Below are 144,179 nucleotides of genomic sequence, written 5' to 3'. Positions count from 1 at the left end.
TTTAATATTCACAATTCACTACACATTGTTTTGGAATTTTCTACTAATGATGTTATATTCTTTGTTTCTGTTACCCTAAAATGGGTATGGAGTATGTAATAATAATTCTCAAACTTAACTTTAGGTGGAGGAAGTTAGAATTTCTCCAGATAAAGGATTTTTGCTTATTTTTTTTCCTCTTGTCCATAATCACTGCATGTTGGGTGGAGAGTGGCTATTTTTCTTGCTGCAGTAATTCACATGTTTCAGAGTGTTGTTCTGACTACATACACTTCCCAACAGAACGGAAGTACCTTTTGAATAAGGACTATTCAGGACTAGTAGAGGATTTCCTCTTGTTGTTGATAGCTTCCTTTAAAACGATGATGCAATAAGGCCTAAATAAAATTCAAAGGGAGAATCTACAGACAGCAAGGCATCAATATGATGCAAGGGACATTGTTTAACTGCTGTTTTCCTTGCAAAGTCATACAGGGAACAACTATTTTTAAACTGTTTAAAGAATGCTTGGTACATTTGCAATTTCCCTCAGCCTTGTTGTATATGTCCTATGTCCATGAACTAATGCACCACAGATGTAGCGCCTCTGAATGTGATGGTAAACATATATTTGCATTTAATGTGCAGGGCTTTTAAAATGCAAATTGCATCAGTGGGATGTACATGAGATAATTCATTGAAATAGAGCAAATGTGGAGGAGGAATGTCACCCTTTTCTTCCACAGCAGTATTTGCAGTAGGAAGAAGCTTCACTTTCCACACAGATCTTGTTCAGTCGTGGCTCCCTTAGGAAGCAGGGCCTTTTCAGAAACAGCCCCTTTCCCTCTGTCGTAGAATGATTTCTTGAAGGAGATTCATCAGACTCAAGTATGATGTGAAAACCTGACTACTTCAGAAGTATTTTTAGCTTATTGTTATCACTACTAAAGTAAACAAAGTCTTTTTATTTATTGCTGATATGTTTTCTATGATTTTCATGCTTTGAGTTCATCTGTGGAAAAGGCAGATAATATTTTTAAAAAACTAAAGAACAGCAAACAGAATATTATTGTTAGTGCCAAGTTTGCCAGAAACAACATAAAAAGGCTAACGGAATACACAGCTTTCTGGCACAAAGTACATATTCCCACCTGTTATTTATCATGTTATTTTCAGAGGTGAATTTCTTAATTCTTTAACTATCAGGAATGTGAATAATCTTGCAGACTAGTAGTGTGACTTTTTCACAAAATAAACTCTTACAAGTGGTCCTCTTTTAGCAACCACAATTGGGACTGGCAACTCAGATGTTAAGTGAAGCAGTTGCTAAGTGAAACCACAACTGTGTTTATCATCTTATTTCAGCTTTCCTTTGCTTTACAGACCTATGAAGGTTGTAAATGCAAGGATTGGTTGCAAAGTTACTTTTTCATCACCATTGTAACTGCAAATGAGGCAGTCGCTAAACGAGGACTACCTGTACTGTATATTGCCTTTCACATGCCATCTTCCATAAGCATAATTTTACCCTAATGGCTTAGAGACTTAAGTTAGTCAGACAGCAGTTAAATTACTCACAAATTAGTCTCACTGATTTCAACCAACTTCCTTTAAGACTGGATTTAAATATCATTCTTAGTCATTGTTTAACAATGGTTTATTGAGTAAACCACAGTTGGTTTCACACAATGTCTAAGACAAAACCAAGCAAACCACACTATAACTTAGTGTGATGCATGGATCCAGATTAAGTAGGTTTAAAGCTAGATCCAGCTGAAACCATTCCTCTTCCCAGTATATGTATGTATGTGTGTATGAGACAGAGAGACATACTCATACATGCATATACATTTTTGTAAATATACCTGTGAGGAAGTTATGTTTCTGAAAAGGGCAGGGTCTGGACCAAAAAAAGAAAGTATCTGTATTGGGTTCATTTTCCTAAACAATGACTGATCTTCATTAACACCCATGCTTCACAGCTCTGTCTTCAATCACTTGCAATTTCTGCCCATTCATTTATCCTAAGCAGCATCTTTCATTTTTATCAGAAATGTTGAAAGCACAATTGTTGGGGAGGGACGGTGTCTTAATTTATATCTTATGTAACACAAATAATGTTAGTATCTTGCCCCAATGTTGTTGTTGTTGTTAAGTCATTAAGTCATGTCCGACTCTTCGTGACCCCATGAACCATATCGCTCCAGGCCTTCCTGTCCTTCACTGTCTCCCTGAGTTTGCTCAGTTTCATGCTCATTGCTTCAGTGATGCTATCTAACCATCTCATCCTCTGCTGTCCCCGTCTCCTTTTGCCTTCAATCTTTCCCAGCATCGGGGTCTTTTCCAAAGAGCTCTTCCAAAAAGAGCCCTCTCTTTGCATTAGGTGGCCAAAGTATCTGAGCTCAAGCTTCATTATCAATCCTTCCAATGAACAGTCAGGGTTGATTTCCTTTAAGATTGACTGGTTTGACCTCCTAGCAGTCCAGGGGACTCTTAAGAGTCTTCTCCAGCACCACAATTCAAAGGCATCAATTCTTCGGTGCTCAGCCTTCCTTATGGTCCAGCTCTCACAGCCATACATTACTACTGGAAAAATCATAGCTTTGATTATGCGGATCTTTGTCGGCAAGGTGATGTCTCTGCTTTTTAATATGCTGTCTAGGTTGGACATAGCTTTCCTCCCAAGGAGCAAGCATCTTTTAATTTCACGGCTACAGTCTCTGTCTGCAGTGATCTTGGTGCCCAAATAAATGAAGTCTATTACTGCTTCCATTTCTACCCTTTTTATTTGCCAGGAATTAATGGGTCCAGATGCCATGACCTTAGTTTGTTTAATGTTGAGTTTCAAGCCAGCTTTTGCACTCTTCTCTTTCACCCTCATCAAGAAGCTTTTTAGTTCTTCTTCACTTTCTGCCATTAGGGTGGTATCGTCTGCGTATCTGAGGTTGTTGATGTTTCTCCCTGCAAACTTAATTCCAGCTTGTGATTCTTCCAGCCTGGCATCTCTCATGATGTGCTCTGCATATAGGTTAAATAAGCAGGGTGACAGTATACAGCCTTGTCGTACTCCTTTCCCTATTTTAAACCAATCGATTGTTCCATAACCGGTTCTAATTGTTGCTTCTTGGCCCACATACAGATTTCTCAGGAGACAGGTAAGGTGGTCTGGTACCCCCATCTCTTTAAGAATTTGCCACAGTTTGTTGTGATCCACACAATCAAAGGCTTTTGCATAGTCAATGAAGCAGAAGTAGATTTTTTCTGGAACTCTTGTGCTTTCTCCATGATCCAGCGAATGCTGGCAATTTGATCTCTAGTTCCTCTGCCTCTTCAAAACCCAGCTTGTACATCCGGTAGTTCTTGGTTCATGTACTGCTGAAGCCTAGCTTGTAGGATTTTGAGCATAACCTTGCTAGCATGTGAAATGAGTGCAATTGTACGATAATTTGAGCATTCTTTGGCATTGCCCTTCTTTGGAACTGGAACGTAAACTGACCTTTTCCAATCCCGTGGCCACTGTTGCATTTTCCAAACTTGCTGGCATATTGAGTGCATCACTTTAACAGCATCTTCTTTTAGTATTTTAAATAACTCAGCTGGAATACTGTCATTTCTGCTAGCTTTGTTAGTAATGCTTCCTAAGGCCCACTTGACTTTGCTCTCTAGGATGTCCAGCTCAAGGTCAGTGATCACAGACATCAGAGACATTAAGATCTTTCTTGTATAGTTCTGCTGTGTATTCTTGCCACCTCTTCTTAATCTCTTCTGCTTCTGTTAGGTCCCTGGCTTTTTTGTCCTTTATCATGCCCAACTTTGCACTAAACGTTCCTTTGATATCTCCAATTTTCTTGAAGAGATGTCTAGTCTTCCCCATTCTATTGCTTTCCTCAATTTCTTTGCATTGTTCATTTAAAAGGCCTTCTTATCTCTCCTTGCTATTCTCTGGAAATCTGCATTCAGTTGGTTATATCTTTCCCTTTCACCTTTGCTTTTTGCATTCCTTCTTTCCACAGCTATTTGTAAAGCCTCATCAGACAGCCATTTTGCTTTCTTGCATTTCTTTTTCTTTGGGATCATTTTAGTTGCTGCCTTCTGTACAATGTTATGGACCTCTGTCCATAGTTCTTCAGGCACTCTGTCTACCAAATTTAATCCTCTAAATCTATTCATCACCTTCACTGTGTACTCACAAGGAATATGATCTAAATCATACCTGAGTGGTCTAGTGGTTTTCCCTACATTCTTCAACTTAAGCCTAACTTTTGCAGTAAGAAGCTCATGATCTGAGCCACAGTCAGCTCCTGGTCTTGTTTTTGCTGTCTGTATAGAGCTTTTCCATCTTTGGCTGCAAAGTTGATAATCAATCTGGTTTCAGTACTGACCATCTGGTGATGTCCATGTGTAGAGTCGTCTCTTGTGTTGCTGGAAAAGAGTGTTTGCTATGACCAGCTTGTTCTAGCTACCTATTTATTAAAGCTGTAAATGGACACATCATTTTATTAACTATATCCTATTGTCAGTATTATGAACCACTTACCTCTACAGAATTCAGTAGCAGCTTTTTTCTTTTAAAACAAGGATGGGAACCCCCCCCCCCCAAATTTTTAGATGTTCCACCTCTACAGAAAGCAATATTCTTCCAGAGTTTCTTTAATAAGGTTTACTGTTATAGGATACAAAAGTTTACTGAAATCTTAGCAAATGGATTGTTTTTCATTTAGAACCCAATTTGTCCAGCAAGGTCCTAAGGTTAATGTTTTCTCAGTCTCTTAATTCACCCTGTGTGAATTGGTGAGGAAGCTATTCTCTTAATAGATAAAGAAAGAATAGCCAGATGTTTAGGATGTGAATCTTTCTCAAGTTCAGAATGTGCCATTATATCAACAGCATTTTTGCAGAGGAAGGGCCATAAGAATAGGTTAATTGATGAGAAGTAGTGGGAGGCTGATTCAACAGGTGAACAGGGCTGGGTTCTTTTGAGGGGAGGTTGGGAGGTTAGAACTTTTATTTCCTTTAAAAGCTATTTTAAAGCCTACATCGTATCTTTCATGTGTTCCCTGCTTCAAAATGGTGGGACACCTGTGCTACTAGTTTTCAGAAAATACAGCCTTCTCTCACAGGGTTGTTGCTGTGGCAGTAGTACACTACCTTTAGTTCCTATACAAAAAATAGAATATAAATTTGACAAATATAAAATATAATGGCTTAGAAGCTGCAGATAATCTTGGAGACATAATACTGGTACCATGAGTTGTCTCAGGAAATCTTTTTTCTTACACCAGTGATTGCAGCAGCAAGATAGATCGATGGATGATTAGATGGATGGATGGATAGATAAGATAGATGATAGATGATAGATAGACAGACAACAGTTTCAATAAAAGATTATCCAATTTCATTGTAATTGTCCATACATAATCTATGTCTGTTGCTGTTTTGCTCTTTTTCTTTTTGTTTTAATTACAGGTAGACCTTGCTTACCGACTGCCTCATGCAGTAACCAGATTGTGCTGAAAAAATAACTTTGCGACCAAGGCACACATTTATGACCTTCAGTGTCTCTCTCTCAGTCACATGTTCAGCATTACAGTTGTTAGTATGCGTTGTCCTGTGCCTGACTCTATTTTTCCCCACTCGCAGAGCAGAGAGATTGCTTAAACAAGAGATCCCTTTAGGCCAGGGTTCCTGAGCCTTGGCGACTTGAAGATGGGTGGACTTTTGAATTCTGGGAGTTGAAGTCCACACATCTTCAAGTCGTCAAGGTTGAGGAACCTTGCTTTAGGCACTCTCTCCTATGCCTAGCCCATTTCCACCCCCACCCCCCACCCCCGCAGAGCAGAGAGATTGGAGAAGGAATTACAAGAGAGTAACCAGGTGCACACAATGGGCAATACAGATGGAAAGGAATGCGCTAACACCAGCTATTTGTCTAGTGCATTCGTGGTTCCTAGAACCAAGCATGCTAGGCAAACAGCTGGCACTATCACATTCCTTTCCATGTGTATTCCCCATTGTGTGCCTGCTTACTCTCTTGTAATCCCTTCCTCTCCAATGAATGTAAATACAAACATTAATTCCCTTCTTGCTAATTATCCCAGCACCAGGACAAGCATTCCAAAGGGTGGGGGAGTGGGAAAAAAGGAAAGCTGAAGTAAAATCATAAGCACAGTTGCAGTCACATGATTTTCCACTTAGTGACCACATCACTTAGTGACCAAGTTGCCAGTCCCAATTGTGGGCAGTAAACAAGTACTACCTGTAAAGGCAAACATACTTTTAAAAATGACTTCAGACACACTGCTGCAGTGGGATTTTCATTTTACCGTGCTTCAGTTTTTAATTATTGTAGCAGATTGGGATTCTTTCACAATTATGTAAAAGCATTTTCAACCAGTTTACACGACAGATCAGCAAAGATAAGTTGCAGTGCTGGTTACAACTCAATATAGTATTCTTGGTTTCTTCATCCAGTTGTGCTATTCTTAAAGCAAGGAGAGGCAAAGTGTGGCTTGAGGGGTGTGCCCTGCTCCTCAGAACCCCCTTTGTACTGAAATTTGGCAACAAAATCGCAAAATTTCAGTTACGTGATTTTTTGCCCATTTTTCTAGTTTGGGAAATTTTCAGGTGAAAAGGAAGTGGTTTCCTTCTTGGAAGTCTCCCACTAACATCTCCATCTTTAAAAAAGATGGGCAAAAAAAAGAGGGGCATAGATTGCTCCTTCTGGTGACATCACAGCATCATCAGATGACCGCCTTCAACCCTTCAGAAGTTTGGAAAATTAGTTGTAGCCTCCATCCCCTGAAATATTTCCCACCCAGTCTTTAAAATAATAGAATTTCATTTGAATTAAATACTAGCAACCTTGGCAGTGCCTGGGCCCAGAAACTCATTTTTAGTAATGTATTGTAGATATAGTAGGCCAATATTTATTAAACAATTTTTAAAAATCCTTAGAAGTCCTGCTGAATTAAGATAATCAGTTCATTCTCTAAAAGTCCAGGTATTGCCATGACTTATTACACTCAAAGAAAAAGTCAATATGTAGCTCATTTCAGAGTTGAATTATACACTATACTTGTTCAATTCTTTCAGGCAACTTGTAAAGGGAACAAAAGACATTATTTTAAAAAGGAGTTTGTAATTCTTGCCTAACAATGATTGGCATAATTTCTAATCTACCATGGACTCACTAATACTGAACATTGTCAAATGCTTCTGTGTGTGTGTATGCGCTCCTTCGAGTCATTGTAGACTCCTGGTGACTGTCTGGACAAGTCCCTGCAGTTTTCTTGGCAAGATTTTGGAAGTGGTTTGCCATTGCCTCCTTCCTAGGACTGAAAGGGAGTGACTGGGCCAAGGTCACCCAGATGGCTTCATGCCTAGAGCAGACTAGAACTCATAGTCACCCGGTTTCTACCCCAAACTGGCTCCAAATGCTTCTAGGAGTCAAATAATTTCATCTACAATTTCTTTTCATACATTCATTAAAGTTATAGAAGTAAAATTCATTAAAGTTATAGTAAAATAGTAATATATAGCAAAATAATTAAAGTTAATTAAAGTTATAGAAGTAAAATCACATCTTTCTTCCCCACTCATGATTTCTGTGCCTACTCCTTTGCCAATACTGTACAAGTTTAAGTAAACAAGTCCTTGCATTACACAAATAGCAGAAGCAACTCAGAACACCCACCCACACTTTTTACACACTGAGTCCTCTTTAACCATAACAGCTGAAAATTTTGCATTATTGCCTTGCCTACTGCAATAGTCCTCACACACAAACACTTTATTTAACTACAGTCCCCACTACTAAAAAGCTGAACTCATTTGATATAGAGTTTACACTATTTAATGTGCAGTCTGTAAAAAAGAAATTGTTATTGTAGGGAACTCACATTAAATACATGCCTTAACCAAACACATTAAAAGCACCATCTAGTACAGTGTTTCTCAACCTTGGCAATTTTAAGATATGTGCATGGCTGGCTGGGGAATTCTGGGAGTTGAAGTCCTCACATCTTAAAGTTGCCAAGGTTGAGAAACACTGATTTAGTGCATAAACGATCAAATGTCTTGAAAAATAGTTCATGATGCATACTTTCTTTGGAAGGTCTGGAAAAATCAGTGCACAGAATGCAATAGAAAATAATGCACTACAATGAACTAAACATTTAAGGTAACCTCAAACAAATTACAGTTATGGTGTAACTGGTTGAAAAAAAAAATTCTTGTCTAATTAGACAAACCTCCCATTCAACTTGATTGTTCTTATTCTTTTATTTAGGCACAACACAGATACAAAAGTATTCAAGTCCAATTTGGTGGAACTGTTGAGTGTCTTTAAGGAACACAATAGATTATAAAACCAGCCCAAAATATATACAAGAGTCCTTTCCAAACTGAGGGAATCCTTTTATAAGATCCTCAGTTTTATTTTGTTTATCTCCTTTCTCCAAGTTTAGTGAATACATTTCATACAGAAAAAAGTATCTGCAGTATAGTAACCATTTTTGTTGAAGTTGTTAATCAATGTTCATCCACTTTGTGGATCCCACAGTAAAATTCTCAAATTCTATGATGCAAAAGCTTCAGTTATGTGAAAAGGATAAATTATACAGCTTTAAACAAATAATAATACTTTTAAATTATTCACAGTATTCAGCTTGCTTGTACTTTTAAATGCAGAAATGTCATATTTCCTCTATAGTTTTGTCATGGACTGAAAGGAAATTTTGAAACTCAAGATAACGTTTTGGAACACTAAATGTATAAATTAAGAACCATGAACTCTAAACATGGGAAGTCCTAAAACACTACTGAATAAAGCTTCAGTTCTGAACCACCGAGATATTAAGGAAAGCCTTTAACTTTTTGAACATTTGCTAGTAATGTCTTATACCTTTCCCTATTTTTTTCAGGAATGATTACATTTACAACTGGTAGTATCCAACTTTCTCTGATCACCAGTAGGACCAAAACTGCCAGTGGAACCCCCTATTTCTTCTTGTATCTCTTCCAAGGTGAGATCAGTTTGCCTATTGAAGAGAACCCAACACCATAGTATCCTTGCATGGTTTCCATGGTTACATCTGAGAGTGTATATGACATACTGTAATACAGAGTTTGTGTTTTTTTACACTAGTGAAGCAGGAGACAAAGTAGCTGTGAGTTCTCCCCTGTTCATCAAACCATCTTGTTTTGGGGAGTCATAAGTAGGATTCCATTTCCAAGTTTAGTGAAAGAAATGAGACAGGCAAAAGGAATTTGGGAAGAACAGGAAAAAGCTACTGGAATGACCTCATGTCCTGCTTTATCAGCACGTTAAAAATAAACATATGGAGTGAGATGCTATCTAAATTATTCACACTTAACTGATGAAGTAGATACCAATCTCAACTAACCATTAGATCACTGGATTGAAATCTAGCAATCCTAGCTGGAGCATCTGATTAAGATATTTTCATAAGTAAATGGGAAATAGGACATTCGTAATGCAGCACCAGCAGGTCTCTTTCTCAAAAACCCAGCTTGAAGAAACTTTAATGTTAAAGACTCTGTCTTTAAAAACTAGGAAGGCAACTGAAATGGATTCAGATTAAATTAGAGATCTTAATTCCAACTGAGATCATTGAATAAATGGCACACTAAATCCAATGGGAAATAAATTATTTGAACTTAGGCAGCAACTCTGACTGCATTTAATGGCCTTAATTGCAGAAGCAGAAAATGGGCAGAGAGTTAAAACTTCAGTCTATAAACTTTTTATGACTCTTGCAGAATTTTGTTCCCATGAAAAGTGATATAATTTAGCACAAAAAAACTCAAAGTAAGGGTTGTACTGGGAACTAGAAGAAACCAACAATTCACTTATTTTGAAACAGTGACTTCATCTGATTTGTCAATGGTTTTGTTCAGAGATATAGAAGTCAGAACATAGCTAACAAAATATTTTCCATTTTAAAAACATCTCAGAAATACAGTAAAACTCAGAGCAACATGTGTGTTAAAGTCCTGTCACTGAAAAAAAATAAAACATAGACAGAAATTCTAGGGTTTTTTTAATCCAGTGTTCTCAGACAAATGGGATCACTTGAAAATATGACTAACATAATAAAGTAGTCAGCATAATTCATTAAAATTAATATCTATTATGATTTAAAGATTTGGATAAACCTCTGCATTCAGTCTGCTAGAATAAATGATGAGGAAGAGAAGAAGAGAAACACTTTTTTTGTACAAATTCTGTTAAAACTGAAACTGTACCTTTTACATCAAAGTGTTAAAAGTGTTCAAACTGAAGTTGGAAGCTCCAGAGTTCAGATGGACATTTACAGTCTCATACACACACACACACAACTCTAGTTCTCAAAAGGCTCCAATCTCAGTCCCCCACGGTCTGTAGGGTTTGCCCAGGCTGGCTGGCTGTGCTGATGCAGGTGGGCTGAGAGCATTAGGAGACAATAGGTGGAACGAACCAAAAGAAAAGGGGAATGCGGATAAGGAGGCCATGGAAGAAAGCAAGGGAGGGGAGAGTTTAGAAGCAGAAGTGACCACAGGGAGCACTGGTCCAATGGTGCCATTAGGGGGCACTCTCAGTGAAGATGACTCAGCATGGGGAGGCACGTTTCGGCTCTGGTGATGGCCTTCCGAAGAAGCTGCTGTGCCATTTGAAGCGGTACGCCCATTCTGAGGCAGCAGTAAAGGATGGGAGATGTGAGGGTGATGTCCAAAGGCACTGCCCCAAGGAATCTGTCCAAGCCCACTGTGTGAGCTACTTGCCACTTCCCGTTGAGAGGCGTAATTATTCAGGTGAGATACAAGGCGGACACGGAGGGGATCAGAGCTGTCCAGCCCCTCTATAATGCTAAGGTAGCGGGCTACTTCAGCCAAACACTCACGAAAACCTAGGCTCCGGTAGTCCATCGCGAGAGCATGAGCGTCAAAATAGCCTAGAAGAAAGGATTAAAGAAGGAGGTCTTTAGAATGGGTCCCCATCCATTGGCTGGGTTCATATGTAACACTAGTCTGTGGCTTTGTTTTAACTACAGTTTGATTAATAAGCCAGAATAGCTGGCTTCCCATATTGCATTATGCCCAAACCTTAACACATCGTATTCAGCTTAGAACAATGTATGCACAGGATCATTTGTCTCTTGGCCATTTACTTCAGTCAAGTAGCAATCGCTTCCCCTAAATAAAATACCATTAAAAATCAGAACAAAATTGCAGGAACTACTGTCCACTGAAACAAACGAGTCCCGAGACTGCATCCAGATGTGCTGCGTCATGTCTTGTAGAGGCCTTTTACCCACAACCAATAGAAGTGTCAATCAGACTGTCATGGAGGTCAAGTAATAATACATTTTAACAATTATGTTGTAATTGTGCCTAGAATATGAAACTATAGACAGCAAAGAAAAACACACCCCACTTGGAACTATGGAATGTGTGTGTTAATGTATGGCTGCCTTGTGCTAAATCAGAACACTTGTTCGCAAACAACGTTATATTATTGGACATACTAAGAAATTAACTTGGGCCCTATTATGGGCTAAGCACTTAGTTTGTTCCTGAACTATGAAACTCATCTGCCTCTTCTCTGTTTCTCTTATTTTCAACCCTGAATCCAACTTAAATCTCCACAGACATAAAACTCATTAGCAGAATAGATATCCACCTATAGAGGTGGCTGGAAGATAATAACATTGCTTTATAGGAACATTGTGAATATTACTGTGATTTAAAAATGGCACATGACCTTCTTTCATTTTTTAAAATTATCCTGCAACTTAGTGCGTTTTTAGTAAGCCACAAATCAAAGCTAAGGAACAGAAGCAGTCAGGGCCTAAAAGTTTCTAATTAAGTGATGATGGAACTCAAGATTGGGACTTAATCTGTATCTTAATGCAGTCCCAAACATATCTGCTCAGAAGAAAGTACCATTGATCTCAATGAATCTTTCTTCCAAGTAAGTGAACTTTGAATAGCATGCATTTTTATCACCCATGTTTACTCAGAAATGAGTAAGCCCAACATGAGTTCACCCAGCACACTAATAGTTTAGTTAATCATGGTTTACTGAATTATCCCTATCCCTTGGGCTCACACAACCCACCGGACCGTAATCTAGGAAATCACACTTTAACTTAATGTGTAGTCCAATCCCAGCCTCACTCTACTAAATGGGCCTCAAGTAACTCTGCATAAGATTGCATCTGCAATCTTATCTTCAGAAAACCACAATAAACTGGTTATTCTCACAATATCATTAACAAACATTTGGAATACGGTCAACAAAAAATGCAATCACTGCTTATAATCCACAATCTAGACCCTCAAATAAGTTGGGTTACAATTCCCATATTCTAACCAGTATGGAAATTTTATTCCCACATTTCTGGAAGTTGCCAAATGAGGGAAGCTGATCTGAACACTCTGGAACAACAACTCTGATTTTTAATAAGAGTACTCTCCATGCAGCCTATAAATTGCACTGTTGTACACCAGCTTATTACAAGGATGCATCAGTAAAGAGGACATTATTGTTAAGAAATTACACCACTTTCTTGTATCCATACTCTTCCATGATATGCAACTGCAAATCTATTATATCTGTATCCTGTTTTCTGGGCCCATTAGGAAACTCACAGGATAAAACCGTAGCAGTTATCAGCCCAGAAGTAACTTAAAATTGTTGTTGTTCAGTCGTTAAGTCGTGTCCAACTCTTCATGACCCCATGAACCATATTGCGCCAGGCCTTCCTGTCCTTCACTGCCTCCCTGAGTTTGCTCAGTTTCATGCTCATTGCTTCAGTGATGCTATCTAACCATCTCATCCTCTGCCGTCCTCTTCTCCTTTTGCCTTCAACCTTTCCCGGCATCAGGGTCCTTTCCAAAGAGTCCTCTCTTCGTATTAGGTGACCAAAGTATCTGAGCTTGAGCTTCATTATCAAAACTTAAAATACAGGCATCTAATTCAAACTACAATGACACAAAAATGACAAAATGCGTGTTAAGACATCACATTGCAAATCCCACTCTTGCATCCGAACAGTAGATCCAAGTGTGTAAGTCATGGGACTTGCATCATTACATCATAACACTTGTTTTGTCACTTGCCCCTACCTAAAACATAACCAAGAAAGATACAGAAACCATACAATTTACCTAAAGTGCCTTTGGTCCTAATAAGTCGTTAGATATTGCAGGACAGGAGAAACAATACACATATGCATATTAAATTGAAATCGCTCAATGGGACTTACAGCCACTGAACAGTGTAAATATGCAGAATATTTCACTTGTTAAGTGAAAAACATTGCATATGTTTCAGTTGAGACTCTCATCATCTTATGTTGAAGTAGCCCTATTGTACTACATAATATAGTACTAAATAACCACACTATAAAATGCTGCCATGTGGCTTTTCCTTTTCAAGGCTCCAGTTGCTAGTGGTCTTTTCAAGAAGATACCATTCCATTTTCAATTTCCACTAGTGAGTTTTGCATTCTCTCCCCCCTCCTAGCCCCCAAGTCAGCACTCTGTCCACCGAGCATGCTCTATTCTCACCAGCCTTTTGGAGTTCTCCCATCAACCCCTTTCCAAACAAAAGGTATTGTTGTACTTCTGCAAATCTCTGAGCTCCCACAAACACAATAGTGTTGCTTAGACAATATAAGGATTTCCACTTGGGAAAACACAGCTACCCTTCTCAGTCTCAGCTTCCAGCTGATACGGTTGGTCTTCAGTTCTTATAAGCAACTGCCAACACAGTCCTTCTACACAACTGCTACCTATGAGATCTTACCTTTCCCTCCTGCTGTGTGCAACATTTTCAGATGATCTACTGTCATCTGCAAGATTTCAGCTTTCTCCAATTTGGCAGAGCCCTAAGAAAGTCAAGAACAATGTCAGTGCAAGCCAGTTGGGCTCCAGCCAAGCACAAAGAAAGACAGAGAATAAGACAGCAAGTCTAAATTGCAGCATTGAACTCCCTCAAAATTACCTGCTTTTCAAAAGCGCTAGGCACAAGCCTCCTCAGCTCAGATAGGCTATTGTTGATCCGATCACGGCGACGCTTCTCAATAATCTGAAAGGAAAGGATGAATTTTTTTCCTAGAGGCAATGCTGAGCCGGGGCGGGGCGGGGGGAGGGAGGGGGGTAATTTTTGACATATCAGAGCAGTTCAGGGGGGAAAGAACTTACGCCTCTGCGTCTCTTCCTAGCCAAGATCTGGGAAGTGGTGTTTGGAGACATTGAACCTGGAGCAGAGCTCAAGTTTCTATAAACAGCAAGAGAAGGAAGAAGTCAGTACAGATCCAAAACAGAAAAGGGGCTGATGGGACACAATTCCCACCCCCAGGAATGACTAGGGGCACATGCAGGGGTGCAACTGGGTGCAGAATGGAGGCTAATGTTATTTCCAGGTAACTGTGGTGCCCAACAAAACACCAGCGGCAAGTTTGGTTTCCACCCAAACCGTCCACTTCTTCCTGCTTTGGGTGCCAAGATTTGCTAGAGCCAGTCCTGTGCCAACAAGTATGTATAGGACGGCAGTCAAAGTCTTTGGAAAAGTGTTAAGACCGGGAGAGATTGCCTCAAGCACGTGCAGAGTGCTCCTCCTCGGCCATCCCTTCCAAGTGAACCTGGGCGCACAGGCAGCTCTGACTGCCCCTTCCCTGTTTCTCGCTTCAGAGATTAAGTTCATTCAGAAATAAATCCTACTCAATCCAGTGCAAGCTTTCTAGTGAGTAGCGGTGCCCGATTCGAAACCGGCTTATTCGTAAGTAAGTTTCTCTGGGTTCGGCGGGATTTAGGCAAGTGGGCATAAGATCGAAACTTTCGCTTTATGATCAGAGCGGGGGAGGCGTCTTCCGCATGCCTACAGCGGGTATTTGGCGTCGCCTTCCCGGAGCCGAGATGTCACAGCAGCCTCCACGCCACAGGCAACCCTGAAGCCAATGCGCCGCCGCCGCAGCTCGAAGGGCCGGGGAGCGAGCCTGCCTGCCTGCCTGCCTGCCTGCCTGCCTACCGCACGCGACCCGTTTTTCCCGATCTCCCGGCGCCCTCACCCGTTCTCGTCCGCGCTCTCCTTCTCCACTTCGATGGGTTCGTCCAGCTCACTGTCGGAGGAGCTGTAGTCCGGGTGCGCCCGCTTCATGCCGGATCCTCCAGATGCCAGCCCAAACAGAAAGATGGGGGAGAATTCCGCTTCCCGCCCGTGTGAATGAGCGAGTGGGTGGCGATTCCCTGGTGCCAGCTCAACGCGCTCGTTGCAGCCGCCGCCGCGCTCCCTCTGGCTCCGTCTCCCCCATCCCGTTCCCACGCTTCGCCTCTTACCCGAGGGAGGGGCGGGCAGTCAGAGAGGCGCGCCAGGCGCTCCCGGCCGCATACGACTTCTGTGTAGCCATTCGCTCTCCCGCCTCCTCTGATTGGCTGAACCTTGCCGGCGCTGGCCAATCCCCGCTGACCCGAAAGTCACTCAGTGACACGCCCGCTCCTGCTGCTGATTCCGATTGGCTGACAGGGTTCGGATTGGCTACACGGCCGGGCTCGGAGCCGCTGTCCTCCCCCTCGTTTCTGCAATTGGCTGGGCAGGAGGCCAGTTGGGCGCTCGCAGAGCCACACGCGTGGCTGGGCGGCCGTGGGAAAGTTGCTCTGTACCCGGCTGGCGGCCAAGCGGGGCTGGCGGCGGCGACGGCGCTGAGCGGGGCGTGCATGAGCGGCGGCTGCCGCGTGTGAACCTCCCCTGGGCGCGGGGTGGAGCGGCGATGGCACTCGGGCCGCCGGCTGTGGCTGCCCTGCGCAATACCGCCGGGTTCACAAAGCGCCGCGGCTCTGCGCCGAACCGGGGGCGGGCCGAGCCAGCGTTTGGCAACTCCGAATCCTCTCGCCTCCGGGCCTGCCGTTTGCGAGGGGTAATTTCTGACGAGTTCCTTGCAGGTTCAGCAGCATTTGCGAAATTCAGGCTGTAGCCCTAGCTAGCTCGCGTTGCCTGAGGCGCCGTTAATAGATGCGCGTCCGTCGTTTTGTGGCGGTAACGTCAGGCAGTGCTCTTCGTTGGAGTCCGTTCGCCCATACAAATGCCACTCGCCAAATGTGTAATAAATGTGGCTGAACGTGCAATATTACAAATTATATTACATTATTTTATATATATTATACAATATATATATTATAATATATATAATATTCTGTATTAAAATATTATAAAATGTGCAATCAATGTAGCTGAAACAGTCCTTTCATAATGCAGACCATCTACTTCTTCTCTATTTGTAAATTATGAGGGGTGTGGATATAGGCTGAGAGGGGAGTAGAATCGGCTACACTGAGTGAACTAATTGTAATCTGAGCTGGCCCCAAATCATCAGAAGTGCATCATAATCCTCACAGATCTGAATAATGATCTAAGAACACCTAATATAGATCAGCTTCTAAAGATGAGCTATTGATCATGAGCAGCAAATTGGAAATCCAGCACTTGCTGCTTTTCTTGTGGAGAAAGTGAAAATTAAGATTGACCCACCTATACAGCCACACAGTTAAAGATCTGTGTCATGTAATGTCCATCTTCTGCTACCAGTGGCTGTATGTTAGCACCCAAAAGCTGACAAAGTAGAAATCCATATGTACATATGCTCATAAAAATATGTGTTAAATGGAAATTACATAGAATGATTTTACCAAGAACACATCTGCTTTCTATGCTTTGTGCTCTGATTGACCTAAAAGACCTATGAGATTCTTTTAGGCTTCTTGTAGGAACTTCAGAAGGAATTTATGGAGACAATATCTAGGCATGTTGGTATAAGTACTTGCAACTGAATTAGCTATGGTGCTGAAGGGAATTGTTCCCTGGAACCTACAGGCCATTTTGCTAGATCTTAGTCTGATGCCTACTTTTGCCTACTGTAATTGTGTTCTATACCATGATAGACAGAAATGAAAATATCTGCAAAATAGCCTGATAAACCATATTTTCTCTCATTCCCAGTCTTTATGACTGACCAATGGCCATGCTAACAGAGAGGGGGGAGCTATAGCCCAACATATCCAAGGAGATGCAAGTTGGGAATGGCTGCTATAGTGTTTAAAAGTCCTTTAAACTTGTCCTTCTGATCTTGAGTTTTGGGCCTAAGCAAGATCAGATGTTCAGGCCTGACAGATTTCTTTCCCATATGGTGCTCATATCCCCAAAGAGTAGTTTCAGAAGCTAAAAACTGTCTGAATGCAGCAGATTTGAGGGATTGGCCCATTTCCCACCCCCCTGTTGTTCCAGTTCTCCTTACGCTCCTTAGATATAGAAACTGCTACCTAAACCTTCAGGGGAAGCTCAATTGTTTGGGGTTCACAGCTAATAAGGCTGCTGAACTGTTTTCCGGGAAGCGCAGGGTCAGCCCTGAAAGTGTCATTTACTTAGCCAACATTGGAGGTCAATGTTTATTTTTGGATGCATTTCCTGTCCTTTTCTATTTCCTCCTCCAGGAGGCTGTTTTATGACTCAGTCAAAATAACACTGAAAAGAGAGGGGGATGTTTTAAGGCATCCTGGAAAGGAAGCCCACCACTGTTGACCTTTGCTGTTGCAAGTATGCAAAATTAACTTTGAAAACGTATTTCTCTTGCAAACATTTTTCTCCTCAGCAGAAGAGCACTGAAGATCTTCTGTTAACCTGTTGTTCTCCCTTGGGCTGCTGATGTTCCCCACATCACTGACTGGTACCCACATTTCTGCTGCAGACAATAGGAGGTAGGCAACTCTTCATTGCCTAGGTGAAGCTAGAAACAACATGTAAAAAACCAGAAATATCTTTTTCAAAAAAAAAACCAGAGAAAAATATTACAGCTTGTAATAAACCAAAATAAAGCAGGGCCATGCAGGGAAAAAAAATCTCCATCTTTTTCTATAAGTTTTGTTCAATATGAATTTGCTTTCAAAATTTCTGTTAAGAGGAGAATTTTGGTGAAGTTGTGAGTAGAGGAATGTTCTTGCATTTACTTAATTACAAGTGGCCCTTGTGTACCATTGTTCTCCCTGGTCAATAGCAGACTCGCTGCACTTCGGATTAATGCAGTTTCTGAGTGGTCTTCAAAGGCATCACCATATAAAATGCAGTGCGGTAACCTAGACACACAGTGGGGAAGGCATAAGTCACCATTGGCAGGGCCTTTCATTCCAAGTCACCTTCCAACTAGTGCACCAGCTGAAGCTAGGCAATGCCTTACCTGGCCATGACCTCCACCTGCCCATCTAGCAGTAGCTGAGTCCAGGAGGACCCTCCAAAGTCAAGGACCTGCTCCTTCAGGGGTACAGCTACCCCACCCAGAGTTAAAAATAGAGATGACAGACCCATTACTGGACAAAGAGCAACTCCACTTTGCCTTACTGACTCTGTTGTATAAGGCAGTAAGGCTGGAGCAACAATCCAATCAAAGCTTGCAATATTATTCCCAAATTATTGACTTGCAGGTTATAGCCTATTGTTGGATTTATTTATTTATTTTAGGAGTGGTGTAATTGTTGTTCATGCTGTGTTCCCACGCTACCATTGTTTGGGCTTTTGTTTCCTATTCCCATCACGTGTGCTAATTAGCTGGAGCCACTGCCTTTCTGGGGAGATGTGTGGATACAGCAACAGCTGAGAGATCACTTCCTAGAGGACTGTAAAAAAGCTGATCCAACCCCTAGTTTCCCTTCCCTGCTCCACGGAGAGAAAAAAGCATGTTTCCCCAGCACAGGCAAGCAAAGACTGAGGTCCAGAAGAGAAAAATAGTCTTTGTTGTTAACATGATTAAAGGTGCAGACAAATTTTCAGACTTCCTTGTGCTAGAATGCTTAGGAAAAAGTTTCATATTCTGACTTTTTTAAAAATAAAAGAACTGGGTGTCCTGCTGAAGCTAAAACTAGTGCTGACCACAGGAAGAAAGGCAAAAGAGACATTAGCAAGTCTGGAATGTTCTTGCTAGATAGAATACGAGTTTTGGATATGCAGGGACTATGATATGTACATACTCATAGGGGAATATTCACTTATGTGACCTATAATTAATGCTATGTATGTTGGGGGTCTCCAAACTTTTGGGATGGGGTTGCTCATTTGGAGTTTTGAAAGTATATCATGGGCACTTTTGCAAAATGGCTGCCATGGGGAAGGGAATTGGCTGTTTATAAAATGGCTGGTATGTCAGGTGTGACCAATCACAAAATGCTCATTTATCAGAAAGCAGACTAGTAACCCAGCTTCTTGCTGTTCCCTTTACCACCTCCATGCTTCCTATGGAACTATAGGTAGTCTTCACTTAGCAACCACAATTGTGATCAGCAATTCAGTTGCTAAGTGAGACATGACTGCAACTTATGATTTTACTTTCGCCTTCTCTATTAACTCTGCTTGTGGCAAGCTGGTTGCAAAGCACGCAAATGGCAGTCTCGTGACTGCGGGATGCGATGGTGGTAAATGCGAGGATTGGTCACAAAGTAATTTATTTAGCATTGTTATAACTTTGAACGGTCACTGCATGAGGCAGTTGGTAAGCGAGGACTACCTGTACTGTATTTGGGCTGCAAAACTCCAGCTGATCACTAGGTGGTAACAAAGAGATGCAGAGCTCATTTCTTGTTAATTACCACCTAATAATGCCTGGAGGTTCACAACCTTGCTGGGGTAGCCCTAGCTTCTGTTCTCTGGTTTGATTTTATCTTGTGGGGAGGGCAGAATGGCACAATATTTATGCATGCCACCGCCTTCACTTGCCATTTTGATTTTCTAGGAGACCCACAGGATCCATGTGAGACTAAAGGACAATCTTGGAAATAAAAATCATGCTAAGACTGGGACTTTCTTTGCAGTATGAGATTCCTGTTTAATATGTTTTTTAAAGGGAAAAGAAAAACAGTAAGGTATATGGTGGGAACCCAGAGTGGCATCTTCTTCATCTTCACAGGGAGAACTCCCAGCACGTTAGCTTTTCTGTCTGTGTGGCTCAGCTTTCCCCAATTCATTGTCTTCCAGAAGTGCTGGGATCACAATTTCTAGAATTCCCAGTCATGCTGACTAACAGTACAGCAAACCTACAGGAGGATACCAATCTGGAAAAATCAAGTTCAGATTTATCAGACCAATGAATCATACCAATTATCCTTCCAATTCTACTCTATATTCAGTTCAGCAGACATTTTTTCAAGTCTTATTACCTCAAATCTTTATACAGATCTGGGAAAACATGAGCATCCAGATGATGTTGGATTTCCAACTCTTACCAATCCCAGACAGCATGACCAATGTTCAAGAATTATGAGAATTATAATCCAACATTGGAAGGGCCACAAATTGCCCACCCCTAAGTGATGTCAGCCAGTTGTTGTCCGCAAATTGGGAATACATGATACAGGTAGTCCTCGTTTAGCAGCTGCCTCGGATAAAGACCATTCGCAACTACAATGGTAATAAATGGTAATAAAAAAATTCATTTTCCAACCAATGCACACATTTACAAGAAAAGCTTTCCATGTGAAACTGATTAAGGTCTGGTCAGTTTCAGGCAGCAGCTGTAGCCCACTGGAGAATTCTAATCAACTAATTAAGGTCATAGAGCTGAGATTAACTTGGGGTTAGCACTTTTTAGGACTGGTTGCACTGCTGAGAAAAGCAGCTCAGGAAGAGATAGCTTGTTTAAGCAATCTCTGCCCTTCAAGGAGGCAAAAAAAGGGAACAGAACAAAACAGGACAGGCACAGGACACTGTATGAGATAACTTTATCTGAATGAGACGGCAGCAACCAGTGATCTTCGCAGTGTGGTTCTCTCTCACACACAGTCGTGAGGTTCGCTTAGCAGCCATCTCACTTAGTGACCATTTCGCTAGAACCAATTGCAGTCACTAAAAAAGGACTATCTGTATTCTCTAAGTACAATCCTTCCTTTACTTCTTGGTGGGACATTGTCAATATCCAGTGAGCTTAAATATTCAGGTTTTGCTTTAGCAAATTGTACAAACCCAGCTATTATGAAAGAGCAAACAGATTTATAGCTTAATGTCTTCTGTGAAGCTAGCCAATTAAGGTTTATTCAATTAACCATTTAAAAATAAAGCATGGCTTAGCACAATCTGTAAACTGTACTTTTCATTGCATTCCTTTGCATGTGTATTGGAGAACTGTTTAATAAAACTTATTTCCTACTGTGTTCAATAGAATTTACTCCCTTGTAATTGTGCTTATTTGCCTGGGAGACAGCTTTGCCATGAAATGTAATTTTTATTGCTGTTTGCATGCAGAAAATATATGAAATGTATTGATGAAAGTATTTTCAGTGTATCATTTTTTACCCCTTTCATTGTTTGATCTTCTCTTCATGTGTCTTATCATCCTGAATTTTTTGGCTTCAGACAAGCTAAAAAGGGCTTCTAGGTCTAAAAAAGCAAGTATATCCAAAAGTGGAAGGGAAAAACTTTAAAAAGAAATGTTGGTCCTTTATTGCTAAACAGGTAGGCATATCCTAAAGCAGACTAAAACATTTTTAAAAGATTAAAATCTGATAGTGAACGAGGTGGAATGCAAGCCAGAATGATAGCTACGGTAAAGTTTGTCCAACTGTCCATGGCTATTAGGGCATCTACAATCAAGATAACATCTGTGGCTGCATGATGTCCCCTTTGTAGGTGTGTCACACACACAACACACATAAAAAAGAGACAAGGTTTCACAGCTGCCATACTGACTATTGGGAGCCCCCCCCCCAATGAAAGTCCTTGATGGCTATAGTTATTGGCATTTTTCAGAGGAACTTATTTTTGTACTTAAAAAGAAAAGTAGAATTTGATTCATAAGCAGAGGCAGAATTTAGTTTCTCAACCTTGGCAACTTGAAGCTATGTGGACTTTGACTCCCAGAATTCTGGCTGGGGCATTCTGGAAGTTGAAGTCCACGTGTCTTGAAGTTGCTAAAGTTGAGAAACACTGGTATAGACTGTAAGAGCAAATACGCAAGGCTAGGGTGGAAATCACACGTCAAACAAATTATGGTAAAGGTACCTCTATAACAAAAATAGGATTTAAGCTGACATGACGTTATACTGATTCCTGAATGTAAACCTTATATCCTGTTAATTCAAAGGAATGGAGCCAAGTCAGGGCATGCATGTTAAAACTAGATCACCTACCGTATCTTGAAAACCAAAGGAATCTTTGATACTGGAAATCTAACAGTTTTTAAACCACAAATGAGAAAATGGAAGAATAGCTCTTCTTGATTCTGATCTATTTCCTTTTCTAAAAATCTCTCTCTGTTATACTATTATCAAGCTTTTTATATATTTGAAATGTTTATTTGGCTGTTTCAGAAGTAATTACAAATGTTAATGGCCTAATACACATATATGCATTGATCTGCTAGGAACTGAACAGGCTAAAACTAGTAGCAACTTGTTTAATTGCTTCTATGTCATCAGCAGAAACTACTCTTGCCCTACAAGCTAATGTGAATCTGACACAGTTGTATTTATGAATATATTTTTAATTTCAGGTAAGTGAGATCATCTGTAACACAAAATTATTTAGCTGTGAAACCCAGTTGGCAATTTTAAATATGATTATAGCAATGCAGGTTTTCTGGCTTCTTATTTTGAAAACATTTGTCACTGTGCTGTTTGGTTGAGGGTTTTTTGTTTGTTTTGTGTTTTTTGGGCTTACAGCAAGGCTACCTGGAGGATTTGGGGGGGGGGGTCCAGAGCAGGTGTGTCATTGTGCGGTGCCACACCCCTCTGCAAACGGTGATGCTTGTATGGACACCAGTGAGCAACATGGTAGGGCCAGAGTCACATCCTTGCTTCAGTGGAGCACAGAGCAAATTCCCCCAGTTGCTCCCCACAGATTATATATTTGTGATACCCATGTCTACAACAAATGTACAATTCCATATTCGTAGTTGTAAAACTCTGAAAGGAAGAGCCAAGGTTTATGTCAGAGCCAAGAATGCATTATTTATTAAATATTTTTGTGGTCTCCCAACTTGAATCGCTTACAAATTCATCAAGGATATTTGCAGGGTGGAGGTCAAAAGAGTTACAGTAGCAGCAGCAGCAGCAACCATGTGATCAAAACCCCGCTGGCGCATAAAAAAGGTGTAGAGCAGTGTTTCTCAACCTTGGCCACTTGAAGAGGGGTGGAGGTCCACCCCTCTTCAAGTGGGCAAGGTTGAGAAACACTGGTGTAGAGCATCAATCACACTGTTGTGGCTGCCATGCTGACTTTTTGACTACCCTTTCTGTGAATGCCCCTGGAATTCATGTAGCCCCTTTAAGATTAAAAAAAGGTTAGCAAGAATCCCTTATATAGGGGAAGCATCTACATTAATCAGGTAAGTTCCATACTCTACCTCAGGAGTAAATAACCTACCAGTATCCAGGGACCATGCTTATTGTTTATTTCTGCATAACAGGGTGGGATTACATTGTGCACATGAGTGAACTGAGATATCCTTTTTTTCCGAGTATGGTAGCAAGAGTTCTTTAAAAAAAAAAAAAAGATTAATTGTGTTTTAGGCTTACCCAACCATTTGTGTAGAGTAAATCTAAAATGGTAGGAAACTGAAATCTTAGCAAAAATTTCCTACAGTACTCTTGCTCTGCTTAGCAGCCTGACTGCATCACTGGTGATAGCCTTCTTAAGAAAAAAAGGCATTTTTTTTAAAAAAGGGTGGGGGGAACCAGGTATTTCCTGTATTCACAAGGGAAAGTGTTCTCTGCTGTAGTCCTAGGGGATTTCCTCATGCATTGGTTTCTGCCCTTTTGTAATCCAAGGATTTGCTTTGTTTTTGGTTTTGTCTGCTCCTATCCTGTGTAGTTTTAGAAAGAAAAGCTTAAGGTTTATTTGTAATGGCCAGTGCAGTGAATTCTTTCTTTCAACAGCTATCTCTGTTGATCCCTTTTTGGGAAATGCAACACATTATTACTGGCAACAGACTGGGATTAGTGCAAGTATTGCATATTTTATAATTGATCAATCAATCCATACCATAAGCCAGCAGCAATTAAGTGTACTGATTTCCATTATTTTCACTAAGTGTGAAACCAGTCCAGATCAAGTCAGCCGTTTGTCATTCTTGGTCATTTAAAGCTTGCTATAAACGTTAATGCATAATTAGGCTGGAATATCTGTTAACTACTAAATAAACACAGCCTCATTCCTCTATTTGCCCCTTTCTTGTTGGGCTGATAAGCAGTAGCCCAGCATTTTATTAGGCTGAAAAAAACAAGTTACACTTCTTATGCAACTTGACTCCCTGTACTGTATTTCATTAGGTCAAATTAAAATGGCCCATTTTTAACGCTGCTCTGCCTTGAACAGCTGCCTGGCAAGCCAAAACAGAACAGACAAAGCTTTTTTCAGCATGCAGGTGTCTCAGGAGAAAAATTCCCAGTTTGTCAGACAAGAATTCAAGGTAGAAGAATCTGCTCTGGGTGAGCAGAGGAGGAAGGAAGAAAAACAGGATAGTATCCTTCGATCAAACACGTAAGGATGAAGAGTTCTTAGTCTCCTAGCTGCCTGTATCTGCCACAAAAGGAGAGTACAATAAGTTGCCATGCTACCCTGCATGTAATAAAAATAATTTATGGTGCACCTTTGACTGCCTCACCTCCCCACATTTTGCTAATCTGCCCCAGCTGGGTCAGCTTTTAGCATTCCAAACTTTTGAATATCTTCTTGCAGCTGTCACTGCTTGTTCTTTAGCAACCTGCTAGAGCAAGATGATTAATTCATTGCTCTGCTGAAAAGTCCTTCCTTCCCTTCCCCACTGCAATCATATCGCTTTGAAAATTAGTTCCAGTAAAATGTGCATACAGCACGAACAGGGCCTTTCTTTAAAAGTGGGGAGGGGATAATAGGGCAATTGCCCCAGGCTTCACCCACAGAGGTGGTCATGTCTAAAGTGTAGTTCAGTATTTAAAATGATCAGATAAATAAGTACTGTCCAGTCAAGGAAGGATTAAAAAAATAAATAAATAAAAGCTACATTGACATAGAATCCGGTGAGAAGAATAGATGTGTGATGGGCTCAGATCTTTTCTGGTGCTGTATGGGCACAAAGCCTCTTCCTTCTGCCTGGTTGTCAGCCAGTGCTTGGGTTTCAGCCATCGATTCTATGAATTGCTTTTACACCATAACATCTTGACCAGTAACACTCCAGTTGAGCCTGAGATACAACTTGCACAACATCTACTACTTCAATAAAACATTTTTATATATGAAAAGAATCATTGTCAGCTATGTGATCAATGCTATATAAAGTGATGCTGTTCTTACAACCAGTTATAGTCGGATTAAATATTAGTTTGAAGTGCACAGTCTACCAGGGATTGCCTAACCGATTATGCTTACTGAGGCAAAGTAACAAGATGATGATGATGGATGGACTCCAATTTTACATACAAAAGCCATACTAGCAGTTCTATCTTAAATTTACTCTGTCTCATGATGCTACCTTTGCAATCCATATCTCTTCCATTAAAAGTATGATTTGGCTTTTTGTCTAGGAAACTAAAAATTTCCCCTAGAAAGGGGGAAATTGCATTGCTGCGCAGAAGGTACCTGTGAGGATTTTGGAGGTACCCCTTTGGTATTTCCAGCTATGCAAGACCAGCCATAACCAAATGAAATTATCTTCAACTTCATTTTGTGTCTTTTACAGATGGAGCCGTTCCTAAGGTCTTTCTGACAGTAATGTCTTTTGTGAGTACGATGGTATTGATAGGATGACAAAGTTATATTACTCCTGCATAAAGCAAAAGCTGTTCATTCTCCAGGGTTTGTCAATGCACGCCAAGGTAAATTTATGTATAATGCAAAACTGATAGTTTCTCGTGGCAAACAAGTCAGGTAGCATCAAGAAGAAACTTCAGCAACACAGCAATTATGTGACTCAGTCCATAAAAGAACACAAAATGTATGTACATAAGAGATTTGGGTTGTGATGTTAAGCACCCTTAAGTTAGCCCTAATCACCACAGCAAAATTTAACTTCTGAGTAAACATGCATAGACTTTCATAGCACATCTGGTTCAATAAACATTCACTTTTCTCCATGAAACTTGCAAAGAAGACCACAGATCCTTAATACAGTTGCCAAACCACATTACACAGCATTTAAATGAGAATAAATATTTCAGAGAAATATGGTATACTTGCAAGCTTTCAGGTCATTCCCTTCCCTTCCCTTCCTAACTCATAAGATTATATGAAATTCCATTGCACAACCAATGGAAAAATGATTGGAGCAGGCAGAATGGATAAAACTTTCCCCAAATCCTAGCTCTATTGGTAAAGCAGACCCATTTTTTCCATCCTAACATACACCCACATAACGCTTGCTTTCTTTACTTCCTCTAGTTCTTCAGAAGAAGGTTATTCCAGGGGGTTGCTAAAGAAATGCTTTCCATCTCCCTCCTTTTGACACCCGGTCTGGGTTCTCTACAGAAGATTCATGATCTGAAGCCAGCCAAGCAGCTGAAGGACACTCATGATTTCCCAGTGTCATAAGCCTGCCAGCTTTGATGGACAAGTGCACAAAAACTCCAGTGGGTTACTGACTAAGGGCAAAACATGCCTCTCCATTTCAGGACTATCTTTTTCTGCCACTGAGGAAACAAGTGACTGACTTTGCAACATTATAATATGGAGAAGTTAATCTCTCTCTCACACATGCTGATTTCAAGCTCTTCAGTTGTTGCTTACATCAAAGACTTGAATACCATACTTGATTTACACATTGCTCTGCTCTAAATCAGTTGAGCTCTGGGCCACCTATCCCTCTGACCCACAAGTTCTATATAGATTAAAGTGTCCTCCCACTTAAATCAATGTGGGAATAACATTAGTCATACATTTCTCCAAAGTCAATTCTGTTCCATTGGGCCGCAAAAGATACCTTTGAAAGATTGTAGTGGGAGTTCAGGTGAACACTTATCTGTGAAAAGAGTTATTTGTTTTATTCACATCCCATTTTTCTCTTGGAACTCAAAATATATACACAGTACTCCAATTCTTTCCATTTTTTTATGTCTCACAACAGTCCCATAAAGGTACAGAGCAATTTAACTGAGCAGGATTTGAACCTGGGTTTCCAATAATCTGATCAAAAACTTTAACCACAACACTACATTTGTCGTCATTACCCTTCAAGTAAAAAAAAAAAAAAAATTTCACGATGGAAGAGTAAATCTATCTATACAACAAAAAAGTGATATAGCTCAGTGGTAGAACATAAGCTTGTTAATCTAAACCTTTAAGTTTGATTATTAGCATCGATGACCATAGGCATTCATAGGGGTCCAAGTGATGAAAATTGCATTGTGACGTCAAAACGTAAATCCTATGACTTACATACTTGCATCCAAATCAGTTGGTGATACTGTAGATACTGATATGTATGCGTACAGAATTGTTGCTAGCAGGTCTATAGCAATTTTTCCCAACCTGGGCCTCTCCTAATGGTTTAGATACCATCCCTATCTCTCCCAATGTCCTAAATGAAAAATCTGGGCTCCTCCAGCTGGACAAATCCATTCTACAGCTTCCGCCAATCTGGGGAATACAGGCTAGGTGATCTGGTTCCATAAAGGCAGCCTCAAGAATTTCTTTCTCAAATGAAAGGCAAAGGAAAATAGATGGCACAAGAATAACTTTTGTGTTGGTTCAGAGAGGAACAGTTAATGTAAGGAGAAAAAATGTTATAATTTACATACAAGAATAAATAAATCTCCTGCCTTCAGCAGCAGCTAGCCAGTTGTCTCCCATATTTTTTCTTAAAATTGAAGATAAACAGTTCCAAACCATTATTTGTATTAAAAACCAACAAACAGCCCGTTTTTATCATGGTAGGCTACCTGAAAAATGAAACAGATGCAATTTAAAACAAATTGATCAATTCCAAAATGTTTATCTAAAATTCATCTATGAATCTTACATCTTAAACATATACAATTACTATCCTGGTTATATTTCATTGATCAAGTTCTTTTTTCAAACTCTAAATCTATTCAAGTTACTAGTTTAAATCTTATACCTAGCTAATTGTCAGCCTTGCAAGGTAGACCAGACAAGAAACATGGCCAGATGAACTAATTCTACTTTATTGTAAGGTTACATTAACAGAATCTTGCAAGTCTGAAAGTATATTTCTCTCCCCCTGCCCCCAACGTCCCCTTTTCAGCCCATGAAACTAGGGAGAATCTCTTCTGAGCCTCTTGCCCCATCCACATTCCTGCTGCAGGCTAAGCTGCCTTTCATCTGACTGTTCCCTTGGCTCCATCTCTTTGCCCTGTCTCCCAAGGTCACTCCCACATACCATTACATCTATGAGTGGTTATCACTGAAATGTGTTGGCGGAATTTACTACTGAAGTTAGCAGCAACCCTACAAGGTCCTGGGACTATGCCAGAGCCGTAGGGGAGATGATACCATGCAACCTGCAGGTAACCTATTGCCACCCCAGGTTGAACTCTATCAGATATTTCTTTTGCTGGCTCCCATTCTTCACAGAAAAAGCAGAAATGGCTGCCATTGCAATCTATAGTTAACACTTCTCAAACTACATTTGGTGAATGTGACAGAGCGAAACTACAGAAATCTGCTGTGAATCATCCTGGTAATATTTGTAATTTGGGACAATTTGAGCCAGAACGTTCCAGGACCAACTGAATCCAAGAACAACCTTGGGAAATGTAAAGGAATAAAGACAACAGTGTGAATGTGTAAATGTGGAGTTTCTTTCACCATGGAGCAACCACCATTATTCATCAAGAGTGAAAGCATCCCCATAAAAAAGGGGGAGAGCCACATAAAGCTTGGTCCTGTTTCTGATTGTTCTGAGCTCAAAACTTGAGCAATGTTTAAATTTCTTAAAATGGCGCAGCTGACTTTAACTCAAGATCACATTCGATAGCAGTGGCTTATTTTTAAACAGAGGGGGAAAAGGTGGGGTGGGGAAAAGAGAGAGAGAGGTTTGCCAAGCCAAGGCAATTGGAAGTCAAATAAAGAAGGATTGTCCTGAAAGTGGGTTGCATAATAAAAACAAACCCAATATTCTATTAACAAGGGTTTAGAGGTCAGGTTCTCATCCCTGCCCACAAAGACATGTGCAAACCCAGGAGATTAAGAGGACGGGAAAATGAACAGGAGGGAGACTGTTTCCTCCCCACCCCCCTGCCAAGCTCTTGCAGAATGACGCTAGAAGAGAAAGGGATCGTTTTTTAAGGCGCCTGAGGTGCGATTGCACTAGAGAATGCCATGCATTTTATACTTCATCCTAAGCCAGCGTTTCTGTGCCAGACAAGGAAACAAATGCTGTCCTGCTGTCTCCTGGAAGTCCCGCTCTCATCCCTGCTGGGTGAACTCATTTCAGCGCCAAGTGACTTTTTGCCCTCCCCTAATCGAGCTTAAAAAGTTCCAGCTTTCTTCTGTCCTCTCCTCCGGCCTCCCCCTCACGTCTTTCTGCACGCTGTGATCCCCGCCCTGAGATGCTGTGCATTGGCCCAGTTTGCAGTGTGTCATCACAGAACATGGAGGCCAAAAGAGAGAAAAGGGGGATGGATCCAGTCAGGCGAGGAGGGGAGCTGTGTGGGCATGAAGGTTTTTTCTGCAGAAATCTGAGCAAGGCCCTCTAAAATATCTGATCTTCAAAGGTAGCAGTAGCCACGAAATCCCCTTTGGAGTCTGACCTTTACAGCTGCATGGCTGAAAAGCCTGAGCAGATCTTTTCCATGCTGTTCCTAATGATGTTTTCACTCCTGCTAAGACACACTCTCTCTCCCTCTCACCTCTCCCTCTGCCTGAAAACAAAGGTTTTGTATGAAGTGTGCCCTGCCCTGTCTTCAGCCTGCCACCACAGAGCCTTTCAGTTGCAGAGAGCAAAATCTCCAAAGACAGGCAAGTATGATGCAACAAGGTCTGCAGTAATTAAGTTAGCTCCTGGCTTCTGCGAGTTGCTCTCAGTCCTTCACCCCAGCTGCCCGCCTCTGTCTCCCCCTCCTCCCTCCCTCCCTCCCTCCCTCCCCGGAGACTGTGTGTGTTTAGGAGGTGATGTTTCCCACAGCTCTGATCTAATTCAACTGTAATTCAATCTCCGTGTGACCAACACTCAGCCAGCGTTCTCCCACCCGTCGGCAGACTCCTCTCTCACAGGCTGTGTGTATTAGACATTTGCACTGTCAATCTGACAGACTCCCCTCAAACAATCTCTCTCTATAGATTTACATCATCAATCAGGCAAGGTAGGGTCTGTCTGTAGCAATAACTTTTCAAAGGAGCATCCTTCTTCCCCAAAGCCTGTGCTAGTCACCTCTGACAATATCACAGACTTCTCCAATCTGATCCGTTCCAGATATGTCTACCTTCAACTCCCAGAATCCCCAGACAGTATATTGAAGGATTCTGGGTGTTGAAGGCCAACATGTCTTTTCAGGTTCATCTTTGTTTTTCTGTAGTGCTCCCATAGGATGAGATCTCAGTCTTGCAGCATCAGCTTTGGGTTTAAGCAGAACACCTTTCAGGTGTTTCCAGGTTGCCCCGGAGCCAAATCTACAATGGTGGGTCAGGAGACAGAACCACTTACCTGCTGAATTTCACCAGTAATGGGATAACCTGCATGCATAAATATGCAAAACAGAGCAGTTTATCCTGGAATATTCTTTCTTCCCCTAGAATGGGCTGGCCCGAGCATTCTGAATGTAATTCATCAGCTTTTACTGGAAATTTGACTTCCAGTTAAGATGGCAATGAGAGAAGCGAAGCCTCCCAATAGCTTCTTTGAAAAATACTCTCTTCTATATTTCTGGCTAATTCTATGTCAGAAGAGTGTGATTAAAGGCTATTTTAGTAAGAAGAAAGCCAAGGTCATTCTAACCCCAACCTTAGAAGATAATGTCGCTACTGCAACAAATATTAAGGAACTATCAAAAACACTGATTAAAGCCTACAAAGCCTCTGGGAACTAATAATGGTTGCTTTGCATGTATATGCTACAACAAACAGAGATAGAGTTATAATTTACTACCTATAATGGTTCTCATTCATAGAGACTATGTACAACTTGGTTTGCAACCTCTAACACAGGAAGTTGAGTTAAGTAACTCACAGCCGAGACAATTAAAAATTACTGATTATTTTATTTCTCAAGAGACTGCAAATAGTCAAAGTTTGACCAAGGATAAGGAGGTCATAGTAACATTGCATGACTGATCCTTAGGTCCTTGTCCCTTACATCAGCAAAAAATCAATGAAACTGGTATGAATCTTGCTGAAGAGCTTGCAGTTGCTGACAATCAAGACCGTGGACCTCAGCTATAGATTCACCCCAAGAAATGGTAACATCTACAGTTTGGACAAATTTAGAATGATGGCTTCACAGCAGACAACCTCCTACCCATTGTTGGATAGTTTGGAGCAATTGCATGAATCAGTTGATAAATTAAATATGAAATGGGATGTGGGATTTTCTTTAATTATTTTTTTTGTAAGGACTTTTTTTTTTACTCTCACTAAATTGGCTCAACAAATGGTGAAAGTGAAGACATGTGATACAACTAAAGAGTAGAGCAAAGAAATAACCTTTTACAATGCCCAAAGTTAACAAGTAAACCATTGAGTTCTAGGAAAGAAAATTCAAACCCAAATGACTTTGACACAAAGAAATTATTTAAAAAGTTTAAATTGAGACAAGGCAGCTGAAGAAAAAAAAGTAAAAATGTAAAGAACTATAAATATACTGGAAACTTATGAAATATCCTCAAAGCCTTGGAATAATCCATTCCAGGAAAAAAATAGAACATCCGAAGAATGAACTGCTCCAATTTGCACTTGCCCAGAGAAATATAAATCAACTACTTGATTACTATAGAAAATCTAGCAATATAGATCCAAACACTGAGCACTTCCACATGGTGCCATTTTCCTTTCCCATTTCCTTCCCCACCCCAAACTGTTAGAAGCAAGCTCTATGATTGTTCCCACCCCTGATAACGTCTCAACACTAAAAGAGCCTTGAAAGAATTGGTCTTCCTGCAGATGACCAATAGGGACAAGGGCAGAATATGGTTAAAAAAAGTCAAGATGGCAGCCACAATGGTGTGATTGAAGCTTTGTCTTTTTTATGTGTATCACAGGTGGAGCTTCTATTGCGCCTTTGTATCACCATCTTGACCTTTTTTTACCATACCCTGAGGGCATCCCTGGCTTGGGTGCTTCTCTCCAATGCCCCTAACATTGGATGCTGGAGGCTGCAGAAGAGAAGAAGTCAAGAAAAATATATATTTGAAAGAACAGGAAGCTGAGTCTCTGGGCGTGGGGTGAGGAAAGAATTAAAGCTCACTCAGGCTCAAAAACTGGAAGGCAGGGCAAAGCAAGGAGCTCCTGCCAATAAGAATACAAGTTGCCAACAAATGCCATTCAGCCACAGCATTTCAGAAAAAACTAGCTTCACTCCAGTTTCAAATAAACCAGTGCACAGTATGGAACAAGTCAATTCAGATCTTCAAATGAGCCACCATCATGCGATCAAGCAGCTCCAGAGTTGGTTTGAAACAGGTTCAAAGTTATTATGGGAAAGTGTCCATCAATATTTCCAATTAACAAGGAGTTGGAGACATTTGTGGATTAACATATTTCACCCAAGGATCTATCAGTTGATCCTGATTGACCTTTTGCCCCCCAGTATAGGTACCCAATATTTGGCATTCAACAACTTGCAAAATAAGCTTATTTAATGGATTCTGTGCTCAGTCACAAAGGCTAAAGGCAGCTGAACTAGACAACTCTTAGCACCTGAAACAGATATAAAGGAGTTCAGATCCAGTTTGCCCATGAAACCTCTTATACAAATGTACCATTCAATTTAATCCTTGTCTGTAACCATTTGGGGAGATGGATTCAGTTTGGTCACATCCACATAACAGATTAAGGAATGAATCTTCCTCAACCAGTTGCCTTCTAGATCTCTTGGACTTATAACCTAGCACATTTGAAAGGGCCAGACTGGGGGAAACTGAACTGTTGAATTCTTATCACTCAGGAGCTTAAAGCTAAATATGCTATTATTTATTTACATTACCTTCTTCTACTTTTATACTGAGTGTTCCAAAATATTTCAGAACTGCTGGTCAATCTCTGGTCTTTTACTAGTCTAAATATGACTGAATATCACCTGAACCTACATGATCAAAGCAGCTTTACAATTGCAGAAGAACACTTGTTTTCAATAATCATTTTTAATGCAAGTGTCTTTTTAGTCAACAAACTGTTAATGGAACAGTTCTGGAAGAAGTTTTAGCAATGTCAAGGATTATCTTGCCAAAAAAAAAAGAAATGGACATTTTATCTTCATACTACAACTAACCTTCCTTAACCAAACTTTTTGTTTTGGTTTGTTTACATTTGGACTATGTCTCCACTTACGCTAACCATGGCACAGACATGCCTGGGCCACATACTTTTCTTTGCCATCATCTGGTCCCCAGTCTGTGAGAGAGGTAGGTTCCAGCTGTCCTTAGCTATCAGTGTTTGAGTAGTATTTCTCCCTCCTATTATTCTGATGTCTTCCAAGGGCAGCTTCAAAGTGTATAAAGTCTGACAGGCTTTATTACTCATTGCTTCAGAGAGAAATTAAGTGACTGGCAGTGATTGGGAACTGAGGCAATAAAGAAGCATAGGAACAGCAATGGAGAAAAGACATATAATGCCAATAGAGTTTTCTGCCGATTCAAGGTCGGACAAAGAGTGTTATACCTCAACAGTGGGGAAAGGTCCAGAAGTAATATTGGTGCCCAAAAGCAAATATCAGATAGATATTTGGTAAGAATCAGCAGAGGTCCTGATCTAGATCAGATTCTAGATCAGGTCCCTATGGCCATCTCATCTCCTGCAAAAGTTGTCCTTTTAAGCAAGTGCTAAAAGTTGTTAAAATGTAGCATGCAGCACAGGGCTTGCATAAGAGTAAGATCATCAATAGTAATTTTGAAAATTAATAAATACAATTTTAAAAATCTAACAGGAAAAATAAGGTTCATTTCTGGCACTAAAGCAATGTAGACATTATATAATCCCCTTCAAGGAGAATATTTCACAGAGAGAAGTCGCTCTCTCAGTCTGCCTTTATTTATTATTTACATTTATACTCCGCTGCAATCTCACAGGTCTCTTGACAATTTTACAGGAATATATAAGCTACTAAAATACCCACCTTCTGTTTAAAACAATACAATCCTAAAAAATATTCAAAAACCAAAGACAAAACAACAAAAAATCAGCCATCAAAGTTGCAAACACCCTCTGCAAGAACTCCTTCACAGAAGGAAAGCTAAGGTCAAGGCTAACCTACATTCCAAAGAGAGGCCATTCCAGACGGTCAGTGCTGCTACAGAGAAGCAGTATCCCTGAGCCTTTCCCCCCCGTACACATACCTCCCAACACTGGGGAGCCACCAACTGCTTTTCCCAGCAAGATTAAGTAGGTTGGTTGATTCTAGTAGGCAAATATGGTCCTGAAGGTAACTCAGTGCCAAGCAATAAAGAGCTTTATAGGTTAACAGCAGCACTTTAAATTGTACTCTGAAATCTATAAGAAGCCAGTGCAGGACCCACCGCATTGGTGTAATGTGCTCTCGCCATCAAGTTCTGACTAATACATGGGCCACTGCATTTTGGACCAACTGAAGCTTTAAAGGCAGAATGTAGAATGCTTTGCAGTAATCTAAACAAGTGGTGACAAGGTCATGAATCACTGCTACATGGTCCTTTCATTGGCCATGGATTCCACCTGCTGTTCAAGCAGGACCTGTAAGTCCAGGAGGACCCCCAAATCACAGCCTGCTCCTTCAGGGGTACTAGAGCACCACTGGAGCAACACAAGAACCTCAATGGATAAACAATAACTTTTTCTTGCTTGATTCAGTCTTAGACTGTTCTATCCTATCCAGACATTCACAGCCTCCAGACAACAGAATAAAATCTCACCTGCTTCAATACCATGGATGGGGATAGAGATGTAAAGCTGAGTATCATCATTGCTGAACCCCAAACTGTTGTACTTCTCCCAGTTGATTTATATAGATATTAAACAGTAGAGGGGGAAGGAGCAACCCTTGGGGCACCCCACAAGGCAGAAGCTACTGGCCCAACTTCTCTCCTAGCATCACTGTCTAGAACCATCCACTGAACAGGAACAGAGCCACTGCAAAACAGTAGCATCAATCCCCAACCCTTGAGCTTGGTTTAACAGGATATCATGATTGATAGTACTGAAGGTTGCTGAGAGATTGAAAAGGATCAGGACAGGTGCAGTATCCCATTCAGATCCCCACAAAGGTGCAACCAAACCCACTAGTGCAACCAAAGTTGTCTCCATTCCATGCCCAGCCCTGAAACTTGACTGGCATGGGTCCAGATAATCTGCTTCATCTAGGGGAATCTGTACTTGGTCCTTCACCACTATTTCAACTATCTTCATTAGAAAAGGAAAGTTGGAAACCTGGCTATAATCTAACACCTCTGAATCCAGGGAAGGCCTCTTAACAAGGGTACATACCACAGCCTCCTTTAAGGCTGCTGGCAGTATCCCCTCCTACAAGGAGGCATTAACCGTCTCCCAGATCCAGGGAACTACCCTCCAACTGCTTGAAGGAACCAGGAGACACTAGGGTTTAGGCCGCAGGTGACAGAAGTCATCCTAGAGATCATCCCCTCCACTTTCTTGGAGGTCACAGGCCAAAAAGAATCTCAGATAATTTGGCAAAACATTGCCCCGATCACCACTCTACACCCTGCCAACATGGTATGAGTGAACTTGAGTGACTTTATTGGCAAAATGGTGTGCTAACTGCTTACAGCAACTAGGGGAACCTCTTGCAATTGGCTCGTTTTCAGAAGGAAATTAGTCAACCTATATAAGGTCACTGATCGATAGTTTACCAATGCAATAAAAGAAAAGTAAAAGTGTTTCACCTTTCTTATTTTATCATGGAGTAGACCCAAACATGGGCACGTACATATGCTTGGTCAGATTTATTGTTTGTCTGCTTCCATCTATGCTCTTAGGCCTCCTTGCTCTGTTGCTTCATCTCTCAGAGGCCCCCCAAAAAGCAAGGGACCATCTAGGATTGGTCAACAGAGGGAGACTACTCAGGATCAATTTCACCATGGGCCTAGATGCCTCATGTTGCTAGGGGTGAATCAGGTTCACCCTTCAGATTCACCCAACAAATTCACCCAACAGATTGTTGGGAAAATCTCCAAATGCCCATCGGAAGCTATCCAAATCCAGGAGGCCCCTGGGATGGACCATCCAAATGGGTCTGGCCCTGGGGAGGTGCTGGGCAGCCAACAACTGCAGCTAGACTAGTAAATGATCTATGACAAATATTTCTCATGTTTTTATTGGTGCTAAAATACTTGGACAGATTTAATGACAGCAATCAGTATTATCATCATCATGGTAGAGGAAAATGTCTTTTTGTGTGCGTTTTTGATTATTTGCATCATCATTGAGCGCTTATATAATAATAAATTCAAGTCTTGCACATTAACACTTCTGTCTACAAGCTAGAAATTGAATGCCAGGCCTTTTTATTTTCAACTCTCAGTGAAAGATTATATCTCCACTGGAACCATCATTTTTCAAAAGATGCCATGCTCATTAAGCTCTATTATTCAGCATGGAAAATTTGCCCTTTTGCTCCAAAACCTGGGAAGGGTAGCACAAACCACTTGATGAAATGCCTCTGAACCCTCCATTGCTGTTTAAGAAATCTTAGTCTTTGAAGGGTCATAGAGGAATGAAGTTGCTTGGGGATTATGTGAATAGCTTTTATTTCCGTCCATAATGGCCAAGGAAATGCAACAGATGCCTCTGGGCTGATCAAATGATCCACAAAATGCTGCTCAAGTGCCTTTGCTTAAGCTAGAGGATCAGCAGAACAGGAGGAAAAATGCATCCCTCCCCTTTTTATTTGGTCATAAGCAATAATGGTTTAAAGATTAAACAATGAGAATGTCAAGGGTTGCGCTGCAATGAAAGACGCTGCAGACTTTACACATGCATCTCCTTTGAAGTGATTTCAAAGTGTCTCCTTCTTAACAGAACTTGAAGAATCAGGGTTGTATTTAGCTAAGGGGAATCTGGATACAAAGCTAAAAGTAATTTTTAGATGGTTTTGTTGTTACTACTACTAACATTCTGAATTTGAGTCATAATGTTAAAAGATAGGTCTCAACTGTCTTTTTAGCACGAGAAGAGAGACTGAGAAGATTACCATGAAAGGAAGATTATATTTCTTTATATAGTCTGTGTTAGTAAGAATGTTTTTAATGTATTTTCTTGTACTGTAAATGAGAAAATCCAACCTAATTTATGTTAAACCTGTATATCAGAAGTTGTGTTTTAGTATCTCAGCATTAACCAATAACGTCCTGCCCATAAACAGGACAGTTAAGTTCTGGAATTAGCTGCTAGAATAGACAGATTTCAGGGAATTTAGACAAATTCACAGATTACACATTTCTCCAAGAGATACTAATCATAATGCCCACTTAGACTAACAACTGTCCTGCAATCTGTCCTATTTCACAAAACTTTCTCCCAGAATAAGAAGTATCTAGCTCATCCTTAGAGTGATTTTGAAGTTCTTTAGAGCTGAAGATTGGGGAAAAAACAGAAGCTTTTAGCATATCACCAAATAGAATTTCCAGGTTCACAAGCAATATGACCGCAAGTACTGTCCAGCAATTAGGTTTCTGTGAAGAAAAATACAAAATGGCTAAGTTAATTTTCACATAACAGTCACTAGGATGAAACAAATATGGTCCAATTCTGCCCTTATGTGTGGTCTTCCTGGAGGCATCTAACTGGACGTAGGTTGCTGAATTAGACAGACAAGTGATCTGAATCAGCAGAACTTTTCTTATGTTAAGTTATGCTAATTATCTTTTTTTTTTTCTGAAACAGCACAATGAGTGTACTTATACAGTTTTATGGGTTAAAGCCTGCCCTAATCTTTAATAGCTCCTCTTGGTTTATGAACTATGGGAGAGTCCTGAATTCCAAATAATTCTTATTTCTGGTCTTCAGTACTCAAGCTGAAACGTGTGAGAGTACTGGAACAGGAGCTTTCCGAATGATTCCCCTCTTCCAGCAAGACTGAATATAATAAGTGTGAGACAACACAATTATTAATAACACAATACCTAGTGGCTTAATTACAGAATCCAGTTTTGAACTTATTCTGTATAGCACAGAATGAAAAACATATAGTGACCATGAACGATAGATAGATAGATAGATAGATAGATAGATAGATAGATAGATAGATAGATAGATATAATTTTTATTAAAGATTTTTAAAAAGAATGTAAAAACTAACATAACCTAATACAAAGTGAGAAAAAGAAAAGAAAGAAAAAGAGATCAAAGAGAAGTACAAGAAAAAAGGGGAAAAAATAGAAAAAAAAGAAAAGATGTAGCTTCTGATATTCTTCACAGCAGTTATGAGTACATTATATTTTAACCTCTCTCTCTAATTACAACATAACTCTCTTCTTTCTATAATCTTACACAAAAGGTCCATAAGGGGTTTCCAGTCACCAATAAATGTACATATAGTAATCTCACCACAGCAATCATATATTGAAATAATCTTTCATGACTCTTTTCTAACTGCTTATCCATCAATCCTAAAAGGAGAAGTTCTGGCTTCCAACTGAATATTAATCTTTAAAATCCTCTGAATCAATGTATGTAATTGAATCCAACATTTTTCAGCTTTTTTACATGTTCACCAAGCACGATAAAATGTCCCTTCATGTTTACCCGATTTGAAATTGTATTTTGCAACTTGTTGTCTGGTCTGGATCAAAGAATGGATGTTGCTGAGAAAGAAGAGATTTTTAGAGTTAGAAGATCATGACCTGAGGTTTGGATGGCACGGTTACTTATGGTACAACAAAGTTAAAATTAATGTGGATTTTAAAAATCATTTTATTAGATGTGCCATATTGAGAATATGGAATAGATATGGATATCTTTGTGGATCTCAGCACAAGAAGCATTCCATACAAGACAAACAGCAGCAAAGACAAATTGTTCATGCACCAGGAATTACTGGGAAACCATCAAGGGGAATATGAGATTAAATCAAGAGAGCAACTAATAGCAGAAGGATATAGTTGTCAATGGTTTTCCCATTTCCAGTTATCAGAAAGATTCAGAATGGATAAAAATACTTATGGTATGGAGCAAAGTAAAACAGAATTTGAAGTACGTACAATTGTGTAAACTTGTGTTGAAATTTGCTAAAATGTATAAACTTTTGTTGAAATTTGAAACAGAGGAAGAACAGGTTAAAGAATGTATGATAAAGTGGGCTAAGAATTTTGGTTATAATATATTGATGGATCAATGGAAAAACATGTGGTTAAAAGGGTCGAAATTTACATTATGTTACAATCTTAAAGAGAATTTTTATAAAATGATGTATCATTGGTGAGAATGAGATATGACATGACGCCAGAGAAATTATCTGGAATGTATAAAAGCGTTGCAAATGTATATTGGAAAGGTGAACAACATGATCATAAGCCTTCCATGAGATGACTTCTATTAAGTATTGCATTGCATGCGGATAGCAGCTGATCTGAGACTGCTCGTCTCTCATAGGGACAGATGGACAAAGCCCTGGCTTTAGCACCTTTGAATGCACACAGCTAAGATAGTAAATTAAGAAAAATGTCAAGTTTTAGGGCAGCTTTCTCCAGCCTGGTGCCCTCCTGCATATGTTGCGTTTCATTCCCCACACAACAACCCCATGCTAGATCTGGACTGTGGGAATTGAAACCCAAAACATCTGAAAGCTTCAGACTGAGGAAACCCACTCACTAGACAGCATCCTTTCTCACTCATCTCCCATTTAACTTTGTTGTTCCTGCTATTTTTTTTTTCAAAACCAAAGATACAAGAAGCTGTTCTGCTCAAGCTCCATTTAAATACAGTGGAACCTCGGTTTACGAACTTAATTCGTTCCGTGACTCTGGCCGCAACCTGAATTGGTCGCAACCTGAAGCAAATTTCCCCATAAGGTTCAATGTAATTACCATTAATCCGTTCTGGCGTGGAGGACAGGGACGCGGCTATTGCTTGGAGGGAGAGTCCCCCTCCCTACGACCACATGTCAGGGCCAGAAAATGGCCATGGACCACGTGTCAGGGGCAGAAAATGGCCGCGGACCACGTGTCAGGGGCGGGAAAATGGCCGCGGACCACGTGTCAGGGGCGGAAAAATGGCCACGGACCATGTGTCAGGGGCGGAAAAATGGCCGCGGAGCGTGTCACGGGAAGGAAAATGGCCGCGGACCACGTGTCAGGGGTGGAAAAATGGCCATGGACCATGTGTCAGGGGCGGAAAATGGCCGCGGACCACGTGTCAGGGGCAGAAAATGGCCGCGGATCACGTGTCAGGGGCGGAAAAATGGCCGCGGACCACGTGTCAGGGGCGGAAAAATGGCTGCGGACCACGTGTCAGGGGCAGAAAATGGCCACGGACCACGTGTCAGGGGCGGAAAAATGGCCGCGGACCGTGTCACGGGAGGGAAAATGGCCGCGTATCCTGTTCGTACCCTGAGGCGGAGTTCGCAAACCGAAGCAAAATTTTGCGGCCGGAGCTGGTCGTAACCCGAAAAGTTTGTGAACAGAGGCGTACGTAACCCGAGGTTCCACTGTATATAGGACAGGTCTGCTGCTTCATGGTAACACTTTGTTTCTAGGGCAATATACTGTACCTTCTTCCAAAAATGTATCCAGAAATCCTAGGACAGGAAAATGTTCATCTCTAAGTCTCTCTTCTCTACTTCCCATACAGATCACCTCATTTTTATCTCCCACCCTTTGTCCCATAAAAAAAAGTAATTGTTTCTATTGATATATGTGGGGGAAATTCCTAGGACCACAACTAGGAAGATTGTATAGAGACAATACCCATCTCTCTTCCCTAATTCTTAAGTCACTTTACAATGCCTTCATTTTTATAATGTCTCATTTTCTTCTGAAGCTGTTAACATGAGCTATGAACACTTAAGAGACAAGGAGGTATAAAAACAGATGCTGGCTAGTGTTTGAGAAAATCACTAACTCCTGAAGTCCCCAAACAGCAGAATTACCCTCTGATAGCAAGTAAATGCTATCGATTATAAAGGCTGAAAGATTAGTTCACCAAGATGTTTCCCCAATATAAATAAAAAAGGGATCCACAAATAAACAGGGAAACTAAGAATAAAAACTGATGCTGCAGAAACAAATATTAAGTATGTGACTATGTAAATAAATATTTAGTATGCAAACGTCTTCTTCAACTACACAAAACTTCTAAGAGGGGGTTGCCCAGCCTTCTCAGGTTAAGGACCACACTTGGACTTTAAAGGGCCTGCCAGCTGGCTAGATTCCCAAAACATAAGTGAGCCCAAGAAAAGCCAGTAAGCCAGGACAACAGCTAATCTAATTTAATTTAAATGTACATCATTACAATGAATTAATAAATTTAGTATGATTACCTTGTATTGATAATTACCTTGTATTTTTCCCTTCTGTGTCATTAAAAAGTATAATTTAGTGGCAATTTTTGGAAGTGCTCTGGGGGATCACATCAAGACCTACTTCAAGTTCTGCACAACTGCTCCTCACTTCCAAATCTAGGCCAAAGCCTTTTAAGTCTCTCTGGTTTCTATTTGAGAACTGAGCACATGCTCAGCTCTTTTCAATGAAATCAGTAACAATGCTAAACAACAAGTAGACTAATCAGCATGTTTCTAGGTACAGGAGATACACTCTAATAATTGAGAACTGTGCTGTACTGATGAGAGACACCTTGTTCTTCATGGGTACAATGTTTTTCCATATTCATTTGTGCATAAATTCCATTTCACTCATTCTTATTATATTATATTACTGTACCTGCTTGGTTGATCCCAGAAAGCCAAGCAGGGTCAGACCAAATGGGAGATCGCTAGGAAACTTTGGACTGCAGACAAGACTGGGAAGTTAAAGGAAGCATTCCTAAAGCAGATAATGGTGAACCACTTCAAGAAAACTACTTAGAAAGGTCTGTGTAGACACCAGGAGTCAAGCTTGACTCAAAGGAGATTGTACTATTATTAATGAATTCATAAAAAGCAAAGGAGAAGGAAAAGAGAATAAAATTGCCTCTTTAGGCATACTAAACTGGCTTTTACCTGTATTTACATGCTTTATACACCATTAAAAAAACCTTCTCAAACCATATGAGTCAGCAGATATATTTGTAACATCTCATTAAACCAGAGGTGTCCTTAGGATGTGGTTTAAAAAGTCAAGATGGCAACCACGATGGTGAAATTGAAGCTCCACCCATTTTTTAGGTGCATCATACCAAACTGGAAGTAACTTCTTAAAAAAACATACCTCTCTTACTTGGAAGGGAAGATATTCTCCATGAACTGCATCCACCATTTGGAAGACCCCATCACAAGGGACAGAAGACCTATTGGCAGCAGCTGTGTGAGCCCTACACACAAGTCCTGCCATTGTGCCAATTGAACAGCAGCCGTGCTAGCAACAATGGAGGTACAGCAGTTCTGAAAAGAATTCTCAACTCGATAGGGAGGGTGGCACCATTTCAGAAAAGCACCTTTCAGCAGGCTGAGATCAGGAAGTTCACATTTAAGTTGTACCGTTTCTCATTCTCAGAATTGTTTCCCTCTGCCAGCAAGCTTTCCATTGTTTCCTAAGCATTATCCTGGAATAATTCATGTCCTTGAGAAAACACGTCCTGTTAAGCGACTCATTGTTGCTGTTGTCTCGTCCCACCCGTCCCTGGGTCAGACTTGCGAGATTCATAGAAACCAAGCAAGTGTTGGTTATATGCTGCTTAAATGTTTCTTAAGAGAGAAAGAAGGCTGTGAGGATTTTTACACTGTGTTCAGAAATACTGTATGAAGCTTCTCAACTTTTCCAGGAGCTGCTGTACACTTTCATTTTTGCTTTCCTGTTACCGGTGAAAATCAGAAAGCTGCTATCTTCTCATTTTAAAAACTGCACGCACCTAGATTTGTATTTTGTGTTCCTTGGAAATTCTAGTCTCAGCAGAGGGTGAAACCTTCTACCTATAAAAGAGGAAACACTTCCAAGAGGCTTCTGGATTGGTCTCTCCTAGTGAAATAATTATTCTGACCTCAGACCTATGAGCACTGTTGGGCAAGGGTTTAAAAAAGAGGGCAGTCTTGAAAGTATTCTGATATTAGTTTTCTTCAAGGGCTACTAGAAAATGTTCAAATATTAAAAATACAATTATTTATGTAGACACCTCATAGAGCAAAATAATATTTTTTGCAATGTATCTGCAATGTCATGTTGATGTTTGTGTTTGTGTTATATCCTAGGCACTCATTAGCTTGCCCTTTAATAGAACAAATGACCCCATCACAGGTGATGCTTAAAAAACCACAACCCTTCTCTGCTCCTTTGGGCCTCCTTGCTTAATCTTTCATGCCCTCTGCTACTTTCTGCCTCTATTTGCATTTGCTTGCGTTTGGGATTGTTAGTAAAGTGTTGCTAATGAAAATTAAGAATTAATTAAGAATCACAAATAAAAAGGCTAATTTTAATGGCTCAATATCAATTTTAATCAGGCTTTCGGGATAAGACGAACAATGGTTGGAAAAATACTACCTTTCCAAGAATATATGTTTTGTTTGATGTGCTCATTATGTACATTGGCCTCTAGATATTGTGCACCAAACTGCCAGCATTCTCTGCTAGGAAGGCCAGTTGTGTGAACTTTCATCCAAACCTATCTGGAGGCCAACACTTTTGGGAAAGCCTGACTTAGTGCATGTAACTGAATGTACACTGCAAGCCTAAATATTTTAAGCCATAATTTTCAGCACACACATACTCAGGGACATTGAAGAAGAAGTAGTTTTGTAGGGAGCCGGACGAGGAAAAAAATCAGGTTTGGCTCCCCAGTTACCTCTAAAAGCTCACTAGTTGACTTGGAGTGATTATTGATTTTCATTCCAACCCATCCTTAGGGTTATTGTGAGGATAAAGTTAAGACTCCCAGATCTGGACTGCAATAATTCAGATGCCCACTAAATGGCAGCAAAGAATTAAAGTTTTCTCTATCTCTCTGCTGCCATTTAGTGACTCTCTAGATTTTTGCAGGCTACATCTGGTAGCACTGAAAGAAGATTCTCATGTGTGCCCCTTGAACTCCTCGGAAGCAAGATAGGCTAGAAATGAAAAGGAAAAAAAAAAAAGACATAATATATATAGTACAGTACCTGAATGTAATACGTAACTATTCATCAAACTTCAGGCGAATCAAACTTGTCACAAAAAATACTGTCCAAAAGTTCTGTGAAGAAGTGCACATATGTCCCTTATTAAAACCAAAATGCAAGAGATAAATTTAGAGCTTCTCTACTGACAGTTTCCATCTAAAGTCAGTGTAAAAGTCTTCAGACAGTTCTGGGTACAGCAGAGGGAAAAAGCAGAGGTAGCAAACTTCCACTTTTTTTGCCAAGTACCCTTTTCATAATTTATAGTCTGTCACTGTTTTTATCACAGAAAACTGTCCCTCTTTTTCTCATTCTGCCGGCTCCTTTCCCACTGGACAGTCCATGCCAGCTGTCTAGGCAGCAGGAACGTCCTTTTTTTTCCCAAGCCCCGACCTGTGGGAAAATCTTCATTGGCCAGTAATTGATTCCACCCTGCCAGCTCCATTACTTTAGTCTACAGTCAAACTGCCAGCAATCTGGAGACAGGCAGCCTTGGCCCTCCCTTGCTCTTGCTATTGAAGTCTGCTTCTATGGGCACTGTAAGCTACAGGCTCTCAGAGTTGATGTGTCAGCCCTCCCTGCAATTAGCACTAATCTGAAAATTGGCCTCTGCTTGCAAAGCCAAGCACCTGACAGCTAATTGTTTATGTCAGATTGATGTGCATTTAATATGGAAAGGTTATTTACCAAGGGGTATTCTACCCCCCTTCTTTTTTTCTCCGCTTCCACAGTTGGGCTTACTTCAGAGCAGGAAGGAGTCCGAGAGTGTTGACAAACCAACAGAGCTCTATGTCATTTACCTTGAGGGGCAGTGAAATAGACACCCACCCTAAAGCTTGAACACTTCTAAGAGTGCAGGCCTAAACTTCTTATGCTGGTATCAAGAAATAAGAGTGACTGCTCTTCACAGTTCAGAACAGGGTAGGGAAGAAAGACAGATAAATCAACTTTTATTGGAAAGTTGATTTACATGGATGAACTTTCCAAGAAAAGTGAACTTACCAAAACTCTACTAATAATCCAAGCATGATAGCAGGAATATTTTCAGGGCTGCTTCTTGAGGCAGCATGTGCAATTCAGATCCTTGCGAGGTCACACAAGATGTTGGAGAACAGCTAAGGCTGTTTCCTTCCTAGCAACTTATAGCATCTTCATGACATTTCCCAGACATCACTGAAGTCATATAAAGCCTGTACTCATTTACATGTTATTTTGGCACAAACAATGACTAGGTAAGAATAGAAGAAGCTAAATCACTAGGCAGGATAGGACCTAAGATTTGCAACATTATAAGGAGAATCTCAGTTCATGTGATCTAACCAATTAGGGGGGACATTGATGAGATTACCAATAGAAGTGAATATGCGTAGCTCAGGGTTGAACTGTGGAGTCCTTGGGGTTCTCTGAGCTTGGTTCTTTTCCTGAAAACGTTTCGTTGCCCGGCTAGGTAACATCTTCGGTGCTAGAATGGAATGGGGTTTTCTCTCTGTTTATATACTGTGGCATGCCCTGCCAGTGTTGGTGGGGGTGTGGGTTTTGTTTTGTTCTTTTTTTTCCTCTGGTAGTTCTACCAGAGAGCAAACCTCATCCCATTCTAGCACTGAAGATGTTACCTAGCTGGGTAACGAAACATTTGCAGGAAAAGAATCAAGCTCAGAGAACCCCAAGGACTCCACATTGATGAGATTCCCTGTATGCAGGGTTGTAAGCCAATGTAAGATGTGGATGAGTGTATGTAATGGAGGCGAATATGTGTAGCTCAGAGAGCAAACCTCATCCCATTTTAGCACTGAAGATGTTACCTAGCTGGGTAATGAAACATTTGCAAGAAAAGAATCAAGCTCAGAGAACCCCAATGAGCATATGTGTTTAGTTAAAAATAAAACCTTGCTCATCTAGTCTTTGCAGTAATCCAGATGAGGTATAACACCACCAGTTGACATATCCATTGGACATATGGTTTAATTGCCACTAGCATCCACTTGGTTTCTTCTTTCTGAGTTTCATTCTTGCCATATAAGATCAGTTTCTACCGGAAGGTACAACAGGAGATACATGAGAGTAAAAAGCGATTCCCCATCATCAGATGTATCTTTGGTAACACATGGGAGCCACAGCTGATTAAGGTAACTGAGAAACCTATGTGCATTAACCTGGGCAATGTAGCCATGCTAGAGAAAAAACCTGTTGTGCTTAAGCCTGATTGAAATCAAAGGAATTTACATTATCCACAACTAAGACCGGCAGAATTCACATATACCACTGAGTTTTGATTTGTTTAACAATAGTTCATTGGATAAGCCAAAATTAGCTAGGTTTATACAGCACATAGTCTAAGCAGTGGCAGCCCCTGGCTGACCTTGTGAAGTGAAGCAGAGTCAGGTCCAGTTAATATCTGGATGAAAGGCCACCAGGTAATTCCAGCTGTTGTTGTTATTTCCCAAACTGTAGACTAATTAGGAAAATAACAAGAAACGAACAATCCCTCAAGAAACTAGTGGCAAATCATTTATGAACTGTTGCCAACAAAAAAATTGCAGAGATGGGTCCACTGGGTTTGCCCCACTCTCTCTCACTCTGATGTTACTTAGCCTGATAATGAAACATCTGTAAGAAAACAACCAAGCTTAGAGAGCACCAAGAACCCAACAATTCAATCCTGAGCTACAGACATTTTCTTCTAATGGATGTCTCCATTTAGTCAACAGGGGTCAAATTCACCTTGAGGATGTCTTTATCTCTTTGTTTTGTTTTTGTTTTACAAAGCACACCCTCTTTTCTGGTTTGCTGAGGAGTAATTTGATGGAGACTGCATGGTGAATGAGAATGAAGCAAATAAGAGTTAGGGCTAGAATGAAATAGGGAATATCCACTCTTTCTCTCTGAACCCTCCTTTTCTTCTGACATCTTCTCCCAAAGTTGCACAGAAGGGACGGGTAACAAATGCTTCTCTAATTCACACTGAATGCATCTCCCTGAACAATGCCATAATTGCCATGTAAATTGGCAAGCTGCTGTACAAGAAAAAGATGGTGTTGAGATAATCACTTATCTACATCTGACCTTGAGGAAGACCAACAAACTGATTTTCACTGGTTAATAAATGAAGCATGAACATAAATGGTGTTATATAGCTTCATGTTTCTTTTTCTACTTCAGCTCTTATCTGAAAAAGCTCACTTGGTTTAGGTTATTGCATCAAGAAATTGTGGGGCTTTTTCTTCAGTTTTTGTTGTGGTGGTTGTTAGACTTATATACATTTGGAAGCCTTTAAAGATGGAGTTATTCCAGAGAGCTTTCTCTTGTTTATGTCATCTTTATTTTATTTATTGTTTGCAGTTTTAAGTTTGGTGTTGTTTTACTGTTTTTATGGTTGTTATACTGTGGGTGCTTTACGTGTTTTTTATAACCTATGTAAACCACTAAGAGTCTTTGGAGTGGGCAGGGTAGGTATGTGGAAAATAAATAAACAAATAAACAAACTCCAAAAGCTCAAGGTAGTATACATAATGCTCCTTCTTCCAATTTTTCCTACAAGAGCCTGTGAGGTAGATTTTAGTGACTTGATAAAGGTCACCCAATGAGCTTCCATGGCAAAAGATGGATTTCAGCCTAGATCTCCCCAATTCCAACCCAACACCTTAATCACTTCAGCATGCTGGCAATGGTACCCTTAACATAAGATTGTTCAGTCTGATACTTCGAAGGTATTCAGTGTATTTCACATTGGAATGAATGTAATAAAATAAGACTCTAACAAGAATTGGGAAAATATATACTTTATGATTCTAATCAAAAATAGAGTAAAAGAGGGCTGAGAGTTAATAAGAATATACACACTATACAGAAGTTGAATAATGAATGCAGGTGACATGCAATCCCCTGAAGCTCCATTTGACTAATTTCAGAAAATTGCCAGTGCTTCAAAATTGCATTTTGAAACAGGAAACACAGAAAAACAGTAGTGTACACCTTAAAGAAGACAACACTTATTTTAAAAACCAGGGGGAAAAAAACCCAAATAACTCATTCCCATCCAGATTCAGCTCCATCCACTTTGCATCACTGCCCTCCACTGCAATCCTCAATCCCCTCATCCCTAATCATCAAAACATTGCTTATCCTGAATTAGTGTATTTTGAACAAGAATGGGATGAAGTCAGCTAACATTTTCTTTTCAATCTCAGACCCACTCATATGGCATCATTAACTGAAGAGTTTATGTAAGTACATTATGTAATGGATTCTTGCAAAAGTTCCACCAAGCTTAAGTAAGCTATTGAAATATTGCTCCCCTTTCTACTTGCATTGACTGCAATGTAAACATGATTGCCAAGGATCCCATTGATTTAAAGCAAATGTTCATAGAAGAGTTGAAAGTGTCTGGTGTCAGCTGACTACACCCCCCCCCCCCCGGGGCTCATCCTTATCAAAGTTTTGTGATTTGTTTGGGAGTTAAGTATACTTGAACCTGATGCTCTGTAATTTAGATAACTGATTGGTGGCTCTACAAGGGTTGTGGCTGTTAGCAGAAATAGCTAAATGGAATGAATCAATGGCTCTCTTGACAGATCATGTCTACAGTCATTGACCGAAACAAATGGCAGTAAGTGAAAACTCTTGAAAAAGCAATAGGCATACAAAAAGAAGCAGTGCAGATTGAGTTCCTGGCAGGAGAAATTCTATCAGCTAATGCGCTAAGTATATATGTGTTTAGATGCCTGTCCTAGTTACTAGGGTACACTCTACTCTTAAGAATGTAACAACTGCGAGTTTGGTGTGATCCCTTGCCATTGCTGCTCCATCATAGTGGGTCCTAGGCAAGATGCTACATAGGCTCTTGCTTGCCTTCCCCATGTCCATTCTCTGTCCTGGCCTCCAATATTTACAGTTGTCCTCTCTCCCCTTAAGTTGATGAGGAAAACACATGGGCTTGACCTTGCTAGGGAGGATGATCCAACCTTTTGAAAAGGCAATTAGATGAGGAAGGCTGACATAGGTTCTGAGCACAGAAAAGAGAGTCATCTGCATCAGCACCAATAAAATATTACTTTAGCTAAGGCAGGATAAGGTTAATAGGAAAAAGAGCAATGGATTCAAACACTTCCAATAATTTCTGTCAGACAGAATAGACATTCATTCCCTTGTTTGATTTTCTGCTTGATTTTCTATTTCCACACTTTTTAAGAAACAAGATTTATGTATGCATTCCATTAGTTAAAAGGAAAAAGAGGCACCAACATGTCCACTGGAATGCACTCGTAGGATGACAGATGTGTTGCGAGGCTTTCTTCCAGAGGGAGTGGAAAAACAAGTACAGTACTACAGCAATAGTTACCTGCTAGCATTGATGCTTATCTCCAGTCTAGGCCCTTTCAGAGGATACACTCAAGTTGGGCTTCAAAGATAGGCTGTAAATAGTAAATCAAAGAGATACTCTTTTCCTCTCCACAAAGTCCAGTTTGAATTCTGTTTGCTCTTTCCAGTATAATGGCAAGGAGAGGGGAAGTACATGAGGGGGTGGGGGGTGGGGAGTGGGGGTGGGGGGAGGGGGAAAAGACAATTAGCACAGGGAGGATTCCTCCCTCCCTGAGTTTCCCCTAAAATATGCAACTTGCCATCAAATGCTGATTGGCTTATATGACAAAGGGCTGCTTTTCTTTAAAAAGTACACTGAGCAGGCGGGATGGGGTATAAATAAATCCAGTCACATCCTGTTTCACTATTTCCATTAGTTTTCATTCATTCTCAGAAGGTGATCCAAGGACTTCGCTTTTATCAATTAAAAACAACCTTGCCACGTCATGCTTGAAGAGTTGAGTGGGCAAAAGGCGAGTCGATTTCCCAGATATTGGATTCCTGAAGTGGAAGAACTGTGTGGTCCTGAACATTCTAGTTTGTCTCTAAGCCAACCATTTCCACTGCATTCCAAGAGCACTGGATGCTCCCACCAGGCATAAGAAGAGAGTCCACCTGGGTCTGAGATCCTCCTCTTCGAAGCCTGAGAAATGCTACACCTTTTGCCACTACCATAGGGGTAATAGCAGAAAGGCATCTTTTTAGATAAGTGTTCAAAAGAAAAACAGATCCACAAGAGGGAAAATATCAGCTGTGAAGCTGGTATACTTATCCTCCCCCTTCCTGCACAGCTGCCTCTTCTATTTTCTGTCCTTCCAGCATGGGAGTAGTCCTGCTTGGGCTACTGTTGTTCTCCATCATCAGTTTGGTGAGCCTCACTCATCCCCTTCGGATTACTTTGTTGATAGGCATATTAATGAAAAATATATATTAAGTATTTTTATCTATCTGCAGATGTAATGGTCTTGCTTTTGAACTTTTATCCTTTAACCTTTTAAAATGCTGCTAGCTGTTAAGCAGAGAATGACAAGTTGGGATATATAGGGAATAAATAAATGAAGATATAGATATAGATATTTTCTTATATCAAGATATTTCTTTTCTTCACAAGGACAAAATACTGCACTACTAGCACTTAGCATGAGCTTGAGTAAATACAAAAAAGTACCAAAAATTATCCTAATTTCTTTAAAATTGCATGCTTCTACTTGTAATTTGTTAGTCAATTAAGCTGACAGATCTCCATAGCAGTTACTATTACCTTTCTGATCAGCACCAAATACAAGAGGAAAATGTCCTGTCACATTTTTAGGTGCTCATAATCATACCTTTTAGACTATGTTTTACAAATCAATTCATCAAATGCTGCACAGCGTGCTGTAAATTAATCTTTTTAATTTTCAAGTTTGCTTCATTCTCCCAGCTCCAGGCAGAAATGTGTCTGCCTATATCCCCCATGAGCGTGTGCACACACACACAATTATAAAAGAACCAATTATCTGTATCAGCCTACCACTTCAGATCTGTAACTTCTGCAGCATACAAGAATATAAAATGCTTCAGCATGATCCACTCCCTATTCAATTTTATTTAAATGAAAATAAGCACTTTCCTGTTAGAAAGTTTAATGAATATATATTATTCGTGCAATATATATATATATATATATATATATATATATATATATATATATATATACACACACACACACACACACACACACACACACACATACATACATACAATAACTTCACTAATCTGCCAATGGCTTTAAAGTATTTGTATGAACTTTTGTGTGAGTTGCTAGGAAGTTTCTAGCTAGCAGGTGGAAGCAACAATGGGATGGGGTGGAGAAATGGTTGTTAAATGGCAATAAGGGCCTAATACCCAAGAAAACACTGAAAACAAATGTTTAGTTCCTATGGAAAGCTATAGAAAAATCATTATCTTGCCTAAGCCAGATAGATTCTGCAACTGCTTGGTTCTTGAACACCAGAGAGAGCAGCAGGAACACACAAACCTTCAACAAACACATCTTTTGTCCTATTTGACTGTCTGCTGCACTTAATTTTCAGATACATCTGATTCCAATTGTGAGATTTGACAAAATCCTTTTCATTTGAATATAGATTTGATTGGATGGATCATTTGAAAACTCTCAGGTTTAGTCCTTCGTATTCATTTAAAATTATAGTTTAAAAAAAGAGAGAGAAATAACATCTTTGAGGGAAAGATGACACAATTTCCTAATCATTTGCTCTAGGTAGAACTGCTGGTTCTACTCCTGTCAGCACAAACTAGCAATTATTATAACTATCAAGTGGCAGTTGGATTCTGGTTCAGATGTCAAAGGCAGGTTTCACCATTTGCACGCAATAAATTATTCAGGATTGTGTCAGCTGTTCAGATGAGAATTGGTATGTCTGTGGTTAAAGACTCACCACATGGCTAATTTAAGGTGTGCCCACTGGACCCTCTATAAGTGGTATAGACAACTCCCCATCTGCTGATATTATTTGGGTGGAAAATTATGGCTTTGTGGGCAGGTGTTCAATCAGTGTCCATATCTGTCTTCTCACCTAAGGGGACATTGGGAGGAAGAAAATACATAATCATGTGCCACCAAGATACAGATTACAAAAAGGGCTAGGGTATTGCATTCTGCAAACTTCCTCGTTATCCTTGTTGTTTGTGTGAGGAAGTGTACCAGTTGCTTTTTATTTTTACAGTTGTTTCTCATTTTGAAAAAAATGTTAAGCAAAGAAATAGTCCAGGAACAAAGGGCTTAAGTCCACCATTGTGGAAAATTTTAAAAATCATTACCACTGGCCTGGGTGGGAAAACTGAAGGAAGTTGTTTCCCATGTTCATTTCAACTCAAGAGAAGGTGTATGCACAATAAGTAATTTTTGCTGTTAATTGCCTGGAACATCAGTCCAAGACAGGAGGTGAGGTGACTGAGAATCAATGAGCCTTATCTCAGTACAACCCACTGGAGATGTAAGACATCCCCAAAGAGGGAAAATGTGGCCAGCTAATCCAATGCATCATTCTTATGTGATGCTCTTCTTACATTCTTCTGTGAGTTTGGACATTCTGGCCTTAAAGATTGTCCTTTGAGCAAGAAATCAAAAGAGAGGACACAAGTGTGCAAATGAGCATTCTTCCAGAAATGAGAGGAAGTTGCAGAATGAGCTAAACCTTTTGCCATTTCAGAACAAGCCACCAACAAATTTCCTGCAGATCAACAGTGACTGGCCCAAGGTCCCCCAACTGGCTTTGTGTCTAAAGCAGGACTAGAACTTACAGTCTCCCAGCTTCTAACCTGTTGCCTTAACCACTACACCAAATTGGGTCTCAAAAGTATTATACCAAACTGATTTGCAGCAATAAGCTTCTTTCCTTGAAGAAATGGAGATCTGTTGTGTAGTTTCCCCTGCATGTGACAGCATCCTATAGTGGTATGTATGTTCATCTGTGCACAAAGAATGTGTATGTTAGATCTGCCACTTAATGATGGAGGTGGAGTAATGAAGCAGAGGAAGCCATTCATCTGAACTCTGCTGCATTGCAGCACCACCAAATAATTGCTAGATAGATGGGTCCTGTAACTCATCAATTTAGCTAGAGCAAATAATATCCAGGCTAATCGCTTACTGACAGGATTGCTTTAGGCTTGGTTCTTCAGTGACAATGAACACATTGCCAGATGGAGTATCTGTTCAACTTTCCTTTCCTTGGACTTGTGCAGCATAACTATTTATTTTGCTCTTTCTCAATCTGCTACCCTAGATATGAATTAGGACTACAACTACCATAATTTCCAGCACCAATACAGATGGAGGGATATGGCTAGGATTTTAGTTACCAAAATAATGCCTGGTGAGGGAAGTTTTGGTTTTTCTTTGTCCCCTGCCCAGCAAACGTTACTGACCCCTGCATTGCAGTTAGTCCCAATTAAGAATTAAAAATAACTGTTCTGGTGCCCTTGTTATAAGTTTGGCATCACTTTAAGATTGGTCTTCAGTTTTAACAAAGTATGGTGTGCTCCCATTTGGTGAGAACCATCAAATTCCTGAATATTGGCAAGAAGGTATTTGTTCTTTTAACAAGAACAAATGCAATAAGAAGTGGAGTCCTTGGTGCTTTCTGAGCTTGGTTCTTTGCTTGCAGATGTTTCATTATCCAGCTAGATAGCAACATCAGCAAACAACCAAGCTCAGAGAGCACCAAGGACTCCACAGTTCAACCCTGAGCTACAGATATTCTCTTCTATGAGAACTATAAGAAGTGCCATAATTATTATTATTTGGTGCCTTCGAGTCGGTGTTGACTCCTGGCGGCTGCCTGGATAAGTCCCTACAGTTTTCGTGGCAAGATTCAGAAGTGGCTTGCCATTGCATCTTTCCTAGGGCTGAGAAAGAGTGACTGGCTCAAGGTCCCCCAACTGGCTTTGTGTCCAAAGCAGGACTAGAACTCACCGTCTCCCGGCTTCTAACCTGGTGCCTTAACCACTACACCAAACTGTGTCTCAGAAGTATTATACCAAACTGATTTGTAGCAATAAGCTTCTTTCCTTGAAGAAATGGAAATGTCCTAAGTACAAGAGTATGTTGGGAAGGCTGGCTGAACTCCAAGGGGGTTGAATTATAGCCAGGGTTTGTATGTGTTCCAGATTAAGGGCCCAAAAGCATGGGTCACAGTGCCAGGGAAAGGACAGAGATAACGGAACGCATCCTCACTTAGGACCTTGAAGACTGGGTGGATGGGTTTCTGGGTCAGATGAGTTTGTTCATCCCTTCATTGGACACACAGCTCATCGTGATGGGAAGGGGATCTAGCTAGCTGAATACCAAACATATGTGTGATGGAAAAATAGAGGAAAGTTCATTTTAAATTAGAAGTTTATTCAGAGCTAATGTAGAATTTATATTGGAACTGGCGTTTAAGGCCATCTCTGAGGAGTGCTTTGTTTATTGGGTTATATATGATCTTAAATATATACGTAATGCCTTTTAGCATATAAGTTATAGAAAAAGATTGCTTGAAAAGATTGCACTATTAATATATGTATTTACCTCGGACTCAGTCACATTAAATTCAGCGGGACAGTTCTGAGTAGAGGCAGCTTAGATTCTTCTGTAATGCTGAAATGCTCTACAGAATGTATTAGGATTTACCTCTGGATAAGTATGTGTATTACGCTATAAAAAATCTGAATCTACAAAAATACTTTGGGACAAATTGTTCATTAATCAAATGACTAGTAAACAACTGGTTCACTATTGACAGCATTGTTTCAGGCATTGATATGATGAAACTTAACTCCAGGATGATTCTCCATTACTACCTTCCAAGACTGCACATCAGTCTGGATTCAAAAGGAAAAAGTAATTTGGATCACATATGGTTTGCATGCTGTACCTGCCAAGCAGCCTCTTCAAAAAGCGGTCTTTTCCTTTCTGTTGCCCCCAGTAGTCACAGGTCTTGTGAAAAGATGCATTTTGATGAAAGGAAGTACTGACAGGTCTGAATCACTGTTTTCCCTTCAAACTTGGATCATTGTATATCCCGATTACCTATTATACATTCATAAAAGAAACATGGACCTGAATTTAAGGGAATTTGCTCCCCAAAGGAATAATAGGGGGGGGAAAACCCCTCATCAATTCCCATTAACACGCTTTCAGCAAATCTTAAAACAACTGTCTAAAGGTAAATTTGGATGGGTGGGTGGATGGGGACCTAAATTTCCCTTCCAGGGAAATTCAATATGTAACTCACATAACAATTAAATAGCCATGGGATTTACAGTACTGCCGGGGTTATCCACTTTTGTCTAATCAGTATTTCCACAGCCTTTCTATAATTATGGCTATTGTTCACTGATTTACCACTTCAGAGTAATAAATTGGATCGGGTCATATACAGATCCTGTATCTGGAGGTGCCATTAGCAGCGTTCAGCTTTCTATTTCATGTCTAAATGCTGAGAAGTGCAAATTCCTGGGGCAGGTACTGTTTAGGCATCTTCCCCATCCATCCATGTTATTTGTAAAATTTAGAACAACACCCAAGCTGTTCACATGGGAGAAGGATCCCAAGATGGTGGCAACCAAAGTTCTTTTCATGATGGTTTAAAGTTCCATGACCTTCTCTAATGGGGCAGTGAGGCAGCAGAGAGCTCAACATGCTGGCAACAGCTGTGGGTCCTTGATCTAGAAGAGTCCTAAGAGTAATGAACTGGAAACAGGTGCAGTGCTAAACCAGAGGGCTTCCTAAAAGCTTTTGCCCTTGGAAATGATTGGGAGATTGGCTTGGTCCCCACTCCCATCCTTTCCATGTATACTCAGCATAGAAAGGATTGATATTAAAAAGTAATGGCCCAGTGTTGTGTCACAGCATTTTTACATTTGAAGAATTTCATCAAGTATTTCTTTTTTTCAACCAACCAGCCTAAAAAAACTCCAGAGTCCTTCTGGAGAGGGAGTGAATGCTTTATTTTTTAAAAGTAATTTGCAAAAAGGTTCCAAGAAAAAGCCTATTTTATATCTACTATTTTATACTATAACATTATAGTTATATAGATGTTTTTTCTAATAATTGGCTTTTAAATATTATATTTTCAACTACCATGGTGAACCGTGAAAGCTAGAAAAATCAGTTACTGAAAATGAATGAAACCTTGTAACTGAAAACAGAACAAGAATAGATTGGTGGCAAAAACACCCAACTTTCTGCATTTTTCTGTTGCACTCTTCTTCATCCTACTATAAATATGTTCCTAGCAAATACAACAATGCCCCCACCTCCCATAAAAGGCCCCAGAGAAATTATTGGCACTTGAAACTTTAGGGCTCTTAATGAAAAGCACAACTAATTTTCCAATTAAGCTGTTTGATAGGCAAGATGACATGTGCAAAAGAGAAGGGCAGGCTCAAAGCTGCATTTTTTACCCAAATTTCTCATGACTACGGCGGCCTCTCTTCCCACTGACAGCTGAAGAGTACACTTTCCCATGCCGTCAGGGGTGAGAAGGTTACAACTTAAGTATTGTGGCAGTTGTTTTTCACACAAGAATGCAGCTCGCTTGAAAGAATCCAGCGCTCTTGAAAGAGATGCAAGCATTCCCCTCCAACCATGCACATGCACCCCCCCCCAGCTCTTTCCTCTCCTTTCATTGCACGCTATGCCCCCCACTTGAGTGGGCAGCTCAGTTTAACCCACCATTGATCTGGGCAACTTGCAACACTAATTGGGAACAGGGCTTTTTTTTCAAAGTTGCTCAGTCGGTAAATGAAACTTCAGCTCCCCTGTGATCCAACGTGTGCAGGGAAGCTGCAGTCCAAAGGGCAAAGGGCACAGCAGAGAGATTTTCCAGGCAGCCGCTGCTCTTTCACAGCTCCTGCTTCCTTTGCCCCAAAGCAGGCAGCTCACTTTGTCTGGTACAAGACAGAGACACAGACTGCGATCTTGAGCACTCCTCCCCTCCAAAAGGAGCTAGGGCTGCTCAGGCTTATTTTTCTCCTTCTCGGCTGTCTTACTGTGGAAACAAGGCAGAGAAGAGAGATAGACATAATAATAAATAATAAACATATATTCATTTATTTACATTCATATACAAATGCGCGCGCACACACACACACACACACACACACACACTGGCATTTCAGGGCTGCACGTATGGTTCCCATGAACCATATGGGTAAGTCTCCATGACTGGACCAGTAACATCCAAGAGTCCGAAAGGAGCTTGCAGATGTCATCTGCAGATGAATACAGAGCTTGTTGAACAATTGCACCCAACAAGTGTATGTCAATGTCTGTGCATCATGACAGAGTTGAGTGGCACACAGCACAGCTGTAGTCTAGATCCTATTTTATTCAACACAGGGATGTTCTCAAGGGAGGACAAAAAGGGAAGATGGTGGGCATAACAATAGCATCACAGCCCTTCCCTCTTTAAACATGTGTTTAAGAAGCTGTGAGGCTTCTGTCATATAGTTGTGGCTGCCCTCTGATTTTTTTGACATACCCTCCCCAATAGATGTTTCTGTTCAACATATTCATAAATGACTTAGATGAGGTATTAGAAAATAAGGTTATTAAATGTGTGATTGACACAAAGATAACACGGATAGCAAACAGAGATCAATATCAAGATTCAGAAAAATGTTGACAAGCTGGAAAACCCAGCAATATGAATATTAAGAAGAACTAATGCCATCTGGGTTTTTGGGTAGGAAAATCAAAGGCATGAGTATGGTATTGAGGGGAATAATACAGGCCGGCAGAACATATGAAACAGATCAGTATGTCTTGGATCATAAGCTGAACTAAAAAAAGCAAACGCAGTCCTAGGACTAGACTTGACACTGTAGACCTATACTTGACACTGTATAGTATCAGGTTCAAGATAATTCTTGTTCCTCTCTATTCTGGATAGATCGGAAAGCACTTAGAATATTAAGTCCAGTTCTAGGCACTGCATTTTAGAAAAGACATTTCTAGAGGATAGCAATCAAGAAAATAAGGGGGTTGGAAAAAAATGGATGCACTGGGTATGTTTAGCCTGGAGAAGAGAAGACTACAGGGAGACATAATAGAACTGTCAAATTCTTCAGAATTGTTTAAGAAACTATGGGTTGAATTACAAAAAAATAATTTCAGAGATCTGGAAAATTTTCCTAGCCAAAAGAGCTGTTCAATAATATAACAAACTGCCTTGTGAGATGGATACTCTTCTTTGATGAAGGTGTTTAAATAAAGTTTGTATGGCTGTAGTAGTAATTGCTGCACCATGCACAGGTTGAACTAGATGATCACTCAGGTCCTTTCCAACCCTAACAATCTATGACATTCTTGGTTTATCTTTAAAACAGTCTTGTGAAGAAGCTTAGGTTAAGAGCTAGAAACTGGCCCAAAGTCATCAAGGAAATTTATTACCAAGGAAGTATTTGAATCTGGACTCTCCTTGCAACCCTTCTCAATTCTGGCATAACATTCTATTATTTCATGCCTCCTATCTTCCCAGTTAGGCATCCTAGTTAGCTCAGGGTATCCTGAGTGTATGTCAGTACATTACATTTACTTCCAAGTTAGTGAGATGCACACACTATTGTTTTGGTGTGCAAAGTAGTCTCTAGATTAGAGGATCTAATTTGCATAGGTAAGTATGAGTATGCTAGGGATAAAACTGGGTTTTGTTTGCATTAATGTCATACTGAACAAAAGGTGCTAAAACTGGCCACTTTCCCCCTTACTATTAACATAGAATGTACATGTGGTACAGGTATGTCTAGGCCTTCTTTATCCTACTAAAAAGTGTTATGTGAAAGCCTGATTAACCAAATAACTGACCACGGTGGTCAATATTTATGGGCCCATCTGGTAACAACCATGGCATATGGAAGATTGCTACCTGTAAATAAACAAACAAACAAATGGTAAAGAGTATGAATTAATAAATGAAATGAAAAAATTAAAATCTGTATGTTGTGTCTGGAAACTAAAAGAAAAGTATAACAGATTTGAATGAAGGTGGTCTGCTTTTGATGATCACATGCATAGATGTGAAGCTGTAACTTTATGAAAAGGCTAAAATGTGTCATCTAAGTTATTGTGGGTGGATATAAAAGTAGGAATCCATAGTTTGATGACTGTTGCATGTTACATTCCAGTGTATTATGATAGCAGGAGAATCAGATAGGAGTTTGGGGAAAATTGTGAAACATTCTGAATGAATACAATCAGAGGAAAAAATATCCTTACAGGTAATACAAATGGATGGGTGGTAATGAGACAAGGGAGTACAGAAAAAATGTGCCATTTAGAGACCCAAGAATTAATTAGAATTGTGCTGTTTGGTAACATCTGCCGAGAAAAGGTCTGTTTCATATATGTGATAAAAACATGGTTATTCATATGTACACAGTAAAGAGATGAAACAAATATAAAAACATGATTGATTTGATTGTTTATGATAGAAGTTTAATAGTGAAGGCGATAAAGTGTTATGAACACAGGACACAGCATTTTCTGATAGTGTCAAGAGTGGATTGGCGGGAAAATGGACAAAGAAACAAAGGGAAAAAAAGGTAGAGAAACTAGAGTGAAAAAGGAGTGCAGGAAGATGACAAGTCTTTTATGAAAAAGTATTAGGAAGATAATCTTCCAAAAGAATGAATGAAAAGTGGATATGATATGGAAGCTCCTTGGAGTAGAGTAAAAAGAACTGTGTTAGAGTGACACAGGAGTTAACAACTCCTTATGTTACATATGAAAACCAATGTTTAATGGAATGATGAAGTGAAAGAAGCTTTGGATGAGAATGATTCCCGCAAAAAAAAAAAACAACAACTGATGAAATGTATTGCACAATATATAGAAAGACAAAAAATATAGTTGTGAAGAATGTTTTCAAACAAGCAAGAAATAGTTTAAAAAGGCATGGAAAATGCAGTGATGTTGACTGAAATAAAACATTGTCTTGGAAGTGAGTGAAAGGGGCTAAATAAGCAAAATGAATGGATTATGCTAGTATCCATGAAGATTAAAGAAAAGGAAGTTATAAATGGGGTGAGTATGTTGAAAAATAGCAAGACAGCAGATGTAAGAGGGTGCAACTGAAGAACTGTTAAAATTTGAATGTGGTTTGCTTATGATGTGGCTGTATGATTTGTTAAGGGTATTGTGTGAAGACTTCATCTGTGCATGATGACTGACAGAATGCAATTATTGTTTCCCTACACAAAAGGAAAAGTAGCAAGGCGAATGCAAACTTGTGGAGAAGTTTGTTAAGTATGCTTGGTAAGCTGTTTGGCAAAATTCAAATTAAAAAGGAACAGTATGTAACAATGAACAAAATTAAAGAAGCATGCTGCAACTTATCCTGGGAAGGGATGTCATACCAGATTCTTGCCTTTCAACAGGTTGTTGAGAAATGTGTGAATATTAGATGGTTGTATATTTGTTGATTTTGCATTTGCTAAAATGAATGAACACTTGGGGTGACATTAGAGATGTGCTGGTTGGGGAAGTGACTGTGTATGCAGTTGATGCCATGTTGTTGGCTGAGAACCTGAATGATTTGCAGCAAATGATAAATTGAAAGATGTAGTAAGAAGCATGGATCTGAAAAGTAATATATCAAAGAGCAAAGTAGTTGTGTCAGATAGGAAAAATGGAGTGGTGGATTTCAACTTACATTAAAATGGTGAAAAACTAGTACAAGTAGATAAATTTAGGCATATTGATAGAATGTTTACCAAAGATGGGAAAATGGATAGAGAAATGTTAAGACATGCAAACACCAGGTTAAGAGTTTATTGAAAGAAGTGAAAATAGCTCTGTATAAGGCCAAATACTTGTCCACTTTGTTATATGGAGATAAGAGTTGAAGCTACCTCTGAGGGTGAGTGAGGGGCTGGTCTCTCTGCCCTTGACTAGGGCAGGACCAGTCTACCAGCCTTCCCATGACAAAGACCGGTTCCTGGGAGGGTGCTGGTCTACTTGCAGAAAAGGAAGAGGGACAAAGGACTTAACCAAGCAAGCTGATTACTTTATCAATTATCAAGGGTGACTTTGCTAGATTTACGCTTTGCATTGAGTCATAAGGTGGTTTGCCTGATTTTGGCTTACTGTGTAATGTGCAACTGTGTTTTGCAAACCATAATTTAAGACTTAGCATGTGTGAATTAGGTTACACCACAGCCCACTGTGATATGCAAACAGATCTATGCCTTGTTCAACAAACCATGGTTAAAAGCTTAGAGGAAAATGTGGATAAAGTCAATGATAATTCATATACATTTGAAATAATTCACTTTAATTTGCTCTATTGCTAATGCTACCAGTGGTAATTTTTTGTAATACTAGTACTTTGTGTTTTACAAAGAATCCATACAAAACTTGCTCTTGATAATAATTCTTAGTAACACCAAAACTCATTATATTATATAAGCAGTAATAACATGTTCTGTATGGAATTTACAAGAGAAAAATCAAGTTCTTTCCTCTCCCAATGTTAACATTATTTTTGGTTTCTCAGAAATAAATGGCCAATTTAGAATATCTGTAAATATTTCACAGGTAATATTCTGTGAAAGCCATACTCAGACTCTCCTAATAAATAAAACCTAAATGAGAGTCAACTTAAAGCAGGTCGACAAAGTCCTATTTGTAGCTCTTTTTTTGGTCTTTAGCACACAACATTTCTGATTTGACAAGCAAACCTCTCATTATTGGTGGCATGCAGAAAATGCTAAAACATCCCACTGTTCCAAACCTATATTTAAGTATATCTCATTAAAAGTAATGCACTGTAAGAAATATAGTAAATTATCTGACCTTACATGAAGATCAACCCATATAAAACTGTTTTTCCTTTCACCTTTTCCTTTCAATACATATATTGAGTTATCAATACACACACACATACATGTGTGTATATACATATATATATGTGTGTGTGTGTGTGTGTATATGTGTGCGTGTGTATACACACACACACACATATTAGAGCACCGCCTTTGGTGCAGGAGACCGGAGTTCAAATCTACCTTACCAGTAGGGGTCCTTGGGCAAAGACCCCCTAACGCTTCACCTGCCTACCTCAAATATGAGAGTGATGCGAACTGAGAGAGTCATGCCAGCTCAGACATTGCCAGAATTAACAAGGTCAGCGTCAGATGTTGGGGAACCAGGACAATCTGATGTTAAGTGGGCTACTGGAACAAACCATACATGGACAAGAAAACTTGGAATTAATGGAATGCTACTACAACAGTAGACCTAATGAGAGGGGATATATGAAATGTATGAGGAAACTACAGATGGACGGAAGACCAACATCCACACTAACTGCGAAACAACTAGTTACCCAACACTTCAACATAGCAAAGAGGAAGCTGCTCTCACAGCTTGAGACAGACCAACTACACATTACAACCCGGACTCATACAGATCTGGAAGAACAACTGGATATGCAGCCAACACCTGAAGCTGGAACGTCACTGCCACCCCCTCCATTACAAAGCACAGCAGCTGATATGAGGCAAAAGATCATGGATAAACTAGCTACAGTCAACCCTTGATACCAATTACCAAGGCTCAGTGGAGAAGTACCATCAGATAGTATGCTAGAAGATGCCAATAGAGCCCTCCAGACAATCCCTACTACCACCATAACTCAAACCAATAAGCTGGTATATGCTACAGCTGCTGTAATCCTGGAAATGCTTGGCTACACGATCAAGAAGAACAGCAGTACATACCGCCCCGCCCCCCGGAAAATGAGGTTGGAGGCTAAGATCAAGGCAACTTGGAGAGAAGTTAGTCAGCTGGTGGAACTACAGAAAGGTGTGGAGATTAAGACTAAGACTCGGCTACTGAAAAAATACATGGGGCTGACTCCATCTGAAGCCCTAGAGACTGCTAAACAAATGCTCACAGCACTGGCTGCCAGGCTAAGGAGGTACACTAGAGAAGCAGAGGCCAGGAAGGTAAATGCCCTTAGAGGTCAATATGTGTACCTCAGGGTTGAAGTGTGGAGTCCTTGGGGTTCTCTGAGCTTGGTTCTTTTCTTGCAAACGTTTCACTGAAGATGTTACCTAGCCGGGTAATGAAACATTTGCAAGAAAAGAACCAAGCTCAGAGAACACCAAGGACTCCATGGTAAATGCCCTGTTTTCCAAAGAACCATCCAAGGTGTACTCCCAATTGCAATGCAACCACACAGTAACAGCAGAGCCACCAGTAGCAGAAACTGAACAGTACTGGAAGAACATATGGGAGAAAGACAAGACACATAACACCGGTGCAAAGTGGCTGCAGGACCTGAGAGCAGACCACAGCAGTCTCCCAGAACAGGAGCCAGTCACCATCACAGTAGCAGACATCCAACAGCAGGTAAAGAACATGAAGAACTGGACAGCACCTGGCTAAAGATCCACACCTACTGGCTAAAGAAACTAACAGATTAGTTAGTTATTAACAAGATCCGGATTAACAAGATCCGCGTCAGATGTTGGGGAACCAGGACAATCTGATGTTAAGTGAGCTACTGGAACAAACCATACATGGACAAGACAAGAGAACTTGGAATTGATGGAATGCTACTACAACAGTAGACCTAATGAGAGGGGATATATGAAACATATGAGGGAACTATGGATAGACAGAAGGCCTACATCCACACTACCTGAGAAACAACTAGTTACGCAGCACTTCAACATAGTGAAGAGGAAGCTGCTCTCACAACTTGAGATAGACCAATTCCACATTACATCCCGGATTCAGGAAAACCCAAAAGAACAACTGGATGTGCAGCCAACACCTGAAACTGGAATGTCACTGTCAGCCCCTCCATTACAGAGCATAATAGCTCATATGAGGCATAAGATCATGGATAAACTAGCTACAGTCAACCCTTGAAACCGATTACCAAGGCTCAGTGGAGAAGTACCATCAGATAGTATGCTAGAAGACGCCAATACTGCCCTCATAACAATCGGTACTACCACCATAACTCAAACCAATGAACTAGTATATGCTACAGCTGCTGTAATCCTGGAAATGCTTGGCTACATGATCAAGAACAGCAGTACACACCCACCCTGGAAAATGAGATTGGAGGCTAAGGTCAAGGCAACTTGGAGAGAAGTCAGTCAGCTGGTGGAACTACAGAAGGGTGTGGAGATTAAGGATAACACTTGGCTACTGAAAAAATATATGGGCCTGACTCCATCTGAAGCCCTAGAGACTGCTAAACAAAGGCTCACAGCACTGGCTGCCAGGCTAAGGCGATACACTAGAGAAGCAGAGGCCAAGAAGATAAATGCCCTGTTCTCCAAAGAACTGCCCAAGGTGTACTCCCAACTGCAGTGCAACCACACAGTAACAGCTGAGCCACCAGGAGCAGAACCTGAACAGTACTGGAAGAACATATGGGAGAAAGAGAAGACACATAACACCAGTGCAAAGTGGCTGCAGGACCTGAAAGCAGACCACAGCAATCTCCCAGAACAGGAACCAGTTACCATCACAGTAGTAGACATCCAACAGCGGGTCAAGAACAGCACCTGGCCCGGACATGATCCACACCTACAGGCTAAAGAAACTGACAGCAGTGCATGAACGTCTAGCAGCACAGATGAACCAACTGCTAGCAGCAGGCTCCCACCCAGACTGGCTAGCACAAGGGAGGACAGTGCTGATCATGAAAGACTCCCACAAGGGAACAGCACCATCCAACTACTGGCCAATAACCTGCCTCCCCACAACATAGAAAGTCCTATCAGGCATCCTAGCTGCCAAGCTACAAGACCATATGGGCCAGTACATGAGCACAGCTCAGAAGGGCATTGGGAACAACACCAGAGGCTCAAAACACCAGTTACTCATAGACAGAGCAGTCACCCAAGACGCAAGGTCTAGGCAGACTAATCTGAGCACAGCCTAGATTGACTACAGGAAAGCCTATGACTCGATGCCACACACATGGATCTGTGGATGCATGGCGCTATACAAAGTCAACAGGACACTAAGGACCTTCCTCAAGAACTCAATGGACTGTGGAAGACAACACTGGAAGTCAACTCAAGACAGCTCGCACAAGTGGCCATCAAGTGCCGCATATACCAAGGTGATGCACTGTCCCCACTGCTGTTCTGCATAGGCTTAAACACCCTCAGCCAGATAATGACAAGGACTGGATATGGGTACAAGTTCAAGAGTGGAATCACCATCAGCCACCTCCTCTACATGGATGACATCAAGCTATATGCTAAGAGTGAATGAGACCTCACTGATTCACCTGACATGGATCTACAGCTAGGACACTGGGATGTCATTCAGACTGGAGAAGTGTGGCAGGATGATAGTAAAGAGAGGGAAGGTAGTTAAGACCAATGGAGTGGAACTACTAGTGCGCCACATAGCAGACATAGAGGCCAGCTATAAATACCTTGGTGTCCCAGAGTCACATGGGAACTACGATGAGGAGGCAAGGAAGACAGCAACATCCAAGTACCACCAAAGGATAAGACAGGTCCTGAAGAGCCAGCTCAATGGGAAGAACAAGATTCATGCCATCAACATGTACGCCCTGCCAGTCATCAGATACCCTGGAGGTATAGTGAGCTGGCCAAAGGAAGACATGGAGGCCACCGATGTGAAGACCCGGAAGCTCCTCACAATGTATGGAGGTTTCCACCCCAAGTCCAACACCCAGAGATTGTACACCAGCCGCAAAGAGGGTGGGCGGGGTCTGATGAGTGTCAAAGCCACTGTCCTGGATGAAAACTGGAGCATCCAGGAGTACATCACTTAGATGGCACCCAAAGATGAGCTGTTGAGAGAATGCCTCAGGCAGCAGCAGACATGGGAGGAGGTTCAAGTGGAGGAAATACCATGGCAAGACAAGCCCCTGCATGGGATGTACCATCAACAGATAGCTGAGGTGGCTGACATTGGGAAATCCTATCAGTGGCTGGAAAGGGCTGGACTAAAAGACAGCACTGAGGCACTGATCATAGCAGCACAAAAACAGGCACTAAGCACCAGATCCATAGAAGCAGGGGTCTACCACACTAGACAGGACCCAAGGTGCAGATTGTGCAAAGAGACCTCAGAAACAGTCCAACACATAGTGGCAGGGTGTAAGATGCAGGCAGGAACGGCATATACTGAACGGCATAATCAAGTAGCCAGCACTGTGTACAGGAACATCTGCACAGTGTATGGGCTAGACCCTCCCAAGTCCAGATGGGAGATTTCACAGAAGGTTATGGAGAATAACAGGGCTAAGATCCTATGGGACTTCCAGATCCAGATGGACAGGCAGGTACTGGCCAATCAACCAGACATCATGGTAGTAGACAAGGACCAGAAGACAGCGGTAGTGATAGATGTAGCAGTCCCAAGTGACAGCAACATCAGGAAAAAGGAGCATGAGAAGCTGGAGGAGTACCAAGGCCTGAAGGAGGAACTAGAGAGGATGTGGAAAGTAAAGGCCAAAGTGTTCCCAGTGGTGGTAGGAGCACTTGGGGCTGTGACTCCTAAGCTAGGAGAGTGGCTCCAACAGTTCCCAGGAACAACATCAGAGCTCTCTGTCCAGAAAAGCTCAGTGCTAGGAACAGCTAAGATACTGCGCAGAACCCTCAAACTCCCAGGCTTCTGGTAGAGGACCCAAGATTGAGGAAGACACATACCACCCATAGGGGTGAGAAAGGAATTTTATACACATATACATATACGTAAACACACACACACATTGATAACTGTTTGGTCTTACATAAAGATCAGATCATTTAAATTAGGAGTCTCTCCCCCCATACAGAAATGCTAAAATGAAGTTTTCAGGGTAGGATCTTTCAGTAGTTTGATCCTCCAAATCAAACATATAAAGTACACAGTTCAGCATGTATCTTACTGAAACATTATTCACTTTTCTCAAAAAGAATGCTTAAACTCTTTAATCCTGAAAGAAAATCAGCTAATCATTTGTGATCTAGAACATATTGCCAATTATCTACAACAGTTTCCTGTTGAAAATTCTCTATCACCTGAACATTATTATATCTCTTTAGGATGAAAAAATGATTTTTACAAGGTTACTTGCAATAGGCCTTAGGAAGGATATTCTAGTTTGGAGATCTATTGTTGTTTCTTTCAAAACAGAGGTGGCCAGTTTAAACACATTCTTTGACATTGTAAATAATGTAATGTGTACCTTCACCTTCAACAGGTAGTCACTAGATTCTCAGGTATCACTCTGGACACTGCAGTATATAATGTACTTACAGTTCCAGATCTTTGAGGCTATCATATTAGCCCTATCATGAGAAATAGATGGTGAATTGCCAGACAGTGCCTTCCCTGCAAGTCCCTTCCAAGATGGCTTACCAGTTTGATACCAAAAAATGCTCAATGCAAAGCAATTGGAAATTTGTGTTCTATATGAAGCCTGAGTGTTGTAATGGAAGGCCTGTGTGAGGGGGATACTGGAAAGGAGGATTAAGGTTATCAGGAGGGAGGAAGAGTATTCCTGGAGAGGTTACAGGGCAAGCACTTCCTCAGCCTGCAGCAGGACCGTGAGAAGCTGAAGAAGCTGAGACTAGCCCCTCCCTAGTGTCTCACAGGGTATATCTACTAGTTGCTTTACCATAGGTTTAGTCTGGCGAGATTCTGTCTATTAGCTGCAAGCTAATAAAGGAACTATGCCTCGTTGTTGTTCTTGGGCTGGGCCTAACAGTGTACTGCTTACCAGGCATGCACAAATACCCACCTTTCAAAGAATTAGTCATGCCTGCAGCTCTGCTCTTCTGACCTGACATTCACTCTGCTGAAGCATTAAGAGCACAGGGGAACCAAGGGTGGCGAAGGGAACAAAGTTAAGCTGCTACTGATCTCTCTGGGGACTGCACTAAGTGCCAAAATCAATTCAATACCCTGCCAGTACTTTGCAAGCTGCAGCATTTTAAGAGAAGCTGATTTAAGACAAGGAAATACTCTTTCTTCTCTCCCTGACTTTGTTGGAGTGAGAATACTTGTTTTTAAAATGAAACCCTTATTTCAGGAATTATACAAAAATAAGCAAACTCATCCATCCATTAAAAAAACAGGTCTCAAATTTTCTTTTCTTTTCTTTTATAAAGCTGTAACGTTTTGTTAATGTTTTATTTGATATTTAAATATATTTAATTCTTAAAAGTGATCCATTTCTGCCTAATCCTAATCACAATGAAATCACTACAGTAGTCTTAAATATGGGAGGGTGCATTGGACAAATTCATTTTATCATTATAGGGGTCACAATTTTAAGAACCTCTAACAAATGGGATTTGGGGGGAATGTGGTCTATGAATAAATCATACATTGTTTTAGAGTTGGAACTACAGCTCAACATATTTTATTGATGGCTTATTGTTTGCACCTGAGGTTTAATGAGGCTTATCTGTGATTTCCATATTCCAATCTGCTAACCAACCAACCGAGATAAAAAGCAAGGGCAACTAAAAAAAGAATGATTATGAATCAGGATTTAGCCAAAAAGTCAGCATGATTTTGCTCAACTGTAAGACTTACTCTCACCTGAGGGTTGGAAAACCATGATTAAAATAAATGATGACCATGGTCATCTGTCATATTTCACCTGCCAAAATTTGATGTAATTATTTGTCTCATAATCAAATCTGGAAAATCTATCAAATTTCTCATTTTTAGTATGAATATAAAATTGAAAGAACAGAATAAATTTTATTATGCAATAATAAATGACCTACAAAGAAAAGATTATCTTTACATTTAGATTTATTTTAATCAGAAAATAATGGTGAATAATTTCAACATTTAATTAAAATGGAATATTCTGCACAAATGACTAAGTATTTAGCTACAAGAGAATAGAGATTTTTTAAAAAACAACAACAACAAGCATTTACTATTTATATCTACTTTCTTTTCCTTCCATAAGTCCCAAAAGTACGGCATCAGCTTCCAGTAAGGTTGTATCTTTTGTTGCTCCCAAGAATCTGGAGGAGAGTTCAAGGTCAATAAGTTTTAGGCGGACTTTAGATCCATTCTGATATTTCCTGGTGAAAAAGAAAAAAAAAGTTTAATGCCATATACACTTACACATTCTCAACTGTTGTGAGTCTATGTTGCAAACTTCCATTCATCATGTATGTCCTTTGCAATCTTTAACAAGATATAGTGCTTTAAACAATAAGCCATTTTCCCCCTCACAATGTAAAGACATTTTGTTTGGTCTAAAGTGCTTTGTCTGAAGCAACACATTATACTAAGTCAGGAGAGTAAAAACCATGATTTTCTGAATAAGCTGTAACAGCCTGTTTTGCACATAAAGTAGGTTCAACACATAGGGCTAAGCTAAATGCAAATGAGTCACAGTTTATGCAAAGATGTGAACTGAAACATTTTCTGGGTTCAAAATTGTCCACTTCAGGCATGTCTGACAGTTTCAAAGTTGTATGATGTTTGTTTTTCAAGTAACTGTTCTAAAAATTTGAGGAATTTTACGGCTCTCCCACCCTCACATCAAGTAATGTAGCCCACATACTTGTGCGGACTGAAGTAATTAAGATGAATATGGTAATTGGAATCATACTCATTTGTATCAGATGCCCCCCTAGGCTTCTCTAGTCCAAATTCTTAAAAGCAGAATTCCAGATATCCTGCTCTAACACTGGTCTGCAACTAGAGCCAGATAGGGTAAAAGTGGAGGCCAGAAAACTCTTGTCCATACACAGTTTCTGGCTAATATTTTTCCCAAGATCCTTTTTCCCAAGAGCCTAGGCAGCTTAATGCTCAAGCATGGATGTTAGTCCACCTGAAAGAAAACCTACTGGCCAATTTTAATCACTTGAGCTCCCCCCACACCCATTAATTCTCCCCAGGTTATGAGCAAGCCATTATACTCCTTAAACAGCATACTATGGACACAGAGTGCCAAACTGACCCAGGCAAGGCTCTCCACCTCTCCACCTCTGAAAGCCTGAGGTACACAGGCGCACCGGCAATGTATTTTGTGCAGCGAGAAGCCTCTAACCACAGAAGGGCCTTCTTCACTCAGGTATGCACCTCCCCTCGGCTGTGTTAGAAGAAAGGAAAAGGCAGACCTATTCAGTTGGCAGAGACAATGCAGAGCTCACTCTGGCACAGGGCAATCTGCCCATAGAACCTCTGTCTCCAGAACTAAGAACCTTTCAGCTGGCCTAGGCTCTGCTCACCTTCTGTCAACATGGCAGCAATGAGAGACTGGCGTAAAATCCTTGCACAACCGTAAGTCTCATAGGGACCCTGGTTCAACTTCACCTACTCAAAGGATAGGTCATGATAGGAAAGTAGCCTGCCTGGGGCAGAAACTGGAACCATCCCCTTTAGGATGTCCAGAGGAGGTAACCTAGCAGAAGGAAAGAAAGAGGCATGTGCTGCCCCACGGCCATCCATCTGGGCACAGCTCACAAATAACAGGCAAGGGAGAGCCCTAGCAGGAGAGTTCTATGGAGAATGCAACAACTTCTTCACTTGGCCCCACACTGGCTATGGATGCCAAAGTTAAAGCATGGATGGTGAAGACTGCACTAAAAGTGGACCTTTGTTTCAGTCACCAGGCATGGAGGGTGTTCTACCCTCCTTCACAGTGAGAGGTTCAGCCCCCCCCCCCACCAGTCAAGTTTGTTAGGGCTTGCTGAGAGACATCACTGTTGCATCCCATCCTTGCCCATCTTTCCCAAAATGGCCACTCTTTTATGCCATAACAGCTGTGGAGGGTAAGGAGGCCCTGGTGATGCTAGTCTTACCTCATCTACCCTGCTGTTCCCTCACTTCCTTTAGCTAGGGAAGATGGAGGTAAGCCAGCGGGAGGGAGAATAAAGGTAGCAGATAACAATCAGACTATGAGTGGGATTAGATAATGTTGGAGCGCTGGCAAATGTGGCTGGCAAGTGGACAAAAAAAAGGTAAATATGCTTCCAGAACAGGGGTGACGGTAATTGTTATGGTCCCTTGGCAGGCTAAGTTCTGACAGTGATCCAGCTTTCACTTGGGAAATGGGAACATGAATATTACTTTCAGCTCTTTCCTAGCAAACATGATTTTGATACATATAAAATAAACTGCTGAAAAAATGAATGTTATGTACAGTATGTTTCTATCATAGGTTCAAATGCATACACATATACATAATTCAGTTACTTGTTATATGTACCTAAGCAGAAGCCATAGTGTTGTTTTCAGAAATACAACCCTTCCTAAAAACTTTAAGCAAAAATTATTTGCACAGATTTCACTTTCTGTACAACTGATTTCTCTCAGACAAGCATCACCAAAAGCAACATTTGGGGGGAGAGGGTTCTGTAAAAACTACGAGCATACTGAAGTGTTCTAATGCTCTATTTTAAGATTTATTTACTTCCTGTTATCAAAGCTAGAAGAAAACACTGCATCTCACACAGAACTGCTTCTTACAACAACAATATTGAAATCAACGCAGCAACAATGGCTTCTATTGCTTGAAAGAGAGTGGGGAAATTCTTGAAGTGATGGACAGAGTAGGCCAAGTCCTTTCCTAGGGCAAAATACATGTGGAAGGGAAGTTTGTTAGCAATTTCTATCTGCCTAATTGCCCAAGAGTCAGGGGAGGGGAGGGGACACAAGTGATCAAATTAAAAGACAAATTCTAATTTTAACCAAAGCTAAGGCAAGCCACAGTAGGAATCAATTCTAGTATTAAAATCCTTGGTTTGGTCACTGTCACTATTTGGAACCCAGAAATCTCCATACAGTTACCAAAGAATGTGACATTTCATCTTTAAACCTGATTTGGTGGATAGCACACATGCCCATGCCAGAATGTAGCTGTACTTTTTGTTCTTTCATCATGCATATTACTATTTTTTCTGATTACTAGAGCTAAACAAATCCCAGCTCTTATCATGATGACTCTCTTTTACTATGTACCAAAAGGAGTCTGCTTGTCTGAACAGGACAGGAAGAGAGCAATTAAATTTGATTTTGCATTTCTGCATGAGGAGGTGATTTAAAAGCTTTTCCTTTGGAGAGATTTTTTGACATTTCCCCTCCCCCAAGACATTCCTTAGCATGTGCCAATTCACTCCAGTAACTGCTCTCATCCTGAGAAAGAAGGAATTCATGTCTTTGACACAATAAATACAAAGCACACTGAAATGAAGATGCCCTTGTGGGTAGGGTAAGCCACTGAACAACAACACTCTTCCAAATAATCAGGTGTCCCTGCAATATGCATTCACACAGGAACATTCCTTCTCTCCTAAGATGTGAAGTGATTTAAAATTATTACCAAGTACCAAGTCATTAACATGTCAGAAAATCAGTTATTACTGGATAAACAAATAAGATTTGCTGTTATTGTTAGCCACAAGACTCAACCATCATCCTGGAGTCCCAATTCAAATTGGTAAAATGAGCCCCTTCCCACATGTATATCCATCCTCAGCTCATGAAATAAGTTTTTATTTAAATTCTTAGATTACATTTTCTACATCTCTAAACATGCCATTTCTACTAAGCTCCCCAAATGTATTTATTTGGGGCAATATTTTTGTTTAATATAAGAATCAACCCAACAAGTGTTCTAGATGCTTGTTGCCTTCTTCTATAACCTTTGTCCCTTAACAGAGAGGTTCTGAACCTCCCCCACCACCACCTGGGGGGGTTATGGAAGCAACTTTGATGGGGTTGAAAAATGTGTGTGTGTGGGGGGTGTTGCGCACACAAAGCTGGAATGCTAACATATTTGCTTGCATTTGCCTGGGCAAGTCAGCTGGTCCAAGTAAAGCAGGCAGTAAAACTCAGAGCAAGTTCTAACAGCAGCACTTCCTCCAGGTTCTAGGAAGGGAGCAGATCACTGCCTCTGCAAGTGATCCCTTGGTGGGAAGCAGCACAATGCAAATTTGGAGCAGACAGGGAAGGCACATGGACCATTCTCCTGTCTGAAGGCAACAGCTATGGAGATGCTGTGAGCACTGGAAGATGGACCCAGAGAGGGACACTGGAGGACGGAACTGCTGCAGCCCTGACAGCTGTCCTATTCCTGAGACTTCTACTCCTATGTCACCACCTTGCTTGAGCTAGACTTTTGCCAAGTGAAGGAGGGTTGCCTTCAAAACTGCTGGGGTGTCTTTGCTCAATACCAACACCAAATGGAAATTCTTAGCACACAACTCATAAGGGCAGGAACAGAACATTGGTTCAGTGCAGCACCAAACTTGTGGCCAGGTAGAAACTGGATGTCTCCAGATGCTCCTGGCTGGTTCTACTTCTGTCAGCAAATGAAGCAATCCCTCGGGGGACCTGACAGTGAACAGTCAAGAGTGAACTGCAAAGGGAGATGTGTGAATTGAATGCTGAGTAGATAAACTTAGACTTCTTACATTGCAGCAGGGTCATTAGGCTCATCATCTGCTTCGCCTGGAGATGCACTTTTTCCTAATGGAGCAGAGCCACAAATCATACTTCATCATCCAGGCAGCTACAGAGCAGAGCTTAAAGGGCCTTCCACAATTTTAAAAGCAAATTTGCTAAAATTGCTACTGGCAGATGGTGGTAACAACAGCATACTATATGAAGAGGGGAAATAGGGCCAAGTGGGAAGGAAGACCCTTTCTCTAGGATCACAAAATGTTAGCACAGCTGCCAGAAGCCCTTCCACATTTGGCACTATTTTTAGTAGCAAATTATTTGGAAAGAGTCATTTGTTACAAAAAGAACCGACCTCACTTCAGGTTTTGAGCACATTTTCAGGGATTCAGGAAACAGGAACAAGGCTGCACATATAAAGCTGGGGAACTGTCAGAATGCACTCCTGCCTTGTTCCCCATTTTGTTTCAGCAAGTTAGCAGTTGACTTGCCCAGACAAAGTGAGCAGCACAATCTCAGCTAAGAGACAGCTAAACCTGTGGCAAAGGTGGGAGCAAAGCCCAGAACTAGTTCTGACAGATGGCTAAACCTGCAGGTCAAGCCATCTGTTAAAACCACCTGCCATCCACAGCAGTTTTATCAGTTAGTAATTATTTATTATTTAGTTCTATTCATTCAGGGATCACAGAATTCATGTGTCACTTTAGGGAGCCATGGTATCAGAATGTATGAGAATTTCTACCCTAATGTATTAAACTGTCTGCCAACATTTCAACATTTCATAAATTAGATCAAATTACTCTAGAGCTTTATTCTGCAAATTTATTTTACCCTGCAAATTTTATAGCCAAAGGGACTGTATAAAACTAGAAATATATACAGTGGGGCAAAAAAGTATTTAGTCAGCCACCAATTATGCAAGTTCTCCCACTTAAAAAGATGAGAGAGGCCTGTAATTTTCATCATAGGTATACCTCAACTATGAGAGACAAAATGGGGGAAAAAATCCAGAAAATCACATTGTCTGATTTTTAAAGAATTTATTTGCAAATCATGGTGGAAAATAAGTATTTGGTCAATATCAAAAGTTCATCTCAATACTTTGTTATATATCTTTTGTTGGCAATGACAGAGGTCAAACGTTTTCTGTAAGTCTTCACAAGGTTGTCACACACTGTTGCTGGTATTTTGGCCCATTCCTCCATGCAGATCTCCTCTAGAGCAGTGATGTTTTGGGGCTGTTGCTGGGCAACACGGACTTTCAACTCCCTCCAAAGGTTTTCCATGGGGTTGAGATCTGGAGACTGGCGAGGCCACTCCAGGACCTTGAAATGCTTCTTACGAAGCCACTCCTTCGTTGCCCGGGCGATGTGTTTGGGATCATTGTCATGCTGAAAGACCCAGCCACGTTTCATCTTCAATGCCCTTGCTGATGGAAGGAGGTGTTCACTCAAAATGTCACGATACATGGCCCCATTCATTCTTTCCTTTACACGGATCAGTTGTCCTGGTCCCTTTGCAGAAAAACAGCCCCAAAGCATGATGTTTCCACCCCCATGCTTCACAGTAGGTATGGTGTTCTTTGGATGCAACTCAGCATTCTCTCTCCTCCAAACACGATGAGTTGAGGTTAGACCAAAACGTTCTACTTTGGTTTCATCTGACCATATGACATTCTCCCAATCCTCTTCTGGATCATCCAAATGCTCTCTAGCAAACTTTAGACGGGCCTGGACATGTACTGGCTTAAGCAGGGGGACACGTCTGGCACTGCAGGATTTGAGTCCCTGGCGGCGTAGTGTGTTACTGATGGTAGCCTTTGTTACTTTGGTCCCAGCTCTCTGCAGGTCATTCACTAGGTCCCCCCGTGTGGTTCTGGGATTTTTGCTCACCATTCTTGTGATCATTTTGACCCCACGGGGTTTGATCTTGCGTGGAGCCCCAGATCGAGGGAGATTATCAGTGGTCTTGTATGTCTTCCATTTTCTAATTATTGCTCCCACAGTTGATTTCTTCACACCAAGCTGCTTGCCTATTGCAGATTCAGTCTTCCCAGCCTGGTGCAGGTCTACAATTTTGTTTCTGGTGTCCTTCGACAGCTCTTTGGTCTTGGCCATAGTGGAGTTTGGAGTGTGACTGTTTGAGGTTGTGGACAGGTGTCTTTTATACAGATAACAAGGTCAAACAGGTGCCATTACTACAGGTAACGAGTGGAGGACAGAGGAGCCTCTTCAAGAAGTAGTTACAGGTCTGTGAGAGCCAGACATCTTGCTTGTTTGTAGGTGACCAAATACTTATTTTCCACCATGATTTGCAAATAAATTCTTCAAAAATCAGACAATGTGATTTTCTGGATTTTTCCCCCCATTTTGTCTCTCATAGTTGAGGTATACCTATGATGAAAATTACAGGCCTCTCTCATCTTTTTAAGTGGGAGAACTTGCACAATTGGTGGCTGACTAAATACTTTTTTGCCCCACTGTATTCTGGGACTCCGGATTCTATCAGCAGCACAGTTACCCATGGTCCTTAGGATTTAGATGCTTTAACTCTGACTCTGGAAATTCTTGTTAAGGCATCACATAGAGAAACCCAGGTCAGTCCTAGTTTAATTCGTAAAGCCTCCTTCAAGCTGAGTTCAATGCCTGGTGCCTTCAGGAACCAGTCTATGCAGTTCTTTGGGTAGCAATATGGAAGTGTTGCCATATCCTTTCTTCAGGGATTTTTTTATCACCCAAATTAACCTGCATAAGCATCTTCTCTCTGTTCTACAAAACAACCTCTGCCACTAGGAATACTTTTGGAATGTTGTTTATTTTGTGCTAACATTATTTCTTTCGATTGGCTTCAGCAAACCGTATGAGAACTGGACAGCAGTCACAGGGATACATAGAAGAACATTTCAATAAGTATATTTAAACATGAACTACATGCAATTTAGATTTTTAAAATTTATTATAATGAGACTGTAGCCTTCACCAGACATCTCTGAATCTCTGGGATCCAATAAAATTTCCCCCACCCCTACCACCCCTCCAAATGCTTAGATCTTACTGAATTATTCTCATTTCAAATTTGTATGTTATTGTACAGTTAACAAGGTTTCTGCTATTGTTACACAGTATAGCAAAAACATCCTTTGTTTCCATTTATTAAGTGAAATGCACGTCCTTGGTATTCAATATACAAAATAAGTTACGGAAACAGGCCAAGTCTACCACATAGTACGCTCACTGGCTGGACAATGGAAGTCAGGTTATCTACACTTAAGGGCACTTCAAATGATTTTCCTTCTACAAAGTGATGATTACAAGTATGTTTGAAGTACTTTATTATTGCCAAAGTAATTATGAATGTATACTTCACAAAATATACAAACTCCCAAAGTGACTGTATATAGGACAAAGAACATTTCCAAGTGGTCTTACAGTACAATTAAATCAAATATATAGATAAAAATGAATGCAATACTATAACAGCACTTTCGATTCTTTGTGACAGGCTATTTATTACACTCTGAATCATAAGACTATTGGTGCCAAAAATAGACTTTGCTATCAAAGACCCTATTACAGTACACAGTTCAGTTTTACTGCTTTGCAGAATGTTGTAAAAGCCTATGTGAATCTAACCTGGGGGCTGCTTTGGGGGTGATGTGGAGATGGCCTCCCTGCAGGTGGTGATTTTTTATATACAGTGGTACCTCGGGATACGAACTTAATCCGTTCCGTGACTCTGGGCGTATCCCGAGTTGGTCGTAACCCGAAGGAAATTTCCCCATAGGGTTCAATGTAAATCCGGTTAATCCGTTCCGCCCTCCGAATTTGGTCGCACCCTGAAGCAAATTTTCCCGTAAGGTTCAATGTAATTACCGTTAATCCGTTCTGGCGTCCACGGACCACGCGTCAGGGGCGTGGGAAAACGGGAAAACGGCCGGGCGCGGTGCCGTGCAAAAACGGCCGGGCGCGGCACAGCATGAAAACGGCCGGGCGCAGCGCGGCATGGCGGAAAAATGGCCGGGTGTGGCACGGCGGAAAAACGGCCGCGGACCACGTGTCAGGGGCGGAAAAATGGCCGTGGACCACGTGTCAGGGGTGGAAAAATGGCCACAGACCATGTGTCAGGGGTGGAAAAATGATCGTATCCCAAGGCGGAGTTCGCACATCGAGGTAAATTTTTGTGGCCGGAGCTGGTCGTAACCCGAAAAGTTCGTTAGTAGAGGCCTTCGTATCCCGAGGTACCACTGTAGATTGTTTTGATGGCACAAGAAGTTGTTGATTATTAACACTGTTACTGTGTATTCTTTTAAACTTTGCCACAAAGATGGAGTGTTTGCCACTTAAGATTTTACTGCAACAGAAGTGACCTATAAGCCTAAACAAATTTTAAAAAATGGTTGTTTATATTAGTATCCGTTTGAAAGAAAAGAAGATTTAAAGAACTCCTGTATACAATAACGTTTGTTTTAGCACAGTGCTATTCCAGTCAAATTCAGAATTGAAACAGATGGCAAATATCTGTCAGCCCCCAAATGGCATGGTGAAATGTGAATACAATGTTTTGTTAGCTAATCAAAGCGTATATGAGTATAATATCACACCTGTGATCAATCACAAACATTCAGTGCACCAAATATACTATATATAACCCAATATATACCTTCTTGGCCAAATAAAATACATCTAGTATGACAAATGGATTTATCAATCAGTTATGGTAGGATCATTCATAATGAAATGTAATATTATCATTAAGCTAGACAATGCCAAGATGCCAACAGTTTCCAGATTGCACTCTGTGGATCCATGGATTATGGCCCTTTAAGTATCCCAAGTGGAGATCAGCTGAAATATTCTTGAGAAGCGCTGGGATGGCTTCTAGAGTTTTGATTGCCTTTGATATAGAAGCACTTTGTAATAAAATGTGTAAGCTGGGAAACGTAAAACACGGGGGCACTCAATCTTTTGGTTAGGTTCTCTAAATTGCCTTATCAAACCTTACATCCTATTTGGGTACAATGTATATTAATCAATTAAATCAGCAACATTCCTTGTGGGAATATCAAACAGAATGTACTTTCAAACAAATTGTTGCCAATCTACAAATGTAAAAAGAAAAAAAACCCAATCAGATACTCTTTTTTATGTAAATGTTTTTTTATTAAGATTTAGATTCATCCCATCCATTTTAGTATTTTAAGATTATTATTATTTTATAGGGTAATTAGCATTCATTGCTGAATGAAAAATAGTATGATACCAATTCACGCTAAATGGGTAAATCCATCCATTCATATGCATCAACTTATTCTACTTCAAGATAAACAGCTTTATTTATTTATTTACAATATTTGTATGCTGTTGTTTTCTAAAGTCTCTGAGTGGCTAACAACCAGAAATATAATGGAAAAAATCCTCAATAAAAATACACAAGCCCACCAAAAAAGTAATGATAAAAATCTCAACAGCATCATATGTGATAAAAAATGCAAAGTTGTGCATCTTTCCATATATCCCAATAGTCAAAGCACGCCATCAGATGGAAAAACCAGGTCTTAGCTGCTCTTCTTTGTCCAGAGGCATGTAGGTGACAATCAGCACCTTTAATTCCACCTGGAAGCCAACTGGCAATCAGTGCAAATCCCAAAGCAGTATAACATGAAACACGCATTATTGCCTGGACTACCACATTTTGTGCCAGTTCTGGCTTCCAAATGTTTTCCAAGGGCAGCCCCATGTAAGATGCACTGAGTGACTGGTTGATACAGTCAGGTCCAGAAATATTGGGACATTGACACAATTCTAACATCTTTGGCCCTATACACCACCACAATGGATTTGGAATGAAACAAACACAATGTGCCTTAACTGCAGACTGTCAGCTTTAATTTGAGGGTATGTACATCCAACTCAGGTGAACGGTGTAGGAATTACAACAGTTTGCATATGTGCCTCCCACTTGTTAAGGGACCAAAAGTAATGGGACAGATTAATAATCATACATCAAACTTTCCCTTTTTAATACTTGGTTGCAAATCCGTTGCAGTCAATCACAGCCTGAAGCCTGGAACGCATAGACATCACCAGACGCTGGGTTTCATCCCTGGTGATGGTCTGCCAGGCCTCTATTGCAACCGTCTTCAGTTCCTGCTTGTTCTTGGGGCATTTTCCCTTCAGTTTTGTCTTCAGCAAGTGAAATGCATGCTCAATGGGATTCAGGTCAGGTGATTGACTTGGCCATTGCATAACATTCCACTTCTGTCCCTTCAAAAACTCTTTGGTTGCTTTTGCAGTATGCTTTGGGTCATTGTCCATCTGTACTGTGAAGCGCCGTCTAATGAGTTCTGCAGCATTTGGCTGAATGTGAGCAGATAATATTGCCTGAAACACTGCAGAATTCATCCTGCTGCTTTTGTCAGCAGTCACATCATCAATAAATACAAGAGAACCAGTTCCATTGGCAGCCATACATGCCCAAGCCATGACACTACCACCACCGTGCTTCACTGATGAGGTGGTATGCTTAGGATCATGAGCAGTTCCTTTCCTTCTCCATACTCTTCTCTTCCCATCACTCTGGTACAAGTTGATCTTGGTCTCATCTGTCCATAGGATGTTGTTCCAGAACTGTGAAGGCTTTTTTAGATGTCGTTTGGCAAACTCTAATCTGGCCTTCCTGTTTTTGAGGCTCACCAATGATTTACATCTTGTGGTGAACCCTCTGTATTCACACTGGTGAAGTCTTCTTTTGATTGTTGACTTTGACACACATACACCTACCTCCTGGAGAGTGTTCTTGATCTGGCCAACTGTTGTGAAGGGTGTTTTCTTCACCAGGAAACGAATTCTTCGGTCATCTACCACAGTTGTTTTCCGTTGTCTCCCGGGTCTTTTGGTGTTGCTGAGCTCACCGGTGCGTTCCTTCTTTTTGAGAATGTTCCAAACAGTTGTTTTGGCCACACGTAATGTTCTTGCTATCTCTCTGATGGGTTTGTTTTGTTTCTTCAGCCTAATGATGGCTTTCTTCACTGATAGTGGCAGCTCTTTGGATCTCATCTTGAGAGTTGACAGAAACAGATTCCAAATGCAAATAGCACACTTGAAATGAACTCTGGGCCTTTTATCTGCACATTGTAATTGGGGTACTGAGGGGATATCACACACCTGGCCATGGAACAGCTGAGAAGTCAATTGTCCCATTACTTTTGGTCCCTTAACAAGTGGGAGGCACATATGCAAACTGTTGTAATTCCTACACCGTTCACCTGAGTTGGATGTACATACCCTCAAATTAAAGCTGACAGTCTGCAGTTAAGGCACATTGTGTTTGTTTCATTCCAAATCCATTGTGGTGGTGTATAGAGCCAAGGATGTTAGAATTGTGTCGATGTCCCAATATTTCTGGACCTGACTGTATGTGCCATCAAGTCATTTTCTACTCCTAGCAACCACATAGATAAGATTTTTCTCCATGATGACCTATCTCTAACCTGTTCTTTCAATTCTCCCAATGGTGCACTCACTACTGCTATAACTGAAATAATCCAAACAGGAGATGACTAAGACATGAGTGACTGTGAGCAGGGCTTCCTAATCCAGGAAGTTTTTTTTTTCCTTTGCAAATTGCAGAAAGGGTAAGAAATAGTAAGCATATTTTTAAGCAGGAATGAGAATACTGATTCTGAAATCAATCAATCAATCAATCAATCAATCAATCAATATTCTGAAAATTATGAGAATGCTTTTTCCAGAAGGGTTCTGTGGGGGATTTTTTATTTATCTTTTTGGAGCTATTCTATTTCTCTATTTTTGAGGAATATTGTCCACTCTTTGTGATATATATTATAATTCCTTCAAATCAAAAATGAAATATGTAATCTGTTCATTGTGGTACTGTGCAGGAAAATCTGACAAATGAAATTTAGAAAATGTAACTCCTGTCATCAAAACTGTATTATATACAGTTATGTCATAAAAACACAATGTATGCCAGTCATCTTTCAAGACAGCAGAAAATAATTTTATCACCTAATTTGAGGTAGAACATTTCAAAAGGACAGTGATCGGACATATTCTTCTCCCAGACTGCCTAAAGAATAAACACATTTATTTATGACATCAAAATAATCCTTTATTTTCCATCCAGTGACAATATAGCCTCTCTTTTTCTTGGGCATCTGTTCCAATAAAAGAGAAAACAGCAAGCAAACACACAAGTCAGTTTCGTTTACCTGCTATTATAGGCAGTTCATATCACTGCATTCATTTGTATTCTGCACAGAGGGAAAGGCATTTAGTGCTAGAAGCTGATGACTTCATATCATAGCATGCCATGCAGTACTGAGTGTAAAGAAGCAGATCTACTACAACAATGTACAACCCTTCCCTAACTTAGGAACAGGTGTATTTTCTGTACAATCAAAAAATATTTCTGTACAGGAAGGAACAGATAGCCTGCAACCCTCTCACATATTGTTAGATTCCAGCTTCATCTGTTACAGGCATCAATTTTAATGCTCAGACATGATGGAAACCCCATGCAAAAGCATTTGTAATACCTTATTATTTAATAGCATTTTAGTTAAAAAGCTGCTGAAAAAAATCAGTTTATTTATGATAATTAATATGTAATAAACCATTAACATGAGTGGAAGAGGTTAGGATGCCTTTCCAACACTATTTTCATAATTTCTTTTAAATTAACTAGTACTTCAATTAGCCTATTCAGTGCCTTGCCTGTAAATAGAAGTCTCATTCTGAAGAAGCAAAAAACAACAACAAACCCAAAAACCCACCTACTGAAGTGGTTGGCACCTTGGGGGTGGGTGGGGGAAGATAATATGCTGTTGAAGTACAGAACTGACAAAAGGAGTCTATACTTTCATTGCACTCGAAGGCTTCTGTAAAGCTGAAATTTCAGTTAATGAATGGATTTGTTCCTAAGCATCCTTTGCACTTGAATTTCAACAGAATCAGATCTCACACAAGGGAACATAATGATGACAAGCAGTTCTATGAAAGATACAGCTCAGTTTCCTTTAGTCATTCAAGTTTAGAGCCATGTTAATGCTCTTAAAGGCTCAGTTTGCAAGGGAGGTCAGGAATACTTTCCAGATACTGGAAGTATGTAACAGTATTTCAGCATTTTTATTTTTGTGTCTCCTAGATTTGAATCAAGAATCTGTTTTTGACTCATACTGTATCCACATTGCTGAGACCCAAACACAGAAGGTAACATTCAGAGAAGGGCATTGTTGCTGGCTGTCCTATAAGTAAGAAACAGGAAAAACATCAACAAGAATACCAAAGTACAACATATTATTGAAGCCTTCATACATGAACTATTTTTCAGAAACCACAATGAATTCAGCAGAGTGGTAGTTTCAACATTTCACAATATGTGGGGGTTTATAAATTGGATTTTAAAGTATATTATTCTGACTCTTAAATGACTTTTGGGAGCCTCAGCAGGTTAATAGCACCTGAGTAATTTTGTCTGATTTTCACAGTAAGCAGGGCTGGGCTTGTAAGTACATAGATGAGGGAGCACCATGGAATATAAGGGATAGAGGCTTAACTAAGAATCTGAAAAACACCAAGGAAAAAGGAAATGGCAAACCACATTCATACTGTTGCCAGTAAATCTATATGGAGGTATCCATGAAGTCATCAGAAGTACATATCCATCATACTATTTCCATTTGGGGTAAACACCATTATTCAAAGTCTAGAAAAAGAATGACAAGTAGTGAGAGAAGCAAATTAAAGACAGGAAACAAGAGAAAAAGGAATTCAAAAAAAGCTAGTTTACCTCTTCTTACCATTCTATCCTTGCAAACCATCCTTTTTTTTTTTATGTCCATCAATTCATACATTGCTTTTTGTCCTTTAAACTTCTCAGCTCTCTATTCAGGATCTCGTCAACTCCATAGAGCAACAACTTCTGTTTTCTCCTTCCACTCAACCCATTTATTCTTCCTTCATTATTAGTTTTGCACCCATTCATTTGCTGTACATAACAAATCACCTCAATGTACTTTTTCCTATCAATCACTTTATTTTGTATTCACCCAACATTCATTCACTGTAAACAATCTCCACAAGAAGGAAAAAATAGGAGAAATTTGGAGGCCGGTGTGAATACATGCAGAAGTCTCTAAAATGCTGAAGAAAAAGGGGACATGTATAGGAAATAAAAAGAGGGGAACATAACCAAAGAAGAATATAAGATAGTCTCCAGAAACTGCAGGAAAGGCTAAAGCTCAGAATGAGCTGAGGCTTGTGAGAGATACTAAAAAACAACAACAAAAAGGATTAGCATTAACCAAACAGGGTATTGATCCATTGCAAGAGAAAGTGAGGAATCAATAATGGGTGATGGAAGGAAGGCAGAACTCCATAAATCCTATTTTGTATCCATCTTTTCTAAGAGAAATGAAGCCTTAGATAGTTATTGTTATGCCACTGGGAAAACAAGGGGAACAGCAATGTAGGACTGCCATGGACATGGTAAGGGAGAACTTAACTAATTTAGATGAATTCAGGTGTTCATGGCAAGAAGTATCATATCTCAGGATACTGAAAAATACTAGTGGAGATGATTGCAGAAGCACTCTCTGTAATCTTTAAGAACTCCTGGAAAACTAGAGAGGTCCCAGAAGAATGGAGAAGAGCAGATGTCACTCATCTTCAAAAAGAGAAAGGAAAGGGACCCAAGAAACTACAGACTGTCAGCTTGACATTTATACTGGGCAACACTTCAAACTGATTATCAAGCAGCATGTTTGTGAGCATTTGGATAGGAATGCCACAATTAGCACGAGACAGTATAAGTTTGTTTCAAACAAATTATTCCAGATTAAGTGAGTCACCTTACTTGGTAGAGTTACTAGCTTAGTGGATTGGATAAATGCCTTAGACATAGGGCACTTGCACTTCTGAAAAGCCTTCAACAAAGTGACTCATGATATTCTGATTAACAATATGTGAAAATATGGGTTAGATGGTACTACTATTAACTAAATGACCACACTCTAAGGATATTCTTTAATGGCTCTGCTTCAGCTTGGAAGGAAGTATTCAGTACCACAGCTCTGTCCTGGGCTCTGCGCTGTTCAACAGTTTTATCAGTGGCTAGCTGAGGCAATGTTTATAAAGTCTGTAGATGGAACAAAGCTAAGAGAGTGGCCGATAGTTTAGATGAAAAAGAAAAGATTCTAACATCTAAATAAGTTTGGGCAGTGGGCTGAAATGAATCAGATGGAATTTAACAGGGAGTAATGTAAAGTTCTGCATCTGGGTAAGAAAAATCTAAGTCATAGGTATAGGATGGGGAGACCTGCCTTGGTGGTAATGCATGTGAAAGGGATTTGGGTGGTCCTTGTAAACCACAAGTTAAACAAGAGCTAGCAATACAGGTGCCGAAAATGCAAATTTTACCTTGGGATATATTCATAATTCTATGACAAACACTGATTTTTGAACTTGTATGTTTTTGTTTTGCCATGCACATTTCTCAAACAACCCATATCTATTTTTCAACTAACTTTTCTCCTGACGTATCCAATCCTCACTTCCATATAACAAAGTGGGTAGAATCAAACTCTTATATATTTCCATTTTCACCTGTTTTATGAAGATGCATTCCTTGCAACAGATCACAATACTTTTCGTACATTTATCCACAAACAAGGAAGGAAGGAAGTTCACACAATCTTGTTTTACCAGAGCCATTTACCAAGCTTTCTATTTATTCTGACATATTTTACTTCTGTCACATATCATTCTTACTGCATTCAAAAACTTTCAGCTCCATATTCACATAAAACATTCTGTAATTCAAGCCAATCACTTTATCTTACACTGTCAAGATACAATCTAGATACATAAATGTGGAGTCCTTGGGGTTCTCTGAGCTTGGCTCTTTTCTTGCAAACCTTTCATTGCCCGGCTAGGTAACATCTTCAGTGCTAAAATGGGATGGGGTTTGCTCTCTATTTATGTGCTGTGGCCTGCCTTGCCAGTGCTGGTAGGGGTGGGGGTTTTGTTTTGCTCCTCTGGTAGTTCTTTGATTAGCATATGTTTACTGCTTGATTGTGTGCCTGGTGGTAACCTTTGCTCATCTGGGTGATGATTGCTGGTGATTGATTGCTGGTGAGGCGATCTTCTGGTCCTTTGTCTCTTTTGAATAGTATTTAGATGCTGTTTATCTCTATGTGTCTGTTAACTGCTGCCTTGTCTGAATACCAGGCTTCCAAGAATTCTCTTGCATATTTGGATTTAACTTGGTCTAAAATGCTGACAATTTCCCAGTTAAAACTATGGTTGAGTCTGTCCATGTGTTGTGAGATTAAGGAATTTTCATTATGTCTTCTGACTGCTAGTTGGTGCTCGTGGATGTGCTCTGCTAGTCTTCTGCCTGTCTGCCCTACATAGTGTTTGTTACAGTCCTTACACTGTATGTTGTAGATGACTCCTGTTTTTTCTTCTTGGGCTACTGGGTCTTTTGGTTTACTTAGGGTATTTTGGAGTGATTTTGTTGGCTTGTGTGCTACAGAGATACCATATGGTTGCAATAGTCTGTTGGTGGCTTCTGAGACATTTCTGATGTATATTCACCCCTATAGTTCTCTCTCACATTCATACATTTTACTCATTATCACCTCTGGTGCCCTTATAATCATTCTTCTGCCAAAAACCTTCCCAGGAATGCTTAAAAACCTACCCTCTTGTGGTTTTTGCACTCTTGCTACATTACTCTTTGTATAACAACAATTTTCCAACTGGCAAGCATGGGTTACTCTCTGCATATGTTCAATGAATTGCACAACCACTCTATAAGCAAATCACATCTACATTTTAACATTTCTTTTATATCATCTGTACCTGCAGCCTTAACCATTTTTCAACATTCTCATTATATTTATGGCTTCCTTTTCCTCAATATTTTTCTTGGACACTAATATTTATAGGATTCATTTGAATTCCACTTTTCAACATATCACTATTATTCCCATAAAAATCTTTAAAATACCCCTTCCAACATTCCTTTCCTTAAGTTTTATCCCTAATGATTTCATCATGTTCATTTTAAATTCAGTCTGCTGGAAACTCCTTCTTTAATACTTTTCATCCTCTTTCACAACCATTATTATTTCCACCAAAATCATGCATTTATTGTCCCTTTTAATCCTAACCATTTTTGTTCTCTGAGTATGTTCTTTGCAACTATCTTTTTCTCTATAAGGAGGTTATACTCAAAGGAGATGCTACCTTTTAAATGATCAGGTTACTATTCCAGATCTATCTATGCAGAGACTGCAAGTATATTCTGAGACTAAGATTATGCTCCAAGATGCCCCTCCCAGAGAGATTTGGCAAGTGGCCATAAGAGAAGAGTTCATCCAGCAGTGATACCTTGATTTAGAACACCTTTCTCAAAAAAGATCATCTAGGACATACATTATGGTCATTGCTGTGAGATTGGATTTAAGACCTTTTTAAGGCTACCTTTAGCTTTTTGTGATGGGTGCTATTATATTGCTGCTGGTTTAATCTTTTCAATTTGTATTGTGGTAGGGTGTTCAGGTGTTTAATTATTTTTGTTTAGTCAAAAACCCAGAAGCCCATGTTGAATGTACTGTAAATAATGCTGAAAATTAATATTCACGATAGTTACTAAAACTCTCTTGAAAAAATATTATATTTACCTAAATAAGACCTGAAACAAGCCACATGACTATCTAGCCTTGTGAAGTATCCCTCCTATCTGCTTGAAAGTTATGTTATTAGCCAGGCTTGATTGAAACAATTCACTGCCCACAAAGCAACCTCAAATCTACTGTTCTACAAGGCGGGGGAAAGAGGGACAGAAAACTAAAACAATACATTATGCTACGTTCCCATTAGTGTAACAGTTCCCACCACAAGCAACACTTTGTCTTCAACAAAGAAGCTCACATTCTATGTCTGTAAAAATCCCTATACTGACTAGTACTGTATGAATGCCAAGAGGAACATCTATGTGTTCAGAACTATACAAGTCCAACATTTTTTTAAAGTCCTTTTACACACAATGGTCCATCAAAAACGCCTGGTGAGAAAGAATTCCTTCATTCCTTCCCTATACACTTACATGTGTTTTAAAATTTCAATACATAGCATTCAGCTACATGTACAGGTAGTCCTTGACTTACAACCATTCATTTAGTAACTGTTTGAAGTTACAAACAGGTTCTGAAAAAACTGACTTACAACTAGTCCTCACACTTACAACCATCGCAGTGTCCCCACAGCCACATGATCACAATTCGGGTGCTTGACAACCAGCATGTATTTATGCCAGTTGCAGCATCCCACGGTCATATGACTGCCATTTGTGACCTTCCCAGTTGGCTTCCAACAAGCAAAGTCAATGGGGAAACTGGCAGGGAAGGTTTCAAATGGCGATCACATGTCTTGCTTAATGACTGCGGTGATTTGCTTAACAACCATGGCAAAAAAGGTCATAAAATCAGGTGTGGTCACATGATGCCTCGCTTAATGACATCACTTGACAAATTTTGTGGTTGTAAGTTGAGGACTAGCTGTATTCATATTTCTTTATATTGTTAATTTATCTATTTAATAGTTTGTATTAAATTTATCTTCTACTGTTACTGCTAATCTGAAATAATTTTTACACTGAATTAATCCGGATTAATTTTTATATTAACCAACTGCAAGAGAAGTTAAGCAAATTCATTTCTAAATAGTAGAAGCACCAAGATGGAAAAAAGTATACATTCTAATTCTAATGATAAGATATACTTTGCTATAGAAAATAGAGGGCACACCCAACAATTCAAAGAAGTTTAATGGGAAAAGGCCACCCTAAAACATACATTCAGATTACCATGATTTTACATGTATGCTAACTATTGTAACCTGTAAGGATAAACTACAAAACTGCTTTATTATGTGTTTTATGTGAATGTTTACACAAAATAAGGGTTTTAAATGTTAATACTATAATATGTGATATGATGTGTGCTGTGTTTTACAATGTTTTTACTATTTTTTGCTATTTGGGGGTTTCTTAGCCTTCAGTAAAAGGATAGTTTTATATAGGCAAAACCAAAAAAGGAACACATATTATCTTACTTCAATATTGTTATCTTCAGGAACAACAACTGTAGGTAGAATCTACACACCCTACAAAATCCACCTGAAAGGGGCCTGTGTGGCTCCTACCTCTCAGAAGATCAACAGGTAGGGGCTAGAAGCTTGACTACAGCCCCTTGCTGCTTAGGATAGCTCTTACCTTTCTATTTTTTAAAAGACAGTGAAAACAATGGTTTTTTGAAGTGCTGCTACTGTATGAATATTTATGTTCTTATGGTGTTGTACAGTTTGTAATACTATAAGCTGTGTAGAATCTAGTAGAAGAGGTGGTATATAAATTACATATAAATAAATAACTAAAGTTTGCATTAAGACTAGGGAAGTTTTTAGAGCCCAGTTCTGAGAAAGATTTTGAAAGTTGCATTCCAATTTTGAGGGTCCAAAGTCTGGTTGGAATGAGCCAGAAAAGATACTTCCAAAATAAGCAAGATCATCAGTAGTATATGCCTTTCCTCTAAATGCCTATTTAGGAAGTAAATACAGATAGTCCTCATTTAGTGACTGTTTGCAGTTACGATGGTGATAAAAAAGTAACTGCGACCAATCCTCGCATTTATGACCTTCGCAGGCCTGTAAAGCAAAGGAAAGCTGAAGTAAGATCATAAGCATAGTCGCGGTTGCACTTAGCAACTGGTTCACTTAATGACTGAGTTGCCAGTCCCAATTGTGATTGCTAAACAAGGACTACCTGTAAGGGTATTTGTTAAATTTATCACTTCCATACACATCACTTTTTTCCCTTTTCCCCTTTATGGGTACTTATAGGTAAGCAATGACCTCTGTTGAAACTTGGTGCTATCCATACTCACTAGACTTAGTTGCAATTTATTCCTTGGTAACATGTTTAAGATTGTAGTCTCTTTAAAGAGGACTAATTCATAAATTTGCTATACAAATAATATAGCGGAAGGTTCTTTCACATTCTGCTTTTCTAGTCAATATAAAATCAATTACAGAATTACTTTTTTCTGTAAGTTGTATGGATAAGTTGCTAGAATTGCAGTCTTCTTAAATCGAATTAAATAACATTAAGCAAAATCAGACAGCACCAATTGTATTTGGAACTTTGCACAAGATGCTGAAAAAAAAGAGAGAAAAATTCCTTCATCTCCACCTTCCATTACTTTCATACATACATACACACACACACCACATACACTCACAGCACACAAAATACCAGCAAGAAAAAGGCATTTATCATTGTACCTCATACTTTATGAATTGGAATATATTCCTCTTTAATTTGTTGATCTCTGTTTCACTTGTCAGTTAAAGACTGTAATGAAATTAAAGTTGAAATACATATTAGAACTTTCCCAAAGTTAGCTAGGCTCATTCATAAATCCCTCTATTGGGCTCCTAGCAGTTTTTCAAGTAAATAATAAACTCCTGAGGTCAAGGATGCAAAAGGAATAGCCAGTCCTAAATTGCAGTTCACAGGCAATTGGTTGAGGCTGTTAATTTATCATTACCGGTTCATTACCAGTTGACTTTGCCTGCAAAAAGATCATACTTCTAGCAAAAGGAGAAAGATAAATCCTCTACTGATAAATGGCATAAAATAAGCTTGCTCAGAATAAACCCCTTAAAGTAAAGAGGAAAGATGAAGACAAACTGGTCATGGGAAGAACAGGATGGAGTCATTGAAAGAAAGTTTACTGATTTCAGCTGTTTGGGCTGAGAATTTTTCTGCGGTAGGGCTTTGCTGTGACACTGGTCTTTGCCACATTTTTCAAACTCAAGAAATCTGTGATACTTGTTACACATTTCATTTCACATATATTAAATATATATGATTAATTTCCCCTCAGTTCAAAATAACTTTAGCCCACACTATTAAGATTTCAGTAAACATATCAATTTATACCAAACATAAGAACTACACCGACTGAATGGAAGGAAAAGTATTTAAAATAATTTATCTATTAAACCAAATTTAGGATGAACAAAAGGGATGTGCCATTTAGATGCAAAGGTAAATTATAAATAACTGAGAGAAAACCCAGATGCTGTTCACAATATAACCAATGCAAGATTAGGCTTACATTACTTTTAAAGCATGGCAAAACTCTGTTTTGCAGTAAAACAGCAATTCATAATCTTACTTGTGGCAGTGTAATAAATTTTAATTCAGTTTAATATTCTGTTTTGTTAAATACCATAGCGTTAGGTCAGATATTAAATTTCAGCGCAAGTGAAAGTAAATCAAAACTGGTTTTAGTATATTCCCTTTTTGAAAAAATAACTAGCTTGTCTCTTTACAGACATACTACTTGAAAATATCTTATGCCAAATATTATATATGTCTAGATAATTTTATACTGAACTATCAGCATCTAAAATGCTTTTCTATTATTTTCCCAAATCTGGCAGGTCTTTCCTTAATATCAGTCTGTCTTTTTACTGCACCATATGGATTTAAAGGTTAATGAGCTCCCAATGTAAATTCCTTCAGCTATGTATTACTATACAAGATTGGTTATATTTTAGAGCTTGGCTACAAATTATATTACACTAGACTAGACTGATATTCCTCAATCATGTAGTATGGTAATTTAGAAAATAGGGGACCATCACAATAAACACAGCAGGGCATAAATTATTTTTATTGGGCAATCATATAGTCATGCAATTAATTTACTATATATCTGCAAAATAAATGAATAACCTGGTTTGAATCAAGCATGTAGTATCCAAAAACCACTTGACAGTGTATTATTGTACATTCCATTTATTATAGCACCACCTATAGGCCCCAATTGGTTAAATTAGGATTTTTGCTCTACTATATGCTGCTAAATACAAGTTTTTGAAGTCTCATGTGTTTAACCTAACTAGCTTTACTGACTAAATTTTTAATGAGAATTAACATAAACTAATAATAATTATTATAGAAAGAAATTTGATTATGGTATTGCAATCTCATTTAAAAAAAATCAAAGCCTACACATCTAGCAAAACTCAAGTTTTGTGTTTTGGCAAATATTTGAAATGTACAGTTTTGGTTTGGTTCACTGTGGAACGATGACACATTCTACCAATATTATTATGTATCGATATTCAGCACGATTAAGAATTGATTATTTGCTAATGGACAAATAATCCATTAATCCACTTCTTGTCTTAATATATGGATTTGGGATGCAATAGCGCCTCTTTGCTTGCAGTTGAATGGGCAATACAGTTTGCCAATTTCTCTTCCTCCTTGCAGTCCTAATGCTACTGCACCTGTTTTTTGGAAGGTTCTCCAACCCTCCAGAACCAATTTTTTTCTGATTTTTTTAAAAAAGCAGATTATAACTATTTAAAATAAAGTTTTATAGAGGACTAAGTTCAAAGCAGACTGAATTTCAAGATTCTGTGTCTTCCTGGAGAGCACACTAAACTATCGTTGAAAGAAAGATCAGTCTATGAAAAATCAATTTATGAATTAAAAAGATTATGTCATTTCAAAATGAATAAATATGATAACTATTTTCTTATCATGTTTAGAAACTATTACTACAGGAAGGGGGGGAAGTTCTTAGCTAGGCTTATCAGCATATACAATAAACCACACAATAATAGCTAAATCTAAGTGTGAGCAAGATTAATTGCATCTCAGTAGCTCTCTTTTATTTGACATCTCAGAACTGCTTTCAGCTTTCCCACCATATCAAATTGCGTATGTGTACACACCAAACACCTAAGAGACAATTCATTTCACTTTCAACTACTTTTTCAAACAAACTTTTCTAAACAAAGGCATTTATCTACATTTAAGTGGCAGGTGAAATTCTAGCACACTTCTCAATAAAAAGAACAGAGAGGCTTTACTCTTTAACAAAAGATTTGAGGCATGTATTAGTGGTACCAGCAATCTAGAAATACCCTTGGGCTACAGAATTATTTTCTCACACTCTAACAAAAGAGGAAAAGTAGTCATATAAAGTGATTTTGTTCACTCATATATTAGAGTCATCCAATCTCTTATTAATACTGTACCTCTGTACACCTAAACAATATTAAAAATTGGCTCTCTGATTCAGAAGATGTCTGATTTGGAAATGAAATATGCTTGTCTTAGACTTAATCAGGAAAATAGGCACTAACTATGATGTGAAATTTTTAATAGCATTGCTTGTGAAAGCTTTGTTAATTAACATAAATTCACAAAAATTATAAATCTATACCAAAAAGCCAGTAATGTCAAGAAATCAGAAGTCTACCATTTCATATATCCAAACTGAAGTTGGACATCAACATTTGTCACTGAAGCATTCAATGTGCAACTTTGTATAGAAACTACCCGTTTTATCATCTGTAGCTGCTCTCATATCCTGTTGGGCCTTTTGTTTCTTTACTTTCCAATGTATGGCAAAAAGATTTAGGCAGCTGATAACAAATAATGGTTGTTAATATTGTCAACTGGCTCCTAAGCCCTTTCTCTGAGTCTTTCATTTAACTTATTAAAAAGTTAAATGAAAATAGTTTTAATTAATTTTTAATTATTAAAAATAGATAATTAAATTGGGCACATTTTTTTCTTTTGTACTGAAATACCTAGTTTTACAGTTTTAAGGAAAAGTTCCTTCAGATACATACCAACTTATATTTTAAATCATGTTTTTAATCATTTAAGTTTATTCTGAACATTATTCAGTCAAAAGTATCTGATTTATTTTAAGTTTATTAACTTAAAATAAATTGGGTAATGACTTAACAATACTTAAATTGGTTGGGCCCACCATATCAGATGCATTTTACAATTGGGAGAAAACAGCGTTATTGTGATTTACCCCAATATATTAAATCAGTCCAAGGTTATGAAAAAGACTTTCAATGTCAAGTCACTGAGCCACAGTTGTAGAGTTTTGTTATTAAAACAGAAGTAGAGATCTGTTTCTGAAACAGAAACTAACATTTGGAATTATTAACTTAATTAGAGTAAAATAAGTAGAGAGTAATTTATAAACCAATATTTTAGGGTTTCAAACCCTAATCCTAACCCTAGACTGATGGTTGTGTTCTGATAATACCCACACCCATAGTTTGAGTCAAGGGTTCAATTCCCTTGTCTTTTCTTTCACATATTTTTGAGTTTGTCAATGTTCACTTCCAATTTCAATGCACAGTTCAGTACACTGATTAAATCCTAAACTGACACTCATATTAAGTGCTTATTTTTCAACTTCATAATCCACTATTTGTACAAAGCTTATTTTAAACAAACCATATTTAGATTTATAAATGATTTGCTAAATTCAGATAATTTAGTCAATTTAAACTATAAGGAAGAGCTTCTATCCTCTTTGCCATCTTTCAGAGAAAGATGTGGAAGAGCCCAAGGTTCACTATAGTATATTCTCATCATGTAAAGCATGAAATGATGCATACTATTTTTATTTAAATGTGATATTTATTGAACTTTGATTTTACTACCTCTGTTAAGAGCAGTTAGGAATAGACTAGGAAACTAAATATATCAAAAATTCCTCTGAGTTATCTCTGCACATGCATTGTTTTCAAAAAGACTGCAAGCTAATAAATATAAGTGTGATCTCTAACCCTATAACAGAAACTGATCCTACATAGAAAAACTTTAAACTGGAGGGAAAAAAACCATTTCAACATTACTTTCTCCTATTGGAGAGAAGTATTCATTTTTAAAACAACAGGGATCTTTATAATTCAAAGTAATAACATTTAAATTGAGAAAGTGAAAAAGAGGAAAATCCTTAAATATTTATTCCAAAACCTCTGCTTGCAGCATTCATCTTTTTAAAGGACTTGTTGAGGATGCTAGAGAAAAGCATTAAGAAGTAAAGGCTTCCCTCTTCTGTAACAAAGGCATTCCCCACAATACCAAGATCTTCTTATGCTTTACTACTTACATTTGAAAACACTCTTTACCCAGAAAGTTTGTATTAAAATCTACAAGAGGCTCAAAAGTGTAATGCACTGTGTCACTGAAGCCTCATTTGAACAATGGCCAGTATTATCATATAGAAAAAAACGAGTACAATAGTATATTAAATATTCTCTTGTGTTCTTGGCCTCTCTCCACATTCTCTATTTTAAAGACAAACTCTGGAGTTCTCTGCAGTATTTTGAAAAAAAAAAAAAACTGAATGAAGTAACAAAGTCTGAAGTGGCTTAGTGGTAAGTTTTGACCAATTACCATTGACAGCATGGCTTTATGTTACACATCCTATTTTTAGGCTTTTCGCTAATCCCTCTTCTTTTTCATTCCAAACCTTATGTTACTTGAGAATTTGACAGGAAGTTTCAAAAAGACAAGGCTGTCCACATATTGGCAGCTGATGGCCAGTTCAAACATACCAGAAAGAAGCTTTAATTTAACAAAGGGTAAGCAAACAAATGGTCAAAACAAGTGGAGAAGTACAACTTTCAAACTTAATGAGTTTAATACTCATTACACAAAACAGTACACTGTGACATATGCATAACAGAACTGTGTAAAAGCTGCATGCTGTTAAAATTTTTAGTTTATCCTATTAGCTATTGAAAACATTTATCTATGAATGAATCCTCAGATTCCAACAGTCAACATACATAATTAAATACAAATGGAATTCTACAATCAAACATGGATATAGAGGGAAATCTAGGCAGACACAGGAACAGAACTACTTCTAAGGATGTGCTGCACTTTGGATTAGATTCCAAAAAAGATGCTTCAGAGGCACACGGTTATGTACATATCATCTGTTTGCAACCCCTTAAAGCAGCCACATCAGTAACATCAAAAAGATATTTTTACTTCAATTAATTGTATGTTCTAATTGTAAATTGTTGATGAGTTCATAAAATAAGTAAGTATGCAATTTTAAAAATCACTAGAGGTATGTCCTGGATGTACTCACAGATCTGTATATCTGACCCAATATGCAGGTATGAAGGATAAGATCAATTTAGTAAGGGGTGGCAACTGGTTATTTTGAGAACTAGGAGAAATTTGGACTTGGAAACATCTAGGAGGCCAGGCCTCATAAAAAAATTCCTGAGATACATAACCATGGCACTAAATTGTGATTCCCAAACCAGGTCTGAAATGATGTTGAAATTTATCTAAATAATCAAAACACACACGCACACGCACTCAATGCAGCTTAGAATGAAACGCTACCACAGCCTACTACGTCTCAGCCAAAAGCAGAAGATTAGGCCTGAGTGGTAATCATCCCAAACTTGAATCTAAATATGATTTCTGTAATAAATGCCTCAACACCATGGAAGCCATGCCATGTGTCAAATATGGTTTATCTATCTCACAGGTGCATATGTTCCACCCAGCTTTCATAAATGTCAGTTGCTGGAGTGGATAAAGATCAATGGAATATATAGTAGGCTTCATATTTCCACATACTTTTTGTCTGCACAAGTTGGAAAGCATGTACTGTAGAACAATATGGCTAAGCAGCATTTCAGCTTCATCTCTATAAGATTATGTGAATGACCTTTGCCTACAAAATATAAAGCAAACTGTAGACTCCCAAGTTTCCTCAAATCAGATAATCACAATGTTTGAAGAGGCTAATATGTACTTATTCATACATATGTTATAAGGAAAATGCTATTGGAAACAGCTTTAAAAAATTAACGCAAAGACATTCGCTTGGTATTATTTTAAGAGAATTGTAACATCATTCAACAAGTTAGAAGATAATTATAAATAGGAACTGTTACAAGACTATTATGCAAGGAAATCTGCTCCCATATATTTTCAAGTTAGAATTTTACAGTAGATCAGGTCCTTATGTAAAAGATTTGAGAGTTTCCATTGTTTGGGGTTTTTTTGGACTTTCAAAAGAGCATAAATATCTACATTAAATCCATGAACAACTACAAAGCTATACTTGTGAACATGATCTTGCGAGGAAATCCAGCAGTTCATTTCTAGGAGTGTGAACAACATTGTTATGAAGCATTCCAACATAAAATGGGACACTCTGACCTCAAATGAGGTATTCCAAGTATTCCAGAAATAGTCTTACCTCAAAAAATCCTGTCTTGAGTGATCCAGAGGGGCTATTTTGAAATTAGATCACTTTTCAAACAGTTGGAACAGGCCCATATTGAGGTCACACTACTTCTAGAACATTTGGAAATGCCCATTTTAAGACTGGAATGTTCCACAGTGAACAGTTTAGCACACTTGTTCTAATATCCTTCATCTTATTTTTATTTATTATAGTTTTATGTTTGAAACAAGACTTACCTACAAATTGTCTCTCAGCTGATCTGAAAGGGGGCATTACCACTTCAGACAGAAGGCAGGAGATCTAGGCTCTGAAGTCTTCTCTTTGGAAAAATCAAAATAGCCCTATACTTTATATGAAACTGAATGCTACATATCAGAAAGAGACTAGGCAAACCCCTGTTTCTCCAACATGCTAGGTTTTTCACCCATGGAAGATTTTAAAGTAATTGGATCTTAGTTATAAAATATCAGAACTATTAACATACATTTCTGTCATAATAAAGTAGTTTGATATGTACCATCCACATTCCTTTATTAACTTCATTAATTCATTTACAGGTCAAACCATTTTGCTACAAAAACATGAGGTGCACATGACTATTAGGTCTATAATTGTTTCAATCAACAACAGCCAACTGGTGGATAGTAAGCAGTATTTTATCATCCCTTCTTTCAAATAAGGTCCCCCAAAGAGCTCTCAATAATTAATAATGTTTATAATTATACAAAATAAAAATACCCAGTTTTTTATACCCCAACATCATTTCTGATTCTGCAGAAGAATCAAGTATTTCCTAACTTAACATCACTTTGTCCATTTATAAGCAATTAGTCACACTATACCTAAAGACGGAACAGAGATACTTTGGGTTTCTATGCAGTGTTTGCCATCTGTCCTGGACACTCAAGGCAGAATGAGATAATAAGCTGTTCAAAGTTGAAACCACCATCCACAGCAAATCAAACAAAGCTATAGTCTTATTCTAGTCCATGTTCAGATACCATAAACTTACCAGTAATTAACTTTCATGGACAAGACAGTATTGTCTGTTCCAGGCACAGGTTGAGATTTCTACAATAGCATTCAAGGTTTGAAGAAAGCACACAGCATAAACAATAGACTGCCATTGAGAATTAACATCACCCTGCACCCAGGAGAGTCAGTACAGGAAGCTCTAAGCCCTCCCCCCTCCAGTACAACTGGCACTAGTTAGCCCTAATTTTCAGAACCAGGCTATGCAATACATCACTTTATTCCCAAGCAGACCATTCTATACCAGTCTTTCTTCCACACCTCAGTGTTTTCACCCATCTTCCCAGCCTCTGACACAGAGACATCAACATTGCCATGGGTCAAAATCTGGATCAGTGATAAAGCCAGGAGTACAGGAACCCAATCTTGCTTCCCACTAATGCTGAGGCCTGGCCTCTCTACACCTGTTCTTCTAAGTGTTTCAGCTTGCTCTTCCTCCTCATCTGAGGATGATTCATAAGACTACAGGCAAGATACCACCATATAATTGGCATTACTTGCATTGCTTTTCCAAAATTACACTAGATCCTCTATCTTGTTAGGTTTCAACAGGTCTAAATTTTGGCTATATGTAAACATTTCTTGCTTGTGGACAAATTAATTAATTATGTTCAATTTCATTTGAAATCATTGTTGATTTCAGACCACAGTGACTGAATCATGCAGCTGTCAGCATGGGCAACATGGTTACAGCCCTAAGTTTGCTCTGACCTCACAGTGGAGCCTGAGAATCTGTCAGAAAGGTGCTCTCACAATGCAAGACATCAAGTAACAGCTGCATAGGTTAAGCATACTGTGGCAGTTTTTGCTTTATTTTCAATATTGCTCTGAACAGAGTCTGCATCTCATACTTAATAGCACTTTGGCAAACACTACTGCATATTGAGGAGCAGAAGTGATCAAGCATCTTATAATTCCATGAGCATTTCTTTTTATTCAGAAATAAATCAGGAAACTGCATTCATCACTACTTAATCAAGTTCTCCATTTTTGTGAATGGCACTCTCTCCAAAGCAAACATTTATTTTGTTTCCTTCTTTTAAAACAAGTAGTCTAGTTTCAGAAATATTCTAACAACCCTGAGATTAGGTTAGATAAAATTCTGCTTGCATCACCAATGCTTGTCATGTACGTATTGTCTCATATATGTGTTTGTTCATTACGTTACTTGTGGTTTTTATGTACATTATCTTGGGCCTAATAAAACATGGAAAGGTCTCATGGATCAAACTAAATGCTTTCCTACTTCTGCATTTTGTGTCCAGCAGTGACCAATCATATGCGTCTTCCAAGGAGCTCACAAATAGGGTCTCAAGGCAATAGCCTCTTCTATTGTTTCCTAGCAACTAGTATTTCAAGCATGCTGCCTTCGATTCCAAAATATGGCAAAGGCAATGGATCATCAAATAATATGCAATGTTAATGAAACCACTGTAAATTAAACAATCACAGCAAAACCAACCCAAAAAAATCATGTCAAGGGTCTGAAAAATATCACATGATAGACAATTCTCCGCAGGCATACCAAATAGGTGATTCATTTAATCACTTCAGGAAATATGACTAATGCTATCTATGTCTTTTTTTTTTTTTTTAAGTAAAAATGCATTTGAAATAGAATTCTCTCTACTGGAGCTATGAAATGGAAAAGGAATGAAACTTCCATTCACAACCAGATTTCCTTATTGTTTTGACAGCAGACACCTCCTGGACTCAGCACTGTTAGAACGATTGAAAATAGAACTGCTGACATAACTGAAGGCTAAGTCAAGACAACGGACCATTTTGGAAAGACACAATTAGATGGATACTCCTCATGTCTAGCATCATTGGTTGACCTTCACAAGCCTCCACAAAATCTGGTAATCTGATAAATACTGAAAATATGCCAGGAACAACAAACAAGGAAAAGCTACTTTTATTCCATGTTTCTGCCCCCACAATTGGTCTGGGCCAATAAAAAGCTGGGGGTTTTGTGGGGGCAAGTGGAGAGATATAAAAAGCCTACACAAAAGGTAAGAAAATTAGGGATGTCCCTAAATTAGAAAGTTGAGCCTTCAACTTTGTTTTCCAATTTTCTTTGTTTCTTTTTTCCCTTTCCCTTTTAGAGTATTTTATATTATTTGTCCTTCAATAAAGCTTAGGTTTCACTATTCTGTTTTTTAAACAATTTTCTTCATTTTCCTCAGGAACTAATTTTTCTACCTGGAACTTCTTGAAGACTTTTGAATTGGGCTCTCCCTTCTGTGTCTAAAGGAGCCTACTCTTCTGCTATAAATTAAATAAGAAAAAGTATATATACCTAATTTTTTTAAAAATGCTATGTAACTGAAACTTACACAATTTTTCATTTCTCTAGTCTAGCTAAACTAGTGGAAGTTTAGATGGAGCTAGAATCAATAATTTAAAATTGAATTACTTCTAACTGCTTGTCATAATTTTGAATAACCATTTTACCAGACAGAGCATGTCATTCTGACCTTACCAGAAATATTTTTACCAGTGTGTTGCAATTTTTAAAGTGTATCTCAAGTCCAAGTCCACCTTCCTGGGTGACTCTGGGTCAGTTACTATCTCTCAGCCTAACCTACTCCACAAAGATCCTGCTGTGGGAAGAACTGGAGCAGAGGGTGCTCTATATGCTGCCTTGAGCTCCTGGAAGAAACTTGGGATATAAATGTACCAAAGAACTAGATGAAATAAACAAGTACTGCATCCTAATCTCCACTTCAAGGTCAACATGGAGAATTCTAAACCATTAAAAGTTTTGCATGTAAAGACTAGATGATTGGTGCGGTTAACAAATATAGTAAGTCAATTATTAAAATAAACTAATCATAGAGCTTCAGCATGAGAGTTATATATTTGAATGAGACGCTAAGCTGCAGTTTCCAAACCATTCTCAAGTCCAGTTTTGAATTTATCACTATGTGGATTAGTATGATTAGGGTTATCTCTGTCAAAGAAAGTTATACTGGCTGCAGTGATAGCAGGAATTCTAAATCACTAAGGCCACTTGCAAAGCCTCTAGTAACAAAAACAAATCTTGAAGCACCCACAGACTTCTCTTCATACTATGAAGCCTAGTTATCCACCTCCATGATTCAATCTACCTGCTGATGTATTGAAAAATGTATTTGTAATATCATTTTTTATTACCACAGTTCCATCACGTTGATATAAAAAGGAAGAAAGCCGACCAATTTCTGCCTGTAATCATTTAGACCAGTTTTAAACATTCTTGTAAGCCTAAATGTTTGCAGCCTTGTTTTCCAAATGCGAGTCTCTTTCATCATCATATTTTCAACACTATTAGGCCCTAATCAAAGTGCTGCTTTTTAAAACATTTGTCTTTGTTTCCCAAGAATAGACAGGAAACACTATCAGAGCAGGATTTTCAATTGGTACAATGTGTGTCAACCTTATATTACACTGAAAGGCAAGCAATCATATAATTTATTGCCAGAAATGTTATTACCACCCCAGCATACTTGCTACTTAAACCTACACATAATACTGCTTTAAGTATTGAGCTCCTAGGAACTTGATATAGATGGATGGTATAGCACATATGTGGGTCACAGCAGTGTGTCAGTTATGTGAGTAGAAATCACAATAGTATTATAATATGAAAAGAGGTAGGGAGGTAGGTTATAGCATTTACTTCCCCAAATTCAGCTCATAATAGTTAATAAATTAAATTTCTTAATTAATATTAAAGAAAATCACAGAAGAGTAAGGTAACACGAATGGACACTGCTATCCTTCCTTACATGTAGAAAAGTATCCACCTTGTTGACCTGTCTCATTAATCCATCCTTTCCTTATATTTAATATCATTAAAGTCAAACTTTCAAGAGCCTAGACGTAGTAGAGAAAACCACATATTTTTCCCCCTTTGGGAGGTAACCAGATGTCAATAGCTGCAGCTGTGACTACATAATTACCTGTTTGCATTAACATAGACCACAGTTTAGATTTAATAGGTCAGATGACAATGCAGCAAAATGCATTTACCCTATGATTACCCCTTTTCAAACATTCTCTCACTCGCAACTTCGACCCTGGGAACATTGCAGGCACAGACTTGGGTCAATAAGAAACACTGGCCAGCACAATAGGCCTTGCCTCAAACAGCGCTGCTGACAGACACCAGCACAAAGGAAGTGAATAGAGTCCCCCTCAGTTCTCACACAGAGCGAAGAATGACTCAGTGTACTGCTGCTTTGGTGCACTGTTTGTACAGTGTATACAGCTTTTGTCCTTAGCCACTGTTCCTGGCTCAATGCGGGCTAAAGAGCCTAGGAAATGAAGGAAGAAGAATAGCTCTGCACTCTTTCCTGCAGCCAACAGAATATCCATATGCACATGACAAGGTCAATGAAAAGCCTAAAGTCACCAGTTGACTCTCTCCCACCTTAATTACTCCCACAGCACCTCTGGACTTTTATTGAAGCTCCAGCTGTACATACTCAGACAATTTTGCTTACTAGAATATTAGCTTGAGATTCCTTTCCCCTTGAAAATGTTTCTCCTGTTAGTTCTGGTACATCAGTTAATTACTGCATCAATGAGAACTGAAAATAGAGAAGTGCACCAGAATTCTGAACACTCTGTCAGTAGAAAACAGGGAAAAATGAATTAGGTACAGACAGCTTAGTATATAAACAACTGCCAGGCATGGTCCTTTTTAAAAAAAATAGGAACACTCACAGAATATATCCCTGATAGTTATTAGCTGTTGTAGTTAAGAAAGTCACATTCTGAAGTAGTGTTTCTTGAATTAGTAGAAATTAGAGTGAAGATGACTAGATGGCTATTTTCCCTCACTTTGTGAGTTTCCTATGGGCATTCAGATGGTCTATGAGCTGGATAAACTATATTTTAATTTCATAAAGAACAATACAGTACACCTTATGTCTTAAGATCTCAAGGAAAAAAATGCTTATGTTGAAAAATCTTGCCCAAACTCCACAACAAAATATTGAAATAGGATTAAGTAGGTTCAATTGTGTGTTCACCAAGGGTTTTAGACCTGATCTTATGTATTCAGCTTAAAACTCCCAAATTTTTCAGCAAGCATGCTTAGTGGAAAAACTGATCTATAATTTTTGTTGAGCACAAGGACAAAATGAATGTGCATGAGAGATATAATTTAATATATAAATATAGGTATGAAATTAATAGAGAAAGCAAGTAATCATATCTAAAAATACTGCTATTCCAACTATATTAGGCTTTCCCATTTCACAAATTTCTTCTTTAGTAGCTATGCCACCTGTTCGTTATATCAATTGTAGGCATAAACCTGAAACCAGACATTGCTGAGTATCCCCAGTTTATAACAGTAGTTTTCTTGTTCAAAATGTCAGTCAACCAGAACACTAGCCTTCTTCAGAGCTCCCAATTGAGAGGTTAAGGAAGGAGGGACAGACTTTCCTTATGATATGATTTCTCACCAAAAGGGGCCAGGATCCAAGCTGCTTATATCAAATCTGAGCATATTATTGCATCTCACTGATAGACTGGATATAGCTTTTGAAGACAAAGGAAACTTTAGGAAGAAAAGGATGAAGAACACTATTCCCCCGCTTTTCTTTCCTTAAGTTTTAACACACCAATACAAAATGGTTTGGGGGAAGAGAAAGGAATATTTCTATATAAGGGAAAAGAACAGGACGATTCTTAACCTCTCACTATCTATCACATCAAACCTTTCCACTTAGTCCATGATGTTCAAAACAAGGCTACAGAATACTTTTCAGCCCGAGTACTTCAATCTCCCAGGTTAACTTTCTAAAGGCTGCCTATTCCACCAACAGTTGTATCATTCCCAATTTTCTCCTGTTGACATATACCGTACATACTTCCAGAATCCCATTCTTAGCCTCTCTGTATAACAATTACACTTTAAAAAACTTTCCCTGTAAACTGCTTTGGATGTCAACTTACCAGTACTGCAAATACCACAAATACAAAACTACATTTTACATTTTCATGACCTTGAAATATGCATATGTGATTTGCACCATGTTGCGGTATAAACTCAATCTACCTTAACTGAACTTGCTAGCCAACCATGCATACAGTCCTCCATGTTGCTCCATTTCATCTCACTAAACTGCCATCTTTATTCCTTCCGATCCAAAAGAATATTGCAAAGAAATTATGTAGAGGCAAGCTCAGGACTCTGTCTCTCTGCATGTCAGCAGGACAACTCCCTGAAAACTGAATACAAGAACCAAATTTGGTGAAAGGGTGTGGGGGGGGGAGAGACGTTTGCAAAAGAAAGATCAAGTTCAAAATTGGGTCAGATTCAGCCAGAGGCTGTACAGTAAACCATTCTACAAAAAAAATCCAACATTGCAACCCTATAGGATAGGTGGTTGGGCTGTGTCTTGGAGTACTGCCAGTATTGCCATTCTAAGCCCCCTCCTTCTTCCTAGTCACATGATCCAGAGCAAAACTATTGGAATAAAATTCAGACGGCATCTTCTGCATGCTTTCCCTAACCTGTTTCTTTTTAACTGACACTACATATTCTATGACTATAAAGCAGTGCTTAGTCTTTTATTTCTCTGAAGTGCCTATGCTTCTGTGGTACTTTCATAAACCCAAGCACATTTTTGTTTCTTAAAAATTCCAACTGGCTATATACCTTAATCACACTTATCACCTTTTGCTCTTAGAGTGATTAACTTTGCAGTATTGGATTAGAATTTGCTTTTTATTTTTATGCACCATTTGATAATGACTGATTAAAAATTGAGTAGAATTTTGTAGTTATTCAATTTCTTGCAACAAATATACTCATAAACAAAAGATAAATCTGCACTACAGGTTTTCTTTAATGTCTACGTTTATATCTGGTGCAATAAAACAGTGTTTATGTACTTAGCCATTTGATTAATGTACTAGTGAAACTCATATGCTACACCTGCATATGTAATTGTACTATTTAGGGAAAACTGAATTGTCTATCAATTATAATGTCTGTTCTGAGGAAGCTGATTTGTAATGACTTGCATTTTGTCTCCAGATGTGAACTCTGCTAGCTGTCTACAGTATTAAAAAAACATAGTCCAAAAATATTTATGGATTTACGGTTTCACCCATTTCTGCAACACCATTTTTGTGAAATACTGAACCACAAAAAGCAGCACCTCAGTCTGAGACTGAAAATAACTACTGAAGAACAACGAAGTGGGTGGCAAACAAAAAGTGCACTGTAAGGCATTTAAACAAATAAGATGAAGTCCACAAGAGATAAAGAGTTATAATTTCCTAAGTGTACATTACTATAAATAATCCTGGGAGCTATTTGCTGAAAAATGCATAGATTCAGTCTGCAATCATATAACTAGTCTGTAAAAAATGCAGTCTAGTGTTTGACAGTAGACACAGAGGCACCACACACATTGTTTGGGCTAAGAGTTATGGTGAATAACACTATAAAAGCAGCTTTTAAAAAGCCACCTTCTTGAATCTAACCTTCTTTAAACATAAATAGTTGCTATTTCTTCCTTCCATTTCTGTAATCTGTGAAAACAGGACAAGGAGAACAATCTTGCCAAAGATTTGGGACTTCAGTAGACTATGACTAGAAGAACAAGTAAAATAAACCATTTTTATCAGTCAACTAAAATTATTAAAAGTAACTGAAAATTACAACTAAAAAAAATCAAATACAATGCCATGCCATTTCTCTTTTTAAAAAAGGGGGGAAGGGGAGTTAAAGGAAAATATAGAAATGCTTTCCTGTCAGTAAATGCCATCCCAAGATGAAAGGGACATATCACCTATATGAAACAATATTTCAGTGAAAATTAAACATGTTTTTCACACTCATCTTTGGTATTGACTACATTTGATGATCAAATGCTGCTCTAAGAAAACATGAGTTACAAGTATTCACATAGCCCCTTTGCTCTTGCTGAACACTGAAACAAATCAGAAAGCCATAAATACCCACCGTATCTTGATATATATGAACTAGGAAACAAGACAAATTCAGAAGGCAGCTTGATCTTGACATATTTTATTCTTCTATAGTTTATATTACACTAATTATTGTGTAATATAACAGTTTTGATATTTATTTAATCCTTTTATTGCATTTGGATCTTATTTATGTTGCCCACTCTCACTTTGCAGCTGTAGATAGCTAACCAAACTTAATGTTTTATTATTTTGTTTTATCTTTTATTTTGTACATTATTATTTTAAGGCAGCTAATAACAATAACATACATAACAAACAAACCTAGGCTTCTTCACTCACATGAACAGAAAAGTTCAGCAGGAACAGTAACTTAAATTCTGAACACCACACTGACTAATATAGCATGGAGATGACCTGGTGGCTTCAATTCATCCAGAATACAACAGCCAGACTAGTAAGACCACCTCTCCATAGCACAAAAACAAACAAACCACTTTTGAGATTGCTGCAATTTTGAGGCCCAATTCAAAGTACCAGTTATTTCTTAAAAAGTCCTTTACAGCACAGTACTGGACTACGTGAGGTACTGCCTTGCCAAAGTTGACTCTCAGTCATCATGAGAAAGTCTGCTGAGAGGAAGCACAGAGTGCTCTGGGCCAGTGTTTCTCAACCTTGGCAACTTTAAGATGTGTGGCCTTCAACTCCCAGAATTCCCCAGCCAGCCATGTTGAACAAAGAGCAACATGAAGAAAATATACAAACAAACACATATAGAGAGATATGTTACTTCAGTACACAGAAGAAAATACAGATACTTCTTAAGACCACTGTGGGTATAACTGTTGGAAAAAATTCAAGAAGACATGCCTGCATGATCTCCCCATTCTTTTTCTTTAAATTTGATCACTTAAGGTTATCTACATACTAACTATACAGCTGTAAAAGTTTATGCCGATGTTGGATGTTGTGGAAAAAGAGCCCACTTACTTCAACTCAACCAGAAGAAACTGCCTCAAAATTTATTAGTAATGTGAGGAACTATTCTCTCATCTTTTCATCTTAGCTATCAGTACAGATAGGGCTATTATAACAACTGCAATTCACTATAGGAATAATAGCAGAATGTTTTAGGAGGGAACAATTGTGGAGAGCCACAGAGATGACTTTAGAGAAACTATGCAGCAACAGTTACAAAATATATTTTAAGCCTGGGAAAAGAAGAAAGCATTAGAAAGAAACTCAAACTGGCTCTGCCTCAACACCCTGGAGCAGTATTTCTCAACCTTGGCAACTTGAAGATGTGTGGTCTTCAATCCCCAGGATGCTGGCTGGGGAATTCTGGGAGTTGAAGTACATACATCTTCAAGTTACCAAGGTTGAAAAACACTGCCCCAGAATAAAAGAGGGAGGGAAGGGGTAAAAACACTCAGGCTTTCAAATTTCTGTTACTATAGCCTATATCAATAGAGTTCCAGTCATTACAATGGGAGTCTTTTTCCTGACCTGGCCTACCTCAAAGGACAACAGTAATATAATCAATTTGTGAGAATCTTTTCACTTGGGAGACAAACTATAAATAATCTCCTTTATAAATACAAACTGGAGCAAGGAATGGATCCAGTTTATGGACTCTTCCCCTCCAATTTCTGCTTTTTCCTTCTATTTCCTCAAATGTTATTTCCAAAGACAGCATGTAGTTCTGGAGCCCCTTTCTCCCCCCACCTGCTCAAAATATTTTTTCTTCTTCTCTCAAGCTTGATTTTCTCAGCCACTCTTTTTCTCTTTCCTGGGCTCCTTTCTGAAGACCTGACTCATACCTTTCTCTTCCTTTAAAATGCATAATTTGGCCAGGATTAGGCAAAGTACAAAAACTAAAAGCAGCAATCTTGAATACCAATTTGATTTTATGTTCTTCTGGAGGTCAATTCAGCAGGAAAACGATATTCTGTGTAAATGTTGCCACATTTAAGAGGCAGAAATGTAGAAGATTCTAGATGTTGTAGAAGCCTGCACATACATGACCTCTTAAGCTTACTATCCTTAGTAAGGAAAAGGAAAACTTAAAATGCTCAGGCAGCATCAAAAGCCAATGAAATACTTATAAAATATGAAGAAGGGATGTTATTCAACAATAACATCATACAGATGGTTTACTATAGTGCACAATATTCAGCTTCATACATATTAAATGTCTATAATATGACTATACTTACTTGCCATCTGCTGGTCGCTTGCAAACACAATGAAATTTGCCACCAAAATCAATGTATAGATCATCTTCTAATGTGTAAAAAATGTTTCCAATGACAATTTTGTCTTTGGCGGGTCCCATCTGAATTAAAGGAGAGGACTTCAGCATTGATGCAAAGGATTCCACATTCTTGGAAGGCACCTAGAGAAAGCAGTCATTTTATCGTAGGAAATTATCAGATTTGATTTATTAACACTCAATGTCACCACCGCTATTTTATAGAGAAATCAGAGATATCAAGAAACAGTACGGGGAATCATATGAAGAATCTGAAATACAATTCATTCATTCAAAGACCACTGATCTGGATGGAGATTTGGATAGTGTTACACTTCTATAAAAAATAATTACTTAAGGCAACTGATAGGAAATACTTCTAGATACAGTGTTCCATACAGAAGTTCAAGTGGCTATGAATGTTCTTCCTATCTTAGGATTATGTTTGGTGAACTAGCCTATCTGGTCTCAGTAGTATCTGCACTGGGTGCAGTCATTATTTATTACCTTTATAACATGTCTTTCCCCCATAAGCTTAAGGGAGCATGTATAGTAACGCAGTATGTTCCATTTCATAATAGTTTAAAAACAGCAGCCAGTGTAAAATACAGTGGCAAAACACTTTTAAGGCTAGACAATGCGATATCATACTAATTCTGTATCAGTGCATGAGCATGTAATGCATGTGGGGACAAGAACATTTTCCACAGCAGGTGTGCAAGCTTGGAAAAATATAAGGCTGCTTTAAAAATTAAAAAAAATGTGCTTCATATACATTCCTGCATTTTATAAATTTATTGTGAAGATCTGCCTAGTCCTACAATGAAACAACAGGGCTTTTTCACTATCTCTCCCCACAAAACTTCACATGGCTTTTCCTTTTATAGTATTAATAGTTATATGCTGTGCATTTTAATCATTGTTTTAACATTAATTATTGTGAGAGCATTTTCGACTTTTAAAAATAAAATAAAATAAATTTAGAATGGCTCACTGTGTGTAGTGGAATTTACTTTCAAGTAAAAATAAATAGGCTCATAGTGCTTGTCTTGGAAACTAAACTTCACAGTTCTCAAAGAGTTGGACAAACTAATGTAAATCTATAACCCTAGTCTGCAATCTGGTATACCAAAAGTAATCACTTCACTGAATGCTGTGGGAGTGCTAGGTAAACAGACATATGATCAGGCTGTTATTTTAATGGCCAACATTCAGCCTCAGATGTATGAAATAAAACAGTACTTCATAATACATAAAAAAAACAAATGCTACTGGATATTTTAGGAATAAGAGAAATTAGGCTCAGCAGCACAGACAATTGTAAATTACACAATATGCTATTTAGGGTATGAGACCCAAATGGAATGGAGTGGAAATAACACTAAAAAAAGACACTACTAATTACATGCTCAGCTACTGCACAATAAATAACAGGATAATTTTCTATCAAAATGGTACAGAAGTGTATGAACCAACTACAAATACAATTCTAGAAATTTCACTGAGAATCTTTATGGAATAGCTTTATGTCAACAAATGTGGAACAAGTCTCTCTGGGCTAGGAATTGGAAAAGATAGGTATATGTAAGGTGTACTTAAACAAAACAAGGCAAAAGCAAGCGAATATACAAATTACTGAACTATTACACAAATTCCTCAGAAAAGCAACATTTTGCTTACTAAAAAGAATAGTGCCATATGTTGATATGGATAATATCAAATGAATAGACACCTCTTGGAAAGGCTGAAGAATGTAAGACCACAAAGTTAACACTGAATGAATAATGGAGAGAGAGCAACATAATTTAAAAACAAAGTTTACTTTTGTTTTATTGACTACAGTAAGGCCTTTGACTGTACAGATCATGCCAGAATACTAAATATACACATATTGGGCTAATAAGTATGCCATAATAGCTAATTATTTTTCTAGGAACCTCTAAAATGAACAGAAAGCTACTATAAGAACTGAACTTCCAGAACAAGAAAGTGAATGAGAAAAGGATACACATTTTCTCTGTATCTGGGTAACTCATTCTGAACATTATACAAAAATGGCAGGATTGAAAGAGATGATACTGGAATAAAAGCAAGAAGGATGAAACACTATTTGAGATATAAAGATGATCCATTTGGTAGCCAAAAGAAAGGCAAACTTAGAAGTAAAAGTGGAAAGTGAAACATCTGGATTAATGTTAAACATTAGATGACAAAATGTCAAGCCATATGCTTTGTAAAGACACTGCTTTTGACAATCAAGTGAAGGAAGCAGTTTTGTTTTCTGAGTTCAAGAAAAGATAGATGGACAGTGTGCTGGAGAGGTAAAGAGGCTGAACCTAGGAAAGAATGCAATGATAAACTTATATAAAATAATGAGAGGAGAATATTTTTATGATAACAAAGATCACAACAGTTAAAGCCATGATCTTCCCAGAGGTCGGAAACAGCAGTAGTTATTCTGAGTACCACGGATGCAAGTGAATCTTCCTGGAGCAAATAAAGACTGGGCTGCTCTTTGCAGAGATTCACATATTTGGGCACATGGCGAAAGCAGATGATTTACTAAAATGATTACGTCTGGAAAGGCTGAGAGAAGAAGACGGCAGTGATGCGATGGGTGGACGGTACTACAGAGATTACACGCTTGTCCTCGAAAGCACCCCGTTTTACTACTAGAGGCTGGGCGACACGGGAAACGTTTTTCCGTCCAGCCTCTAAGAGCCAAGCGCGACAGGGCAGGCACCGAGGTAATTCCGAGCCACACTCAGGCCGTCCCCGGAGAAAGGATTTAGGCGGAGAGCCTCGACAACGTGACAGACCCGTCAAGGCCGCGCTTCTTCTCCCGTTCCGGAAGAAAATGAATACGCAAAAGAAAGCCGGGGGGAGAATAAGAAAAGATGCACGTCCGCACGGAACCGCACCTCGCTTCCGCTATCGCCTTTCCCTTCTTTTGAAGAAGCCTCCCGGCGACAGCCAAACGTCACCCCTGGACTCGGGCGGGAGACGCGTCTTCCCACCGAAGCTCCCCGACGCAGATGTCGCCCAACAGCGGCAGCCAAGAGAGAGGCGATTGCCATGACTGAAGCGACCCGCGGCCGGCTAAGCTCCGCCCACACCGGAAGCGGTAAGCTCTCCAAAGCGCCTCAACACAACAATCATAGAGATTCTGAGCAGCAGGGGGTTCTTAAGCTGTGCTTGGAATCAGGCGGAAGTGCACCAGATGTCATAGCCTGTACAGACATCTCTCGGGTTGTACAGAACCCCGACTCCTTCGTTCCGCTGAGGTGCGGAGCTGAAGGCGCTCGACCGCTTTCCTCACGGTCAGTTGCGGCGTTCGCTCTCTCGCCAGACGTCGTCACGTGATTCACATTTGGGAGCTCAGTCAGTCGGCGGGTCTTTCTAGGGCGAGGCAACAGGAGGTCGTTCTCAGCAGAGGCGGGGAGGAAGGGAATCCCAGTCGAAACTGAGAAATCTGTAAAGTATTTATGGAATGGAGAAGCGAGAATGCCGGAGACTAAAAAGGGAATGGGCCCAAATAGCTGGAGCCCTGAGGGTTTTGCCTCTCTGGCTTGTTTGTAATCAGAAAGACCGACTAGCCGCCGCTGAAGTGATTTTTACCCTACTCCAACTTACCACTGTCGTTGCGTCACATTTGGAGTTTGTGTCATACATGGAGATACAAGTACCGATGGGCAAGGCGTATGTTGTGACGTCACTGCACGCGTCATTTTCCTGCCATCTTGGCTAGCTGAGGTGCCTGTGCCCCCCCCCCCCCCCCCGGCTTGGGCCAGAAGACTTCCAAAGCCAGTTTCTTGTAGGAAATGTGTTAAGGTTCATCTGGATTGGGCCACTTAGGGCGTGAATTGCAAAATTTTCCAGCTTCTACCCCTTCTGGCTCAATCTGTTTCTACATTTCTCAAATAAATGTCAGTCTTCCACTCAAACTTTTTAACATGTTTGTGAAGTCTTCTCAGCAATACCCAGAATTAAGCTATGGTTGACAATTAAACTTGAAACTGAAAGCTCAAAATAACAAGAAAACTGCTGGATTTGTTCCTTTCAGCCCAGTTAGCACTTATGAACATCTCACTGCTTAACAACTCAGAGCGACCAAACCAATTGTGTCTAAATTACTGAAGTTTAAAAAGCAGACACCCTCTGCTGTTACAAATGTCAGAGAGTTCAGTGTCTTTAGATTTTTTTGTTCATCTGCTGCCACCTTGTGTTTTTATTGGGAAGTTATTATTTAGCAAGGATTATTGCTTTTCTAAAATTTAGAAGAGTTTTCATTTGATAAACTGAACTACAAACTGATCCGGTGCATTCACAAATCCAGCCTGTGTGGTGCATTGTGGCAACCCAATCAATTGGGTGGAGTAAATCTTAATTAACCATGGTTAAGCATGTTGCAGAAGCACACCAGTGTCACTACCTGGAGGACAAATAAGCTTTTCAAAGGTGACATGCTGAATTTAGCACCATTAGTATACTACCTAACATCATTCAAGCCATCAATAAATTGGCAAAAGGAAAGAATGTAATACTTATCTGCAAATCCAATCTTGGAATATCAAGTGCTTGGTTAACATCTATGTTAGATTATTGGATATAATGAAAGGCTCATAGATCTGTGGGGAATAATGGTTCCCTAAACAAATATAATTTCACCCATTCTCATATCCTGTTATATCCTTATAATATCTAGGTATCAGGCCACATCAAAATACATCTCCAACTGTAGGAATAACTAAATTTTATAACAATTATTTATCATTTGTGCTTTATAATCCAGAATTGTACCATGCTGCTTTGGAGACTTACCTATGAATATGAATACACATAAACACACACACATAGCCCAAGATTATAATATATTAAGCTTCTTTAGGGTACTTCCACATGGCAGTTTTTGTTTTGTTTTCCAGTATCCAATCTCTAACAAACCAGTTAGAAGCCAATATTTGATTAATTTTATAAAAGTTCTAACTGCAGTTGCAGTGTAGTTTGTATTTATGCGGAAGGGTACTTGGGTTCGAGGCACAGTGAGGGAAGAATTCAGTACAGCCTGATTATATAAATGGAAAAATTCAGCTGAGCAAGGTTTTTGTAAACAAAACAGAACAAAATCACACTATATGAAACTGACTGGAACAATTAAGGAGTTCTCCTGTTAAGACAACTTATATCCCTGTACTAACTTAGTTGCAGTGGAGCTAGGGAAGGGGAGGTGGAATGGAGTTTGCTTCCATCCAGGAGCTAGGAGGCATGGTGAAGCAAGAGCAAAACCAATAGAAAAACAGGGTGCCCAGAAGTTGGATGTGCAAAAAAAAAAAAAAATTGGTCTGATATTAGAAAAATCAGAAAAAATGCCAATTCAACTCTCTAAGCAAGCTGACACAATGACAACAGGCAGATCCTGGGAGCAGTACATCATGTATTAAGAACTGTAGCTAAGTATTTTAAAGATAACTTCTACTAATATCTAACTGGATTTACAAGTAAATATGCATACTACTGGACAGTATGAAATACAGAACCTTGTTTGAAAACATACATTCAGGTAGCCATTTATGTTTGATAATACAATGCATTTTATTTTTATATGCAATCAAGTATTTAGACTAAATTTGAAATGCTACAGAGAGCTGTCAAATACAGCATAAGTTGACTTATATAATTTGTAGCCTTTTTGGTGCAGCTATAAAGACAAAGCCCAAGTTACAGTGCATCTTAATGTGTTCTAGTTTAGTTCAAGCTTGATGATAGCAAAGACATCTGCAAAATACAGTTTTATAAGGTGCCAGAAAGTAAAACATATAAAGGTGGAATACATTTTGCTTCTAGAAAATCAAATCTTTTTACAGCAAATTTAATTAACATTTTATATAGCAAATTGATCTATGATTGCAATATTTAAATGTACTCTCAAACTTCAACAAGGGTTTCCAATTTAGATAGGCTCCTACTTCACTGAAGACATTATCTTACAGATGCAAATTCCCAGAATCCAGGTACACAAGTGTATAAACCTGCTCACAACTTCAATTATAATTGAGAGGTGGATGAAATATATTGTGTCCCATAATTTTAAATCCATGACAGAGGAATAAATGTTTAACACTTTTAATAGTATGGAATGTTTTGGAAGCACTGCTGCGCGGTATTAAGCATTCAGTCAACATATTTTACATTTGTGATCTGCTTCATGCCTATGAGTTCATTTTACTTCTGCAACATTCAGTAGACAAGGCAAAAAATGAATTAAGTCCATCTATAACCCCCAAGACAAAAATGCGTCTCAGCTTGGGATCAGTTAAGCTGTCAAAATAAATGTTTTCTGGAGAACTTCAATAAAGCACAGATGAAATGTTTGTGGAAACTACCAAACTTCAGTTTTCAAAACTGCAATAAAATGTGATAAAATAGCCATTGCAAAACTCCAATCAATTTATTTGTTCAAAGTATATTACTGAAAGAAGATCAACTAAGACTATCCACTTAATGACTAGACAAAGACTTTTAAGGTTTGTCTGTGAAAGGAGACATGACATGAGGCAATGGTTAGGAAATGTCACATCCAACCTGCATAATATTCCAGCTCTGTTTTTAATTTTTTGTAATGCAGTAACTTAGTGATTACCTAGACTGGAATTAAGTCTAATACTCAAAATACATAAAAATTCCTGTCCTGCAGATTAACAAAGGCAAGTGTATTTTCCTATTTCAAAAATACTCTGAACCTCAAGAAACTATTAAATATTTAGAAAGGTAAGTGCTAAACAGAAGAACGTATAGGAGGAGTCAACAGCAGAGGTGATGCACATCAGCATTTGCTTGCAGCATCTGGCAGTAGACAGTACAACGGTGAGGCAATCATTGAGTCTCCTCTTCAGTCTGCTTTGTGGTAGCTTCTGTGGCACTGGCGTTGGCAGTAGAATTCAAGACCTCTCCAAAGTCACCTCCGGCAGGCTTGTTACCTCCAACCTTAGACTAGAGGGCAGTCGAAAACGTTTATGAGGCTAATCTGCAGATACTGTAAATCTGTATTTTAGACCAGTGTTTCTCAACTTTGGCAACTTTAACATCTGTGGATTTTAATTCCCAGAATCACTCACCCAGCACAGGGAATGTAGACAACTGTACACATATATATTTAGCAGTCATTTAACCAACTTTAGGCAGCAAATGAACTTAAGAAGAGTTTCCATACAACTACAGAACTTCCCCTTCCCATCCCAAGTACCCATTTAGGATTCTTCTGGAAGATGTAGCATTTCAACCACTTTGGGGTAATTTTTTTAAATTAGATTTTGAACTATTCAGATTTGTCCTTGAAAATGTATGTTTGCGCATCTAAGTTTGTAAATTAAACAAGCCATAGCTTTGTAACATTTTGGGGTAAGATATTAGAGATTCATTTAAAAAAAAAAAAAAACCTCCAATGTTGAAGATATAGCAATTTGCCATTGGAATATATTCATGCCCCATGTTCTGTTAGAAAACTATTTTCATTTGCATAATTCTTTGCACAGAAGCTATTACACCTAGGAAGCCTCTCATCCTGGCTTGCTTAGAAAGTCAACCCAGAACCCTCTGCTCAAAAGCAATTCTAAACAAACCACAGCTCTCCAGATGTGGAGTATAGCACCCAGAATTCCCAGCCAGCATGGCTTTAGTTGGTTTCACTGGTAAAAGTTTAATGAGTTTGGATTCATAATTTCCAGAATCCTGACACAGTATTATGTACTAATAAAGCTGAAAAGTCATGAAGTGGAATAAAAGCACTATTCTACTACTGTACAGTATTTCCAAAGGTACTCACACTGAATCTACTTTGTTCTATTCTCAAGAACAAAAGTTCTTCTCTATCTTGCAGTTGCTAAGATAGAATAGTGCTAAATGTAAAATTCATCACATAGCCGGGAGAAATGTAAGAGTTAAACTATTAGTATCTTGGTAAGCCTTGGTAACCAATTCCTTCTCCTTTAGCAACAAATTTTGTTAAAATTTACCTTTAAATTCTCCACTTTTTCTTCAAATGATTTGAATGTTGGTGAATTTCTAATTAAAAAAAGAAAGAATACTTAATTTTCAAGTAAGAAATATACATTCAAACTCAGACTAAATGGGAGAGGGAACCTATAAACAAAATTAAATAGTATTAAATAGTATTTAAGATGCAACCTCTAATACTTTAACTGTAGTAAGCACCCTTCTTCCTCACCACAATCTTGTTAGAGATCAGGGGGAATTGTTCTTAAAAAGGTTATCACTCACATACTTATCACTCTCATTCTAGATGTGCTTACTGAGTTCTATAATCATATTTACTCTGAATCATGTTCAGAGCTGTACAAATAGGGTTTTTTCCCCACTAACCAAACTATTGATAGCATTTTCAGTGTATTTTCTTGTTTTAAATACAGTCGAGTGGCCAAGCAGTTTGTATACAATAAATCTGATACTTTTATTTATTTAATAACCTGGCATAGTTGTACTAACCAAATCGAGCCATTCTTATTCACATTATGGTAAGTTTGGGCACACTACTAAACAATACATACTTTACCTCATAGCAGGCATACTAATTGAATGCTGTAGACAACGTATACTAAATGGCAGCATTAAAAGAAAGGAAAATCTGGTTATAAAGAGTGATTAGCATGTCCCTGAAGAGAAAATATACTTTTTGACAGTACTGTAATGGTAGAATTTGCAGAGGAGTTTCAGGCCACGTATACTGACTCATACTCTTCCAGAACCTTTTTGACATCTCACCTAAAAGAATAAATGCCTGCACTGTAGGATATCAAGCAATATTTAGAAATAAGAATAAAGTTCTATATAAATAGATAAATCCATTTTCAAAGTAAGAGTATTGTAAAACTATATGTAGATATCGGAAGTAGATTTCAAGAAAACAGTATCAACTCAGATTATTCTCCAGTGTTTTTTTTTCAATTCAGCAGTTTTAAAATTAAATGCAGGTGATTTGTTTTGTTTGTTTGTGTAGATGAAAGAACAATCAGATGATCCCAGCTTTAATTCTACATATAAACTTCCTACAACTGTGCTTTAACTAAATACTCTGTTACATTCAGTATTATTAATAACTGCCCTACCTTCAACATGCAAAGTTATAGCATAATGCCAGGGAATAGAATTCAGAGCTACGGCTTGTATAATATCAGTTTGCCAAGAATCTTGCATCCCAGTGCAGAAGCATTTTTCTGCAAATCCTCATCAACTGTACAATAATTCAAAAACATGTTAACAGTTTAATTCTAAGCAAGGGTGATCGGGAGTTTTGTAAGCCATGCAGGGGAATTCACATTCACAACATGCTAGCACTTGGAAAATTTTCTACTTTTATAGCCCAGGCTGCCTGCTGCTCCTAATGCAAGTTTCAGATCATTTCCTTTTTTAATTTGTTCTTTTTGAGAAGCAGGTAAGAGAAGCTGAGAGTTCATGCACATGTGAGCTGTTATTCCCAGATTCAATGGAACAGTATTCTCAGCCCCAACTGCAAATAATATTCTAAGTCTCAATATGGAACTCTGCTAGTCATCTAACTCAGTTGCAAAATCCCCAACCACTTCCCGCAAAAAGGTTCTAATACAAAAACAACACTATCCTGATCAACTTTCTTGAATCAAAATTATATCTATAGTAAAGACAAAATCTCTAAGGCCTTTTACTGTCCTTTGATCATTGTTCTTGTTTATTATGCTTCTCATCTGTCTGGCAACCAAAATTCTTTGAGTGCATTACAACATTAGTAAAATGTATTAAAAAGTAGTTAATCAATTGTTTTAATTGCGAGTAATAAACAGCACAGGAAAAATACAAAGCATATAAAAGCCATTATCCTGGTATACAGCATGTCAGGATGTTTTTGTATGTCCACCATTAGAACTCAGTAGCCAAAAGTGGTGATACTCTGCTGAAACATTTCAAAAGTAACAGCCAAGAAGGAAGATAAGGATTTGTGTTCCTGCTACAATCCAGACAGATTCTGCAGCACAGACAGTATTAACCTTTTTTTTAATCTAGTACAATTAAGCTCCATTACAACATAAATAGCTCAGGGGGGAAAATAAAACATACTTCACATCTTCCAGCTTCTTTGTGATGGCAGAACCCACTGTTGAGAAAGCAGCAGAAGCTTTCTGTCCAGCCTGAGATAGTGTTTCTGATGTCTTCTTATACCTGTATCCAAAAGTCAGTCGATTTCTGTTACCACAATTCCTGTACCCCTGAATCTCAAAGGTTCTGGGTGTAAATATTCATCATTCCCCTTCCAGTACATTTAAAATTAAGATGTAATGTACCCCATGAAAAACTTCATAAGAAAGCCTCTTAACATGCTAAAATTTCCACTCAACATCAGCTTTAGATTAAATGTTAAATGGTGTTTCCCTTTCTTCTATTAAGATAAATTAAGGTTACTGCGCTACTGCTAGAGTTTGCTATTTTATTTGTTAAAAAAAGGCAACTACATATGAGAAAAGCCACATTGCTTTAATCTTAGACAATGGTGGTCTTATAGCTACTAACATTTTTAAAAATAAGCTCCTTAGAGTAGTAAAGTATTGAGTGTGGATGTTGATGTACATGTTCAGAAGAATTCTAAATATTATCTGCCCTGAAAATCATCTGCCACTCTACTTTAAAGTTGCCATGACATAGATAGTACACACGTGTTACACATTTGAAAGCTCTCCCAATGGAAAAACTTCCAGACAGCAGCTCTATTCACATACTGTGCTAAGCCATCACGTGTTTTGTTTGCTTTTGCCTTCCTGTGATGTGTCCCGGGCTTTAGAGTTAATAAAACATGATGGTCTAACGTTTTGCCTTAACTAGGCTGCAATGGTTTGTTCAACAAACCATGGTTTATGTGATGCACATCAGGAAAAAAGCAAATAATCAGATACCCATGCAGAGTGTTCAACTTGCCCCCCTCCGCTAGATCCCAAACAAAAAACATTCCTGCTCCTTTAGATCTCAAATTATACATTTCTCTGGACAATAGCCATGGAACTCAGCTAATTAAACTCAAGCACTTTCACTTCACCTTCAAATAGTAAAATAAACATACGCATTTGTTGAAGTTACATCTTGCCACCCTCTAGAAAGATTCTGTTTCAGCTCCTGCAGTGAAGTGATGCCTAGTTTCCTCTTTATTTCAGCTAGATGCTTCTCTTTGGCAGCTAACACCTGTGACAAAGTCTGGATTTCTTCTTCTACCTAGCAGACAGAATCCATGAAGCAAAGCAATGAAAGGGACGTTAGGTATAAAGAAAGTGCTATTTCACACAATTAGCAGTACTTCTTCTTTTGGAAAAAGATTTGTGTGCTTATTTTATTGTAGATTTCAACATACACAGTGGATAGAGTGGAATCAAATATATTAGGCCAGTTCAAATTCAATAAATGTCTAGTATTCAACTATTCCAGGTCACAGGCAGTATCCATACTATGTTTTATCAATTTAAGCAATAAAATCTAAAGAAATAACTACTTTACACATCATCAACTTGCATAAGTGTTTTATCAAGTCTCAACTCTACTAAGAATCTACTACAATACTATTAATTGATTTATTTAATCAATTTGTATAGCTGCCCATCTCAAGAAGTGGCGCTGGGTGGCAAACAATATCAAGTAAAAAAACTACACCACCATGAATACAAAAATTAAAATGCACTGCAGCCAAGGAAAATATCACAATCAACAACGCTAATACAATCAGGAGACAGGTCCTTTCACACACTCAGGGGGTGGGGCCCAGAGCCAGGTCTTTAGGGCCTTACAAAAGGCCAGGAGGGTTGGGGCCATCCTAATCTCCAGAGGAAGAATGTTCCACAGGGCAGGTGCTGTGGCAGAAAGGGCACGCCTTCTGGGCTCCACCAACTGGCATTCCTTAGCCAATGAGATCTGAAGCATGCCCGTTCTGCTGGGCCAGATTGGATGGGTAGAAACAACCGGGGAGAGATGGTCCCTCAAGTAACCCGTAATTAAACAGAGAGCCAATGCTAATTAGATAGAGATCTTAAAATGACCCTTAATTATGAGGTTTTCTACAGAAGAACAGTCTGTAGGGGGTATCTCTTGGGATGACATCACTAGAGAGACAACTTTTTTAAGTTCGGGGGGGCAGTGTTAGGGGAAGACTTGGATTATTTTAAAGAGGTGTAATGGGTGCCTTGAGCCAAGCAGGGGCTTAAGGCACCCATTTTGCTTCGTTACTCCTGCCAAAGGGGAAATCATCTTAATCTGTAAATTTCAGGTGACTGTGAAAGTTGAAATAGGTACTTTTAAACTTCCTATTTCACCCCCAACTTACCTAAAACAAACAAAAAAAAGAGGCTTAACATTTTAGCTCCGCCCACTCCAGGGATGCTCTGGGAGCCACAGGTTGCTATATAGGCTTTCCATAGGATATACCATACCATTCAGACCTTCTTGAAAAACTAAGCTTATTTTGTTCACAGCAACCTCAGAAAAAGGGCACATTGACAATTTATAGATGATGTCAATGGCTGGACCCAGCCATTGTAATATGTAAGCCCCCAGTGAGCAGCCCAGTCAATATGCAGCCCACTGTACTTGTGGCTCCAGAACTTCCAGTGGTGGATGGGGTTAAATTTTAGACCCTCACATTCTGAAGACATTCCTAGGCGTAATCCTTGCAGCCCTTCAGAAGGGCAGGAAGCAGAAGTGTGGCTTCCAGCCTACTGTGGTTTCTTAAATGGTGGTTAAATACAACATGGCTTAGCACAATCTGTTAACTCAGTCATTTCATCTTTGTTAAATATAGTTGCATAAGTAAATGTTTCACATTAGTCTTGGGGATCACAAAGAAAACTGCCACTTCAAATTAAATTTACCTTAGCAAGCTCTCTTCTAAGTTCATCTTGTTCTTCTTCAGACAGAGCTTCTACATTAATTGTAGCAACAGCATCTTCTCCTTCAGGAATTGCTTCATTTTTCAGCAGACCTTTAGAAAGCAGATCAAAATTGTCAACTTGGCATCACACTATGAAGACGTTCCACAGTGAAATAGAATGGAAGCCATTAGGACAGGCTGGGTATATGAAAAAAGGGATTGACATACTGCAAGATGTGAAAAGAGCTAAGACAAGTAGTATCAAATGTGAAGTTCAACTTGTCCAACTGACTAAAACTCATTTGAAGGAAATTATAAAATAATAATTCAGAGGCCAAAGAAGCAGGCTTTTTTAAATTTAAATGCCAGGTCAAGAATCAGTTTCAATAAAAACCTAGACATACAACTTAGTTTCAGGCAGCACATTTCATCAACTGTCATAAAAAATATGGGTCTCTGTAGACAGCTGAGGACTAGAGCACACTGTTGATGGTTGTCCTCCCCCTACCCTAACAGTAAGCTGTGCCAAGCAATTCCACTTAGCCACCCTTTTTATCCCCATGACGTCAATGACCTATTCTCATTCAGTGTGAAAATTGAAAGCATGGTTGGACACAACTTCCTGGCCCCATAGTATTTTATATTATGATCTATAAACCAAGAACTGGACCACAAGTAGATGTTTCACCAAGGGCTCCTTATATCCTGGAGCCAATCCTTTAAGTAGGTCTGAACCTATCAGTTACTCTTTAACTACGAGTATTGCAGATTACTATTAGATTGCAAAGCAGTTACAGCAACATTTTCTCCAAATATTACACTTTTCTTTTAAGTCAAGGATAAGCAACTCTCCTATGGGTCTGGGCTATGACTCACTTCCTGACCTGCCAGTAGGCTACAGGAGGCCCCCCAGTGAGTTGATCATATTTTGACCAGATCCAAAAGTCCAATTTCCATTCTTATTTTGCTATAAGTCACTCCAAAGAAATTTGACAACTCAGTCTTGGGGTGCTTTAGAGCTGCAAATGGGGTGACAGACTCCTACATGCATTCTACTGCATCTCTACCCACTTCTAGTAAATGTATTTATTTCTAAAATGAGGAGGGAAAGCAGCAGAAGCATGAATTCCTGTTGTGGAGCATTACGTTCTTATGAAAAACCAAGATGGCCTGCTTAAAAAACAGGCTGAATAAATAAATATAAAAACTGAAGAAACCCCAGCCAGATTTGACCATGATCAGAGTTCAGCTAAGATAGTAAAGCATTCCTAATAGTGACCTGCTTTATTTAGGAAAAAAAAATTAAGTCACAATCACGGCTGATATTTAGATTTTGGTTCTACTGCGTGGCTTCCCACAAGGCTCTTAAACCCCTCCAGCCTCACTGTCCTCCCAAGATTTCTCATTTCAGACTTTTAACAACTACTCTCACTGGCCTTAACTATAGCCACTGAACTTAAGAGGCAGCACTCAGAGATGCATGACACAGCTTATCAACTGTAAACAGTGAGCAATACTTATCTCCAGACACAAAATACTATCCCTCCTCCTCTACCCCCATAATATACTGCTGTCAGAGAAATTTCTTTCTACCGCTCTCATTTTTAGAGGAATGAGATTCAATGCTACAATCAGCGCAGAAGTGGCACCCCAAACTACTTGTTTCCAGGCCTCAAGAAATCAATACCATGACAATGTATTACAGTTGCAATGACTGGAAAAGAGTCAGAAGTTACCTGCATAGAGTGCTACCCATTTGCAATAGGACTGAGTCATTCCCTATGACCAAACTGAATCCTAGAGTATAATTAAATATGGAAGAATTATAGGGCATGAGAATATTAGTTATTACAGAAAGTGATCCACAATTCCAGTCCTTTCTTTGTCATCAAGGCCCAATCCTCCTCAGTGCCCCCAAATATGCTTCCAAGAGACCCAAGATTTCCCTGGAATCATCTGAAACTACTGAAGAAAATACTTAAGTATCAACAAAGAACATCAAAACAATATTGGGACTCCATAATTCATACAGGACATTCCAACAGTAGCAATTGAAAATTTTTCTAGCTAAGGATTACGCAGGTAACTGATCCAGTCAATCTGTTATTCAGTGCCGAAAGGAGCCATGAAAGGATCATAAAGATAACACCACAGAATAGCACTCTGTTTATTCAATTTATAGGGTCACCTAATCAAAACAACTCAAGGTGGCATACAATGGATTAAAAGTATCAGATCATTTTGCTATTGGTTAAAGGCCTGTATGTGCCTTAATCTTAAGGCACTTCTCGCCACATAGCAGAAAGAACTGAGAAGCAAGAAACTGGAAGCATGCACTGAATGACTTCTGGAATTCTTTCCAACCTCTTTACCAGCATTAGCCATAGGAGGCAACTATATTCTGTAATAAAGTTGTATGTTGTGTCTGTGAATGTGTGCACTGGGAAACACAGGGTGGGCTGCATGTGCTTGCTGTAGGTCACGTGATCAGAAAAAGGGAGGGGATTAGAACAAAACACTAACACTCCAAGTCAAAATCCAACTGGCTATCCCATGGGATGTAGTAGAGGTGTTTGTTTTTAAACCAGAATATTTTTCTCTGTAATCCTTGGCCAGATCTAGCTCATTTTCAAACTAAATCTTCTCCTCCCATACCAAATTTGGTCCTGTTGTGTTTGGTTTTTGGAAATTATCTTGCTGATGGATAGAAAGACAGAATCCCAAGCCCCTTTACATGTAATATTAATTGCAGAATAATTAGACCTGAGATCGTTCACCTAGTGCAACTGTGGAAAATTTAGGTGGCAATAGCAAGTAACTGAGTAATGATGGAGTAGTAATTATGATGAAGAATATGCAAACTCATCGTAAGTAGCTGGAAAGAGTTTTGGTAGAATTTTCAAGTCATAAATCTCTTTTCCTCTCACCCTGAAGAGTAGGAAGAGTAGTAAGGCAAGACATTCTCAAACCTGATATGCTAATTCACTGCAAGTTACCTGAAACAGGCTCTTGCAAATTCGTAATGAGTATTTTCCAGTATTTAAAATTTACAAAAATTCCACTCAATTCATTTAGAAATTAAAATGCCTACAAGTAGCAGGGATGAGTAAAATGCGGGACTTCCAAATGTTGCTGAATTACTACTCTTAGCATTCTTCACCATAGGCCACATTGGCTGGGCCTTGTTTAAATGCTACAATTTGGCAACATTAAAATCTTTGCTCCTGATTTAGAAATTAATGCCAATTAATGTTTATTCAACACTATTCATAACCATTCCTATAATGCTTGGAAGTATCCAAAGCACAATTTGCATCATTGTGAAGATTTAGGGGGAGAGGCAGGTAAGACAAACCAGGGAGTGTTGTCATGAGCTAAGGAAGCATCAAATCTACGACTTCCTGCTCTGCAGCCAAATTATAACTCTAGACTGCCAGGTAGTCTGAAGCTATTGTAATCAGATAGCAAAATCGTTACATATCAATTAGAAGGCATCAAAATCATTCTGAAGAGTACTACTGCTTGTCAACCAGATACAGAAGCAAAAGTGTCAAAATACAACAAAGAGAACTCTACAAATGTTAACAGATGTTTTTACTGATAAAAAATCCAGAATAATGGTGCAACTACAGCTGTTTAAGAAGTTCAAAATATACTATTTAGATATAAATAACATCTAAATGATATATTTTGAACTTCCTAAACAGCTATATCCATCATGTAGGATGATTTTTATTTGATCCCTAAAAGAGTTCAAATCTAGTACATTTGAAACATTGATTTTCGATTATTAGGTTCTGGGTATCCCTCCTGCTCTTATTAGAGTCATTTCAATTTCCCATGAATCAGAAACCAACCATTCTCCAAGCCTAAGAGACTCAAGGTAGGTTTAGGAGCTGCAAGGCAGTACCAGATATCAAGATTCTATTTCATATATTTATATTCTAAACTAGGCTTTCAGTTGCTTCCATCTAAGCAGTTATATCCCTGTATCCACTAAGATTATGGTACAAAAAATGCTTGTTTCTAAGCACTGAGAATCTTTTTACAGTATGACTGTTTCCAGTTCCAATGGGCAGATCAGAACCCATTATTACACACTGAAAGCAAGCTGAGCTATTATCTCCTCTTACAGTACTAATTTTCAGAATATTACAGATATTAAAACATCAAGAGAGTTACCAGAATTCTTCAGTGCGGGAGATTCAGGAGGGGAGAAAGTCATGCTGGGCAGTAAGTAAAGGTAGTTTTTATTAACTCCAGTATCAAAATCAAAAGGAGATTTGTAATCTTCATACAGATCCATATCTTGCCAGTCCATCACAGAGATCTTAGAATGCATGAGCACTCATTCCTTCCCGTACCTACTGACACATCCATCTTTCTTATTCTCCTTGCACAGCAACCATAGCCCACTGTGCCATTATCTCCACTGAAGAATGTCTGAAGCTGATCTGATCATAAGACTTAGGATGCCAGATTGAAATGTGATTGCAGAAATGCTGCTTTACTGCGTGAACTAATGCGGGCAGCAAACCAGAAGTATGTAGTTTACACCCCCTCAATCTACCAGAATGGTCTTTAGAATTAAATTCCTATGATCCTGGAAAGCCTTAGCCCTTGCTGGATTACACCAAGAATTTTCAGTTTTGTTTTTTTTAAGTGTCAGCTGACTACTGTTGCACCAGAATATCCTTAATCTTCTAGGACACAAAAGGATTACGAGCCATAATCTATTCTACCAGCCATCTGTGTAAGACTTTATGCTTGATTAATGGAATATTTTTTTCCCAGAAGCACAAGCAGTTTTGCAGCCCTGTTATCTCTGCAAAAAATAGTTACATGTATTTCTTTTATAACAGCAGTGCCTGTTTAGCAACTGCACAATAAAAAAAGAATTGTATTCTGTTTCCTAGTATCTGCAAATAAACTTAGAAAAATATTGGTTTCTAATGTTAGAATATACAAAGTGCTCTTTTAAACACCTTTCTTAATTGACACAATTACAGTATCTAGCATTAACTGGATATGAAGCTGTTGTGCATTCTAAATTTTCAATAAAGAGACTGAGTCAATCAAAATGATCTATGCCTCACTTTTCATTGTGTTAGCTTCAACAAATATATACCTTTTCCACCTGAATATGCCAGAGTCACATTCCACAAAGGAGATCAGCAAACACGAATGTTAATATGAATTTACTTGTAAATCAATTAATTAGAATTATTTCATACATTAACATTTTTCTCTTCGGTTATCTTAAAAATTACAGTCTGGCTGCAAAGTCTGGAAACTTCATTCAAGACCTGGCAAATGCCACTTATAGTTTTGTGCAGGTATAATATTCTCCACATTTAAATTCTTAAAAAATTTAAAGCCATGGGTTCCTTTTTTATTGAGTGTTGAATATATGTGCAAGTGTGAACTGAGTGAATTTCTGCATTCAAATCTAGCTTTTTTCTCTTTCTCAATCATCAGAGATTTTGACCTAAACTCAGAAGAATGGCACTTGCTTCAAAATTCTACTGTTTTTCAGCTGCTCAATCAATGAATTATATCTGCCTGCCATTCTGTGTACCCTTCTGAATTCTGTTTTTTTCCCCATATTCTAAGGGCCTTTTCTGAATATGGTAGTTCTTCCTTCTTATTGGGATTTAGAGTAGTTTCTTCCTAATTTTGCTGTATTTCCAATTCCTTGGACAGGGAGCTAACAGCCTTTAAAGAGACACTACTGTATCACTAAAATCCACTAATAATCCGTTACTATGCAAGACTTACTTGTTGAAGTCAGAAGTTACAGCAAAAGTATCATCTTTTGGAGGACAGAGTTAATTTTTTTTAATAATTCTTTTCAAGATTCATAACTGGCAAAAGTTGCTTTTGTTCCCTTTATATAAAGTTACTAGAGTCAATTTCTGTAGTTTATGTGCTGAGCCAAATTTTATTAGCCACCCATGGCAAAGAGATTGGTTTCATATGCTATCCATTAGATGGCATTGTCTACAATCTATAAATAAGGATATCAAATCTGGTCTGCTAAAATTCAGACATCTGCTAGATGGCAGCAGAGAGAGTTCTCTGCATCTAGTGATAGTCATATTTTTGCAACCTAGATCTGGTGACACTAGTAAGTAGCATTCTACTTTCCTTGATTGCCATATTGCAAGATGAATGCCATCTGTGAAACTAGACTAGCCTTCTTATAAAAACCATCTTGTTACTCCATGTCTTTGTTGCAATATAGAGTGTGAAGAACAAACTAAAGCTGCAGAGAATGGCACAGTGACCTCCACATTATAATTTGTATTTAGTGTAGCTAGTAAAGGATTAGTTTCTACGGAAGGTACAAAGTTTTATTTTGAAATGTTGCTTTCAAGTTGCTGAAAACCAAATGCTTCATTAAAAGGTTTTTTTTAAAAATAAAAACCTAAAGCATGTAAAAATAGATTACAAATGACACAGTTTCTGGATACATCTTATTCTTATATGATCCCTTAAGGGAAAAAAAGAACATTTTTGTTAAAGTGTTTCCTTTAAAAGCACAAATAGTCACTGAAACTATATCTAGGTCCATGGATCTCAGACTTCATCCTATCTTTTAGTGCAATATCATAAAAGTGAATGAAATTAGAGTTGAGAGAAATATAATGCATCCTGAATGTACGTCAGTACATTGCATATATCTGAGTATATTTATTTATTATAATTGCATACCACTGAAACAAACTGATTCAGTTTACAGGCTGATAAAATAAAAATACAATAAAATATTGTTTGAATAAGTGATCAGTTCAACTGAGGATAGGGAAAAGCCAAGAAACAGGAAGAAAAGGAGAGCAGAATAGTCAAGAAGATGTACACTGCTGTTTGGCCTAGCTTGCTGTTTTGTGACTGCTGCTGCTTGCTCAGTGTGTGTGATTGGAGTAGTGCTTGCTGCTGACCTGTTACTATTTCTTGATTATGTACCATCGAGCTGTTGTTGACTCCTAGCGACCACACAGATATATTTTTCTCCATAACAATCTATCCTAACCTGGCCCTTCAGGACTTCCAACAGTGCACTCTTCGCCACTGTAACTGAGTCCATCCACCTTGCTGCTGGTCTTCCTCTTTTTCTCTTTCCCTACCACCTTTCCCAGCATTACAGCCTTCTTCAGAAAGCTAGGTCTTTGCATAATCTAAGGGATTGCTTGTCCCTTAGAGGCCTGGCATTTGCTGCTCTGAACTATCGACCTCTTGGACTCTTTCTTAGTTGTTCTGTACAGGTTTTAGGTTTTATGTAATTGTATATTTATTGTTTTAATGAGTTGTGAGCCGCCCAGAGTCCCCCATTAGGGGGAGATGGACCGGGATTAATTAATTAAATTTAAAAAATGTGTCTGAAGTAGGATAATTTGAGCCTGGTCATTTGTGCCTTGAGTGAGAACTCTGGGTTGATTTGTTCAATGATCAATTTCTTTTTCCTGTTTGTCCACAGTATTCTCAGGAATCATCTCCAACAGCAACATTCAAAAGGGTCAATACTCTTCCTATCCTGGTTCTTCAAAGTCCAACTTTTGCTCCCATAGAGTGCCACAACAAATATCATCGCTTGCATTATTCTAATATTTGTAGGTATAGACCCACCACAGTATCTGAATATATTTTCCAAGGCCTCCATGGGTGCTCTACCAAGTGCTAGTCTGCAGCCTATTTCCTGACTGCCTGCTGTGGGCTATGCTGCCTTTTATCTGACTGCATCTCATTGCCCTGCCTCCCAAAATCATTCCCACCTACCATTACACTAATTTAAAAGTTAGCACACAGAGACAAGGAAAGTGCATACCTGATGAATATAATGCGTCTGAAATATTAATGCTAAAAGTATTCTAGGATTTGTCTAGAGTGCCTTCATTTAAAAATTGTAGTAGGCATAGTTCAAGGAAATATTTAATTCTGCTGACCAGTGTTCATTATGACATTCTTCCAAAAAAAAAAAAAAACCCTTCTGAAAAAGGTTTCCAACTTTTAATGACAATTGTTGATCTTCATTTTGGCTCAAAGCAAATATATTGAGTTAGAGAGTCAATTTAGACTAGGGAGATAGCCAAAAGGGCTAGTTAGAGCAATGTGAGAGATGTATTAGACTTCAACTCTCATCCCAGCCATTAAGTTCAACAAACCTGGAGCGCTGGGTTTGAACAAGTTGAACTGGATGTATATGTTCTTCTTGGCTATCACTAGTATTTTGAATCTATCGAAAGATAATGAATTCTGGATTTCTTGATCATGGAGGCTAACTAAAAGATCCATGCAAAAATGGAATGAAAAATCTGCATGTGGAATGCAGCAACAGATTGTTTATATATGCTACAAAGTGATTTATCCTATTACTTGTATAGCTCTATCATCAGGTTGCATCAAAGTATCAAGAATTATCATTGTCTGCAAGCATACATATTGATGATTCTTATGCTATATAAAGTAGAAGTCGTTTTTGAAAAAAATGTAATTGCTGGAGGTTCCACTTAGCTTAAGATTATTTAACTAACAGCCTGGTCCCATATCTGAGATATATCATGAATATAAAAATATAAAGTTTCAGTTCTGCCTTTTTTTAAAAGAAAGGTTGGAAAGATTTAAATCTGAAATAGAAAATATTTAGGAATATTTGTTCAGGCCAGATCTCAACCATTATCTGGACTCTTTCTTGTACTGCATTTTATTTATTCATTGATTCTATATGAAACATGCATGCATATTTCCAATATCTGCAAAAATACAGATACTGTATTTAGTTACATTATAAAGTAGAATCAGTTATATGCTGCTTCCCAAAACTTTGCTGACAGTATACATAAAAATAGATCCATGCATATCTGTTTCCAAGTGAAACCGTGTACATATCTTTTGCTTCAAATACATTTTCCAGATAAAGTGATTGGTCCAAAGGAGTTTCATTAGTCATACTGCAAAATAAAAGTTGGCTAAAAAACAACCACAGATCATACAACTTCTAATCATATTGTTGTACTTCTATTAAAAACAATGCTGCTATTTGCTTTTCCAAGTAAAGATCCTATATGTAGTTGCCTGAAGTGTTTTAGTATATTTTTAACTGCCTAACTACCATTAATGGCCATAACCGAAAAATGGAACTTCCTGCAATTTTAATAAAGCAAGTGGAGTGAAGCCATTAATAGCTCTACTAAGAAGCCAGATTGATCTGTCCATCAACGAACAGCAGCCGTTCTATCAAGGCTTCAGCACAGGAAAGAACAGAAGAAAATATGGCCACTCCATTTACTCACTGAGAAACCAGAAATATTGTATTCCTCTTCTTTAAAGTATTCTCCATTCTAGATAGATAGATAGATAGAGATATATATAGATATAGATATAGATAGACAGACACACACGCGCACACGCACACACGGCTGGATAGCGTAGTGGTTAGAACACTGCCTTTGATGCAGGAGACTAGGGTTCAAATCCCTTACCAGTAGGGTTCCTTGGGCAAAGACCCCCTAATGCTTCACTTGCCTACCTCAAATATGAGAGTGACACGAACTAAGAAAGTCATGCCGGCTCGGACATCGCCCGGATTAACAAGATCCGCGTCAGATGTTGGGGAACCAGGACAATCTGATGTTAAGTGAGCTACTGGAACAAACCATACATGGACAAGACAAGAGAACTTGGAATTGATGGAATGCTACTACAACAGTAGACCTAATGAGAGGGGATATATGAAACATATGAGGGAACTATGGATAGACAGAAGGCCTACATCCACACTACCTGAGAAACAACTAGTTACCCAGCACTTCAACATAGTGAAGAGGAAGCTGCTCTCACAACTTGAGATAGACCAATTCCACATTACATCCCGGATTCAGGAAAACCCAAAAGAACAACTGGATGTGCAGCCAACACCTGAAACTGGAATGTCACTGTCAGCCCCTCCATTACAGAGCATAATAGCTCATATGAGGCATAAGATCATGGATAAACTAGCTACAGTCAACCCTTGAAACCGATTACCAAGGCTCAGTGGAGAAGTACCATCAGATAGTATGCTAGAAGACGCCAATACTGCCCTCATAACAATCGGTACTACCACCATAACTCAAACCAATGAACTAGTATATGCTACAGCTGCTGTAATCCTGGAAATGCTTGGCTACATGATCAAGAACAGCAGTACACACCCACCCTGGAAAATGAGATTGGAGGCTAAGGTCAAGGCAACTTGGAGAGAAGTCAGTCAGCTGGTGGAACTACAGAAGGGTGTGGAGATTAAGGATAACACTTGGCTGAAGTGTTACTTACTGAAAAAATATATGGGCCTGACTCCATCTGAAGCCCTAGAGACTGCTAAACAAAGGCTCACAGCACTGGCTGCCAGGCTAAGGCGATACACTAGAGAAGCAGAGGCCAAGAAGATAAATGCCCTGTTCTCCAAAGAACTGCCCAAGGTGTACTCCCAACTGCAGTGCAACCACACAGTAACAGCTGAGCCACCAGGAGCAGAACCTGAACAGTACTGGAAGAACATATGGGAGAAAGAGAAGACACATAACACTAGTGCAAAGTGGCTGCAGGACCTGAAAGCAGACCACAGCAATCTCCCAGAACAGGAACCAGTTACCATCACAGTAGTAGACATCCAACAGCGGGTCAAGAACAGCACCTGGCCCGGACATGATCCACACCTACAGGCTAAAGAAACTGACAGCAGTGCATGAACGTCTAGCAGCACAGATGAACCAACTGCTAGCAGCAGGCTCCCACCCAGACTGGCTAGCACAAGGGAGGACAGTGCTGATCATGAAAGACTCCCACAAGGGAACAGCACCATCCAACTACTGGCCAATAACCTGCCTCCCCACAACATAGAAAGTCCTATCAGGCATCCTAGCTGCCAAGCTACAAGACCATATGGGCCAGTACATGAGCACAGCTCAGAAGGGCATTGGGAACAACACCAGAGGCTCAAAACACCAGTTACTCATAGACAGAGCAGTCACCCAAGACGCAAGGTCTAGGCAGACTAATCTGAGCACAGCCTAGATTGACTACAGGAAAGCCTATGACTCGATGCCACACACATGGATCTGTGGATGCATGGCGCTATACAAAGTCAACAGGACACTAAGGACCTTCCTCAAGAACTCAATGGACTGTGGAAGACAACACTGGAAGTCAACTCAAGACAGCTCGCACAAGTGGCCATCAAGTGCCGCATATACCAAGGTGATGCACTGTCCCCACTGCTGTTCTGCATAGGCTTAAACACCCTCAGCCAGATAATGACAAGGACTGGATATGGGTACAAGTTCAAGAGTGGAATCACCATCAGCCACCTCCTCAACATGGATGACATCAAGCTGTATGCTAAGAGTGAATGAGACATCACTGATCCACCTGACATGGATCTACAGTGAGGACATTGGGATGTCATTTTGACTGGAGAAGTGTGGCAGGATGATAGTAAAGAGAGGGAAGGTAGTTAAGACCAATGGAGTGGAACTACTAGTGCGCCACATAGCAGACATAGAGGCCATCTATAAATACCTTGGTGTCCCAGAGGCACATGGGAACTACGATGAGGAGGCAAGGAAGACAGCAACATCCAAGTACCACCAAAGGATAAGACAGGTCCTGAAGAGCCAGCTCAATGGGAAGAACAAGATCCATGCCATCAACATGTACGCCCTGCCAGTCATCAGATACCCTGGAGGTATAGTGAGCTGGCCAAAGGAAGACATGGAGGCCACCGATGTGAAGACCCGGAAGCTCCTCACAATGTATGGAGGTTTCCACCCCAAGTCCAACACCCAGAGATTGTACACCAGCCGCAAAGAGGGTGGGCGGGGTCTGATGAGTGTCAAAGCCACTGTCCTGGATGAAAACCGGAGCATCCAGGAGTACATCACTAAGATGGCACCCAAAGATGAGCTGTTGAGAGAATGCCTCAGGCAGCAGCAGACATGGGAGGAGGTTCAAGTGGAGGAAATACCATGGCAAGACAAGCCCCTGCATGGGATGTACCATCAACAGATAGCTGAGGTGGCTGACATTGGGAAATCCTATCAGTGGCTGGAAAGGGCTGGACTAAAAGACAGCACTGAAGCACTGATCATAGCAGCACAAGAACAGGCACTAAGCACCAGATCCATAGAAGCAGGGGTCTACCACACTAGACAGGACCCAAGGTGCAGATTGTGCAAAGAGACCTCAGAGACAGTCCAACACATAGTGGCAGGGTGTAAGATGCAGGCAGGAACAGCATATACTGAACAGCACAACCAAGCAGCTGGCATTATGTACAGGAACATCTGCACAATGTATGGGCTAGACCCTCCCACCAAGTCCAGATGGGAAATTCCACAGAAGGTTGTGGAGAATAACAGGGCTAAGATCCTGTGGGACTTCCAGATCCAGATGGACAGGCAGGTACTGGCCAATCAACCAGACATCGTGGTAGTAGACAAAGACCAGAAGACAGCGGTAGTGATAGATGTAGCAGTGCCAAGTGACAGCAACATCAGGAAGAAGGAGCATGAGAAGCTGGAGAAGTACCAGGGCCTGAAGGAGGAACTAGAGAGGATGTGGAAAGTCAAAGCCAAAGTGGTCCCAGTGGTGGTAGGAGCACTTGGGGCCGTGACTCCTAAGCTGGGAGAATGGCTCCAACAGATCCCAGGAACAACATCAGAGCTCTCTGTCCAGAAGAGTGCAGTGCTAGAACAGCTAAGATACTGCGCAGAACCCTCAAACTCCCAGGCCTCTGGTAGTGGACCCGAGATTGAGGAAGACACGTACCACCCATAGGGGTGAGAGGGGATTTTTTTAAAATTTAAAATTATATATATTTAAAATATAAAAAAAGATATAAATACATTATCTTATATTATCTCTAGAAGAGTTTTTTTCTCTCTCCTGTCCACTTCTTATCCTTTTATGTCATAGTATCACAGTTTTTTTAAAAAGGCTATTATTAAAATCTGCTATTCTAATCCTTTGGCCAGGTTTATTACAAATAGAAATACAGTATTCTCTCACTTACCAAGACATAGCATGGAACTCATCAAGGATAAGCAGTTGGCATTAAACACGAATTGTTTTTTATCTGCTAATGATATATTTTATTGATAATTATGAATGTTCCATACCAAAATTTACTGGTAAATAAAATTTGGTAAATAGTGAGGTTACTCAATTAGAGCCAGTCTCATATATTTCCTGTAAGTTCTAATATATCTATAGAAACTTGTAAAAATTGGGTTTTATTTTTGGATTAAACACCTTGGGTATTCATTAAATACACTGAATTTCCAAGAAAAAAATTATACATGTAAATGTAAATATTACAAATTATATATCTCAGCTTAATATTTATATCAGTAGATACAAGTAGTCCTCAACTAACGACCACAACTGGGACCAGAATTCCCATTGCTAAGCGATGCGGTCATAAGAGATATGTCATGTGACATCTCTCTTCATGACCACATCGCTTAGTGACAGCAATCCTGGCACTTCCTGTTGCCATTGTTAAGTGAATTCCACCACTCGTTAACTGAGGACCCAGCCCAATTCAAGCTATTCCAGGCTTGGTTCCTCCCAGCCCTGAGCCTCAGTAAGGTAAGGGACTGCCTCCAACTCCCCCCACCCGCCAGTCTCCCCCCCATCTCTTCCCTTTTGGATGCCTTGCACCCTGCCTTGTGGGGCGGCAAGCAGCCCAGAACTGTGCAGCAAGAAACCCCTGAGCCTCAGCACGAAGCCACAGCTGCCCCTGGAAATCTCAGCTGCCCCAGCCCACCCCAGCAAGCATTTGTTTGCCCAGCTGCCTTCTCTCCCAGTTCCCCACACTGACCTTTTGCCTTTTTCCAAAGCCGCCATCGCTGAAAGGGGCTTCACCCAATGGGAAAGCGCCGGAGAAACTGAGCCAGCTCCAGTGCTTTCCCATTGGGCAAAACCACTTCTGGCCTTTCCCACTGGCTGGCATTCTTATTTGCACTGCGCTGCTGGGCTGGGGAGCCAGGTGTAGGAAGCGTTTGCCCGGAGTAGGATGGTGGCTGCGGGTCCAAAAAGACAGCAAGGCACTTCTGCTTCAGCCGTGGCAGCTTGGCACAAAAGGCAAAAGGTTGGTGCAGGGAACTGAGAGAGAAGGCAGCTGGCCGAATGAATGCTTGCTGGTGCAGCTGAGGCTTTTAGGGGCGGCTGCAGCTTTGCACTACAGCTCAGGGCCTTCTTGCAGCCCCAGAGCTGTGCTGTGCCAAGAAGTCCCTGAGCCGCAGCATAGCAAGCAGCCCCAGAGCCACACAATTCTGGGGCTGCTTGCTGCCCCGGAAGGCAGGGTGCAGGGTGGCCAAAAGGGCAGAGATGGGAAGGAAATAGGCAGATGGAGGAGCTGAAGCGCCCCTGCAGCTGTAAGCATGGGCAAGCTGATAAGTGCCTGAATTTTGATTATGTGACCGCAGGGGTGCTGCAACAGCTGTAACTTCTGGGAACAGTCCATTTATTCAGCACCGTCATAACTTCAAACAGTCGCTGAATGAATGGTCGTAGTCAATGACTATCTAGCTAAAACTCCCAGTGAGTTTATGAGAAAGATAGATGTTACAAAAATGAATATTACTTCAAGTTTGATATAAGTACTTAGAAGAATTCCTATGTTAATACATTCATGGTATTTCAAGTATATTTATGTTGTTAAGGTATTAAAAGACAAATCTCATAGATTTTCTTTGTCTAAATTATGGTAATCATATAATAATGGCTGTTTTTATTTTTCCTAAATTTCAGTGACATCATTGGATATATATTTTCACTTCTACCTCCTCACAGAATCAAAATGATCAAATTCAAAAACTATTATGAGCACATTTAAAAAATTATGTTACCCCTCTGATATCTAGGTAGAGACTTAGTTCTCTTTTCAGTCAAAAATTAATTATATTTTCAGAATTAAAGTCTACAAGATTTATTGCTTTAAAACATTTATATAGCTGCCCATCTCATACCAAACCCTGGGCAGCTCACAACCAAAAGATAAGACATCTATTTACAATCAAAAATATTAAAACCACAAATATTAAATCCAAACCACCCTGGAACCATAGCTAAACTTTCACATGCAGCCCACAAAAGCTCATCTCATCAATTTCACCCTATCCCAGCATTGGGGGGGAAAAACCAGGTCTTAAGTGCTTTTTGGAAGGTTAAAGGGGTGGGGGCCTGCCAAACTTCAGGGGGAAGGATGTTCCACAGGGCAGGGGCTGCCATGGGAAAAGCACGCTTCCTAGGTCCCATAAGATGGCAACATTTAAGGGAAGGGACTAGGAGCACGGCCACCCTATCTAATCTGGTAGGACAGGCAGATGTCTTAGGGGAGAGGCAGTCCCTCAGATAACCTGGTCTCATGCCATGTAGCGCTTTAAAGATAATAACCAGCACTTTGAATTGTGTCCAGAAGGAAAACTGGGAGTCAGTGCAGCTCGTGCAACAAGGGTATAATGGGGGTAAACCTAGGGGCACCCATCACTGTGCGCACTGCTATGTTCTGGACCAGTTGTAACTTCCAGGTGGTCTTCAAGGGCAGTTCCATGTAGAGCGTGTTTCAGGAAATGACCAAGGCATGAGTGACCATGACCAAGGCCTCCCAGTCCAGGAAAGAGAGCAACTGGTGTACAAGCTGAATCTGTGCAAAGGCCCCCCTGCCCGAAGCTGCCACCTGCTCCTCAAACAGGGACCATGAGTCAAGGAGGACCCCAAAATTGTGCACCAGCTAGTCCAGGAGAGTGCCAACACATCCAGACTCACAGATGAAATATCACCTGGGACTGGGGGGCCAAAAATCCAGAGCCACTCCATCTTGCCAGGGTTGAGTCAAAGCCAGATTCTCCCCATCTAAACTCTTACAGCCTCCAGGCACTCGGCCAGCATCACAATAGCATCACCTGTCCCGCTAGGCCTGGAGGTGTATAACTGTATCATGTATACAGGGGCACTAATACTTTGAATCAGCTGACTGCCAATCAAGTTTTTGAGTTATTACAAGTCTGACTTCTTGCAAGAGGAATCTATATTAAGTATACTGCCACTGTGCTGTTTTAGACAATGGACACGTTTTTTGATTTCACAATTTGGCTGCATCTAAACTCTTATTTTCAGCACTAACATACATTCAGGATGATTCCAAAACTACAGTATAAGCAATTCAAGAGTATTATTAAAGTGGGTATTTTTTTATAAGAATTTTGGAATAAAGTAAGGGAATACTGCCCCATATTAAGAAATAAATTAAGGGTTTTAAAGAATATTAAGCATTCTTATGATCTTGGGATTAATTCAGAAAAGATTTTGTTCAAACTCTCTGAAAATGTTTACAAAAGGCTAAGGAGCAACTTCATTATGCCAGAAGTATAAAATAATAGAGGGGCTAAATATGAATATGATATGGGATTGCTACTCTTGTCCCATTTTGGTTTAAGAGTTATAAATTTCTTAATATAGTTCTGGGAAGAGTAATACGGTTCACACATTTCAACGGGATTCTGAATTATATAACACCAATGTGGAATCTATCAATATCTGAAAAGTATGGCTCATGGGGCAAATTACATAAATAATCAATAAAAAACACTGCCATTCCAGATTTACAGTCTTGGACCAGTGAAGTTTCTTCACTGTCTGCTTGTGAACTGGTTCTCTATGGATGAAATGGCAGGACTGATCACCATTCCTCCATATTGTCAAGATTTCAGGCTCCATTTAAAACCTGAGTGTTTTCTGTATATATGGTAATATGTTTTTGTATTTTGCCTTTTTTCTTTTGTTTTTTTAATTTATTTCTGTACACTAAAGAAAATAAAATATTAGAAAAGACTTGTAAGTCCAACCCATTTGTTCATTTTCATTTTCCTACTGATTTACTCACTGCAGAAATTAATATTAAATCAGTCTGAAGTAATTCATCATATCAGTCAACTGATCTACATATACTGTATTTCAGTATATAGACTTGCTGGATAATCCAGCCAAATCAGATTCTTGCCTGTTCAATTTTTCAATAATATTACTCTCATTTTTTTAAATATAGAAGTGGTTTTCCACTGCTACTTTCAGGACTTTTTTCAGCCTCCCAATCTAATCTATAGCTCTTGGCTCTTTTGATGATCTCCCAGCCAAAATACTAACCAAAGCTGACTATGCCACTTTCTTCTTTAAAATCAACCAAGATAGGCTAAACATAAGATACTTCCTGGTGAATGTAGTTACTAGCCTGTGGCAAAGGCAGGATTCACAAAACACTCTAAATCAAATCCAACTTTTCCTCAATGAATCAAGCAAATAATGTTATGACTTAACTCACTGTATGTGTGAACTAAGCCACTATGTACTGGCATACATAACACTGTTGGAATATACATTACCTACTTTAATAGAAGACAGTTGATTCACTGAGACCTATTTATTGTTTTGTCACATAAAGTGCTCCTTCATGTGTGAATCTTTTCTTATGATGGGAAAAGAATGGAACTCCTATCCATTATTTTATGAAACATATTTACATCACAATATAAGTATACTCACTCAAATCACTAAGCACTGCATAATCAGTATCAGAAATAAAACATGGTTCTATCCATTGGATTAGAATCCTTAAAAAGAGTTAAAAATCAAGCCTCCAAAAGACCATGGCCACCTATGAATCAGCCCTTCCCTTTCAGATGTATTAAAACCAAATCCAGCTATGCTGGCTAGAAATTCTATTAACTGTGGTCCCAACAGATCTGAAGGGTAAGGATTATCATTTGGTAATATGATAGACTTTAGTGTTAGATATTTCTTCTCTACTTGAAATGCTATGTCCATATAGGAAATAGGTTTTGCAAATGGGGTAATCCATCTCTTCTGTGCCATTCACCCATTGTTGCACTTTGGCTATCAGCCCCAGCAACACAGCTAACACTTCACAAGTTGTAGTCCAAAATATATGGAAACTACCTAGTTGCATACTTGGGTTTCAGTCCATAAACAAACAAAAATTCAGCACAACTACAAGTAGGAAATACTATGCGATAGTAGTAATTCTTAACTGTACAAATGTAACAGGAAGTTTTAATGTGGGCTGTTAAGCAAGCTAATGAAATGTGACTTGCCACATATTGCCAAAGTCTCTTCCATAAAAAATGTCGCGTAAACTCTAAGTGTTCATTTGTCTAGCAGAACTTTTTCAAATATTCCCTGGCAAGCTTCCACTTGTATTATTCTTGTAACTTTAGACAAATTTTTGGAACAGATAATCTTCTGAAATTGGACAAAGACTCTTTTGCCATTTGAAGGACAAGATTTGCTCTACTGCAAATTTGGAAAAACTACAGTATTTCTTAGCACATTCTGTCAGAATAATAGTACATAAGAAATTCATTATCTCTGAAGTTAAAATAAGCAACTACAGTAGTTTACTGTGCTTTTGTTACCACTTCCTTTTTAAATAGCCTGATAAGACAGTGAGATCTAGAAAGAAAAACACACATCAAAAGTTGTTTTTACAGGATGAAACCCCAGCTTGGAACCTTGGTTAACCTTAACCATAGTTATGGTCACAAACAGCACTTAACACTTCCAGCCTGAAACCACAATTATCTCTTCCAATCTTTTTGGGGCATCACTGTAGAGAATGATTATTCAGATTAAGAAACTGGTTTAAATGCCATATTTACCACTTAAAACTAGTTAAAACATTTAATAGTGCTTAATAACAAAGAAAGTAAAAAACAAACATTAAGAACACACTACCAAATTAGAGGAGCAAGGAATGGAGGAAACTACTTTTCCCTTTGCATGAGAAACACTGAAAAAGGTAATTTCACTTAAAAAAGCTAATTTTTGTAGTTTGCAAGCAATAATCAAATGACTCAATGTTCCCCCTATCTTGAGCATAGCAATTTCTATACAGACCCACTGTGTGATGGACATTACACAAGACTTTTATCCATGTTTCTTTTTCTCCCAGTCTACTCTTCCTCTTAAATGTAGGATCATCCTCCTTTCAGGTAAATATGGCATTACAAAAACATAGAGAACAAAGGGACTTGCGAAAACACTCCTATGATTGAGGTATCTGTTACTAATAATAGCCTTCAAGATATTTAGTACAGTATACATTCTTATGAGAAGATGCAGACCAGCTACATTATTACTGAAGTAAAAACTCCCTCAAGTTGAACTTGGCTCCCGTTGTTTGCTTGGCAACAAAACATAAGCGGTTTGCCAATCAATGTTTTATTATTATCTCATTAAACCAATTCCTTCAAGCTACAGATAAGTCAGAGACTATATACATAAGAGAATTTCACCTGCATCAGCATCGTTATCTTCATCAATTAAGATATATAAATCTAAAAAAATAAAAAAACAGAGAGAACCAGTTTGGTGTACTGGTTAAGGCATCAAGCTAGAAACCGGGAGAGCATGAATTCCAGTCCCACCTTAGGTACAAAGCCAGCTAGGTGACCCTGGGCCAGTCACTTTCTCTCAGTCCTAGGAAGCAGGCAATGGCAAACCACTTCCAAAAACCTTGCCAATAAGACTGCAAGGACTAGTCCAGACAGTCGCCATGAGTGAAAAACTGACTTGAAGGCACACACAAATCTAAAAATAAATTAGTTTTTAAAACAGCTACCAAACATGCTGTTAAAAAAAAAAGTCCATGGACTGCCATTAGTAGCCAACCACTATCAATTTGCACGACACACAGAGCAACCACATTTGAAGTTAGCATGCTGTGTGTGTGCAGTTAGTTCATCATGCAAACCTGTGTCATGCAAAGCCTTAAAGTGAATAAACCATTATTCCCTTTCAGAAGCCAAGGAAATCATCTGCACTTTCAGCTGTACTTTCATACAGAGTTTCTGAGACTCTGAAACAGAAAAGATTCTACAGAATATTGGCATTAAGCGATGGATAATCCTTCTTTAGCTTCAATTTCTCCACACGGAGAAATTGAGCATGGTACAGTCTGTCTCACCCATACAAAAGTGAACCTGTACCTACTGTTCTCTGCATGATATATGAAATATCATATATATTCATATATCTCTGCATGATATATGAAATATCATATATATTCATATATCTCTGCATGATATATGAAATATCATATATATTCATATATCTCTGCATGATATATGAAAAACTCAACAAGATACTTTATTTATTTGTAGGACTTATATGGCTGCCTATCTCATATGATGACTTCACACTTTATATTGCAATCAAAAGCCACAACCACCACATCTGACTACAACATTTAATTATTACTGTTGCCTTTTAGATGTGCTACCGTACAATTCCCATAATCTTCAGGTAAGTATATTGGGAGTGTAATTCGCTATATCTGAAAGGGCATGACATGGGAGAATATCAATATAGCCCACAGACCCACTTGATCAATAGCTGGGTTCAGAGAACATACTGGACCAAAATACAAGCCACTGCTCAGTATATTGTGCAAATTCATTCAATATGCTTAGTTTATGGTTGGGAAAACCCAGACAGTAGAATTCACTAAACCATGCTTTAGTTGACCATGGATTTAGTGTGTAGTCCTTAGAAATGCTTTTTTGGATATCTACTTTGATTAATACTAAAAGGTGGATTAAGGGTTCACTGCATGTGCAGATATACACACCCATATACTTAGCAATGTGCTGGGTGGGAGAAGTAACTCATATGGCATCCCCCTTCCAAGTAGTCCTGGACCTTCTTCCTCTTAAAAAAAATCCTGCAGAGTAAAGGCACATTAACACTTATTTTCATCTAGTAAACTGCTTCTGGAGCTGCCTCACTAGAAAGAGAAAGAAGTCCCAGCTGCCTACCTTTACAGTATTAGGTTTTCATTCACGCTGGCAGCACTCTCTCTGAGAAGAAACAAGTAGAGAGGCTTGTGATTTAATTTTCCCACCCAAATTCAGTCCAACACACTTGCTAATCAGCTGACCGGCAAGTGTCCTGAGATCAGAAAAGAGGGGAGAAAGCAGAACCTATGTATGGTGGGAACTCCACAGCAGTCTCTGAAGGCTTCTTGCAAGTTGCTCATGCTTGTCTTTGGGCCCACCAAGTGATTCAAGGAGCTCACCCGCTGCTGTCTGAAAGGTGGCAGAAGCAAAGTTAAGACAAACTACAGTATCAGAGTAGGTCTTACCTTGCTTCGCACTTCCAGAAAGCAAAACTGTTATGTGTAACACCACACACAAAGGATGGAACAAATGTTATCCTAAAGTTGAAGGCTTTAGTGCTTCTAAAGGTGGAGGAGCTTCTGAGAAGATACCCAGGTAACAAATGGGAGGGATGTTCTACTGTACTTCCTAAGTCTTGGCCTGACAGCCCCATTTGGTGCCCTGTAGCCACCACCGCAGGCAAGCAAGTCCAGCGTCCTCACCTTGCGGCAAGAAAGAAGGCAGGTTGCCCCTGGAGCTCAAAGCCTTTCAAGGTGCAATTTCTAAATTCGGGTGTCTTTTGAAGGGAGCGTCTCCTGGCTTTGGAAATCGCTCCCCGCCTCGGCACCACCCGTGAGTCCAGGTTTTGGTAGCACCTCGTAAGAGCCAGGCAGTTCCCGCCTCCCGGATGCAACGAGCAACGAGGGAGGAGGCGGGGGAGCGAGCCAAGGCACGGATGGCCGTGCAAAGCAAGCACGTCGCCGCTGGTCGCTCTGGGTGCTCGCCAGAACTCCACCGACCTGGCGGCTGCCTTGCGCACCGCCCTTTGGGCCGCAATCACAAGCGGCTCCCGCCGACTGCGGCCAAGGGCGGCGCCGCTCAAGGGCCTCCGGCGAAAGAGGCGCCCAAAGTGCGCCCCGCCTCTCCCCCAGCCACTGTCTGGAGCTGTAAGCTGGAGGTGGGGGAAGCAGGCGGCGGCTTTCCGAGCTGCGTGGTGGGGGCTGCGCTTCCTCCCGCCGCGGCAAACCGTTTCCAAGTGTGCGCGCCGAAACGCGGAGTGGGCGCCCGAAGCGCTTTTCAACGCGTGCAGCTGCGGCTCCCACAGAAGACCCGCCGCGGGAGCCCAAAGACAAGGGCAGGCGGGTCTGAAAGGAAGGAAGCGGCAACCCGAGAAAATACTCGCCCCCGGTTTCCCGTCTGACCTTACCTTGCTGGCTGCCGGGGCTCGTCTCCGCAGCCATCCCCGCCGGGCCTCTCGCGGACTCTTCCTCCCTCCGGGTGGGGCCCGGAACGGCAAGGGGAAGAGGGGGCAGAGACGGCGACGTCGAGGGACCTACTGCAGCCGCCCAGCCGGGGAGCCGCCCGCAACACGCCCCACAGCGCCTCGCCGCGCGCGAACAGCCTGCGCCTGTTATAGGGCGGATTCCCGTCTGCGTCCACGTCAGCCGGGGAGGCAGAGGAGCCACCTGACCGTCTCCTAGCCCCGCCTGACCCCACGGCAGGAAGGTGCGCGGCAGGTGCGGAAGGGGGAGGCTGGGTTGGTGTCTAAGAAAAAATAGGCCGTGGGCACTGTTGACATCCGTTTCAACAGGGCCTGGTTCCTAAAAGGACTCGTCCCTAGCAGGAACACAACTTAAAGTGGCGAAAGGCGGTGCAAGCGAGGACTCCGCCCCCCAACAATACAAAAGGTAAATGTGCAGGGGAAAAGTGAACGTGTGCAGAGCACCTTCAATGCAAAACTCTGCTTCCCCGTTATCTAAGACTGGAGCGAAGAAGAGTTCCAGGGTAAACTGAATCCGGCCATTACTTCTTTAGAAAGTACTTGCTGAACGCTGCTTTAGAAAGTAGCTGCTGAAAACTGCTTGGACAAGCAGCGAAACGTATCAAACCAAAAGACAAGAAGTCCAGTTGCCATGACTCAACTTCCAGACAATTCCACCTGGATGACTGAGAATCTTCATCAACTAATTAATACACCATTATTTTAAGATTTTTTTTTCTAACCATATGAGCCCAAAACTGCAGGGGCTTGTCCAGGCAGCTGCCAGGAGTCAAGATTGACTTGAAGGCGCCAAAGGAAAGCATGAGCCCAAAGTGAAAAACATGACATTTTCGGTATAAATTTATACACAGTTGTAATTCATGTATGAAAAGACCCATACTGACTTGTTCCATTGTCGGTAGCACTGTTCTGAAAAATTTAAGCTGGAAAAAACTTTATAAACATACAACGTAAGACCTAAAGCAAGCATGTCCTCACAAAACTAGGAAAAAACAAAAATCTGGCCATGCCTATTGCATAATTTAGCCCTACCTCCCTTACACAGTCCTGCCTAATGTTAACTGAGGCCTTGAGCTGTTTAAAGGTGATACGTAGTTTTCTTCTCT

The 144,179-nt window shown here is 39.5% G+C and overlaps 2 protein-coding genes and 1 long non-coding RNA gene across 10 annotated transcripts; 1 reads left to right on the top strand and 2 right to left on the bottom strand.

The window, feature by feature from the left end:
- Nucleotides 1-6,413: 6,413 nt before the first annotated feature.
- Nucleotides 6,414-15,304, bottom strand: HEY1 (hes related family bHLH transcription factor with YRPW motif 1). Its single transcript, XM_007441796.4, has 5 exons — nucleotides 15,054-15,304; nucleotides 14,188-14,263; nucleotides 13,988-14,071; nucleotides 13,790-13,871; nucleotides 6,414-10,931 (listed from the first exon to the last, which is right to left on the bottom strand). The coding sequence occupies exons 1-5, from the start codon at nucleotides 15,140-15,142 to the stop codon at nucleotides 10,348-10,350; spliced, it is 915 nt and encodes a 304-aa protein (XP_007441858.1). The 5' UTR covers nucleotides 15,143-15,304; the 3' UTR covers nucleotides 6,414-10,347.
- A 2,337-nt stretch (nucleotides 15,305-17,641) lies between these two features.
- Nucleotides 17,642-28,175, top strand: LOC112542464 (uncharacterized). The gene is made up of 3 exons (XR_003086212.2): nucleotides 17,642-17,733; nucleotides 25,671-25,711; nucleotides 26,369-28,175. It is a non-coding gene; the product is annotated as an uncharacterized LOC112542464 (long non-coding RNA).
- Nucleotides 28,176-68,963: 40,788 nt separating this feature from the next.
- On the bottom strand, nucleotides 68,964-143,714 carry TPD52 (tumor protein D52). 8 transcript variants are annotated; one of them, XM_088149199.1, is made up of 11 exons: nucleotides 142,999-143,714; nucleotides 141,897-142,001; nucleotides 141,732-141,773; nucleotides 141,545-141,637; nucleotides 140,211-140,252; nucleotides 120,863-120,972; nucleotides 119,071-119,219; nucleotides 118,077-118,178; nucleotides 115,982-116,030; nucleotides 107,935-108,113; nucleotides 68,964-69,272 (listed from the first exon to the last, which is right to left on the bottom strand). In XM_088149199.1, the coding sequence occupies exons 4-11, from the start codon at nucleotides 141,546-141,548 to the stop codon at nucleotides 69,122-69,124; spliced, it is 786 nt and encodes a 261-aa protein (XP_088005325.1). In that variant the 5' UTR covers nucleotides 141,549-141,637; nucleotides 141,732-141,773; nucleotides 141,897-142,001; nucleotides 142,999-143,714; the 3' UTR covers nucleotides 68,964-69,121. The 8 variants fall into 8 exon arrangements, with proteins under 8 accessions (XP_088005325.1, XP_088005318.1, XP_088005319.1 ...); XM_088149192.1 differs by lacking the exons at nucleotides 68,964-69,272; nucleotides 107,935-108,113 and adding an exon at nucleotides 113,537-114,959 and having other exon boundaries at nucleotides 142,999-143,502; XM_088149193.1 differs by lacking the exons at nucleotides 68,964-69,272; nucleotides 107,935-108,113; nucleotides 141,897-142,001 and adding an exon at nucleotides 113,537-114,959 and having other exon boundaries at nucleotides 142,999-143,502.
- Between the last annotated feature and the right edge of the window lie 465 nt (nucleotides 143,715-144,179).

The sequence above is a fragment of the Python bivittatus genome, unplaced genomic scaffold, assembly GCF_059951505.1.
Source record: "Python bivittatus isolate LINGU-HERP-01145 unplaced genomic scaffold, Pbiv_v1 ctg000590_np1212, whole genome shotgun sequence".
Lineage (NCBI taxonomy): Eukaryota > Metazoa > Chordata > Lepidosauria > Squamata > Pythonidae > Python > Python bivittatus.
The sequence above is the reverse complement of the archived record's forward strand: the minus strand, read 5'-3'. Positions and strand labels throughout refer to the sequence as shown.

Coding starts and splice junctions, on each gene's coding strand:
- HEY1 (XM_007441796.4), bottom strand. CDS start 15,142: ATGAAGCGGGCGCACCCGGACTACAGCTCCTCCGACAGTGAGCTGGAC. Junction 14,072..14,187: donor CTAGGAAGAGACGCAGAGGC/GTAAGTTCTTTC, acceptor CTTTCCTTTCAG/ATTATTGAGAAGCGTCGCCG. Junction 13,872..13,987: donor CTAGCGCTTTTGAAAAGCAG/GTAATTTTGAGG, acceptor TGACTTTCTTAG/GGCTCTGCCAAATTGGAGAA.
- TPD52 (XM_088149199.1), bottom strand. Junction 116,031..118,076: donor AAGAAGCTGGAAGATGTGAA/GTATGTTTTATT, acceptor TTTTTTAATTAG/AAATTCACCAACATTCAAAT. Junction 108,114..115,981: donor AAAAAGTGGAGAATTTAAAG/GTAAATTTTAAC, acceptor TGCTTTCTCTAG/GTGCCTTCCAAGAATGTGGA.